At 49.4% G+C, this 142738-nt stretch overlaps 8 protein-coding genes across 9 annotated transcripts; 2 read left to right on the plus strand and 6 right to left on the minus strand.

Moving 5' to 3' along the window:
* Nucleotides 1–2006: 2006 nt before the first annotated feature.
* LOC138800578 (very long chain fatty acid elongase 4-like) lies at nt 2007–11640 on the minus strand. 2 transcript variants are annotated; one of them, XM_069982353.1, is made up of 8 exons: nt 11562–11640; nt 10242–10308; nt 9496–9683; nt 9076–9156; nt 3885–3941; nt 3450–3564; nt 3065–3192; nt 2007–2371 (listed from the first exon to the last, which is right to left on the minus strand). In XM_069982353.1, the coding sequence occupies exons 2-8, from the start codon at nt 10297–10299 to the stop codon at nt 2201–2203; spliced, it is 798 nt and encodes a 265-aa protein (XP_069838454.1). In that variant the 5' UTR covers nt 10300–10308; nt 11562–11640; the 3' UTR covers nt 2007–2200. The 2 variants fall into 2 exon arrangements, with proteins under 2 accessions (XP_069838454.1, XP_069838455.1); XM_069982354.1 differs by lacking the exon at nt 11562–11640 and adding an exon at nt 10734–11014.
* A 7709-nt stretch (nt 11641–19349) lies between these two features.
* On the minus strand, nt 19350–41446 carry PFAS (phosphoribosylformylglycinamidine synthase). The gene is made up of 29 exons (XM_069984682.1): nt 41422–41446; nt 33239–33373; nt 30324–30459; nt 30128–30233; nt 28507–28693; nt 28091–28196; nt 27882–28022; nt 27665–27789; nt 27461–27589; nt 25519–25650; nt 25270–25398; nt 25108–25181; nt 24869–25025; nt 24717–24778; nt 24475–24636; nt 24226–24336; nt 23932–24063; nt 23622–23852; nt 23266–23446; nt 23108–23191; nt 22880–23035; nt 22430–22549; nt 22211–22356; nt 21359–21569; nt 21187–21278; nt 20543–20657; nt 20270–20416; nt 20043–20195; nt 19350–19811 (listed from the first exon to the last, which is right to left on the minus strand). The coding sequence occupies exons 1-29, from the start codon at nt 41429–41431 to the stop codon at nt 19510–19512; spliced, it is 3972 nt and encodes a 1323-aa protein (XP_069840783.1). The 5' UTR covers nt 41432–41446; the 3' UTR covers nt 19350–19509.
* Nucleotides 41447–42014: 568 nt separating this feature from the next.
* Nucleotides 42015–47281, minus strand: NIF3L1 (NGG1 interacting factor 3 like 1). Its single transcript, XM_069984683.1, has 7 exons — nt 47183–47281; nt 44749–45186; nt 44509–44662; nt 44315–44435; nt 43283–43421; nt 43110–43193; nt 42015–43032 (listed from the first exon to the last, which is right to left on the minus strand). The coding sequence occupies exons 2-7, from the start codon at nt 45164–45166 to the stop codon at nt 42848–42850; spliced, it is 1101 nt and encodes a 366-aa protein (XP_069840784.1). The 5' UTR covers nt 45167–45186; nt 47183–47281; the 3' UTR covers nt 42015–42847.
* Nucleotides 47282–47285: 4 nt separating this feature from the next.
* Nucleotides 47286–50147, plus strand: PPIL3 (peptidylprolyl isomerase like 3). Its single transcript, XM_069984689.1, has 6 exons — nt 47286–47559; nt 48411–48485; nt 48725–48818; nt 48898–48965; nt 49288–49406; nt 49748–50147. Exons 1-6 carry the CDS (start codon nt 47557–47559, stop codon nt 49872–49874), a joined length of 486 nt encoding a protein of 161 aa, XP_069840790.1. The 5' UTR covers nt 47286–47556; the 3' UTR covers nt 49875–50147.
* A 3495-nt stretch (nt 50148–53642) lies between these two features.
* On the minus strand, nt 53643–62841 carry LOC138800579 (uncharacterized). Its single transcript, XM_069982355.1, has 10 exons — nt 62704–62841; nt 60971–61192; nt 57202–57233; nt 56546–56825; nt 56110–56319; nt 55700–55876; nt 55542–55610; nt 55355–55401; nt 54186–54456; nt 53643–54027 (listed from the first exon to the last, which is right to left on the minus strand). Exons 1-10 carry the CDS (start codon nt 62765–62767, stop codon nt 53831–53833), a joined length of 1569 nt encoding a protein of 522 aa, XP_069838456.1. The 5' UTR covers nt 62768–62841; the 3' UTR covers nt 53643–53830.
* Nucleotides 62842–64708: 1867 nt separating this feature from the next.
* Nucleotides 64709–81860, minus strand: LOC138800580 (uncharacterized). Its single transcript, XM_069982356.1, has 4 exons — nt 81419–81860; nt 79796–79922; nt 66621–66691; nt 64709–65353 (listed from the first exon to the last, which is right to left on the minus strand). The coding sequence occupies exons 1-4, from the start codon at nt 81732–81734 to the stop codon at nt 65034–65036; spliced, it is 834 nt and encodes a 277-aa protein (XP_069838457.1). The 5' UTR covers nt 81735–81860; the 3' UTR covers nt 64709–65033.
* Nucleotides 81861–87724: 5864 nt separating this feature from the next.
* LOC138800581 (uncharacterized) lies at nt 87725–105552 on the minus strand. Its single transcript, XM_069982357.1, has 8 exons — nt 105307–105552; nt 98797–98850; nt 97545–97567; nt 96455–96520; nt 92082–92150; nt 91987–92003; nt 90991–91258; nt 87725–88104 (listed from the first exon to the last, which is right to left on the minus strand). Exons 1-8 carry the CDS (start codon nt 105336–105338, stop codon nt 87953–87955), a joined length of 681 nt encoding a protein of 226 aa, XP_069838458.1. The 5' UTR covers nt 105339–105552; the 3' UTR covers nt 87725–87952.
* Nucleotides 105553–132747: 27195 nt separating this feature from the next.
* On the plus strand, nt 132748–141867 carry LOC138801650 (uncharacterized). Its single transcript, XM_069984690.1, has 4 exons — nt 132748–133213; nt 134591–134717; nt 136385–136455; nt 140248–141867. The coding sequence occupies exons 1-4, from the start codon at nt 132898–132900 to the stop codon at nt 140586–140588; spliced, it is 855 nt and encodes a 284-aa protein (XP_069840791.1). The 5' UTR covers nt 132748–132897; the 3' UTR covers nt 140589–141867.
* Nucleotides 141868–142738: the final 871 nt, after the last annotated feature.

A 142738-nucleotide genomic window follows, 5' to 3' on the forward strand; every position in this document is an offset into this window, starting at 1 on the left:
TCCCCCAGTAGGTAGTTCCCCCCACCATTAGGTCCCCCAGTAGGCAGATAGTTTCCCCCACCATTAGTTCCCCCAGTAGGTAGTTTCCACCACCATTAGTTCCCCCAGTAGGTAGGTTTTTTTCCCCAACCATTAGGTCCCCCAGTAGGTAGGTAGTTTCTCCCACCGTTAGTTTCCCCAGTAGGTAGTTTTCCCCACCATTAGTTCCCCCAGTAGGTAGTTTCCTCCACCTTTAGTTACCCCAGTAGGTAGGTAGTTTCCCTCACCATTAGTTCCCCCAGTAGGTAGTTTTTTTCTCAACCATTAGTTCCCCCAGAAGGTCGGTAGTTTCTCCCACCAGTCGTTTCCCCAAGTAGGTAGTTTCTCCCACCATTACTTCCCCCAGTAGGTAGTTTCCCCCACCTTTAGCTCCCCCAGTAGGTAGGTATTTCCCTGCACCATTAGCTCCCCCAGTAGGTAGGTAGTTTCTACCACCATTAGTTTCCACAGTAGGTAGTTTCTCCCACCATTAGTTTCCACAGTAGGTAGTTTCTCCCACCATTAGTTCCCCCAGTAGGTAGTTTCTCCCACCAATAGTTCCCCCAGTAGGTAGGTAGTTCCCACATTAGGAACACAGGTTAGGAGTTTATACACTTTTTTAAAATTATTATGGTGTGAGAAACCCTTTGAGCCTTTGTATGATAAGGGGAAGTCGCCATCTGCTGGTAACAAGAGAAACTACACATTGTCCATCGAAGTCTAAATCACGGGCATCCAAAAGGTTCCCAGCACCAGCTGGAAGATTTCTATTACCCCTGTCCGCTGTGAAGCTGGGAAATCTATTACATTCCCTGTACAAGTCCCCCATTATTGTGGCAATGGACCCCACTGACCGATCCCTCATCTCACAGTGATGGACTCCACTGACAGATCCCTCATCTCACAGCGATGGACCCCACTGACCGATCCCTCATCTCACAGTGATGGACTCCACTGACAGATCCCTCATCTCACAGCGATGGACCCCACTGACAGATCACTCATCTCACAGTCACAACTTTACGGCCCCTCATATATTAGCAATGGACACTACTGATCTTCCCGTCATCTGATCGCAATGGACCCCACTCACCGCTCCCTTATGTGACTGTATTTGACCTGACAGAAACAATTCTGCTTGCTTTGTGGTCCGGACAGATTATCTGCCCCCAATGGAGCCTCCAACCCAGGCCAAGGCCACAGTGATCTGCAACTCCTCAGCTGCTCAAGCACTAGGGGGCACTGTAACAAGTCACACCGTGAATAACCCTACATCTCGGTAACCATATGTATTTCATTGTATAGAGGACAATGGCTCTCAGGTCATGTGGGAGACACAGGCGACGTACACTCCTCCACCAGTAGGGGGAACTGTAACATGCTGAACCATCCAGAATACTGGACAGATGATAGGGTCACATGTTCTGTGCTCAGGAACCCCGGCAGCTTAAATAACCTCTGACCTGTTGTTTCCCATCTACAGTGCGTTTATGGCCTGTAGTAAATACAGATGGGAATCATTGGTTTATGGCCTGTAGTAAATACAGATGAGGATTGTTGGTTTATGGCCTGTAGTAAATACATATGGGAATCGTTGGTTTTTGGCCTGTAGTAAATACAGATGAGGATCGGTGCCGGTGCGCTGGATTTTTGGTGACTGAGCAGAAATATTATGACTGGGAACAAAGTGCAGCCTGAGAAGGCTTGTGATGTCACGGGGGCAAAGTCCTTGTGATGTCAGCGCTGACCCTGGGTCACTCTGCTCTTATGTAAGAGACGGGATACTACGTGTCATAGGTGTTCCAGGAGAGGGTTCCCTGTTAGAGGGTAACTGCGGAATATTTACTATGAACAACCATGATCACATGACCCAGCTATATAATTTAGCAATCAGCCAATTACATGATAGATGTAATCACTAGATGGAAGTAGTCTGTCCTGTATACGCCTCCCCCATCCTTATACATGAGCAACAAAGGGAGCACAAATCCGTGGTATAAAACACATTTATTGTGTGTAGTGATGTCATCAGGAGGGAGGAGCCTCCAGCTCCACCCACCCCATGTTCTGTATGAGAGGAGATATAAATATAATAACCTATAGGGCAGCTGAGCTGTCCATGGAGGTGATACACCTCGTCAGTGGCCCCCGAGATTTTGGAGGATCTGTGGTCCCTGGCTGCTCAGGCCTTTTTCTTGTGAGGCCGGCGGAGGTAGGTCTGGATGTAGAAGTTGAGGAAGAGGATGATGAGAGTGATGATGTAGATAAAGACGGCTAAATTAAACCCATCTGGGAAGGGGCAGTCAGTGAACAGGTTGTATCCGGAGTGAAGAGCGATTGCTGCAAACTGGGTCTACAGAGAGAAGAGGGAAGAATTAGTGTGTTACGTGTCAGGAACATCCTGGACCCTGGGGCCACTCTGGTGTCTGGGTCCTGAATACATGTCTGGGGGGTCTGGGTATTGGCTACATCTCCGGGAGGTCTGGGCTCTGACTACATCTCCGGGAGGTCTGGGCTCTGACTACATCTCCGGGAGGTCTGGGCTCTGACTACACCTCCGGGAGGTCTGGGCTCTGACTACATCTCCGGGAGGTCTGGGCTCTGACTACATCTCCAGGAGGTCTGGGCTCTGACTACATCTCCGGGAGGTCTGGGCTCTGACTACACCTCTGGGAGGTCTGGGCTCTGACTACACCTCTGGGAGGTCTGGGCTCTGACTACGTGTCCGGGAGGTCTGGGCTCTGACTACATCTCCGGGAAGTCTGGGCTTTGACTATGTGTCCAGGAGGTCTGGGCTCTGACTACATCTCTAGCAGGTGTCCAGGAGGTCTGGGCTCTGACTACATCTCCAGGAGGTTTGGGCTCTGACTATGTGTCCAGGAGGTCTGGGCTCTGACTATGTATCCAGGAGGTCTGGGCTCTGACTACATCTCCAGGAGGTCTGGGCTCTGACTACATCTCCAGGAGGTCTGGGCTCTGACTACATCTCCAGGAGGTCTGGGCTCTGACTACGTGTCCTGGAGGTCTAGTGTATAATTTGTATTACCAGCTGCAGGATGGTCAGGTAGCGTTTCCACCAGAGATATTTCTGCACTGCTGGTCCCAGCACAGCGAGCGCATAATACAGGTACATGAAGATGTGGACAAAGGAGTTCAGCATCCCGATGAAAAATGCTGCAAAGACAAGAGAGACAGTGATGGCGGCATCTTCTATCTGCCCCTAGGAGGGCTGACAACCTGTATATACTAAGAACCCATATCTACAGGTTCAAAAGACACGAGTGACACCAGAGATGGAGCTGAGAGCGGCGCTCATAGTATTATCCAGTCTGACAGATGTTGCATTGTTACTACAAAGGGTTAAAGCTAAGAATGTGGGGGGGAGGGGAGAAGCGAGGGTTGGGGGGGACACAGAGGTCCTTCATACTCACCCTGCCCCCCGGCCACGTACTTGACCCCAGCCCACCAGTTGAAGATCATGGTGGCGTGGTGATAAACGTGAAGGAACGAGATCTGATTAAACTTCTTCCTCATAATGAAGAAGATCTGAGAGGGAAGAGACGATGAGAAATCCATGAGAGCTGAGATACAGTGCACCCCAGATTGGTGAGATACACCCCAGATTGCTGAGATACACCCCAGATTGCTGAGATACACCAAAGATTACAGAGCAATAGCCTGGATTATGGAGATACGCAGCACATTACTGGTAGATTATTTAGATACAACCAATATTACTAAGATATACCCCATACTGCTGAAGTGTACCCCACATGAGATACACCTCACACCACTTAGATACATTTTAGATTGCTGAAATACAAGGGGTCTGTCCTAGTCCGAGGCTCCGTGAAGCTCCTACTTACTGTGTCCAGAAGTTCAATCACTTTGGAGAAGAAGAACCACCAGCAGACCCTCGCCATCTACAAGAGACCATGAGATCAGGGTGGGAGGACCTCCATAGCTGGCCATCTGTGCAGCAGTGAGGATATAGAATAGTATTGGAGCATTATAACAGGGGGCGGGGGTCACAACCTTTCTCTTACAATACAGCACAGCTGCCTGGACCCCAAAGATCTGCCAACACCTCTATACCACTAGGCCCTCCCGGCAGGGCTACCACTGGATGATTATGGAGTCTGGTCTAAATGACTATAGGGCCTGGTCTCGGTCTGAATGAGAATAGGGGGTCTCGTCTAAGGTCTGGATGACTGTAGGGGTCTGGATGTCTATAGGGGTCTGGCCTGGGGTATGGATGACTATAGGACTTTGGTCTAGGGGTCTGGATAACTATATGGGTCTGGTCTGGGATCTGGGTGACTATAGGGGTCTGGACTCTGGATTACCACAGGGGCCTGGTCTGAGCTCTGGATGACTATATGGGTCTGGTCCAAGGTGTGGATGACTATAGGGGTCTGGTCTAGGGGTCTGGATAACTATATGGGTCTGGTCTGGGATCTGGGTGACTATAGGGGTCTGGACTCTGGATTACCACAGGGGCCTGGTCTGAGCTCTGGATGACTATATGGGTCTGGTCCAAGGTGTGGATGACTATAGGGGTCTGGTCTAGGGGTCTGGATGACTATATGGGTTTGGTCTAAGCTCTGTGTGACTATAGGGGTATTGCCTGAGGTCTGGATGGCTATATGTGTCAGGTCTAAGGTCTGGGTGGCTATATGGATCTGGTCTAAGGTTTGGATGATTGTATATGACAGGTCTAAGGTATGGATGACTATGTAGGTCTCGACTGGGGTCTGGATGACTATGTAGGTCTGGACTGGGGTCTGGATGACTATAGGGGTCTGGAATTGGGTCTGGATGACTATGTAGGTCTGGACTGGGGTTTGAAAGACTATAGGGGTCTGGACTGGGGTCTGGATGACTATTGGGATCTGGATGTCTTTAATAATAATAATAATAATAATAATAATTTTTATTTATATAGCGCCAACAGATTCCGCAGCACTTTACAATTCTGGAGGTACATACATAGACAAAAAATCGACATTACAGAGATACATATAATTATCCATACATGAGGAGTGAGGTCCCTGCTCGCATGCATGAGCTTACATACTATCAGGAGGGGGTGCGAGACAAAATGGCAGAGGGGCAAAGTGCATCGTTGTTCTTATGGTCCCGCCATCTTTATAAATAAGCCAGTGCGGGTAAGGGGGGGGTGAACCTGTCACCAGCCAATGCCTGCATGCACAGGTCTAAGTGCTTAAATGCTTGGTGTGTGTGTGTGCGTGTATGTATGTGTCTGTGTGCGTGTGCGTGGTGGAGGTGTGTGTGTGTGTGTGTATGTATGTGTCTGTGTGTGTGTGCGTGGTGGAGGTGTGTGTGTGTGTGTGTGTGTGTGTGTGTGCGTGTATGTATGTGTCTGTGTGTGTGTGCGTGGTGGAGGTGTGTGTGTGTGTGTGTATGTATGTGTCTGTGTGTGTGTGCGTGGTGGAGGTGTGTGTGTGTGTGTGTGTGTGTGCGTGTATGTATGTGTCTGTGTGTGTGTGCGTGGTGGAGGTGTGTGTGTGTGTGTGTATGTATGTGTGTGTGTGTGTGTGTGTGCGTGTATGTATGTGTCTGTGTGTGTGTGCGTGGTGGAGGTGTCTGTGTGTGTGTGTGTATGTATGTGTGTGTGTGTGTGTGTGTGTGTGTGTGCGTGTATGTATGTATGTGTCTGTGTGCGTGGTGGAGGTGTCTGTGTGTGTGTGTGTGTGTGGAGGGGGGTTGAGGGTTGAGTCAAAATTAGGGAACCTGGTAAGCCTGTTTGAACAGATGTGTTTTGAGGGCACGTTTGAAGCTTTGGGTATTGGAGGTGAGTCTGACAGTCTTGGGTAATGTATTCCATAGAACTGGTGCAGCTTGGGTGACGTCCTGGAGACGGGAGTGAGAGGTGCGGATCAAGGTGGATGTTAATCGTAAGTCATTAGAAGAGCGTAGGGCACGGGTAGGGCGGTAGACAGAGATGAGGGAGGAGATATAGGGAGGTGCAGCACTGTGGAGAGCCTTGTGGGTGAGCAGGAGGACTTTATATTGTATCCTGTGTTTAATAGGGAGCCAGTGTAGTGACTGGCACAGGGGGGAGGCATCGGTATAGTGACTGGCACAGGGGGGAGGCATCAGTGTAGTGACTGGCACAGGGGGGAGGCATCAGTATAGCGGCTGGACATGGGGATGAGCCTGGCCGCTGCATTGAGAATGGACTGGAGAGAGGAGAGTTTAGAGGAAGGAAGGCCGATTAGTAAGGAATTGCAGTAGTCAAGACGGGAATGAATAAGAGCGACAATGAGAGTTTTAGCAGATTCGACAGGAAGGAAGGGACGGATTTTAGAGATGTTTTTTAAATGCAGATTACAGGAACCTGAAAGAGATTTAATATGAGGAGTGAAGGAGAGATCCGAGTCACACATAACCCCAAGGCAGCGGGCTTGTTGTGTAGGGGTTATGGTCGCACCACAGACAGAGATGGAGATGCCAGGTGGAGGGTGTTTAGCAGAGGGAGGGAAGACAAGAAGCTCAGTCTTAGAAAGGTTTAGTTTTAGGAATAGGGAGGACATAGCGTTAGAGACGGCAGACAGACAGTTACTGGTGTTCTGTAGAAGTGCGGGGGTGATATCACGGGAGGAGGTATAGAGCTGGGTATCATCAGCATAGAGATGGTATATAGCTGGGTATCATCAGCATAGAGATGGTATATAGCTGGGTATCATCAGCATAGAGATGGTATATAGCTGGGTATCATCAGCATAGAGATGGTATATAGCTGGGTGATATCACGGGAGGAGGTATATAGCTGGGTATCATCAGCATAGAGATGGTATATAGCTGGGTGATATCACGGGAGGAGGTATACAGCTGGGTATCATCAGCATAGAGATGGTACTGAAAACCAAACTTGCGGATGATTTGTCCAATGGGTAAAGTGTAAAGTGAGAAAAGGAGAGGGCCCAGGACTGATCCCTGAGGAACCCCGACTGTAAGGGGGAGAGAAGATGACGTGGAGCCAGAAAGTGATACACTAAAGGAGCGGTCGGAGAGATAGGAGGAGAACCAGGAAAGAGCAGAGTCCTTGAGGCCGATAGAGCGGAGCCTGGAGAGGAGGAGCTGGGGGGCTACAGTGTCACATACTACAGATAGAGCGGAGCGTGGAGAGGAGGAGCTGGTGGTCTACTGTGTCAAAAGCTGCAGATAGGTCCAGGAGGATGAGAAGTGAATGGTCACCTTTAGATTTGGCGGTGAGGAGATCGTTAGAGACTTTAGTCAGGGCAGTTTCTGTAGAGTGGTGAGGACGGAAACCGGACTGAAGGGGGTCAAGGAGAGAGTTGTCAGAGAGGTAGCAGGTTAGGCGGGAATAGACCAGACGTTCCAACAGTTTGGAGATAAAAGGAAGATTAGAGACAGGCCGATAGTTGGCTGCACAGGACGGGTCTAGGGAGGTTTTTTCAGTAAGGGAGTGATAATGGAGTGTTTGAAAGCCGAGGGGAAGATGCCAGAGGAGAGGGAGAGGTTGAAGATTTTAGTAAGGTAAGTAGTGACAACAGGAGAGAGAGACTGGACAAGGTGTGAGGGAATAGGGTCACTAGGGCAGGTGGTGGGGCGAGAGGAGGCTAGGAGTCTGGAGACTTCCTCCTCTGTTACAGGTTCAAATACTGAGAGGGAAGAGGAGGAAATACAAGAGGGAATGGGATCAACACTTCTTTGGGACTGGGAGGTGATCTCCTGACGGATGGTATCTGTCTTTTCCTTGAAGTAGGATGCTAGGTCTTCAGCACAGAGGTTAGTTACGGGTGTCTGAACTTTGGGTTTGAGGAGGGAGTTGAGGGTATCAAAGAGACGTTTTGGGTTATGGGATAGAGAAGAGATGAGAGAGGTAAAGTAAGATTGTTTAGCAGAATGAAGAGCGGAGTAGTAGCTTCTAAGCACAAATTTGTAATGTAGGAGGTTTGCATCAGTTTTAGACTTCCTCCACGAACGTTCAGCACACCTAGAACACCGTCTAAGAAAACGAGTTGAAGGTGTGTGCCAAGGTTGTGGTCGTCTGCGTTTTGCTGATTGAGGTGTGAGGGGTGCCATTTTGTCAAGGGTTGTTTTGAGGGTGTCGTGATAGCACTTGGCAGCCAGATTGGGACAGGAGAGCGAAGAGATAGGGGTCTGGTCTGAGCTCTGGATGACTATAGGGGCCCGGACTGGGGTCTGGATGTCTTTAGGGGTCTGGTCTGAGCTCTGGATGACTATAGGGGTCTGGACTGGGGTCTGGATGTCTTTAGGGGTCTGGTCTGAGCTCTGGATGACTATAGGGGTATGTACTGAGGTCTGGATGACTATAGGGGTCTGGACTGGGGTCTGGATGACTATAGGGTTCTGGACTGGGGTCTGGACTGGGGTCTGGATGACTATAGGGGTCTGGACTGGGGTCTGGATGACTATAGGGTTCTGGACTGGGGTCTTGATAACTATAGGGGTCTAGTAAAGGCCGCCCTACTTCACTCCACAGCTTGCTGTGTGGAATATCCTGGCTCTCCCCATGTATAACGCACCAGATTTTCTGACATGTTTTCAGGCTCCATCCCGGTTTCCTCCCCACCCCTACTGTAATAAGAGAAACAGATCACTGGTCTCAGGGAGACCAGCCAAATGATAACACTGCCGGCTTCCTGTTAAAGCGCCCAATGCAGTAAAATCCTAAGTGCATTGCCCCCTGGGAAACATGAATATGCAAAAGAAAAACCTGTGGAGCCTCATCAAAGAGTCTCGAAACACAGGACCAGCCAGATATCCCTCCGGGAAGGACCCAGCCAAGGGGCGGCTTCTGTAAGGAAACCACCAAATCCACCATATTAAGTGGCCTTATAAGTCATTGTAATGACAAGGGATAAACCAAGGCTGGGTAACCATCCACATACAGCTGTTTCAGGGTGTTGCCCCTCATCAGTGTGGAGCAGGATTCTGGCTAGGTGGGAGCAATGCCTAGTAGAGCCATAAGAGAAACAGATCACTGATCTCAGGGAGACCAGCCGAACGATAACACTGTAATAAGGTATAATAGACAAGACTCACCCGCAGGCCTAGCTCACTGTTACTGTAGTCCACCGGCTGGCAGAAATAGCTGTAGCCGGCCTGCACCGATGTCACCAGGAACTGAGGAGGAAATGAGGTGGTCATAGACAGTATGGAGGTAGAGGGAAACAGCAAAGCAGGGTGGAGTATATAGAGCAGGGTGCAATATATAGATCAGGTGGAGTATATAAAGAATCAGGGTGGAGTATATGGCTCAGGGTGCAGTATATAATCAGGGTGGAGTATATGGATCAGGGCAAAATATATAGAAGATAAGGGTGGAGTACATAGTAGATCAGGGTGGAGTATATAGAAAATCAGGGTGTTGTATATGGATCAGGGTGGAGATTATAGATCAGGGTGGAGATTATAGATCAGGGTGGAGTATATACAAGATCACATCTCCAGATAAAGATTCACCTCATAGAACATATAGACTGAGAGCCCGACCAGAGCCAGGTTATAGATCAGGAGGATGGAGCGCAGGGTGAAGGGCTCTCGCCCCTCCATCAGTTTAGGGCCCAGGGCCACAAGAACCAGGTAGATGGCAAAGATCAGGACCACGGGGACGGGTGAGTAGACGAGGAGCCAGGGGTCCGTGCGGCTGTCTGCAAATACCAGGAGACAGAATGAAGGTTATCCTGGGTCACACAACATGGAGCCAACCATTAATCTCAGGGCATCAGTCGGTGTCACCCTACAGTAGGAGGAGCACAACCCTAGTCTCAGGTCATCAGTCGGTGTCACCCTGGAGGAGCACACCGGTAATCTCAGGGCATCAGTCGGTGTCACCCTGGAGGAGCACACTGGTAATCTCAGGTCATCAGTCGGTGTCCCCTACAGTAGGAGGAGCACACCGGTAATCTCAGGGCATCAGTCGGTGTCACCCTACAGTAGGAGGAGCACACCCCTAGTCTCAGGTCATCAGTCGGTGTCACCCTACAGTAGGAGGAGCACACCCCTAGTCTCAGGTCATCAGTCTGTGTCACCCTACAGTAGGAGGAGCACACCCCTAGTCTCAGGTCATCAGTCGGTGTCACCCTACAGTAGGAGGAGCACACCCCTAGTCTCAGGTCATCAGTCGGTGTCACCCTACAGTAGGAGGAGCACACCCCTAGTCTCAGGTCATCAGTCGGTGTGACCCTTCAGATACTTCATGTTCTTACCTCCATTTTTCACGGCCCAGATGTAGAAATCCTGAACGGCCTCCCATGTGGAGCCCATCCTGCAGACCTGCAACACACAATGCAGGGCTCATCCCAGGACTCCTACAGACCCTTATGGATCCCTATAATGGAAGGCAGCAAGAGAACATGAGCCCTGCGGCCCGGATGACCATGGACCCTGCGGCCCGGATGACCATGGACCCTGCGGCCCGGATGACCATGGACCCTGCGGCCCGGATGACCATGGACCCTGCGGCCCGGATGACCATGGACCCTGCGGCCCGGATGACCATGGACCCTGCAGCTAGTCGTGTCTCATCGCATCTCACCATTGTGACCCGGAAAGTTCAGTCCTGAACACGTAACTAATAAGCAGAGTTACTGGCAGGTGTGAAACCAGCTTTATAAAGAATCTCTTGTTCTGGAGGAGCTCTCCTGTCCTGTTTCACACAGATAACACAGCAGTATGAATGGGCGCGGTGTAATACTTACTTTAACCTGTGGTGGAGCTGCAGGAAAACTGAGCAGTTACCCCTATAACATTGTACTCCAGAAATGTCCCAGCAACAGCGCCACCTGGTGTGGGTATGACCACTAAGCGCCTGTGCCTCCTCTAAGAACTGTAACCATGAAGATTGCCGCGGAGGTGTAAAATAAATCTGTGACCTGTGTATTGTTTTCTCAGAGAAGCATCAGGTCGGTGAGAATCAGAGCCGGTAACCTGGAGACTAATCCCTGAGTGCAGAGCTAAGAATATCCACAGGAGGTGGTGACCTCTGTCCGCTCACCCCTGTGCAGCCACCCCCTCACCCCTGTGCAGCCACCCCCTCTCACCTGTGCAGCCGCCCCCTCTCCCCTGTGCACTTGCCCCTCTCACCTGTCCAGCCGCCCCCTCTGACCTGTGCAGCCGCCCCTCTCACCTGTGCAGCCGCCCCTCTCACCTGGCCAGCCACCCCCTCTCACCTTTTTCTAGCTGCCCGCTCTCACCTGTGCAGCAGCCCCTCTCACCTGTGCAGACGCCCACTCTCACCTGTCCAGCAGCAGCCCCTCTCACCTGTGCAGATGCCCCCTCTCACCTGTCCAGCCGCCCGCTCTCCCCTGTCCAGTCACCCACTCTCACCTGTCCAGCAGCAGCCCCTCTCACCTGTCCAGCCGGCCCTCTCCCCTGTCCAGTCGCCCGCTCTCACCTGTCCAGCCACCCACTCTCACCTGTGCAGCCGCCCCTCTCACCTGTCCAGCAGATCCCTCTCACCTGTGCAGCAGCAGCCCCTCTCACCTGTGCAGCCACCCCCTCTCACCTGTGCAGCCGCCCGCTCTCACCTGTGCAGCCGCCGCCTCACTGCTGAGCCTCCACAGCACTGTGTCACTCTGAGCCGTCACTATAACCCCGGTCACCCGCACTGAATGGAGGATTCATTACACAACAGAGGAGATGACTGCACTGCCCTCCCCCAGAGCATAACTCCACATTAACCCTTTAGCTGCAGGGACTGACTTCATCCTTCTATAGTGTGAAGATTACACCACTAGAGAGGGCAAAGCGATGTTCTGCAGGTCTGTAGAGGGGTCCTCCACAGATCTGCAGAACATCGCTCTGTCCTCTTGCTACTGACAGATACATAATGAAATATACTGCAGATTATTACAACACTGACCTCTCTAGAGATCTGCAGAACATTGCTCTGTCCTGTATATCCCCCTGACAGTTACATAGTGATTAGTGATGAGCGAGCATGCTGGTCTGAGCTTGGTACTCGATCGAGTATTAGGGCACTCGATGGTTCTCGTTACTCGGACGAGCATCTCGCGATACTCGAGAAACTCTCATCATCCGTTTCCTGTAAGTTTAGGCGCTATTTCTCAGCCAATAAACATGCAGGAGACTCTTTGGTGCATCCTGCGATCACGTGGGACCCATACATGTCGATAGCAGCGATTGGTTGGCCAGATCAGATGTGGAACCCTTGCTCCATTAGCTCAGCCTCCTTCCCCACAGCCTGGCCCCTCCAGGGAAAGAAGGGGTTCAGATCCACCACTATGCTTAGGGGAGGGTAACTATCACTTCATAGAACGATTGACCTGACTATAACTTTCATATTGACCTGTCAGCCTCCTGACCCCCAACAGCTGCCACAATAGGGCAGAGGTGGTCAGGTCCTCACCTTTTTGTTTCTGTTTGTCTATCCGGGAAGTGACGATCAGGAAGGAACAGATGCCGCACCCTGCTGAGGGCCCTCTGCCCCTTCCTTTCAGCAAGTAGGGTTAGGGTCAGCACTTAGACCCTAACAAGTTCGGTGACATGTCAGAAGTTTGGAAATAATGGTTACCCTACAGTTTAATTTGTTGGGATATTTACATATTGTAAGTTTGCACAGTATGAGAGAGAAATCTATCCAGCTGTGCTCAGGCTTGTTTGTTAGCACTTAGAATTGTCACATTAGTCACCTAGGGAATGGGAGGTCACTATGGTTGGGTGACTGTTTTTAGTTCATAGTTAACATTGTAAAAGCTTAAAGTTCTGCACTTAAGGATGTGTGCTTTCCCCCCAAACATTTGCACTATGATGTACCACACCACCCCGTACTGAGACACCATGTATAGATAGATTGTACTTTTTTCTTAATTTAATATTTTATGTTGTTTGTTAAAGGGGAACTCCGGATCAAGACAAGAAAAAATGAAACTTCTGCAGAAGCATATAGCATTATTTATTACCTATCTATCCCAGTTTTAAAACTACCAAAAATCCATTTGTTTTGTGTGTTTTTTTTGTTCTGTTTTGTGTTTCTGTATTTCCTGGTTGAGCAGATGTACTCAGTACTACAGGTTCCAGAATGCATTGCTGTCCCTCTGTTTTAACAAGGCCGTTGCACAGAATTAGGCATAATGGTGGCATTAGGCAGCCTTAGAGGGAGATATTCGTTTCGAGCAACGAGCACCCGAGCATTTTAGTACTCGCTCATTACTAATAGTGATATATCCTGTAGATTATTAGACCACTGACCTCTCTCGAGATCTGCAGAACATCGCTCTGTCCTCTCTACCTCCTGACAGATACAGTGATATAAGCTGCAGATCCCAAACCGCAGAAACCCCAGCACCTCCACAGTTATGACGTTACAGTTGTTTCGTCCGCGTGCGCACATCTCCAGACGTCACAGCCTCATCTTAACCGCAGATTTGTTAGTCGCTTGAGTGAGATAGCTTAGGGTCCGTTTACACACACAGAATATCTGACAGATTTTTGCAACCAAAGCCAGGAATGGACTATAAACAGGGAACAGCTCATAAAGGAAAGACTGAGATTTCTCTTTTTTTCAAATCCATTTCTGGTTTTGGCTGCAAAAATCTGGCAGATAATCTGTGTGTGTAAACGGACCCTTCTCCAACACTCTTTGAGAGACCCCTCTGGTTCTCAATATGGACCTGTTAGCCTCCATGCTGTTGGGTTGAAGGATCTGAGGCTGTTGCATAGCGGGCTGCCCTGTGTCACCAGATCTTGTTTGAGGGGAAGTCTCCAGAACGTCCCCTGACTCATCAGCATGAGCTGTGAGAACCAGCACCGGCCAGAATGGCATAATGGCTGTTACTGAGGTCTGGTTTTGTCTTATTTTCATCAGGACTCTTGGGATCATGGAGACCAGTGGAAATATGTATACCAGTTCAAAGTCCTATGGAATGGTCATGGCATCCACCACTAGCGGGTTGCCAACTCTACACAGGATGCAGAACGTCTGTAGCCTGCCACTGAAGCTTGTGGAAGGCTGCACCTCTTCCCTAGCTGATCGAAGATTTCCTTGTCCAGGCCCGTTCACCTGGGACTGCAATGTTGCGACTAAATTGATCCGCTAGGACATTCTAAACTCTCCTGATGCAGATTTCGGATACTCTCATTATTCTCCCCTCCGCCCAAGAGAAGATCCTCTTCACTTCTCTCAGAAGAGACTGAGATCTGGTGCCTCCTTGTTTCTTTATGTAACACATACAGCATTGTTCGTCTGAATTTCCCCAGTCTTGTCTGTTAGGAACTGAGAGAAGTAAAGTAGAACCTTGGAAATTGCCTTGAGTTCTCAGGCATTGGAAAGAAGACTTTTCTCCTGCTGAGTCCACATACCTGAAAAATGAAGATCTTGAAGGTGAGCTCCCCATCCAGATCCTGATGCGTTGGTCATTAGTGTCGTTAAAACTGGTTCCCCTAAGTCCATACCATCGTTGACCATTTGCCACCACCTTAGAGAAGAACATGTAGGGAACATATAGAAGCAATGGAACGATTCCAATGTGTGCCCAAGGCTGCAGATGAAAGGAGGCCTAGATATCTCCTTAGGGTTCTTAACAAGATCTGTCTGGGTTTGAGAAGAAACTTGCACCCCTACTGGATCCCGATCTTCCTCTGAGGAGGGAGAGTCTCATCTGCGATGAATTAATGAGAAATCCTAGAAAGATCTTGCAAGTCAGGGGGATTAGGTGGGACTTCTCTTTGTTGACCACCAAACCGAGACGTTGCAAAAATCCCCAAACTATCTGGACCTGTGTGACTTGGACGTTCTTCAAAGGCGACTATAATTAGCCTGTCTTCCAGGTATGGGAGCACGTTATCCCCGATAACCTCACGACTACCACCTTCAAGATACCACTTTTGTAAAAACGAGAAAGGCTGATCCTAAAGGGTAGAACCCTGAACTGTAGATGACAAAGGATTCCTGCTACATGCACAGCTATTCTCAAGAACTTGATCCTGAAAAATCAGAAGATGCAAGTAGGCATCCTGGAGGTCCAAGGACGCCATGAGGTCCATGAGGTCCAAGGACGCCATGAGCCTCCATTTTCCCAAAGGCTGGGGAACAAAAAACCTGGGGAATATATTCCTCTTCCCCAGTCCTCTGGAGGAACCTCCTCCAAAGCATTTATGGAAATTAAATACAGGATTTGCTCCTCCAAGATTTTCCCTTTTGGGAGGAGCCTAAAAACACAAAATCAAAAATTTGCCCTAAGGACAAAGAAAAAGGTTAAGGGGGTCTATAAATATATTGATAGAGGTGGAGCCCCACTATATTCCTATGTCCTGCGGCCTCACAGTCAATTGTGCTGCTATACAGGATCAACCAACTTTCATTAGGGTAAGTGCATCCCATAGACAATTCATAGACAATTAGGGTAAGTGCATCCCATAGACAATTCATAGACAATTAGGGTAAGTGCATCCCATAGACAATTCACTTTTTGTGTGGCTAAGGGTCATAGAAGAAGCGATTATTAACGATTAACGATAAATTATCACAAACAATATTGTTAACCTAAAAAACCATTCCCCACATTACACAGAACGATAGTCAATAGTTACTACAATCATTTACTCCATCTGATCACAGCAAAGGAAGGAATCATATGGAATTAGGGTCCATTTACACAGACAGATTATCTGCCAGAGATTTGAAGCCAAAGCCAGGAATGGCTTTGAAAAGAGGAGAAATCTCAGTCTTTCCTTTATGACCTGATCTCTGTTTATAGTCGGTTTCTGGTTTTGGTTTCAAATCTTTGGCAGATAATCTTCCTGTGTGAATGGACCCTTACGCTGAACGATTAACAAATAATTTTGGTGTCAGCTCCAAACGAACGATGAACGATTTCTTGTTGGTCATTTGATTGTTGCCTGTATTCACACAAAACAATTATAATTGAAATTCGAACAATATAACAATAAATTGCACAATATTGGTCCCGTGTAATATGGCCCTAAGAAGCTCCCTAGTGGCCATTGACTCCTGTCACGTGTGGTATCTTAGTATAAAGGCTCTCAATATCTATCGTCCCAGGATGGCTCCCCCAACGCAAGCCACATAATCCAAAACCTAAAGACATTTTTGTTCAATGCCTTTTCAAGCAGAAAACGTTTTTGGGCCTCAGCTGATCCCCATCTTGGAGGGCTTGAGTAGGAAGGGAGGGGCATTCCCTCATCCAGCCACGAAACCTAGATGTTGCCCCCATCCCAGGCCATATCGGAGGTCTCCAGTCCATAGAAGACACTTTCGACAGAAAGCGAAGAAGCAGAGGGCTAAATTACAGGATGATTCTTCCTCCTCCTTCAAAAAGAAGCTGACATCTGGAGGAGGTAAAGGCTCCAGCTTCCGATGCCCACCATGTGGTGGGGCCAGGCTGTCTCAATTGTCTCCAGTCTGGACTCCTGTGTCCAGTCTGTAGTCTACAAGGACTACTACTTGCAATCGGCCAAAATACCCCTGGACAGTTATTTTTTCCAACCACATTCGGCACTGCGTGGCGTTCCCGTGTTCTCTTTGGGGAGGTGAGGAGTAAGTCAGAGCGAGAGCACTCATAGGGTATGTCCACACTACGAATCCTGGCATCTCCGCTGCTCCCATAGGCTTCATTCTATGGTTTGGCAGATTCCACTGTCCGCTTAAAGAAGGAACCCGCTCATTCTTCGGGCAGACGGCGGAATCTGTCAAACCATTGAATGAAGCCTTTGGGAGCAGCGGAGATGCGCGGCCAAGAGCAGATTCAAGCTGCAGAAACCCTGCATGTGAATTTTTCTGCAACCCACTTTTGGGGGCACTTTCTCTTACCAACCCTTGGTGGGCAGATTCAACGTCTGCACCTACTTCCCCAGCGCTGGGGTCCACTGTCCTCCCTCTAGTTCCCGGTCCCTTGGCCACATCCTGGTTTGGAGCTGTGGAGGTAGGTGCATGTTATGTTCAGCCACCTCTGGCTTTCTTGAAAAAAATGCCCGACACCGGACTTCCCCTTTACAGCAATAAAATCTGCCCTTCTTTCAACAGTTCTTTGCCCTCTTGGGACCTCCTAGTGGCATGGGAAGTCTTGTCACAGCCCCCATTATCATATGGTGGGAGACTCTTGTAGTCATCACCTCGGCTAACAGGGTGGGAGAGAGAACGGCCTCCTCAGATAAACCGTCCTTGGGATTCTTCACACCGGTCAGGGTTCAGCCTGGTCAAACTCCGCATCATGGGCAGATAGGGAAAGTTTACTTACTGAAATCTCTCTTTACCTTGAGTCCCAATACAGAACAAATTTAAAGGGGTATTCCAGAGATTAAAAGAGTTTTTAACAAATTGCTTTAAGAAAGTTTTATTACTTTGTATTTAAAGAGGTTTAGTTTTTTATTCAGATTTTATTTCCCGTCGACTGGCAGCAATAAGGGGCAACAAGGTCGTCTCTGCTGCCACCATGTGTGTGGAGAACTGCAGGACTCTAATCCCTGATCCTCTCTCCCCTGCTCTGATCTAGCACCTCGTGTACAGTATATTGTTATACACAGTGCCGGGGGGGGGGCGAGCCATAGGCGGGATCAGGATCAGTTATGTAAGTACACAGTGACCCCACCAGCAGAATAGTGAGTGCAGCTGTGAGGTATAACAGGATGTAACTCAGGATCAGTAATGTAATGTATGTATACAGTGACCTCACCAGCAGAATAGTGAGTGCAGCTCTGAGGTATAACAGGATGTAACTCAGGATCAGCAATGTAATGTATGTATACAGTGACCCCACCAGCAGAATAGTGAGTGCAGCTCTGAGGTATAACAGGATGTAACTCAGGATCAGTAATGTAATGTATGTATACAGTGACCCCACCAGCAGAATAGTGAGTGCAGCTCTGGAGTATAATACAGGATGTAACTCAGGATCAGTAATGTAATGTATGTACACAGTGACCCCACCAGCAGAATAGTGAGTGCAGCTCTGGGGTATAATACAGGATGTAACTCAGGATCAGTAACGTAATGTATGTACACAGTGACCCCACCAGCAGAATAGTGAGTGCAGCTCTGGAGTATAATACAGGATGTAACTCAGGATAAGTGACCTTCCCAACATGATGGTTGCCCGGCTGCAGATTATTGGCAACCAGCAAGTAAAGCCCATTTAGGTGACAATTGTCCCGTGTAAAAGTGACAGCGATCAGCCGGTGCATCTTTTATCGCTATCGGCCGCACAGCTCTCCGTGTAAACAGATGTGCAGCCAATAACAATGTATGTGAATGACCACACAAACAACGCATGGCCGTGCTTATAGCCATGCCTCGTAACAACATCACATGTAATAACGGCCAATGTGCTGACATCATACGGCCACAACGTGACAGTCACCCAAATTCCATTTGAAGGATTTTTGTTTGCAGGTCATAAGTTTCACGAGACTTTGCCAGAAGTTTCCTGGATACAAGTCGTGTCTCACTACGTCCTGCTGGTTACGGTAACATTATTACAGATGCATGACAGACGGTCACAGACAAACCTTCATGGTCATGCGGCTTAGATGCTAATTGCTGTCGTATGACCCGGTGGACATGTGACCCCAGCCTATAGGCAAAGCACATCAGATTAACCACAGTGCATGAAGCCTGACAGCCACACTGCCACCCGGTGGTCAGGAGAAGACACAACATGGGTAACTCAGCACCGGGAGAGCACTTTGCTGCATATTTTCTCACGGTACATGAAGATTGTATCAAGCCGTTCCAGGTGGGCCGGAAACAGAATGTGGTGGAGAATCCCTTTAAATTCTCAGTGCTGCCTCTAGTGGACATGTTTATAGCTGCCCCTCCCCCTGTGTAAGATGCAGCAATGTGAATAAGGTCCAGTGTCTCACGTGACTCTAAGGGCCCTATTCCACCGGACTATTATCGTTCAGATTATCGTTAAATCGTTCGAATCTAAACGATAATCGTTCGTTTGAAATGCAGTTAACGATTAACGTCCAAACGGGAAATCGTTGATCGCTTGATAAGACCTGGACCTATTTTTATCGTTGCTCGTTCGCAAATCGTTCGCATTGAATAAGACATCATTCGGTTGTTCGCAATAGATACGAATGCAATAGCGAATAAATAGCGAAGAAAAACTATTATCGTTCCATGGAAATGAGTGAACGTCTTCAGGTCTTTCGCAATAGCGGTCGTTTGAGATCGTTAATCGTTAACGATTATGCAAACGATAATCGTCCGGTGGAATAGGGCCCTGAGGCTCCTGCTGATTGGTGCTACAGCCCCCTCCTCAGGCAGCAGCTGGGAATACTACAGATTGCAGTGTGAATGGAGCCTAACACAGTATGCACAGTAAGGTGTATAAAGCTGGACAGAATGTTCTTTATTCTACAATGTATGTACATAGAGGGCGCAGAGTCCCTGCACAGAGGGGGATACCTCCGGGCCGTACCCTGAAGCCAGCAGGATCTCCGCACATCCATATCACCTCCAGTCTGACCCCCGACATGTGACAGCGGACATCAGCGCATACACCAGCGGTATCCATTCTCAAAGAGCCGCATCCAGGGAGACGCCTCCAGGGTCCTCCAGTCCTCCGGCATCCAGGGCCACTGCCACTTCAGGACACAGCGCTCCGGGTGCGGCATCATGGCAAGATGGCGGCCATCCTCAGAGCACAGCCCGGCAATGCCCAGAGGGGAACCGTTCGGATTCATGGGGTACTCCTCAGTGGGGACATTATGGTCGTCCACATAGCGAAGAGGAGTCAGACGATGAGAGGTCACATGATCCCGGACCTTCTCCGATCGGAATCTCATGAGACCTGGAAGGCAAGCAGAAACCAATCAGATTGGGGGGGGAGAACATCTGTATCTCTAAGATTCTGGGAAAGCTGGGTGATAACCGAGACACAACTGCACAGAGGACGGATCCTTCACTTCTCGACTCCTGAAACCTTAAAGGCCGGCTTGTTAACTCGGGAAATATTGTGTGCCGATCGCTGCTCCTGAGGCTGCCATGATGATCACCATCCTGATCACACCCAGACACTTACCTTCTCCATGGGCCACCCACACCCCGAGCGATGACCCGGCCATCCCCTCCAGCAGGACACAGGGACTCTCCTCGATCTTCACCGTCACAAATCGGGACTCAAAGCGTCCGGAGAGGTTATGGCTGAGCAAGACTCCTTGTGAGGGACGATCTCCTGCAGACCGGACAAGACCGGGTAAGACCAGGCAGAACGTGCACAGACTGACGCCAAGTATCCGGGTCACTTACCTGCCGGGGCCTCCGATCCCACCCAGCCCAGGAGCGCCATCAGCTGGCAGCCATTACAGATCCCCAGGCTAAACGTGTCCGATCTACAGCGAAACGCCTCAAACTGATCCCGGACACCAGGGTTAAACTTCACCGACGCCGCCCAACCTATAAGACGGAGACACCCAAACAAGTCACCGACAAGATCCCATCTATAAGAGTATAACTACTTAATACAATACCGGCTCTGGTCTATAGGGGGCAGTATTAGAACAGTCGTATTCCTGCACTTGCCTTTTGCAGACCCCAGGACATCTGCGTAGCTGAAACCCCCAACAAATATCAGCCCCCTGAAGAGCTGCAGGGTGGCCCCTCCGGACAGCAGATCCTCCATGGTGACGTCCCAGACCTGCAGAGAAGATCACAGCCTGATGGGAGTAGTTATAGCGTGTCACACCTTAAAGGAGTAGTTCAGCAAACAGAATTTTCTTTCAAATCAACTGGTGCCATAAAGTGCCAGAGATTTGTAAAACTCCAGTCTTCCAGTACTTATCAGCTGCTGTATGTCCTTCAGGAAGTGGTGTATACTGACACAGTGCTCTCTGCTGCCACATCTGTCCATGTCAGGAACTGTCCAGAGCAGCAGCAAATCCCCATAGAAAGCCTCTCCTGCAATCCAGACTGGAGAGAATACACCACTTCCTGCAGGACATACAGCAGCTGATAAGTATGGGGGATTTGAGATATGAGATTTTTTTAAATAGAAGTAAATTACAAATCTCTGTACCCCTTTAAACTGATGAATCTTCCCTGCAGGCGTTAACAGGTTGCTGATATCCCATGATGCATTGCTGCTGCCTGAGAGCTGACAGGAAGCCAGCAGCATCTCCACTTTCTCCCCAGTAGAAGTTATCACAGTAAAGGATTTATGACGTTACCTCAAACCCAGCGCTCAGCAGCGCGGCCGCCATCTCCCGGTCGCCATTGCTGCCTTCTTCCCGCACGACAGCGACCCGCGGCTGGGTGGAGCCTGTGAGGGTGACACACGTTATATTATACAGAGATGATATAAGGCGATTGTATAACTCTCATCATCCATCACTACTGCACCTGGCAGAGCCGCCACAGGAGGCTTCTCTGAGGGATTGAAGGTCAGCTTGTAGTTTGGCCCCTCCCTCTTACGGAGCCCCGCCTCTTCCTGTGACACGCAGCTAGGACTGGCCTGCAAACGTTCCAGCTGGAAACTTGTCTCCTCCCACAACGCCCGCAGGGCCCCGACCCCGTCGCACAGGACCTCCTCCTCATTCACACAAACACGAACCTTAAAGGGACAGCGTCATCAGAAAGTGACTAAATAACTTAAAAATGTTTTTATTTTTTCTAATTTTCCATTTTTCTCTCTATAGATATATGTATATATATTCATCCTGATATCTTACAGTTTTCATTCTCCCCAATGGGGCTTAAGCTAAGCTGAGACTTCCTGTTGTGTCTGTGGTGATAAGAGGAGGCTGCAGTAAAGTGATCTGTACAGCATTGCAGCATCAGGTGACACCAGTGAATAGAGGAGACAAGAGCAGCTCCCTGTGGGATGACCTCTTCACGGGTCACAGAGCGCGCTCAGTAATGTCTCACATCCATCTCAAGGAGACAGAGTCTGTCTATTGTCGTCTATGTCCATGAGGCTTGCAGTAATATGGCCGCCCCCATAACAATGTATAAAAAGCGAAATATAATTTTAGTCAGAAAATAAAAACAATTAGAATAAAAGAACAAGTTTTAGTATCTGATTCTAATCAGTAACAGAAACAGTAGGTGACACTTTCCCCTTAAAAGAAAAATTTTATTAAATTAAAAAAAAAAAAAACAGAAAAAAAGACACAAGAACCAAACCATGGGAGGATCAGCACAGGGGCCACAGAGACTTCTAGGACAAAGGATGGGGGCGGGGTGATCACTTACCCTAGAGCCCGGCCCCCTGCCCTCGGTACGTCCTATACCCACACACTGGAGCCCGGATGCCCGATACCGATCTATAACCCGCTCCGATGAAGCTTCAGGGACTTCTACGATAAGGCCCAACTCCTCCGAGAAGAGCAGATCCAGAGCTGAGGAGAAGAAGCGAGATGTGAAGACGTCCGGACGGCCACATCAGCCACAAGAGGCGGCGCAGGGACTTACCACTGACATCCGGGGCGGAGAACGCCACATCCAGACCGCAGTTCCCAGCAAACGCCATCTCCAGGAGACACGTGATGAGACCGCCATCACTAACGTCGTGTCCTGCGCTCAGCACACGCTCTGAGGGTGTGACGGAAGAAAGCCGCCATCAGATATACATGGATTATGGAGAAGACAAGACACTACAAGACCTGTCACTATAGGTCCTAGAGCACAGAACGTTTTCTGCTGTGGTGCATTGTGGGAGAAGTAGTGTTTACAGGAACTATATATGCACCCACAACATGTCGATGCAACGCAGCAGGACCGCTCCTGTGCACAGTGTGGGACATGGAAGATTCAGCATCCTGAGAGCTAACAGGACGGCAGCAGAAGAAGGGATAAGAGTCAGGATGAGGCAATGACTTCCATCGCTGGGTGACATTATAGAGCTAACCTGACAGATCTCACCTCTAAGAAGCTGCTGAGTGACCCTGAAGCAGGAAACCAAGGTCTGTGGGTCCTCCAGGTCAGGAGGCTCCTGCCCGAGCTGGGAATAGCACTGAGCCAAGGCGCTGCCCCCCAGACGATGCTTCCCGGGGGTGAGGGGCACATAGAGGAGGACGCCTGGAGACCAGACAGCAGGTGAGAGGTCATATCATATCTACAACTCTTCCCCCAGACAGGCCCCGCACTTACCCTTCTGCCCTGGGTTCTTCAGGTCTGGGGTGACTGTGGCGGTGATATCGGGGCACACTGCGTATGCAGAGACCACCAGGGATCCTGGAGAACAGAGATAGTATTAGACCGGAGGACAGGGACAGGAGCTCGGGAAGGTCACCGGTTCCTCGGCCCACCTGGGGCCTTCACGGTCTCCTCTCCAACTCTGGCGGCCATGCTTAGAGAGTCCTTCCCTCCATCCACAGCGATGCCGACCTGCGCCATGACGTCACACATGGCCACACAGGCGTCGTACAGTGTGGCACCTTCACCGGGAAGCTTGGCCGCCCACATCCAGTTACCGCTGCACTTCACGTCCTACCAAGAGGAGAGAGAATGATGGCAAAAGTGGAGGGCTGCCGGAACTACACACACTGATCCCGGGGGATCTCTGATACTGTGCAACAGAGGAGGACACCAACAGGCTGCTAAAGGAGTCACATGGTGGACTCTACAAGTTACTATTCACTAGTCTCACTGAGGCCGAGATTACCTTCAGGTCAGTAACTAAGGCAAACACCAGGTTGGTGAGAGCCTCGCCCACCGCCATACGAGCCCCTGCCGCCGGATCCAGGAGACCTTTGATTGGCTGCTCCCCGATAGCTGTAGCGCCACCTACAGTGTCCGTGTAGGACAGGGAGATGACGGCGACATCAGCCAGGGGTGTGTGAAGTGGCCCCACACACTGCTGCTGGGCCACAAGACCCGTAACCGAGCGATCCACCTGCAGAAGGAGGAAGGTTCCAGGTTACTGCACATACAGAGACCACAAGTCCCAGCATGTACACCGAGGAGAATCCCACCTTGTTTGTTAGATATCGCTTGCTTGCTACGGACGGCAATCTCAGGACGCGTTCCAGTGCTTGACGGATGCTGAGGTTATCCGGGAGCGTCAATGATCGGAGATCGGGGGTGACGTGATTTAACACAAACTCCTGTAGAGACACAAAAGACGAGGAAAGGAGAACCAAGACGTCTGGAGACAGAGAAGACAAGGAAAGGAGAACAAAGACGTCTGGAGACAGAGAAGACAAGGAAGGGAGAGCAGAATGAGAACCAAGATGTCTGGAAATACCAGGCAGGACCAGGTTCTGTACCTTACGAGGCATCTTCCCCAGGACCCACTCCAGCTCCAGGTCCACCGGGACACTATTGCGGTCACTGTGATCAGGAGGAGGATCCTTCTCGCTGCCGTTCACCAACACAATCTGCAAGGGAAAAGTGACAAGAACCAACAATCTCATCAACAAATAATACAATGTTACTGAAGACTCCCTGCGGCATGGGTCAGGGCGATGCAGGGGAAGGGATTTCCAGACACACAAAGTAACGTATCCTGCTCTTACCCTGCCGTCTCCGGTGATCCTGCCCACAAAGTCCACCGGAGACCTTTCCCTACGACACACTGACCGCAGGAACTCTGCATCATCTGGACGGACAAGCAGGGCATTGGATTCCTGGTACTCAGCCCCCCAGATCTCCAGGACACTCAATGTGGGGTCCCCTAACTGGAGAAGAGACAAGACCACTCAGAGTCTAAGGAAGAACTAAAGGTCCACGCGATGGAGGAGCCGTGAAGGCTTCGTACCTGGAAGTTCTTGGTGTAGATGACGGCACCCTGAGGCTCGCTTAGCTCCTTCAGTACGTTACCTACAGGGGACAAGGGGACAATGAGTCAAGATGGGGGAGTAAGATCTGCAGATCTCCAGGGGAGGACAATGCAGTCTTCGGGCCTCTCACCGTTCCCGCCGGCCCCTTGGTCGTGAATGCTGCAGATCGGGTTCCGGGCTCCTCTCTCCACACAGGCACGAAGGGCCCGGTTCATCTTCTGCTCCATCTCCGCGTCCCCTCGCTGAACTGCGCCAAAGTCCAGCTCACTAGCATTGTCCCCCTGGACCTGTACGATCCCCAGGAACTAAGTCACCATCCGATACAAGATGTAGAATCTTGAACTGATACATTTTCTCACTGGCACTTACCTGTATAGAAGAAGCAGCACCTCCCCCCACACCGATCCTATAGACGGGACCCCCGATCTTCACAACGTGCATCCCTGAGGTGGAAAAACACAGAGGTCTACACATCTGCCACCAAGCCATCACTTTATCTGCAGAGCATCTCACGTCATGGAGGAGCCTTACCGGGTGCTGGAGCCTCTTTGGTCCGATGAATGTCTTCCATTGATCCAATGCCTCCGCTGAACATGATCGGCTTTACCCACTCTCTCCTCTCCCCGGAGGGCAGACGAAGGCCGAAGGATCGGGCAAATCCTGTCACCATATAAAAGATGTTGTCAGTCAATGGTGGGAAGCAAACAATGGCGTTCAGTCCAACAGCTGCAAACTATGGACACCTGCGGCGGGGGGGGGGGGAGAGCATAACCTCCTCACCTGTCAGCACCGGCTCGCCAAATTTATTGCCATAATCCGAGGCTCCATTGCTGGCTTCAATGGCGACCTCCAGAGGCCGAGCAAACTGGACTGGATATTGGTAGGAGGCGTCCTCCCATGGGAGAGAATATCCTATAGAGATGGGAGCTCGGATCATTATAATTGGCAGACAGGAACACCCTCAGCCATCACCCCCTCACCTGGGAGAGCCCCTCAGCCATCACCCCCTAACCTGGGCAAGGCCCTCAGCCATCACCCCCTTACCCGGGCGATCCCCTCAGCCATCACCCCCTTACCCGGGCGAGCCCCACAGCCATCAACCCCTAACCTGGGCGAGGCCCTCAGCCATCACCCCCTTACCCGGGCGATCCCCTCAGCCATCACCCCCTTACCCGGGCGATCCCCTCAGCCATCACCCCCTTACCCGGGCGATCCCCTCAGCCATCACCCCCTTACCCGGGCGAGCCCCTCAGCCATCACCCCCTAACCTGGGCGAGGCCCTCAGCCATCACCCCCTTACCCGGGCGATCCCCTCAGCCATCACCCCCTTACCCGGGCGATCCCCTCAGCCATCACCCCCTTACCCGGGCGATCCCCTCAGCCATCACCCCCTTACCCGGGCGAGCCCCTCAGCCATCACCCCCTAACCTGGGCGAGGCCCTCAGCCATCACCCCCTTACCCGGGCGATCCCCTCAGCCATCACCCCCTTACCCGGGCGAGCCCCTCAGCCATCACCCCCTAACCTGGGCAAGGCCCTCAGCCATCACCCCCTTACCCGGGCGATCCCCTCAGCCATCACCCCCTTACCCGGGCGAGCCCCTCAGCCATCACCCCCTAACCTGGGCGAGGCCCTCAGCCATCACCCCCTTACCCGGGCGATCCCCCCAGCCATCACCCCCTTACCCAGGCGATCCCCTCAGCCATCACCCCCTTACCCGGGCGATCCCCTCAGCCATCACCCCCTTACCTGGGCGATCCCCTCAGCCATCACCCCCTTTCCCGGGCGAGCCCCTCAGCCATCACCCCCTAACCTGGGAGAGCCCCTCAGCCATCACCACCTCACCTGGAGGAGCCCCTCAGCCATCACCCACTTACCTGAGCGAGTCCCTCAGCCATCCCCCACTCACCTGGGCGAGCCCCTCAGCCATCACCCCCTTACCTGGGCGATACCCTCAGCCATCACTTCCTCACCTGGGCGAGCCCCTCAGCCATCACCCCCTTACCTGTGCGAGCCCCTCAGCCATCCCCCACTCACCTGGGCGAGCCCCTCAGCCATCACCACCTCACCTGAGCGAGCCCCTCAGCCATCACCCCCTCACCTGGAGGAGCCCCTCAGCCATCACCCCCTCACTTGGAGGAGCCCCTCAGCCATCACCCCCTCACCTGGGAGAGCCCCGCAGCCATCACCACCTCACCTGGAGGAGCCCCTCAGCCATCACCCCCTCACCTGAGCGAGCCCCTCAGCCATCCCCCACTCACCTGGGCAAGCCCCTCAGCCATCACCTGGATGAGCCCCCTCAGCCATCACCCACTTACCTGAGCGAGTCCCTCAGCCATCCCCCACTCACCTGGGCGAGCCCCTCAGCCATCACCCCCTAACCTGGGCGAGCCCCTCAGCCATCACCCCCTCAACTGTGCGAGCCAATCAGCCATCACCCCCTCACCTGGGCGAGCCCCTCAGCCATCACCCCCTTACCTGGGCGAGCCCCTCAGCCATCACCCCCTTACCTGTGCGAGCCCCTCAGCCATCACCCCCTCACCTGAGTGAGCCCCTCAGCCATCACCCCCTTACCTTGGCGAGTCCCTGAGCCATCATGCCCTCAACTGGGCGAGCCCACCAGCCACCTGAGCGAGCCCCTCATCCATCACCCCTTCACCTGGGCGAGCCCCTCATCCATCATCCCCTCACCTGGACGAGCCCCTCAGCCATCACCTTCTTACCTGGAATGTGCAGATTGCCGAAGCAGTAGCCCGCTGTGCCCGCTATGACATGGGCTCCCTTCCCTGTGCTCTGTACATCCCGAATACGACCACCTGTACCGGTAGTGGCACCGCTAAATGGAGCTACGCCTGTAAGAGAAGGGAGAACGTTATAGGAGGACCGGCCATCAACACACATTGCAGGACAACCCGGATTTAGCTCACCTGTGGGGAAGTTATGGGTCTCAGCAGTGAAGATGAGGTGCCGGGTGGAGCTTGTCAGCATGTAGGGACCAGGATGGGAGGGATCGGTGGGGATCAGACTGGCCACTTTTTTGCCCTGGATTGCACTGGAAGGATGAAGCCACAACATGGAGGATGGTCAGGTGACTCGGACTACCCCTCACTGTGCCCTCCAAGGTCTCGGGGCCCCAGCGCTCACCTGCTGTTGTCACAGAACTTGATGACGTTGTTGGGATTACTGGTCTCCTGGGTCTTCATGATCAGGTCGAACAGCGAGTGCGGCTTCTCCTGCCCGTCCACCAGGAGCCTGCCCTTGAAGAACCAATGGCGGCTGTGCTCACTGCAAGACGGAGAGGGTCAGTACTCAGGAGGTCTCTAAAGAGACAGTCACCTCCGAGAGACACCGACCTGTTAGACTGAGCCAAGTCGAAGCACTCAACGCTGCTGGGGTTACGGCCCACACGCTGGAAGAGCGCGGTGTAATAATCCAGGTCCCAGGAGTCAAAGGCAAGGCCTAGGAAAGAGAATGGAGGCCATAGAAATCCTCAGAGAGAACTGCGCTGCAGCACCTCCTGATGGTTCGGTGACTACACAAATTGTGTTCTGCACTGCAGAGCCCCCGATGGTTCGGTGACTACACAGATTGTGTTCTGCGCTGCAGCGCACCCCGATGGTTGAGCTGTAAACACTACATCTCCCACGATGCAGTGCAGCACTATGATGAGGGTCACCAGCAGAATTGTGAACGCAGCTCTAGGAGTGACTGGAGCAGAAGATACAACCTCCATAACTTGTCCTATTATTCTCCACTGGGATCCACGTACCGAGCTCGGTGTTTGCCATTTCCAGCGCCGATCTCCCCTGCCCGATCACATCCACCTCGTACACCTTCTCCGGCCGCACCGAGATCTCAAAGCTTGTCACGGGCGTGGGATAGACGCACTCAGTCATCCGATCATACAGGGAGGACACCAGGCTCTGCTTTTCACCCTCCTCCACTTCTCTCTGAAACTGAATGGTTACACGGAGAATTAATAGAAAACGCCAGAGCCGAGCGGTACAACTGTGATGCCAGGTATCTGACACTCATGCTTTTCAATGACACAATCTCATAGTACAGACCTCTGGCAAACATGGCGCCAGCACAAGACACCACAGACCAGTAAGATCCCATACAGATCCCCGGCAAACATGGCGCCAGCACAGGACACCACAGACCAGTAAGATCCCATACAGATCCCTGGCCAACATGGCGCCAGCACAGGACACCACAGACCAGTAAGATCCCATACAGATCCCTGGCCAACATGGCGCCAGCACAGGACACCACAGACCAGTAAGATTCCATACAGATCCCCGGCCAACATGGGCCAGCACAGGACACCGCAGACCAGTAAGATCCCATACAGATCCCCGGCCAACATGTCGCCTGCACAGGACACCGCAGACCAGTAAGATCTCGCACAGACGCGAGCCAACATGGCACCAGAACAGGACACCACAGACCAGAAGGATCACAAACAGACCCCCAGCCAACATGGCTACAGCACAGGACACCACAGACCAGTAAGATCACATACAGACCTCCAACAAACATAGCGACACCACAGGACACCAAAGACTAGTAAGATCTCAAAGAGACCCCAGCCAACATGGCGCCAGCACAGGACACCACAGACCAGTAAGATCTCGCACAGACCCCCAGCCAACATGGCGCCAGAACAGGACACCACAGACCAGAAGGATCACAAACAGACCCCCAGCCAACATGGCGACAGCACAGGACACCACAGACCAGTAAGATCACATACAGACCTCCAACAAACATAGCGACACCACAGGACACCAAAGACTAGTAAGATCTCAAAGAGACCCCAGCCAACATGGCGCCAGCACAGGACACCACAGACCAGTAAGATCTCGCACAGACCCCCAGCCAACATGGCGCCAGAACAGGACACCACAGACCAGAAGGATCACAAACAGACCCCCAGCCAACATGGCACCAGCACAGTACACCACAGACCAGTAAGATCCCATACAGACGACCCCCAGCAAACATAGCGACACCACAGGACACCAAAGACTAGTAAGAACTCAAAGAGACCCCAGCCAACATGGCACCAGCACAGTACACCACAGACCAGTAAGATCTCAGCGAGACCCCCAGCCAACATAGTGACACCATAGGACATCACAGACCAGTAAGATCTCAGAAAGACCCCCGACCAACATGGCGACAGCACAGGACTCCAAAGACCAGTAACATCCCATACAGAACCCCAGCCAACATGGTGCCAGCACAGGACACCACAGACTAGTAAGATCTCATACAGACCCCCCCAGCCAACATGGCACCAGACCAGTAAGATCTCCCACAGACCCTCACAATAGAGACCCCTGACTCAAATAGGAAACATTGGTCTGGGACATTCCACCCTTTACCTTCATCAGATAGCGTTTAGAACATTCGATACGGTCGATGCTGGTCAGCCCGATGGAGCGACAGATAGACACGGCATTGGTGGAGGAGGCTGTAGAGAAATTCAACCTACACAGGGGAATAGGGAGAAAACAGTCAGCAGGAAGATATCCAACAACCCCAGGGCTGGACAAGGGGTTCTGCTGCCCGCCTACCCACCTGGGCCCGATCTCCACCAGCAGGTCCGATGGATCGGGGAGAAGGAAACTCGTGTCTGAGATGCTCTGGGGGTCAAAGGGGCAACTGAAGAGCCAACGCAGGGTGTCCACCTGCTCAGAGGTGGGGGAAGTGTTACCTGTAGGGGGCGCAAGGTCAGAAATAAGCATCAACTAACTGGGTCACCAGTCCACGAGAAATGGTGCCACCATTAATGAGGTTAGGGCCCGATATATGGGATACAGCATAGGATTAGATACAGGCTGGGATTCATGGGATCAAATACAGCCTGGAGTTTGTAGGATCAGATACAACCTGGGATTCATGGGATCAGATACAGCCTGAGATTCATGGGATCAGATACAGCCTAAGATTCATGGGATCAGATACAGCCTAAGATTCATGGGATCAGATACAGCCTAAGATTCATGGGGTCAGATGCAGCCTGGGGTTCATGGGGTCAGATGCAGCCTGGGGTTCATGGGGTCAGATGCAGCCTGGGGTTCATGGGGTCAGATGCAGCCTGGGGTTCATGGGGTCAGATACAGCCTGGGGTTCATGGGGTCAGATACAGCCTGGGGTTCATGGGGTCAGATACAGCCTGGGGTTCATGGGGTCAGATACAGCCTGGGGTTCATGGGGTCAGATACAGCCTGGGGTTCATGGGGTCAGATACAGCCTGGGGTTCATGGGGTCAGATACAGCCTGGGGTTCATGGGATCAGATACAGCCTAAGATTCATGGGGTCAGATACAGCCTGGGGTTCATGGGGTCAGATACAGCCTGGGGTTCATGGGGTCAGATACAGCCTGGGGTTCATGGGGTCAGATACAGCCTGGGGTTCATGGGGTCAGATACAGCCTGGGGTTCATGGGATCAGATACAGCCTGGGGCCGGAGGAAGACAGGAGGGGGGGCCCAGCGGAGAAAACAGAGGAGACAGGGCCGGAGGAGGACAGGAGGGGGGGCCCAGCGGAGAAAACAGAGGAGACAGGGCCGGAGGAGGACAGGAGGGGGGCCCAGCGGAGAAAACAGAGGAGACAGAGCCAGAGGAGAACGGGAGGAGGCCCAGCGGAGATAACAGAGGAGACAGGGCCGGAGGACAGGAGGGGACCCAGTGGAGATAAGAGGAGACAGGGCCGGGGGAGGACGGGAGGGAACCCAGCGGAGATAACAGATGAGACAGGGCCGGAGGAGGACAGGAGGGGGCCCAGCGAAGATAATAGAGGAGACAGGGCCGGAGGAGGACAGGAGGGGGTCCAGCGGAGATAATAGAGGAGACAGGGCCGGAGGACAGGAGGGGGCTCAGCGGAGATAACAGATGAGACAGGGCCGGAGAAGGAGAGGAGGGGACCCAGCGGGGATAACAGAAGAGACAGGGCCGGAGGAGGACAGGAGGGGGCCCAGCGGAGATAACAGAGGAGACCGGGCCGGAGGAGGACGGGAGGGGGCCTAGCGGAAATAACAGAGGAGACAGGGCCGGAGGAGGACGGGAGGGGGTCCAGCGGAGATAACAGAGGAGACAGGGCCGGAGGACAGGAGGGGGCCTAGCGGAGATAACAGAGGAGACAGGGCCGGAGGAGAACGGGAGGGGGTCCAGTGCTCGTTCCCAGGTTAGTAATATACAGCAGCAACAAGTAAGTGAACCCCATATTTTTTCATCTCCAATAGAATGTGGTGGTATAGACAAACACAATGGATCTACTCTTGTATCACACAGACAGCTTTATATCCATGTCTGCTACTGAGTAAATATCCACAATGCAGGGGGTAAAAAAAGTAAGTGAACCCCTGTGTAAATGATTTACATAAAGGCAAACAAAACCTGGTTATAGATCACAGTGAAAGCGGCAAAGAGAAGCCGAGATATAGAGAGGCCTGGACAAGACCTGAGTGATCACCGCTACACCAAGTGTCTACAGGTAGAGGGGGCCCCCAATCCCCAACACAAGATGGGGGTCCATGTCCTATAGGCTGATGAGACCAGGAGCTATGGAGAACAAAGAGCTCACACCCTCCTCCCAGCTGGGCAGCAGATCTAATGGATTTTCACAGCTGTAGAATGGTGGAGTTGTGACTGCTAATGGGGGATCTTACAATCTATTCAAGGGTTCACTTACTTTTCCCTGCCCTGTGGAGGTTTCCTCTATGTGCTCAGTAATACAGTAGTTTTGTTATTAGTTATATTATAACGGTGACAGATCCCATTGTATCGCTGAACCCTAAAACTTCCCGGATATCTGCATCAGCCGAGACATTACTGATTACCCGTCCTGTTATATATAATATACGATACATACAGGACCTCCGATCTCTTACCCGTCCTGTTATATATAATATACAATACATACAGGACCTCCGATCTTACCCGTCCTGTTATATATAATATATGATACATACAGGACCTCCGATCTCTTACCCGTCCTGTTATATATAATATACGATACATACAGGACCTCCGATCTTACCCGTCCTGTTATATATAATATACGATACATACAGGACCTCTGATCTTACCCGTCCTGTTATATATAATATATGATACATACAGGACCTCTGATCTCTTACCCGTCCTGTTATATCTCATATACGATACATACAGGGCCTCCGATCTCTTACCCGTCCTGTTATATCTCATATACGATACATACAGGGCCTCCGATCTCTTACCCGTCCTGTTATATATAATATACGATACATACAGAACCTCTGATCTGTTACCTGTCCTGTTATATATAATATACGATACATACAGGACCTCTGATCTGTAACCTGTCCTGTTATATATAATATACGATACATACAGGACCTCTCATCTGTAACCTGTCCTGTTATAATATACGATACATACAGGACCTCTGATCTGTAACCTGTCCTGTTATATATAATATACGATACACACAGGACCTCCCATCTTACCTGTCCAGTTGACGTTGTAGCAGCGCTCGTTCTGCACGGTCCGGACGGTCTCGGCCCCAGCTAATCGCACAGAGTCATCAGCCTGGGAAGAGCAATAGAAGTGCAGCACCCCCATCTTCACTGATCGGGGAGACCCTGGAGGGGGAGAGGATGGTCAGGATACAGCTCTTATACTGTATCTAAGCCCCCACACACAGAGCTAAACATTCTCTATAATGTGATGGCAAGCCCATCATGTGTGATACAGTCTGCTGAGCCTGTGTATCTAAGCTTTAGAAAGGACAGAGGGGGAGTAACCAGAGGGACTGCAGAGCGTAACCATGGGGGGTCAGGGGGACTGCAGAGCATAACCAGGGGGGTCAGGGGGTCAGCAGAGCGTATCCAGGGGGTCAGGGGGACTGCAGAGCGTATCCAGGGGGTCAGGGGGACTGCAGAGCATAACAAGGGGCCTCAGGGGGGACTGCACAGCGTAACAAGGGGCCTCAGGGGGGACTGCAGAGCATAACAAGGGGCCTCAGGGGGGACTGCACAGCGTAACCAGGGGGTCAGGGGAGACTGCAGAGCGTAACCAGGAGGTCAGGGGAGACTGCACAGCGTAACCAGGGGGGTCAGGGGGGACTGCACAGCATAACCAGGGGGGTCAGGGGGACTGCACAGCGTAACCAGGGGGGTCAGGGGGACTGCACAGCGTAACCAGGGGGGTCAGGGGAGACAGCAGAGCGCAACCAGGGGGGTCAGGGGGGACTGCAGAGTGCAACCAGGGGGGTCAGGGGGGACTGCAGAGCGTAACCAGGGGGGTCAGGGGGGACTGCAGAGTGCAACCAGGGGGGTCAGGGGGGACTGCAGAGCGTAACCAGGGGGGGTCAGGGGAGACAGCAGAGCGCAACCAGGGGGGTCAGGGGGGACTGCACAGCATAACCAGGGGGGTCAGGGGGGACTGCACAGCATAACCAGGGGGGTCAGGGGGGACTGCACAGCATAACCAGGGGGGGTCAGGGGGGACTGCACAGCATAACCAGGGGGGTCAGGGGGGACTGCACAGCGTAACCAGGGGGGTCAGGGGGGACTGCACAGCATAACCAGGGGGGTCAGGGGGGACTGCACAGCATAACCAGGGGGGTCAGGGGGGACTGCACAGCATAACCAGGGGGGTCAGGGGGGACTGCACAGCGTAACCAGGGGGGTCAGGGGGGACAGCAGAGCGCAACCAGGGGGGTCAGGGGGGACAGCAGAGCGCAACCAGGGGGGTCAGGGGGGACTGCACAGCATAACCAGGGGGGTCAGGGGGACTGCACAGCGTAACCAGGGGGTCAGCGGGACTGCACAGCGTAACCAGGGGGGTCAGGGGAGACAGCAGAGCGCAACCAGGGGGGTCAGGGGGGACTGCAGAGTGCAACCAGGGGGGTCAGGGGGGACTGCAGAGCGTAACCAGGGGGGGTCAGGGGAGACAGCAGAGCGCAACCAGGGGGGTCAGGGGGGACTGCACAGCATAACCAGGGGGGTCAGGGGGGACTGCACAGCGTAACCAGGGGGGTCAGGGGGGACTGCACAGCATAACCAGGGGGGTCAGGGGGGACTGCAGCTGCAGCTCTGGATGTGACTGGAGTGGGATCAGGATTCTGTATCCTGAAGTTTATAGGAACCTCCTGCAGTAGAGTGTAAGCTCCTGTGTACAAGACCCAATCACTGCAAACTCCTGCATAGAAACTGTCCCATCACTACAACCCCCATCATCCTCAGCGTATCAGTGCAATGCGTCAGCGTGGGAATCACTCACCAGAACCATGTGCTGCAGAGAATGAGGAAACACAGAGACCGGCCGGGGGAGGAGGATGGGAGGTATAGGAGGAGACTGGGAGGAGGATGGGGGTGATAGGAGGAGACTGGGAGGAGGATGGGGGTGATAGGAGGAGACTGGGAGGAGGATGGGAGAAATAGGAGACTTGGAGGTGGATGGATGCGATAGGAGACTGGGAGGAGGATGGAAGAGAGGCAGAGACTGGGAGGAGGATGGGGGTGATAGGAGGAGACTGGGAGGAGGATGAAAGAGATAGGAGACTCGGAGGAGGATGGGAGATATAGGAGGATTAGCTCAGGGTCTGCTGAGTATCACACTCTTTGCATTAGTTATCCGGTGTGTCTCCCTCTCCCGATGAGTCGATACTCTCAGTCGGTGGTAGTAGCATCTCTCCTGTGCACCAGGGGTTATCGGATCTGTCATTCCCAGTATCTAAGCTCCTGCAGCTTCTGTCACCTCCATCTCACACATCTCCACAATCCGCCCATTTCTCACCACTGACACCGCTCACACTGACTGTCACCCTGATCCATTCCCGTCTTACTACTGTAACTCCCTACTTATCGCTCTTCCCTTCTCTAAACTCTCCCATCTCCAGTCTATCCTGAACGCAGCAGCCAGACCCATCTTCCTCTCCAGTCTATCCTGAACGCAGCAGCCAGACCCATCTTCCTCTCCAGTCTATCCTGAACGCAGCAGCCAGACTCATCTTCCTCTACAGTCTATCCTGAACGCAGCAGCCACACCCATCTTCCTCTCCAGTCTATCCTGAACACAGCAGCCTGACCCATCTTCCTCTCCAGCCATTAGACTGACGTCTCCCCCTTGTGCCAATCACCCTCACCCATAGAGCTCTCTACAATTCTGCCCCCCATACATCTCCTCCCTACTCCACCTATCATCCTTCCAGTGCTCTGTGTTCTGCTAATGATCCTATACTAACATCTTCCATAATCAGAACCTCTCCCTCCAGCCTCCAGGACTTCTCTTGTGCTGCACCTGTTCTCTGGTATTCATTACACAAAGACCTCAGACTCTTACCCAACACTCACAGCTTTAAGCGCGCCCTGAAGCTCTTATGTCACTTCTAGTGTGTAAGCTCTCCCCCCCCCAGTCTTCCTAGTGTGTAAGCTCTCCCCCCCCCAGTCCTCCTAGTGTGTAAGCTCTCCTCCCCCCAGTCCTCCTAGTGTGTAAGCTCTCCTCCCCCCAGTCCTCCTAGTGTGTAAGCTCTCCTCCCCCCAGTCCTCCTAGTGTGTAAGCTCTCCCCCCCCAGTCCTCCTAGTGTGTAAGCTCTCCCCCCCAGTCCTCCTAGTGTGTAAGCTCTCCCCCCCAGTCCTCCTAGTGTGTAAGCTCTCCCCCCCCCAGGTCCTCCTAGTGTGTAAGCTCTCCCCCCCAGTCCTCCTAGTGTGTAAGCTCTCCCCCCCCCAGGTCATCCTAGTGTGTAAGCTCTCCCCCCCAGTCCTCCTAGTGTGTAAGCTCTCCCCCCCAGTCCTCCTAGTGTGTAAGCTCTCCCCCCCAGTCCTCCTAGTGTGTAAGCTCTCCCCCCCAGTCCTACTAGTGTGTAAGCTCTCCCCCCCCAGTCCTACTAGTGTGTAAGCTTCCCCCCCCCCAGTCCTACTAGTGTGTAAGCTCCCCCCCCCCTCCGGTCCTACTAGTGTGTAAGCTCCCCCCCAGTCCTACTAGTGTGTAAGCTCCCCCCCCCCCCCTCGGTCCTCCTAGTGTGTAAGCTCTTCGCACCCCCCAGTCCGCCTAGTGTGTAAGCTCTTCGCACCCCCCAGTCCTCCTAGTGTGTAAGCTCTTCGCACCCCCCAGTCCTCCTAGTGTGTAAGCTCTTCGCACCCCCCAGTCCTCCTAGTGTGTAAGCTCTTCGCACCCCCCAGTCCTCCTAGTGTGTAAGCTCTTCGCACCCCCCAGTCCTCCTAGTGTGTAAGCTCTTCGCACCCCCCAGTCCTCCTAGTGTGTAAGCTCTCCCCTCCCCCAGTCCTACTACTGTGTAAGCTCTCCCCCCCAGTCCTCCTAGTGTGTAAGCTCCCCCCCCCCCTCGGTCCTCCTAGTGTGTAAGCTCTTCGCACCCCCCAGTCCTCCTAGTGTGTAAGCTCCCCCCCCCCCCCCTCGGTCCTCCTAGTGTGTAAGCTCTTCGCACCCCCCAGTCCTCCTAGTGTGTAAGCTCGCTCTTGGTAAGCCCCCAGATGATGTTGTAGTGGTGGGACGGCCGGTCACTTGCTAGATGGAAGTGTGATGCCACTTCCTATGGTGAATGGCCGAGATACAGCCGGACCTTAAGGTTTGTCACGTGACGCCAGTGCCTGGGGGGCACACAGGTGTGATGGCACACCTGCTTTTTGAGTGTAAGGCCGGTTGTACCCTTCTCCCCTGTGGTCGGTGTCCTGTCAGGTTGCTGCCGGGTCCCTTGGGATAGTGTAGTCACAGGTGGTCAGAGCGGTGTAATGACCCTCCCCGATGATAGGACCCGTCACCCACAGAAAGGGGAGATGTCCCAAGGTTGCGGTGTAAGTGCTGTGCAGGTGGTGGTGAATAATCACAGACTCCTTATAGGACGTTGACTATTGGCAAATGTGCAGCAGGTAATACAGATGAGCGGTACACTTGATTAAGTTCCAATAAATAACAAAGAACCACCAGATCTGTGGGATAAGTGCTGAGTAGGATATAGTAGTGTTGGTAGAGTTGTATTGAGGTAGCGTAGTAGAGAGGAGGGTGCCGTGAGAGTCTCAACCCAAGTAGTAAAGTGCTCTACTGGGAGAGCTGGGCTGAGCAGAGTGCTGAGAGTTTCCTGCTGACACTTGCGCTGTGAGATGGAGTTCATAGACTTTCTAGTAACTTTGCTCCACCCGGATCAGTTCCTAGAACTTTGGCTTTTGTAGTGGATACTGTCGTGCACGGTTGTAACTCCTTGTCTACGGCCTGGGTTGAGATGATCTGTAGGCTAGTCCTCTCCTAAGAGGCTTTAACACTGCATAGTGCTGTGTGTACTCGCTAAGTAAGAATTTTGGAGCGGAGCACTGTCCTGCATCCAACCCATGCAGGGCACTGACTAAGACTAGACTTTACGATGGGACCTGGCAGAGGACCAGGGCCCAAGTAGAACCACTGTGGAGAGCTATTTGGTTTGCGTCCTTCCTCCACAGAATCCTGACTAAGACTCCTCCTTTACCCAAGGGACTAACTTCCAATCCAGCCTGTAAAAAGCGCTGTGGTTGGGTGGAAAGAGTGTAACAGAAGAACAGAAAGAGAAGAGGTGATAGGACAGAAGAAAGTAAGGATCCTACTGATTAGCAGATTCTGGTACAAAAAACACAAAAACCCTTTGAGACACTTCAGCTGTGCCGCTTTCACACTTAAACACATAATATAGCGACATCTAGTGGTCATCTTTAAATACTACTTTGACCTCAATAAGACCACAAAAAGTACAAACATTTACAAAGGGTGTGAACAGCAGCAACACCCCTAGTGGGACACCACATAAGCTCTTTTCACCCCCCCCCCCCCCCCCCCCCCCCCCAGTCCTCCTAGTGTGTAAACTCTTGCAAGCAGGTGCTGTGGAATCTGTTGGTGCTATACAAATATTATTATTGATACTGTCTGCTGAGCAGTGTATCTAAGCCATACATTTGTGATACTGTCTGCTGAACAGGGTATCTAATGGTGCGCTTTTTACATAAAGATTTATCGGACAGATCTTTGAAGCCAAAGCCAGGAACAGACTATAAACAGAGAGCAGGTCATAAAAGAAAGACTGAGATTTCTCCTCTTCTCAAATTCATTCCTGGCTTTGGCTTAAAAAAATCTGTCAGATATATCTGTCTGTGTAAACGCACTATAAGCCAGGCACATATGATATGCTATTAGAACAGTTTGCAGAGACCTGATGATCAGATACACCTGGATTGGATACACAGCGCTCTTCACTTTCTGGACTCTGATCTGTGTAAACAGTGTTTTCAGGGGCGGAGGGGCTGCAGCTCAGGATGTGACCTGTAGAGTGTAAGCTCCTGTGTACAAGACTACAGATCACTGCAGAGCACATATGACCACAACTCCCATCAACCTCTGGGGATGGATATTGGGGGGGGGGGATTTGGAGGAGGAGAGGATGGGGGTGATAGGAGAGGAGCTTCCCCCATCACGTGATATTAAAGTGTTCCATAGCACAGACCATTGGCTGAGCCACTGAGAGGGTATAGAGGTCACCCTGTACTGGGCCGCTGAGAGGGTAGAGAGGTCACCCTGTACTGTGCCGCTGAGAGGGTAGAGAGGTCCCCCTGTACTGTGCCGCTGAGAGGGTATAGAAGTCCTCCTGTACTGTGCCGCTGAGAGGGTATAGAAGTCCTCCTGTACTGTGCCGCTGAGAGGGTATAGAAGTCCTCCTGTACTGTGCCGCTGAGAGGGTATAGAAGTCCTCCTGTACTGTGCCGCTGAGAGGGTAGAGAGGTCCCCCTGTACTGTGCCGCTGAGAGGGTAGAGAGGTCCCCCTGTACTGTGCCGCTGAGAGGGTATAGAGGTCACCCTGTACTGGGCCTCTGAGAGGGTATAGAGGTCACCCTGTACTGTGCCGCTGAGAGGGTATAGAGGTCACCCTGTACTGTGCCGCTGAGAGGGTATAGAGGTCACCCTGTACTGGGCCTCTGAGAGGGTAGAGAGGTCACACTGTACTGGGCCTGAGAGGGTAGAGAGGTCACCCTGTACTGTGCCTCTGAGAGGGTAGAGAGGTCACCCTGTACTGTGCCACTGAGAGGGTAGAGAGGTCACCCTGTACTGTGCCACTGAGAGGGTATAGAAGTCCTCCTATACTGTGCTGCTGAGAAGGTATAGAGGTCACCCTGTACTGTGCCGCTGAGAAGGTATAGAGGTCACCCTGTACTGTGCCGCTGAGAGGGTATAGAGGTCCTCCTGTACTGTGCCGCTGAGAGGGTATAGAGGTCACCCTGTACTGTGCCGCTGAGAAGGTATAGAGGTCACCCTGTACTGTGCCGCTGAGAGGGTATAGAGGTCCTCCTGTACTGTGCCGCTGAGAGGGTATAGAGATCACCTTGTATTGTGCTGCTGATATAGTATCCAGCATGAAGCCATTATTCAGACTAGTTAAGCATTTAAATGCCCTTATCCCGGTGGTGGGATGGCCCCACTGCAATGTGATCGCTGGGGGATGATCCATCCTACTTACTGGCCCGGGGCCTCCCTGTCGCTCCTTCACAGGTGCTGGAAACTTCTTGCAATTTCTCAGGACTAGATCCAGCTTTTCCCAGCACTAAGCGGCACAGAGCAGCAGTCAGTTATAAGGCAGTGGGGGGTGGGGGCATCAGTCAGTTATAAGGCAGTTGGGGGTGGGGGCATCAGTCAGTTATAAGGCAGTCGGGGGTGGAGGCATCAGTCAGTTATAAGGCAGTCGGGGGTGGAGGCATCAGTCAGTTATAAGGCAGTCGGGGGTGGAGGCATCAGTCAGTTATAAGGCAGGTGGGGTGGGGGGGCATCAGTCAGTTATAAGGCAGGTGGGGTGGGGGGGCATCAGTTATAAGGCAGTCGGGGGTGGAGGCATCAGTCAGTTATAAGGCAGGTGGGGTGGGGGGGCATCAGTTATAAGGCAGTCGGGGGTGGGGGCATCAGTCAGTTATAAGGCAGTCGGGGGTGGAGGCATCAGTCAGTTATAAGGCAGGTGGGGTGGGGGGCAGTTATAAGGCAGGTGGGGTGGGGGGGCATCAGTCAGTTATAAGGCAGTCGGGGGTGGAGGCATCAGTCAGTTATAAGGCAGTCGGGGGTGGAGGCATCAGTCAGTTATAAGGCAGTCGGGGGTGGAGGCATCAGTCAGTTATAAGGCAGTCGGGGGTGGAGGCATCAGTCAGTTATAAGGCAGGTGGGGTGGGGGGGCATCAGTTATAAGGCAGTCGGGGGTGGAGGCATCAGTCAGTTATAAGGCAGTCGGGGGTGGAGGCATCAGTCAGTTATAAGGCAGTCGGGGGTGGAGGCATCAGTCAGTTATAAGGCAGGTGGGGTGGGGGGCATCAGTTATAAGGCAGTCGGGGGTGGGGGCATCAGTCAGTTATAAGGCAGTCGGGGGTGGAGGCATCAGTCAGTTATAAGGCAGGTGGGGTGGGGGGCATCAGTTATAAGGCAGTCGGGGGTGGGGGCATCAGTCAGTTATAAGGCAGTCGGGGGTGGAGGCATCAGTCAGTTATAAGGCAGGTGGGGTGGGGGGGCATCAGTTATAAGGCAGGCGGGGGGGGGGGGCATCAGTCAATTATAAGACAGCAGCAGATAGCTCATCTCTAGTATCTAATCTGATGATACGGCCTCAGGACAGGCTGGTTTCCTGTCCCTCTGGCTTTGACTCTCAGATCAGATACAGATGGGTTGGATACTCCACCTTCTATCATGTATCCTCCTGTATACGAGACATGTGACTGTATAGAGGGGGAGGGGTGGCTTCCTGTACACCCCCCCACCAATTATAATGTATCATCCACATCACATTAGTATCTATTACACTCGGCAGGTCACATGTGTCTATGGGCCCGGCCAGAAGAAATCAATTACTCCCTGGTGTCAGCCATGACAAGAGCAGCAGACTGTACAGTAGATGGATACAAGCTATTGTTCTCTGTTATCAGCCATGACAGGACACAGACTGTAGAGTAGATGGATGCAGGGTAGCATTCTTGGTTATCAGCCATGACAGAGCAGCAGACTGTACAGTAGATGGACACAGGCTATTGCTCCCTGTTATCAGCCATTAGTTGTAGTGTCCATCAGATGAGTGACCTGAGGTGTAATATCCACACCCCCTCCAGTTATTAGCCCCTCCTCGTACAGGGTTACAGCAGCCATGACACTATAGGCAGCGACGTGAGGACACCACCTTCCTGCGGAATATTCCAGCGTAGTGATGTCAGACGCCCCCCGGTGTGAGGACAACGCTATCAGCACGGAGATTATATAACACACAGGAGGGCAGAGCCGTAATCATCCACCAGCATTTATTACAGATGATTCATGACACACAGTGGTCAGTTATAAGGCGGCCGTCCTCACACCACCTGCAGGAGGGATCAGCGAGTCTAGGACACCAGCACTAGTGATCCGGGGTCCTGCAGTCCCTCACACCACCTGCAGGGGGTCTCGGTCAGTCTGAGACACCAGCACTAGTGATCAGGGGTCCTGCACTTCCTCACACCACCTGCAGGGGGTCTCGGTCAGTCTGGGACACCAGCACTAGTGATCGGGGTCCTGCACTTCCTCACACCACCTGCAGGGGGTCTCGGTCAGTCTGGGACACCAGCACTAGTGATCAGGGGTCCTGCACTTCCTCACACCACCTGCAGGAGGTATCAGCGAGTCTAGGACACCAGCACTAGTGATCAGGGGTCCTGCACTTACTCACACCACCTGCAGGAGGTATCAGCGAGTCTAGGACACCAGCACTAGTGATCGGGGTCCTGCACTTCCTCACACCACCTGCAGGGGGTCGCGGTCAGTCTGGGACACCAGCACTAGTGATCCGGGGTCCTGCAGTCCCTCACACCACCTGCCGGGGGTCTCGGTCAGTCTGAGACACCAGCACTAGTGATCAGGGGTCCTGCACTTCCTTACACCACCTGCAGGGGGTCTCGGTCAGTCTGGGACACCAGCACTAGTGATCGGGGTCCTGCACTTCCTCACACCACCTGCAGGGGGTCTCGGTCAGTCTGGGACACCAGCACTAGTGATCGGGGTCCTGCACTTCCTCACACCACCTGCAGGAGGTATCAGCGAGTCTAGGACACCAGCACTAGTGATCGGGGTCCTGCACTTCCTCACACCACCTGCAGGGGGTCTCGGTCAGTCTGAGACACCAGCACGTCCACCTTCCCCTCCAGCCGCTGTGTGATCTGGCCGGCGAGCTCCAGCAGGTAGCCGCGCTCTGAGTTACTGTGCTCACACAGGACAACGCTGCGACCCTCCGCCACCGCATCCAGGACCTCGTGGTGCGACATCTCACCTGCAGGGGGGAGACAGCGCCATCATCAGGAAGTCTACGGAACATTCCGCCCCCAGGATCCCACTCCCTGCAGTTACCTGTCAGGTAGAGATCAGCAGGGACACCGCTCAGGACGCTGCTCCCAGAGCCGGCACACACCGCCATGACACTCACAGGGGATTCTGGGAAATACAGAAGAGACACGCGTGACATCCTCTAGGGGGAGCTGTGCACATTATATACAGAGGGGGTAACTGAGGGAGACACTCACCCAGACTCTTCCCTCGCCCCAGGGCGAGACGCAGGTGCTTCAGGCCCACGTGACTCTTGATGCGCTCGACAGCGGCTGCGGTAGAGATCGGTTCCGAAAGAGTACAGAGGCGGCCCATCCCAGTGTCCAGCAGAGGGTGCTAAACAGAGAGTATACCCCAGAGGGGCTAAACAAACAGAATATACCCCAGAGGCGGCCCATCCCCGTATCCAGCAGAGGGGGCTAAACAGAGAGTATACCCCAGAGGGGCTAAACAGACAGAATATACCCCAGAGGCGGACCATCCCAGTGTCCAGCAGAGGGGGCTAAAGGGACAGAATATACCCCGGTGGCTGTATGACCTGTGTCCAGCAGAAGGGACAGTTTGTATTGCCCAATGGGGAGGTCAGTTCTTTATTACCCTGGGTGGGGAGGGGTTGGCCCTGTATTGCCCTGAGGGGGGGGGTGTCAGTTCTTTATTAGGGTGGGTTCATACTGAGGAATTTTTGCGGAAAATGTCAGATCTTTATTACCCGCAGTGGGGAGGGGTTGGCCCTGTATTGCCCTGGGGAGGGGTGTCAGTTCTTTATTACCCCTGGGTGGGGAGGAGTCGTCCCTGTATTGCCCCGGGGGGGGGGGGGGGGGGGGGGTTCAGTTCATAATTACCCGTGGTGGGGAGGGGTCATCCCTGTATTGCCCTGGGGGAGGGGGGGTCAGTTCTTTATTACCCTGGGTGGGGAGGGGTCATCCCTGTATTGCCCCGGGGGGGGGGGGGGGGTCAGTTCTTTATTACCCTGGGTGGGGAGGAGTCGTCCCTGTATTGCCCCGGGGGGGGGGGTGGTTCAGTTCATAATTACCCGCAGTGGGGAGGGGTCATCCCTGTATTGCCCCGGGGGAGGGGGGGGGGGGGGGTCAGTTCTTTATTACCCTGGGTGGGGAGGGGTCATCCCTGTATTGCCCCGGGGGGGGGGGGGGGGGGGGGGGTGTCAGTTCTTTATTAACCTGGGTGGGGAGGGGTCATCCCTGTATTGCCCCCCGGGTGGGGTGTCTTACCTTCTGCAGGGTGAGCAGCTCCGCACTCCTATACACCTCAGGATCCTCGGCCAGGATGGTCAGGGCGTGCCGCAGTGCATTGTGGGAGCAGCTGAGCCGGACCCTGGCGCCCTCCTCGCCCCTGTATGATGCACAGTGTCAGGTGTATACTGCCCCCTCGGACCCTGTATATATCCCCTGGATGTCTATGTTACCTGAGCGGGTAGGTGCGCACGCACGCCCCCTGCAGGGCGCTCACTCGGCTCAGCACGGACTCTGAAACGTCTCCCCTGAACTCCAGGATGTGTCCGTACCCGCTGGGGTGAGAGATGGCGGTGGAGGGGCGGAGGGGGACAGACACACAGGCTCCTGTACAGACAGACAATGGGGGGTTACACTGTGCTCCTCTGATCATGTGACCCCTTGGCTCCATCATACCCCGGGCACCTGCTCACCCAGCGCTCGGCCCAGCCAGTCATTGACCCCGTTGGCGATGGCGTCACAGGCGGTGTGGGGGGAGTAGATGGCCAGCCGCTTCTCCAGAGCGGTCACCACCAGCCGCTCCTTCCAGCTGCCGCACGTCAGACGCTTCAGAGGCCGGAAGATGGGCGGGTGATAGGAGAGCAGCAGGTCCGCCCTGGCCGCCAGCGCCTCCTGCAGGACGTCCTCCGTCAGGTCATTGGTCAGCAGCATCTTACGCACCTGGTGCGGGGGCGACGGCTCCACCAACAGGCCAACATTATCCCAGCTCTCCGCCAGGGCCGGGGGGGCCAGAGCCTCCAGACGGGAGACCACCGAGGACAGGTCCATCATGTGACGGCAGGGGGAGACCGAGAGGAGGAGGCGGGGCCACAGGGGGCGACAATGCAGCATCCAGGGGGAAGGGGAGGAGCCTGGAGGAGACAACGGCTGACATCAAGACTGGTCCCCACCCTGCAGGACTACAACTCCCAGCATGGCTAATACTGTACCAATGTGCGCCATGTACTACAACTCCCAGCATGGCTAATACTGTTCCAATGTGCTCCATGTACTACAGGACTACAACTCCCAGCATGGCTAATACTGTACCAATGTGCTCCATGTACTACAGGACTACAACTCCCAGCATGGCTAATACTGTTCCAATGTGCTCCATGTACTACAACTCCCAGCATGGCTAATACTGTACCAATGTGCTCCATTTACTACAGGACTACAACTCCCAGCATGGCTAATACTGTTCCAATGTGCTCCATGTACTACAGGACTACAACTCCCAGCATGGCTAATACTGTTCCAATGTGCTCCATGTACTACAGGACTACAACTCCCAGCATGGCCAATACTGTACCAGTGTGCTCCATGTACTACAGGACTACAACTCCCAGCATGGCCAATACTGTACCAGTGTCCTCCATATACTGCAGGACTACAACTGCCAGCATGCCCAAAACTGTACCAGAATCCTCCATCTCAGATACTGCAGGACTACAACTCCCAGCATGCCCAATAGCTATCTTCCTCCTCAGTGCTGCTCAGATAATGCTGAACTACCACTCCCAGCACACCATTAGACATCAAGGAATGATGGGAATAGTAGTTCTGCAATAGCTGCATGGCTGATAACAGGGAGCAGTAGCCTGTCCTGCAGTCACATGTCCTGTATAATGGTGTGGCTGATAACAGGGAGCAGTAGCCTGCAGTCACATGTCCTGTATAATGATGTGGCTGATAACAGGGAGCAGTAGCCTGCAGTCACGTGTCCTGTATAATGGTGTGGCTGATAACAGAGAGCAGTAGCCTGTGGTCACATGTCCTGTATAATGATGTGGCTGATAACAGGGAGCAGTAGCCTGTGGTCACAGGTCTTCTCTATAATGATGTGGCTGATAACAGAGAGCAGTAGCCTGTGGTCACGTGTCCTGTATAATGGTGTGGCTGATAACAGAGAGCAGTAGCCTGTGGTCACGTGTCCTGTATAATGATGTGGCTGATAACAGTGAGCAGTAGCCTGTGGTCACGTGTCCTGTATAATGATGTGGCTGATAACAGTGAGCAGTAGCCTGTGGTCACGTGTCTTCTCTATAATGATGTGGCTGATAACAGGGAGCAGTAGCCTGTAGTCACATGTCCTCTCTATAATGATGTGGCTGATAACAGGGAGCAGTAGCCTGTAGTCACATGTCCTCTCTATAATGATGTGGCTGATAACAGGGAGCAGTAGCCTGTGGTCACGTGTCTTCTCTATAATGATGTGGCTGATAACAGGGAGCAGTAGCCTGCAGTCACATGTCCTGTATAATGATGTGGCTGATAAGAGGGAGCAGTAGCCTGTAGTCACATGTCCTCTCTCTCTATAATGGTGTGGCTGATAAGAGGGAGCAGTAGCCTGTAGTCACATGTCCTCTCTCTCTATAATGGTGTGGCTGATAACAGGGAGCAGTAGCCTGTAGTCACATGTCCTCTCTCTCTATAATGGTGTGGCTGATAACAGGGAGCAGTAGCCTGTAGTCACATGTCCTCTCTCTCTATAATGGTGTGGCTGATAACAGGGAGCAGTAGCCTGTAGTCACATGTCTTCTCTATAATGATGTGGCTGATAACAGGGAGCAGTAGCCTGTAGTCACATCTCCTCTCTCTCTATAATGGTGTGGCTGATAACAGGGAGCAGTAGCCTGTAGTCATATGTCTTCTCTATAATGATGTGGCTGATAACAGGGAGCAGTAGCCTGTAGTCACATCTCCTCTCTCTCTATAATGGTGTGGCTGATAACAGGGAGCAGTAGCCTGTAGTCACATGTCCTCTCGCTCTATAATGGTGTGGCTGATAACAGGGAGCAGTAGAGTGTCCGGTCCCGTCACCTCTCTGGTCAGACTCCGCCTTCTCGTGTCCCCACCACTACTCACCACCTGCAGCCTCAGCGCGCCGCCATCTTTATACACCTGGTGACTTCCTGCCCGACCGGAAGAGCCGCCATCTTGCCTCACGCAGCCGTGCACTTTACCGGAAGTTTGCGCGTTTAATACGCACGTGAGAGGAAAAATAGGCGGGGTTATGTGAACCCTGCAGCCTCCTTATCATCCTAAACAGCGCGCCAATCCTAAAGACCCCGCCCCTTGCCGTGACGTCATACTAACAGGAGCCGCGCATCGCGGAAGCGGCCTTATTGGTGCACCCACGGGACAAGGGGAAGAGGCGGGGGCGTCCATGTTGGTACACCCAGCAGTAGACGAGCGTGTGGGGCGCCCTGTTCTCCTCTGACTCCTTTACTCTGGATACGATGGTGAGTTCTTAGCTGTCTCCCTCATCTTTAGGGCTCAGGTTATGTTTTCCATTAGTTCTGGCTGCTTCCACCTCAGTATGTGACCCCCTATGTTAGTCCTGTATAATGATCTTATGGACCGGTGTGTTGTCATGGATACAGTAGCGTTGCAGTTTGGTAAGTCGCTTCTCTTTACTGTATCTGCTTATATATCTCGATAACATGTGACCTCGATGGAGGCGAGCGGGAGAATGGCGCCACGTTCCACTGAGACTCCATTTACTTCAGTCAAGTCTGTCGTGTCCGATCCTCAACGCAGTGCGACCCACAGACGGGGAATCGTGATCCTCCCCCCTGGCGGTCTGCCACTTGCTCCCTAACTGTCCTCCATTACCCTCACACACACATCGGTCCGCCATCTGAGCTGTACTCAGTTGCTATGGGAGCTGTACTCGGTTGCTATGGGAGCTGTACTCGGTTGCTATGGGAGCTGTACTCGGTTGCTATGGGAGCTGTACTCGGTTGCTATGGGAGCTGTACTCGGTTGCTATGGGAGCTGTACTCAGTTGCTATGGGAGCAGTGATTGGTTGCTATGGGAGCTGTGATTGGTTGCTAAGATGGCACCATAAATCCCCCCCCCCCCCCAAAAAAAAAAAGTTTTAAGAAGCCTCCAGGAATGGAGTGAGTAGTCTTTGGTGCGCTCCCCGGCTGCTGTGCTCCGCCCTGCCGGCCCTCCCTGACACGCTACTCTTTGTGTATAAAGAGTGACGGTAGGCAGGGACCGCCCCTACCCCCCATCAGGCTGTTCTATGTCTACGTTTATTGCGGTCTGTACGTTCTGATACACCTGGCGCCATTTTCTGCATTTCAGGCGGTGACGCTTCACACAGATTTGGGTGACATAAAAATTGAGGTGTTCTGCGAGCGAGCCCCGAAGGCTTGTGAGGTGAGTGACGCCGGCGATGAGGGGCATCAATCAGGGGAAGTAACCGCCGTGGCTACAGAGGGCAATGTGCCACCGTGGGGCGACATCCTGCAGACATCACGGACGTCTTCTATGTAATAAATGGGAGATGTTGGGGTGGGTCCAGGGAGCTACCCCTATCTCTGGTCAGCTGGGAAGAGGAAGGGTCACATTGTGTCTCCATCACTGACATGAAGGGACGTTTCCGTCTTGTCTGACAGAACTTCTTGGCCTTGTGCGCCGGTAACTACTACAATGGCTGCCTCTTCCATCGGAACATTAAAGGCTTCATGGTGCAGACCGGAGACCCCACAGGTGAGGACGGGCGCTGCGCCTCTACATTATACCGCTATACGTTGTCTCGGCCGCTCATCCTGCCGTTTATTATCCGCAGGGACGGGAAAGGGCGGACAGAGCATCTGGGGGCGCAAATTCGAGGACGAGTTCAGTGAATACTTGAAGGTGAGTTGGACTTTGGTGGTGCGAATCCCTCAGTCATTTTATCCACAAACCAAAACTAGTGCCGTACTGTATACCTCCCTCCGAGGGGAAGGGAGGTATACAGTATAGGAGAACAACTACGGGGGGGGGGGGGGGGGGGGGGGGGGGTTGGGGCGGAGGTATACAGTATAGGAGTCTAACAACAGTGGGGTATACAGTATGGTGGCTGACTACCATATAGAGTAGGGCTACAGTGTAGGGGGATTCTTTCTTTTTCCCAAAAATGCCGGTCGGGTTACTGAAGAATTTTCCTCTGAAATTTTGTTTGCGTTCTCTCTCCCAGCACAGTGTACGCGGCATCGTCTCCATGGCGAATAACGGCCCCAATACTAACGCTGCACAGTTCTTCATCACGTACGGCAAGCAGCCCCATCTGGACATGAAGTACACTGTGTTTGGAAAGTAAGTGATCCCATAAGAGACAGCGACCTGACCGCTCGTGATGATAGGACTGGGCTATATGTGACGGGCAGCGTTTATAATGGGGAGGCAATGAGATACATGGGGAAAGCAGCAAGGGGAACCAGCAGCACAGAGTGTTTCAGGTAATGAGTGTTCTGATCCCGTAGGAGACAATGACCACCTGACCGCTCAGGTGATGTAAAGACGGCTGTATGTGACAGGTAGTGTCATAAGGTAAGGAGGCTATCAGATACATAAAGGGAGGAGCACCCCCACAGCACAGAGTATTTCAGAAGTTGTGTTAGTGTTTACAATATTTTCCTGTATGTCACATGTTGCAGAGTCATCGATGGACTGGACACATTAGATGAACTAGAGAAACTTCCGGTACATGAGAAATCCTTCCGGCCCCTGACAGAAGTGCGAATCAAAGATGTCACCATACATGCCAACCCCTTCGCCCTCTGACCTGTACAGAGAACGCAGATCTCTGCCCCCATGTCCTGTGTACCATTCATCTGTATCAGATGCTACATTGGGAACATCAGCAATGCAGAGTTTTTAAGGTTCTTGGACTCTTCATGCTGGTGGAGTCCATGATGTGTCCTGTGCTGCATGGTCTGTGGCACCCATGATGATTCAGCTTCATGTTAACCTGCTGCCTTCTGGGTTTCGGTTATGAGGATTTTTACATTGTTGAAAAAAAATAAATAAAAAATATCAGATTTTTTTAATGTCAAATGTCAGCCCAGATGGCTGTTAATTGTAAATAGTCAATTCATGCCTATGGCTGAAGATTTTCTACGTGCAGGTGATAAGTGTGGATAGGCTTTGAGAAGAGAGCGGGAATACCTCTAGTATAGCCATAGTGGGTCAGTACCTCGAGCGCAGCCAGAGCGGGCGGAAACCTCGAGCGCAGCCAGAGCGGGCGGAAACCTCCATCGTGTGAGGTTATTGTATCTCAGTTCCAGATTCTCTTATTCTGTTTTTTCAACATTCAATGGAGAACAAAAACAACTACATGGAACACGTTGTGCGCAGTACACAGAATATCCACCTGTCAAATATTTCCTGACAGCTCTCAGGCCCCTCCCATCTTACAGCCACACCCTCTTGTCCTTTAATGCAGTGCCACTGGGTTTACAGTTTCTGCTCAAAGAAACCAGGAAAGCAGTGATATAGTAGGTGAGTCCACACAAAGATTACAAATAAGAGCTTATGGAACCAATCTAAAATTGTTAACCATAACACGCAGAACGATAGTCATTACTACAATTGTTACTACGATCATTTACTCGTTCTGATCCTAGCAGAAGAACAAATGATGTGTACATTTAGCGAAAGATTAAGGCTGGGTTCACACTACGTTTTTGCAATCCGTTTTTTGCAAAAAACTGATGCTTTTGTGTGCATTCGTTTTGATCCGTTTTTTCATTGAGTTTCATTATAAAAAAAAAATGGATCCTTTTTTTTAACGGACACAAAAACGTAGTTGAACTTATTTTTTTGTGTCCGTAAAAAAATAAACGGATCCGTACTGATTCTTTCTTTTTATAATGGAAGTCAATGGAAAAACAGATCAAAACGGATGCACACAAAAGCATCAGTTTTTTGCAAAAAAAAAAAGGATTGCAAAAGCGTAGTGTGAACCCAGCCTAACAGTGATTTATGGTCAGCTTAAAAGAGGCAATCAATGACACCAATGATTTTTCAATCGTCTGCATATACACTAAATGATTATCGTTTAAATTCGAACCATGTAACTATTTTTGCACGATAATCATCACAAGTTTTAGGGTCCTTACACTGATCGCCTATATCATCTGCTGTCTGTGAAAGCTCCAGAATATTCTATAAGATACAGTTCCACACTGTCCCTCTCTGTCTCCTGCTTTTAAGAACTGACAGAAACCCATCACAAGGAGGCAGGCTGAAGCTACATCTGAGGCTGAGCCTCTACAGTAGAAGACTAGTTCTAGGTTACTGATCCATCATAGGCAGAGAGGCTGAAGCTGCATCTTATAGGCTACATTAAGGCTCTGCAGTGTGAATTAGGGTACAGGAGTTCTGTGTCACTTATCTAGCACTTGCTACACTATTGGCAGCCTTTTTCTATGAGCCAACAGGTTGCAGATAATAAGCGCTGATCTCTGATCAGCACTCATTTGCTGAGCTTTCACAAGGCTTGCTTGACACATTTTGGAAGCCAAACTTCCATTTAAAAAAGGGAGAAGTCTCAGTCTTTCCTTTATGAGCTGTTCCCTGTTTATGTTCTGTTCCTGGCTTTGGCTTCAAAAATCTGACAGATAAATCTGCCTGTGTAAACGCACCATAAGGCTATGTTCACACTACGTAAGTTTCCGGCCGTAGCGCGTTCCGTGAATAAGCAGCCGGAGACTTATGTAGTTGGCGTATAATGGAAAGTATACGAAGTACGACTGCACAGTTCACACTACGTACGAACTTACGCTAGGACCGTACGCGGCGGCGTAAAAAATGACCCAGACCATTGTTTGCGGACGAAAATGCCGTAACTTACGCCCGTAGCGTTACATGCGGTCCTGGTGATTTCTTCATTTTTGCAGCTTTTTGTGCCGATCCAAAAGGTTCAGTGGGGTGTCCGGGGCTAAGTGAAGATTTCCAAGTAAAAGATCGATGTCAGATCGCTACGTAGGGCGCTCGAAAGCATAAGTAGACTTCAGGCGTAAGTTCGCGGTCCGTACGTAGCCGGCCACAAGTAGCGTAAATCTCCGTCCGGAGTTTACCGCGTATATGTCCGGCCGCGAAAATATACGCAGTGTGAACATAGCCTTAAACTGCTCATTTCCTATCGTCCCATTGCCAGCACAATGTATGGGGTGTTATCACCCCCTATGAGCCCAGGGGACGAGGGAATATGTTAATGAATTAAATAATTGAATATTTTTTCTCCTACCCCATAGGGTATATAACATCAACAATGCAGGCTTAGTTTTTTTCATTCTTCCTAGGAGCCGTGGAGGGAACTTCCCTCTTATTATGGAGCTCTTGGTCGTTTTATGCTGCGTTTACACGGAACGATTATCGTGCGAATTTGCACGATAACGATCGAATTCTAACGATAATCGTACGTGTAAACGCATCGAACGACGAGCAACAAATCGTTCATTTTGATCATTGAACATGTTCTTAAATCATTGTTCGTCGTTCGCAAAAAATTTGCAGATCGTTCCGTGTAAACTGTCGTTCACCGATTTTACCCAGCGAGATAGGCTTAAGCGATCTCAAAACAAATTTTCCGTACGATATATCGTTCCGTCTAAACGCTGATCGTTATAAAAAAAAAATTGTTACTTCGAAATCGTTAATCATACAATCGGGCAAATTATCGTTCCGTGTAAACGCAGCATTAGTTTGCTTCATCATTTAGCATTATCATGGCGCTTTGGCTCTACAGGAGACACGCCGGCTGCCTTGTGTTCTGGCTTCTCAGCTTTGCTGAATGAGACCTATTTTGTGTTTCTCTGGTCCTATTCACTGGCTGGATTCGTGCTGTGTCGCATCCTGTGGCTGTATCAGGTCTGTGTCTGCGTAATCCTGGAAGTCATGCAACTTCCAGGCGTCTTTTGTGGGCGCGCCTTTTTGTGTGGCCACCTTGTTCCTCCTGGCGTTCTCAGGAGCGGTGCTCCGGGTTGGATTTCTAGTTGCTGGCAGGCGCTTTCTTGTGTTAGCGTTTCTCGTGCTGGAAGCTTGTTCATCGGCTGCTCGCTGGCTCGTCTACAGAAGACAATAAACGAGAACGAGTATCTCTAGAAATGTGCTTTTATCTGATAATCGGCCAATGTAAAAAGCTTTTAGGATGTAAACAAAGCAAGTTCAGTTTAATGCTCCTCGTCACATCCCCTGCCTGCAAGGTCAGAGGAATCGAGGCAAATATAACCTGCAGGTCTACATACGAGACTGTGCTAAGGAAACTATGTCAAAGGGCAAGAAGGAGCCAAGTCGGTGGATATCCTATAATGTACTGTATAAGCAAACTAAATAAATACTGAGCATGTTTCCCTTTGTTGACCAGCGGAATTGATGAGCAGCAGCGATTATATCACATGATACAGCGGCCACTTTCAAAGGATTATAATGGCAAAATGGAGTCCTGGCTGGCTCGCCAAGTATTTGGTTACGTCATTGATACAATATTCTTTACATAAGAAGCTGACGACTCCTAGTTTATTATACAAGCAGCTGTTTATTACATCTTATCCAGGAGCGTACAATCTATTACTATCCAGGAGGAGCATAGTCCTGCAGCAGTCCTGTAACTATATGAGCACGGCACTGGCTCAGGTGTGAGACTGGACACTGGTTCTATTGTCTCATTTACAAATATGAATTCTGGGAATTAATTTTCTGTCTCACAGTCTGGCAGTGGCAAATATAGCCGGTCTCTATTCCATACGGCAGCCGTCGAAGAGTTTGATGATGTCCTTCAGCTTGGAACTCTCCTCTACTAAATCCCCCTTGTGGCCAAAAATCTCTAGGCCTCTGGTCAGTTGATTTATACTTGGTTGTTTCTCTAGGATTCTGGTCTTCTCTGAGCTGGGATCCTCCACGTCATCCACTATGACAAAGACGTTCTCCCGACCTAGATACAAACGAGAAATGATCACGTGAAGGTGTAAGGAACCAAGAGGCAACATTTCTGTAATAGTCTGGTATTGTTTTTTGTTTTTTTTTTCTTTATTGTACAAGAGCACAATGAAAAAACAGATACATGGTATTATTAATATTATTGTCACTCACCAAGGTGTTCGGACAGAAATCTGAGTTCCTTATCGTACAGGGAGCCGGGCACGTCGGTGATATGTAGTTTTCCAGTTGTCTTCTTGTGATACAGTATTCCAAATGTGCATTCAGGGACAACCTGCATCCAGCGATCACTCCCTGACTCCATCATATAACCGTGTCTGATCTCCTGCACGTGACTGCCCCCTTCCTGCAGCACATCCCTCAGCCAGTAATAGTCCCTCTGAGGAGATCTGGAGAATATTCCAACAATGTGTTTTGTAGAAAGCTGTGGAAACACAAAGTAGCAAACAGTATTTTGATGGTGACTCCTGTACGTAGGAGGCTTTAGTACAGTAAATGTAATGCTCGCCGTTGCCACCTGCTGATGTTAAGCATGTCGAGGCACTCATCATCACCCGGCCACATTCTCTTCTTCACCTCTCTGCTGTCTGATTTGGGTTACCTCTGCTGGTCACTCTCCTCCTGCTTCCATCATGGTGGCAGTTACTGGTATAGGAGTGGCATTAAAGCACTGACTTCAACTTAAAGGACCAGTGTGTATCTTTCTTAATATGTACTCCTCTTATATCTGCCTGGCGTAACATATTTAAGGTGTCTTTGCCCGTTTAGCTTGGCCTTAAGCAATTTTGTGCTTTTGCCATAAGAGAAGTTGTGTGTTCCTGTCCTGCCATCCTTCATCTGATCCCTGCCTGTTGTTCTGCCATTGCATCAGCCTGACCTTTTGTGTACCTTTCTGACCCCCCCCCCCCCCCATGACTAGACTGTGAACTTTTGTGTTTGTTCCTGCAACTCACTAGCTGTTACCTGAACTGTTCCAGCTCTGCTACATTACCTCCTTAGGCCTTTACTCTTGCTGGTGGACTTGCCTGCTACAGACCAGCACCACCCAGTGAATCCTCTTCCAATTTTAAGTACACTGGACTCTCCTGTGTCTTCTGCTATTACCAACCAGGCTACTGGCTCACTGCACCTGCCTCTCCTCTGCCTGTGTCCACCATGCTTGGCAGAAGAAATGGCGTGAGCCATTGCCTTGACCGAGGCTGCTCTTGGGATAGGGATCTGATATCCTTTAGCTGCCGAAGTTTCCGTATCCTGGAGCAGGATGAAGACCTAGAAGACACACACAGCGAGTCCCCACAATTATTACAGAGATAAGGACTCACCTTTCTTTGTTGGCCCCCTGTGATGAAGAGCTTCTCTGGTATCACTTCTGTAAAGTAATGGAAGATACATGTAAAAGAGTGACAGACGAGATCCACTGGATTAGAGCAGTATTACATTGAGGTGCCCCGTAGTTTTATCAAGTGAGCAGATTTTCTTATAATCTCTCATTATCTAAATGTGTCTCACCCGACATTGGTTCATCTGGCTTTGGGTCCGTTCTCGGTAGCAGATGTTTCTTTTCTTGTTGATATTCGTCTACAATAAAAAGGTAAAATCTGATCAGCCACTGCATCCTGGTTATAGTGTACTTAGTCAATTTCTCCATAACTAAAGTAGAACTTTACCATTCATCTTCTGCAGGGGAGCGTCAGATAAGCCTGACAAAGGCAGCAACCAAGTTGGTTTAGTACCATTATTTTGCCTTGGTGGAGCATGTGCATCAAGAAGTTGTGGCTGATGATCTATAGTCGTCTCCAAATTAATTTTCCTTTCATCTACCGGGAATCGACAACTTTTGGATTCTGCAATTAACAAATACATAACTGGACACAATGTGGAATACAGGCCTCCATAAGCAACCGTGGTGTATTAGATCTTCCTACAGCTATTCTCTTTGCTTCCGCTAAGTTAAAAGAGTGAAGATGATGGGGGAGCTGCTGCCCATGCCGCTCCCTACTGTAATGAAGCAGAATCCGTGGACTATGAAAATACGAAGGACAATAGAGGGATAGGGAGATTCTTCTGACCGACTCACCTTTTACCATAATAGTCATTGCATTGATTGTATCCAGCTTTTCCTTCATCGCCTGTCCTTCTGTCTCTTGTTTGTGTTTCTTCTTAACACCGAAAAGGAACAAGTCTTTGGCCAGTCTCTGAATACTCCGCTGGTCTTGCAGTAGCTTCATCTTCTCGGCAGAGCAGCTTTTTACCATGTCATCTATGACCACAATTGTGTTCTCCTTTCCTGTTCACCATTGATATGGAAAAAGTAGAGGGAGATAATGTTGATATGCAGAAAGCAGTGGGTGATAATGATAATGTGGACTATTCGTAGGGTACCAAATCAGAAAAAAAATTACTGTACTGTCTTATCTAAAATGTAGCAAAAATAGCTTTCATTGAAGGTCCAGTCTGATGATATTTGTACAGAACCAACCTAGATACATCTCAGCATAAGCATCTTCTCTTACCTACAGCATTGGATAAGACTTCCAGCTCCTCTGTATATAAAGCTCCTGACACATCAGTGATTTTGGCATCTCCATGTTTCTTGGAGTGATAAACGATCAAAAATGTGCAGCGGGAGATCTCCCCAAGAGTCTTCTGGTCTTTGACATTAACATTATGGAAAAGCCGGACGTCCTGGACCAGGACCTTGAACTTCTCAGCTGATGTGAACAGGCTCTTGAGCCAGGTAAAGCTTTTCTTTGCGGACTTGGAAACGATGCCAATAAGGTGCTTCCTACATGACTGACAGAAGAGGCAATAATGGAGCGGGTTATGGCCACCCCCTCCCCCCATAATAACTGCATGACTGATACAGATAATAACTCTGTATTGGGCAGTCATTATACTGACGCAACAACCGGTAAAGGAGACCAATGCCAATAGACATCCCTCTACGTCATTGGTGATATCGCCCGGATTTCACTAGAGACCCATAAATGACATCAACCACCTGTATATATACATAACACTGCACTATTCATAACCGGTTATATAATACATACTAATGGAGACAAAGCGGGGATTGTGGTTCCACCTTTACAGGGACATTACGGGACTTTCTTACAGACAAGGGGTATTTGTAGCATTCTACTGTGAATGCATTGTGTATGGTCCTTACCTCAACAATGTGTCTGTTTGGTAACCTGAGATCTGGAAGGCAAAACAGAATGAGGAAGTTACTAAAATCTAATCATCTATAACAGCTGAGGGGCTCGGTACAATGTATCTGTGCAGGTAATGCTGCGTTTACACGAAACGATAATTCGCCCGATCATACGATTAACGATGTCAGAGTAAGAATTTTTTTTCATAACGATCAGCGTTTAGACGGTACGATATATCGTACAGAAAATTCGTTTTGCTATCGCTTTAGCCTATTTCACACATTGGTTAAATCGGCGAACGACTGTTCACATGGAACGATCTGCGATTTTTTTTGCGAACGATCAACGACGATTTGAGAACATGTTCAAAGATCAAAATGAACGATTTCTCGCTCGTCGTTTGATCGTTTGCTGCGTATACACGTACGATTATCGTTCGAATTCGATTGTTATCGTGCAAATTTGCACGATAATCGTTCTGTGTAAACGCAGCATAAGAGCTACCAACTTGCAATCTGGGGCAAGAATTTAAAGAGTAAAGGTGGCCGTACATTTTAAATAACCGATTGACGAATGATCATTCGGTCGTTGCTTATATCTCCCAAACGGCCCCGTCCTCTCCAAACACAGGAAAGTTTGGTGATCACTTCCCTGTTCTTTATGGGGACCGGAGAAGTAAGCTGCAGTGAGAGAGCTCTGGCTGTGGCTTATCTCTCCTAAAACAAAGGGGTTGGGTGGTGATTCTCTGTCACACCTGACCTCATATGTCCACTAATATCGGGAGAACTCCATACACAGTATACTGTTGGCCGAACCCGCCACAAATGTAAGGTACGGACGATAAAAGTCTAAAGTTAATGGGGACACTTATGTATACACACAAATTTGTTTAACTAAACTAAAACCCCTGTTACACAGATCGATTATTTGCAGAATCCATCCAAATCATGCAGGTATCTTCCCGTGTACTAGAGACAGCGAGCAAACTATTGCTCATCGGCTGATTGTTGTCTGTGGACATGTAAAAAAAAATCATTGGACGCTGGTCTCACATCGCTCCATGTAGTAGGTGATGCGTGGCCAATGGCTGCATGAACATTGATAACGAATGTGTAAGGCTGTGTAAGCAAGCACTGATCTAGCCAATCTTACTACACAGGTCGGTCTGCATAAGGGCCCTATTCCACGGGCCAAGCAACGATGTAAACGAGCGCCGATCTGCTAGATCAGCGCTCGTTTACGGGGCCTATTCCACGGCCTAGCGATTGGCTGAGCGGTCTGTAAGTTCAGACAGCCCCGCTCCGAAGCCGATGCTGCCGGGAGAAGAAGAAGACCTGCGGCCCGGATAGGTAATGTATGGTTCTGCTGAAATTGTCGGTCGCCACCGTGCACCGCTATTCAACCGTAGCGATGTGCTGGTGGCGAACGGCGATTTTAGGTCTGAAACTAAATGTACGAACAGCCGATGACACGACCATCGGCTGATCGTTCTCTCTATTCCACGGAGCAAAAATTGGCCTAATGGGGCCGATTTGGCCGATTATCGCTTCTGTGGAATAGGGCCATTATACAACAAGGGTAGCTTCACATGTACCGTATAGCAGCAGATTTTCTGCTGCGGATCCACAGCAGATTTGACAGTGCGGATTTGATGCTGTGTTCATTCATTTAGTCAATAAAGGAAAAAGAGGAAAACAAGCTAGGAATGATGGGCTGCACACCACAAAAGTACAAAAAATACTAAATTTTATAAAGCACAACTGCTAAATACAGACATTTAAAAACACTTAAAACCAACACACATAGCAAGCACAGAATCTGATAGGGTTTAATGTGCAACCACACCCCTTCCTACACAAAATGGTGGTGCTGAGAGCTGCCTATAAGGATATACCTATGACCATGGCAACAAATCAGAATGCAAAATTTAACTAACGCACTACCCAATGATATAAAGAATGTATCCCAAATAGTGAATATCAAAAACAATCAATCCAAAAAGATACTTGAAAAAAAAAATCACAAAAGAAAAATACTAAAGAGAAAATAAAAAAATGTAAATGATAACCACATGGTCATGGCACAGCTCTCAGTGGGGTTAGTGTAAAAGAGTCCACACACGTTCCGTCCTCAAGACTTCACAAAATCCGCTGCGATACGGTACGTGTGGAGCTACTATAAGGCTGATTCCATATATGTGTTAAAACAACGCCCACAATTCTTACCAATAACAGCATAACATTGCACTGCTATTGAAGAGTAGATCGGAACTGGGAGCCAGAGCAACTTCCAAAGAGATTAGAGCTGAACTCCATGGTCAATGTACATCAGGGTCAGATCCCAACACACAGAGCTGATCTCCATGGTCAATGTACATCAGGGTCAGATCCCAACACACAGAGCTGATCTCCATGGTCAATGTACATCAGGGTCAGATCCCAACACACAGAGCTGACCTCCAAAGTCAATGTACATCAGGGTCAGATCCCAACACACAGAGCTGATCTCCATGGTCAATGTACATCAGGGTCAGATCCCAACACACAGAGCTGACCTCCATGGTCAATGTACATCAGGGTCAGATCCCAACACACAGAGCTGACCTCCAAGGTCAATGTACATCAGGGTCAGATCCCAACACACAGAGCTGATCTCCATGGTCAATGTACATCAGGGTCAGATCCCAACACACAGAGCTGACCTCCAAGGTCAATGTACATCAGGGTCAGATCCCAACACACAGAGCTGACCTCCAAGGTCAATGTACATCAGGATCAGTTTCCAACACACAGAGCTGACCTCCAAGGTTTAGGTACATCAGGGTTTAAACGCACCACCCAGAGCTGAATTCTAAGTACATCAGTGTCAGATCGCACCATCCTTTACCATATTTGCCAGTGTAGGAAACCACAAATCACAAAAAAGCTAAACTGGAATTTGCCAATATGCTAAGTTTGGAACCATCATTTTTGTCCAGGTAATTCAGAAGCGAAAACTAATTTCCATTTGTTTATTTTTGGTAAATTCAAATTTATTATTACTTTTGTCAGTTTCAAGTTGTATATAGTTTTAACCCTTTCTGTACCTGGAACTCTCTGTCCTGGATTGGGTACAGTGCGGGTTAAAGTTAGAGAGACCTCAAAGCTGGTAATGTGACTTTGCTAATAGAGAGAGCAACAGTTACACATTGAGCTGGGTTCACACTATGTATATTTGAGGCTGTATTTGTGAGGCTGTATAGCAACCAAAACCAGGAGTGGATTGAAAACACAGAAAGGCTCTGTTCACATAATGTTGTAATTGAGTGGATGGCCGCCATTTAATGGCAAATATTTGCTGTTATTTTAAAACAACGGCTGTGGTATTGAAATAATGGCCGTTATTTACTGTTATATGGCGGCCATCCACTCAATTTCAACATTGTGTGAACAGATCCTTTCTGTGTTTTCAATCCACTCCTGGTTTTGGTTGCTATGAGGACCTGACATGAGGACCAAATACAGCCTCAAATATACATAGTGTGAACCCAGCCCCCAGCTGTTATTACTCGTGGCTATTCACAGAAGACCAGAGCAGTGGTGACCACCAGATTTTTCACGGCTTTATGAAATCTCATAGATACCCATAGAGTCCATTAAACTGATTCCTGGACAATGTCAGGGGAATGGACCTTCTCTGAGCTTAGGTAAGGGATGGATTGGGTTCTACCGGGGTCTCTAAGATCAGCTGAGAAAAATCTGTCCAGATGAGTCAACCCCAAGGCCCCCGGTGAACGTGTCTTACCGGTGACCCGCTCCTGCAGAATACATTTGATCTGGTTTAGTTTTGCTTCTGTTCTCTGACTCTCCGCCATAAGTCGCTGTCGGATTAGTAGATTCATCTCCATCTCTGTGAACAGCAGCAGGTCACATTCAGAAAACTGGCTCTTTCTCCATTGAGCTCTCATCCCCTTTTCGCACATTGCATCTTCTAAGTCAGTGATCACCATCAGCATCTTCCCAGGTCCTTCTCATCAAAGGAAAACAATGATGAAGACAGCCAACATGGAGCATAAGAAGAGACAAGGTTATCGGGAAAGGGGAGCACTGGGGCCCCCAGCAGTGATTCTAGGCAATGGGAGATGTCTCTGGCCTTTTTAGGCTCATATTAAGCCTCTAGTGATGGCCATTTTACAGGCTTTGTTTAAAATTAACAGGCATCATTTTGGGGGGCTACAACAAAATACAGTGCCAGGACTCACCGCACATACTCCCTCCAGGGCACACATGATAAAGACCTGTTCTAAAGATGAGGTTCTTAGCACAAGCTATTTGATCAAACAGTTATGGTGCCATCCGATCAAAGACTTTACTAAGAAGCTTATTATGTTAATTTGTTTTCCCTGAGACCCATTGGCATCACAACATATGGGGTAAATTTGCCCCCGCGACCTCTTGGGATGAAGGAATATTTAATGAAAAAACAACAATTAAATTTTAATCCCCTCCTCCATGAGGTATAAATAGGCTCCACCTCCCCCTAGACCTCAGTCTAATTATAAAGAAACATAAAACACAGGGAGGGAGTCTTGTGATGCCAATGGGTCTCAGGGAAAACAAATTAACAGCAATTAACAGAAAACAAATTTTAGCTTCCCTTACGTCCCATTGGCATCACAACATATGGGGAATTAGCAAGCATTATCCCTAATGGGCGGGTTATTTATTACATCCGCATTAAGAACAGATCTTGCAAAGGTTGTTCTTGACAAGAAAGAAGTATCCAGCCTGAAATATCTCACAAAGGTAGTCAAAGTAGACCAGGTAGCTGCCTGGCATATGCTCCAGCAGCATCCCAGCAATCATTACCTGGAGAGAAAACCTGAATGCAACAGGTAAACAAGCATAAAAACGGAGGAGGGACAAAGTCCCCTAGGGCTAACAGCAACAAAGTAAAAAAAGACTGAGGTCTAGGGGGAGGTGGAGCCTATTTATACCTCATGGAGGAGGGGATTAAATTTAATTGTTGTTTTTTCATTAAATATTCCTTTGTCCCAGGGGCGAATTTACCCCGTATGTTGTGATGCCAATGGGACGTAAGGGAACCCTATTTTGGAAAATCTTTAGAACAGGCTTTTATCATGTGGACACTGGAGGGAGCATGTGCGGAAAGTCCTGCCACTTGCACTTTACTGCTTATGTCATAAGGTGTGATGGTTGGGACATGTGTTGTGCTGCTGAGACCTCAATGATCACTAGAATGAAGGAGCAGAAATATGTGGGAAATAAGCTGCTTAGCTATTGAATTCGGTAGAAATCAAGTAGAATTTTTTTTTTGTAAGTCTATGGGGCCACTGGATGGGGATGATGGAGAGTGGGAAAGTGCAGCATGCTACTGTGTGCGTCTTCCCACTCAGCAGGTGCAGAGAGATCAATTAAGACCCCAAAAACAGTAATTAGAGAGACTTTGGCTGCTGTACATCTATACACATACATGGAGTAATGGAGGCTTATTGTTGGATGGTCAGCCGGACTTACCATGTGATTGCAGGCAGTGATCTAGGTAGCCCTCCATGTCATACCATTGCTTTGTCGATCTCATGGAGTGACAGAAGATGATTGTGGAGCAGCGTGAAGACACTGATCTCCAGAGCTGATCATTGTCCTTGGACAGAGGAAGACACCACACGGAGACAACACTCTTACTTATCAGGTGATGGATAAGCCAACTGACCTCAGTGTCTGCATCCCAGAAGAAGAGCCCGACCTTGACCATTGACCTACACCTAAAATCACGAAAAGGCTAATCAATGTATTTTTTTTTGTTAATTAAAGGCTACAGAAAGTATTGGGGGTACAAAGTATAAAAACAAATGCTGGAAAAAAAATAATTTGCTTATATGCCAGCTATCTATCCTGGCTCCTACATACACGTGTATGCTTGGCTTGGCTGAGCATACATATATTTTGAATGGGGAGGATGACGCTGTCAGTCGCCTCTCTGAGAACAGAAGGATTGGGAAGTTGAAACCTAATGTGCCTGATCATTTTCCCCAATCATTGAGCATGCTGGACGTTGTAGTTTTACAACAGCTGGGGAGCCACAGGTTGGTAACAGGATCCTAGCCCAAAAGCTAAGTACACAGGATCCCAATGGGACATGTAGTGTGTGAAGCCAAAGATGAGATGATACACCACGGAAGTGCCAGTCGGAGCAGTTTTGAATTACCTGGCAGTACAATAGTTAAAGTAAGGGACTTGGAGCATGTGGGTGAGATTTGCTGACAGGTTTGTAAATCTGTGGCTGTCCCATATCAGGGGCTATTACTCAAGCCCCCCCCCCCCCAAACACACACACTCCTGAGGAGGCCTCACTCCTAGTTCTGACCTTCTCCCATATATTCCGTTTACTTGAAAAAAACTGGATAAGACAGACAGATGACCTTTTGGTCCTCACCTTATAGATGTAGCCTGTGGTTGAAATGTGACCCCACCAGAGCGGCAGAGACCCAGCCTGGATGGAGCATCATATATATCATAATGGAATAAGACTTTGCCAGAGTTTGCAGTCCCACAGAGCCCCAGACCCATTTTAGAAGACAGCAGAATGGTGTTGGCATCTTGGTTGCTGTTGTCCAGGTGCCCACAGGATTTCTTGGATAGGTTTTCAGGCCAGGAATGAGAACTCATCCTTCTTCTCCGATCTGGAAGGTTTAACACGAACGAAAGCTGAGAGTCCTCCAGTTGTATCCAATCTTCATGGAATAGTGGAATCTGCCCTTTTACCTCAGATCCATTAACCCGGACCCTGGCTTCTTCGCGGGGCTTTATATGAAGGGCTCCATCCCTGGATACTTCAATCTCACAGAGCTTCAAGTCTTCAGTAGAGGTAGAAGGATTGTGAGGACCTCTATGGAGGATCTGCCTCAGTGTCTCCATAGGTCACCGCACAGTGTGATACATCCAGCAGAGTGAGAAGCTGAACCTGAAGAATGAAGAAGAGTTCTGTGATGGGAACCTGGAAAATCCCAACCTGTAGCTCCCTCCCTCCTCAGTGTTATGTGTAGAGCATGAGCTCTGCCTCTTACTACAGAGAAGAAAATGCAAAAAGATCCAGCAAAAAAGCCATATCCACAATTATATAGAAAATTATGTAAAAAAGGATTCCAAAAAGTTAGCAGTCCTAGAGTCCCGATAGATCCCCAAATTGCAAAGTATAGCAAAAGTAACAGCATCCACCAGGCGGCCTCAGATCAAAAAACACAAGTCAAAAACTAGGTACAAGCAGCTCGCTTGAGGCTAGTTATAGCTGAAACGTCGTGCAAGAAGGCGAGAATAAAAGTCGTGTTTTTTCACTTTGAAGTGCTATCTCCACTGGTTTGTTCAGATGAAAAAATGTCTATTTATTCCATCATGGCAGCAATCGCGATGTTCCAGCCAGAAGTTTTTTTCCCAAGCATATACAGAATAGGTTGTTGCATAGTATTTATATATAACAGATGTGTCATGACGTATTAACCAAACAGAACTTTTCATCCCCACAAAACTTTCTGACAGACTTTATTACATAGTAAATACATTCCACTTGATGAAACTGCATATATTCATGTACAAAAATACAAAGGTTAGGTTGGGCTAGGGTTTGGTTTGGTTATGTTAGGTTGGGCTAGGGTTGGGTTTGGTCAGGTTAGTATTACTTATGGTTAGGTTGGTTAGGGTTAGGTAGGGTCATGGTTGAAGACAGTTCTTAAAGTGTCATACGCAACTTTTCTGGGCAGTTGATGCTCTTCCTAATTGATGTATGATGAATGGCTGCTGTGTTGGGTTCCTGCCGCTGGCTGCTGACAGTGATCTGGTATTCATATCCATTAAGTTCTCCAGGATCTCTTCAAGTTCTCGATCTCCTTGGTCACCACCTCCTTGTGCATATACTTAATCAGGAATTTTTTGCGCTCGGTTCTCTCCTTCACAGAGTCTCGCTGTTGTTGCATGCGGTAGATGGCGTCCTGCAGGGCGCTGTGTAGAAACGTTAGGATGTCGGTGTCCTTCCTGAGGGTCTTCATGTGATCTTCTCTGGTGTAGTTCTCCAGCAGCACCACATGCTCTGCCCCCATAATCTGGAATTCTCTTTCTAACTGTGCCGCATATTGGCTGTTTTTGTTGGTAATGACAATTATAGGAGAAATACCTAGAAGAAAAATATGGGAAAAAAAGGTCATAATTTTAGAGTTTTTTTCTGCCTTAATTGTTAACATATTGTATGGGGCTGGGGGGGGGGGGGGGTGACTGCCGACCCCCAACATGGCCAACTCTGCTTATAAAATGTCAGGAACAGCTTGTTATTACATTGTATCTTCTGTTGCCAGGGGTGATGTTGGTATATTGCAAAGTAGTGAACTTACTTGTGATTGAGGTTGCAGCATGGTTCCACATGAAGAACATTCGCACTAGAGACAGCTGTGATGTGTAGTTACTAGGCACTAACTCTGTTTTATGCTGACAATGAATTAGGTTACGCAAGAAAGGCCTGGAGGAATTATTACCTCCCTGTCTGGATTAGGAGCAGGAACTTTCCTCTAAACGGGGACTGTCTTGGCTAAAACCTCCTGACTGCACACAATGCTGTGATTCACCATGTACGTGGGCCAGATGTGTCCTGTCCCAAAGGCAGCAACTGGTACAAGATGTAGGATAACTTGCTATTAACAGGGTAACTGGTACTGGATCGGGTTCAGGGGCCCCTAGAGGCAAAATCTTCTCTTTCCTAAGGATTTGACCTTTTTGCAGGTGCTGTAAACTCGTAGCAAGTTACTAGAAACTGTGAACTGTCTAGGCCTAAAGTTCGGTGTGTAGCTTAGCGCTAAAACTGGAGGAGAAGGGTCATGCCAGGACTAACTAGAAAGTTTCAGCCTGCTGGGGAGAGGGGGTTGGACTTGTCTTTGAAAAAATTAGATCTCACTCGGAAAGCGACGTAACCGAGAGACTCCTTGGAGCTCATTTTCTAAGATAGCTGCCTGTACGAGAGTCATGTGATCAAATCTATACTTCCTGACATGTGACCATTATTACTGTTTAGCAGTATAACAAGTAAAATAGCAGTACAAACATATGAAGCAGTACAAACATATGACACCAAACACGGCTACATATAATAACCAAGGTATTCCTCAATCTGGCCACAACCTGACAACCCGCTGACCGGCTGAGTCACAGGATCAGCATATACAGAGATCAGAGTCAGAAGCCGTAAGAAGAGCTGAGCTGCAGTAACTTAGTATGGCCACTACACAATGTATGGCGCTGTGTACTTCTAGCGCTGATCTCAATGTATGTTGGTCTGGCATAAAGCTGGCAAATACTTTGTGTCGCACCAATATGATATTGAAGACTTATGCTGAAGATATGTCATCAATATAGCTTTGCCTGGAAAATCCCTTTAATCCCTTTAAACTCACCGGTCATAACTCTGCAGCCACGCAGGAAGGAAGTCATCACTGCCGCATTCTCATGCAATGCCATTGCACCTCTGTAAATATAGAAGCCAGGATATAAGGGGAAAAAACCCTTCTAGGAGGGCAGATCAGACAGAGCAGTGCTGCTGCAGGATATAATGTACTAGGAGGACAGATCAGACAGAGCAGTGCTGCTGCAGGATATAACATGTACTAGGAGGAGAGATCAGACAGAGCAGTGCTGCTGCAGGATATAATGTACTAGGAGGAGAGATCAGACAGAGCAGTGCTGCTGCAGGATATAATGTACTAGGAGGAGAGATCAGACAGAGCAGTGCTGCTGCAGGATATAATGTACTAGGAGGAGAGATCAGACAGAGCAGTGCTGCTGCAGGATATAATGTACTAGGAGGAGAGATCAGACAGAGCAGTGCTGCTGCAGGATATAATGTACTAGGAGGGCAGATCAGACAGAGCAGTGCTGCTGCAGGATATAATGTACTAGGAGGAGAGATCAGACAGAGCAGTGCTGCTGCAGGATATAATGTACTAGGAGGACAGATCAGACAGAGCAGTGCTGCTGCAGGATATAACATGTACTAGGAGGACAGATCAGACAGAGCAGTGCTGCTGCAGGATATAACATGCACTAGGAGGACAGATCAGACAGAGCAGTGCTGCTGCAGGATATAATGTACTAGGAGGAGAGATCAGACAGAGCAGTGCTGCTGCAGGATATAATGTACTAGGAGGAGAGATCAGACAGAGCAGTGCTGCTGCAGGATATAATGTACTAGGAGGAGAGATCAGACAGAGCAGTGCTGCTGCAGGATATAATGTACTAGGAGGAGAGATCAGACAGAGCAGTGCTGCTGCAGGATATAATGTACTAGGAGGAGAAATCAGACAGAGCAGTGCTGCTGCAGGATATAATGTACTAGGAGGAGAGATCAGACAGAGCAGTGCTGCTGCAGGATATAACATGTACTAGGAGGAGAGATCAGACAGAGCAGTGCTGCTGCAGGATATAATGTACTAGGAGGAGAGATCAGACAGAGCAGTGCTGCTGCAGGATATAATGTACTAGGAGGGCAGATCAGACAGAGCAGTGCTGCTGCAGGATATAATGTACTAGGAGGAGAGATCAGACAGAGCAGTGCTGCTGCAGGATATAATGTACTAGGAGGAGAGATCAGACAGAGCAGTGCTGCTGCAGGATATAATGTACTAGGAGGAGAGATCAGACAGAGCAGTGCTGCTGCAGGATATAATGTACTAGGAGGACAGATCAGACAGAGCAGTGCTGCTGCAGGATATAATGTACTAGGAGGGCAGATCAGACAGAGCAGTGCTGCTGCAGGATATAACATGTACTAGGAGGACAGATCAGACAGAGCAGTGCTGCTGCAGGATATAATGTACTAGGAGGAGAGATCAGACAGAGCAGTGCTGCTGCAGGATATAATGTACTAGGGGGAGAGATCAGACAGAGCAGTGCTGCTGCAGGATATAATGTACTAGGAGGACAGATCAGACAGAGCAGTGCTGCTGCAGGATATAATGTACTAGGAGGAGAGATCAGACAGAGCAGTGCTGCTGCAGGATATAACATGTACTAGGAGGAGAGATCAGACAGAGCAGTGCTGCTGCAGGATATAATGTACTAGGAGGAGAGATCAGACAGAGCAGTGCTGCTGCAGGATATAATGTACTAGGAGGGCAGATCAGACAGAGCAGTGCTGCTGCAGGATATAACATGTACTAGGAGGAGAGATCAGACAGAGCAGTGCTGCTGCAGGATATAATGTACTAGGAGGAGAGATCAGACAGAGCAGTGCTGCTGCAGGATATAATGTACTAGGAGGAGAGATCAGACAGAGCAGTGCTGCTGCAGGATATAATGTACTAGGAGGAGAGATCAGACAGAGCAGTGCTGCTGCAGGATATAATGTACTAGGAGGAGAGATCAGACAGAGCAGTGCTGCTGCAGGATATAATGTACTAGGAGGAGAGATCAGACAGAGCAGTGCTGCTGCAGGATATAACATGTACTAGGAGGACAGATCAGACAGAGCAGTGCTGCTGCAGGATATAATGTACTAGGAGGAGAGATCAGACAGAGCAGTGCTGCTGCAGGATATAATGTACTAGGAGGGCAGATCAGACAGAGCAGTGCTGCTGCAGGATATAATGTACTAGGAGGAGAGATCAGACAGAGCAGTGCTGCTGCAGGATATAATGTACTAGGAGGAGAGATCAGACAGAGCAGTGCTGCTGCAGGATATAATGTACTAGGAGGAGAGATCAGACAGAGCAGTGCTGCTGCAGGATATAATGTACTAGGAGGAGAGATCAGACAGAGCAGTGCTGCTGCAGGATATAATGTACTAGGAGGAGAGATCAGACAGAGCAGTGCTGCTGCAGGATATAACATGTACTAGGAGGAGAGATCAGACAGAGCAGTGCTGCTGCAGGATATAATGTACTAGGAGGGCAGATCAGACAGAGCAGTGCTGCTGCAGGATATAACATGTACTAGGAGGGCAGATCAGACAGAGCAGTGCTGCTGCAGGATATAATGTACTAGGAGGGCAGATCAGACAGAGCAGTGCTGCTGCAGGATATAATGTACTAGGAGGAGAGATCAGACAGAGCAGTGCTGCTGCAGGATATAACATGTACTAGGAGGAGAGATCAGACAGAGCAGTGCTGCTGCAGGATATAATGTACTAGGAGGAGAGATCAGACAGAGCAGTGCTGCTGCAGGATATAATGTACTAGGAGGAGAGATCAGACAGAGCAGTGCTGCTGCAGGATATAATGTACTAGGAGGAGAGATCAGACAGAGCAGTGCTGCTGCAGGATATAACATGTACTAGGAGGAGAGATCAGACAGAGCAGTGCTGCTGCAGGATATAATGTACTAGGAGGACAGATCAGACAGAGCAGTGCTGCTGCAGGATATAATGTACTAGGAGGACAGAGCAGTGCTGCTGCAGGATATAACATGTACTAGGAGGAGAGATCAGACAGAGCAGTGCTGCTGCAGGATATAATGTACTAGGAGGGCAGATCAGACAGAGCAGTGCTGCTGCAGGATATAACATGTACTAGGAGGAGAGATCAGACAGAGCAGTGCTGCTGCAGGATATAATGTACTAGGAGGGCAGATCAGACAGAGCAGTGCTGCTGCAGGATATAATGTACTAGGAGGACAGATCAGACAGAGCAGTGCTGCTGCAGGATATAACATGTACTAGGAGGAGAGATCAGACAGAGCAGTGCTGCTGCAGGATATAACATGTACTAGAAGGACAGATCAGACAGAGCAGTGCTGCTGCAGGATATAACATGTACTAGGAGGAGAGATCAGACAGAGCAGTGCTGCTGCAGGATATAATGTACTAGGAGGGCAGATCAGACAGAGCAGTGCTGCTGCAGGATATAATGTACTAGGAGGACAGATCAGACAGAGCAGTGCTGCTGCAGGATATAACATGTACTAGGAGGAGAGATCAGACAGAGCAGTGCTGCTGCAGGATATAACATGTACTAGAAGGACAGATCAGACAGAGCAGTGCTGCTGCAGGATATAATGTACTAGGAGGGCAGATCAGACAGAGCAGTGCTGCTGCAGGATATACTGTACTAGGAGGAGAGATCAGACAGAGCAGTGCTGCTGCAGGATATAATGTACTGGGAGGACAGATCAGACAGGGCAGTGCTGCTGCAGGATATAACATGTACTAGGAGGAGAGATCAGACAGAGCAGTGCTGCTGCAGGATATAATGTACTAGGAGGAGAGATCAGACAGAGCAGTGCTGCTGCAGGATATAATGTACTAGGAGGAGAGATCAGACAGAGCAGTGCTGCTGCAGGATATAATGTACTGGGAGGACAGATCAGACAGAGCAGTGCTGCTGCAGGATATAACATGTACTAGGAGGAGAGATCAGACAGAGCAGTGCTGCTGCAGGATATAATGTACTAGGAGGACAGATCAGACAGAGCAGTGCTGCTGCAGGATATAATGTACTAGGAGGAGAGATCAGACAGAGCAGTGCTGCTGCAGGATATAATGTACTAGGAGGAGAGATCAGACAGAGCAGTGCTGCTGCAGGATATAATGTACTAGGAGGAGAGATCAGACAGAGCAGTGCTGCTGCAGGATATAATGTACTAGGAGGAGAGATCAGACAGAGCAGTGCTGCTGCAGGATATAACATGTACTAGGAGGAGCAGATCAGACAGAGCAGTGCTGCTGCAGGATATAATGTACTAGGAGGAGAGATCAGACAGAGCAGTGCTGCTGCAGGATATAATGTACTAGGAGGAGAGATCAGACAGAGCAGTGCTGCTGCAGGATATAATGTACTAGGAGGAGAGATCAGACAGAGCAGTGCTGCTGCAGGATATAATGTACTAGGAGGAGAGATCAGACAGAGCAGTGCTGCTGCAGGATATAACATGTACTAGGAGGAGAGATCAGACAGAGCAGTGCTGCTGCAGGATATAATGTACTAGGAGGCAGATCAGACAGAGCAGTGCTTGCTGCAGGATACAATGTACTAGGAGGAGCAGATCAGACAGAGCAGTGCTGCTGCAGGATTATAATGTACTAGGAGGACAGATCAGAAGAGCAGTGCTGCTGCAGGATATAATGTACTAGGAGACGAGATCAGACAGAGCAGTGCTGCTGCAGTATATAATTACTAGTAGGAGAGATCAGACAGAGCAGTGCTGCTGCAGGATATAATGTACTAGGAGGAGAGATCAGACAGAGCAGTGCTGCTGCAGGATATTAATGTACTAGGAGGAGGAGATCAGACAGAGCAAGTGGTGCTGCAGGATATAATGTATAGGAGGACAGAGCCATTGTGCTGCAGGAGATAAATGTACTAGGAGGAGAGATCAGACAGAGCAGTGCTGCTGCAGGATATAATGTACTAGGAGGACAGATCAGACAGAGCAGTGCTGCTGCAGGATATAATGTACTAGGAGGAGAGATCAGACAGAGCAGTGCTGCTGCAGGATATAACATGTACTAGGGGGAGAGATCAGACAGAGCAGTGCTGCTGCAGGATATAATGTACTGGGAGGACAGATCAGACAGGGCAGTGCTGCTGCAGGATATAATGTACTAGGAGGGCAGATCAGACAGAGCAGTGCTGCTGCAGGATATAACATGTACTAGGAGGAGAGATCAGACAGAGCAGTGCTGCTGCAGGATATAATGTACTAGGAGGAGAGATCAGACAGAGCAGTGCTGCTGCAGGATATAATGTACTAGGAGGAGAGATCAGACAGAGCAGTGCTGCTGCAGGATATAATGTACTAGGAGGAGAGATCAGACAGAGCAGTGCTGCTGCAGGATATAACATGTACTAGGAGGAGAGATCAGACAGAGCAGTGCTGCTGCAGGATATAACATGTACTAGGAGGAGAGATCAGACAGAGCAGTGCTGCTGCAGGATATAATGTACTAGGAGGAGAGATCAGACAGAGCAGTGCTGCTGCAGGATATAATGTACTAGGAGTAGCAGATCAGACAGAGCAGTGCTGCTGCAGGATATAATGTACTAGGAGGAGAGATCAGACAGAGCAGTGCTGCTGCAGGATATAATGTACTAGGAGGAGCAGATCAGACAGAGCAGTGCTGCTGCAGGATATAACATGTACTAGGAGGACAGATCAGACAGAGCAGTGCTGCTGCAGGATATAATGTACTAGGAGGAGAGATCAGACAGAGCAGTGCTGCTGCAGGATATAATGTACTAGGAGGAGAGATCAGACAGAGCAGTGCTGCTTGCAGGATATAATGTACTAGGAGGAGAGATCAGACAGAGCAGTGCTGCTGCAGGATATAACATGTACTAGGAGGAAGATCAGACAGAGCAGTGCTGCTGCAGGATATAACATGAACTAGGAGGACAGATCAGACAGAGCAGTGCTGCTGCAGGATATAAATGTACTAGGAGGACAGATCAGACAGAGCAGTGCTGCTGCAGGATATAATGTACTAGGAGGACAGATCAGACAGAGCAGTGCTGCTGCAGGATATAATGTACTAGGAGGAGAGATCAGACAGAGCAGTGCTGCTGCAGGATATAATGTACTAGGAGGACAGATCAGACAGAGCAGTGCTGCTGCAGGATATAACATGTACTAGGAGGGCAGATCAGACAGAGCAGTGCTGCTGCAGGATATAACATGCACTAGGAGGACAGATCAGACAGAGCAGTGCTGCTGCAGGATATAACATGTACTAGGAGGAGAGATCAGACAGAGCAGTGCTGCTGCAGGATATAACATGTACCAGGAGGAGAGATCAGACAGAGCAGTGCTGCTGCAGGATATAACATGTACTAGGAGGAGAGATCAGACAGAGCAGTGCTGCTGCAGGATATAACATGTACTAGGAGGAGAGATCAGACAGAGCAGTGCTGCTGCAGGATATAATGTACTAGGAGGACAGATCAGACAGAGCAGTGCTGCTGCAGGATATAACATGTACTAGGAGGGACAGATCAGACAAGAGCAGTGCTGCTGCAGGATATAACATGTACTAGGAGGAGAGATCAGACAGAGCAGTGCTGCTGCAGGATATAATGTACTAGGAGGAGAGATCAGACAGAGCAGTGCTGCTGCAGGATATAATGTACTAGGAGGAGAGATCAGACAGAGCAGTGCTGCTGCAGGATATAATGTACTAGGAGGAGAGATCAGACAGAGCAGTGCTGCTGCAGGATATAATGTACTAGGAGGAGAGATCAGACAGAGCAGTGCTGCTGCAGGATATAACATGTACTAGGAGGAGAGATCAGACAGAGCAGTGCTGCTGCAGGATATAATGTACTAGGAGGAGAGATCAGACAGAGCAGTGCTGCTGCAGGATATAATGTACTAGGAGGAGAGATCAGACAGAGCAGTGCTGCTGCAGGATATAATGTACTAGGAGGAGAGATCAGACAGAGCAGTGCTGCTGCAGGATATAACATGTACTAGTAGGAGAGATCAGACAGAGCAGTGCTGCTGCAGGATATAATGTACTAGGAGGAGAGATCGGACAGAGCAGTGCTGCTGCAGGATATAACATGTACTAGGAGGAGAGATCGGACAGAGCAGTGCTGCTTCAGGATATAATGTACTAGGAGGACAGATCAGACAGAGCAGTGCTGCTGCAGGATATAATGTACTAGGAGGGCAGATCAGACAGAGCAGTGCTGCTGCAGGATATAATGTACTAGGAGGACAGATCAGACAGAGCAGTGCTGCTGCAGGATATAACATGTACTAGGAGGACAGATCAGACAGAGCAGTGCTGCTGCAGTATATAATGTACTAGGAGGAGAGATCAGACAGAGCAGTGCTGCTGCAGGATATAATGTACTAGGAGGAGAGATCAGACAGAGCAGTGCTGCTGCAGGATATAATGTACTAGGAGGAGAGATCAGACAGAGCAGTGCTGCTGCAGGATATAATGTACTAGGAGGACAGAGCAGTGCTGCTGCAGGATATAACATGTACTAGGAGGAGAGATCAGACAGAGCAGTGCTGCTGCAGGATATAATGTACTAGGAGGGCAGATCAGACAGAGCAGTGCTGCTGCAGGATATAATGTACTAGGAGGAGAGATCAGACAGAGCAGTGCTGCTGCAGGATATAATGTACTAGGAGGAGAGATCAGACAGAGCAGTGCTGCTGCAGGATATAATGTACTAGGAGGAGCAGATCAGACAGAGCAGTGCTGCTGCAGGATATAATGTACTAGGAGGACAGATCAGACAGAGCAGTGCTGCTGCAGGATATAATGTACTAGGAGGAGAGATCAGACAGAGCAGTGCTGCTGCAGGATATAACATGTACTAGGAGGAGAGATCAGACAGAGCAGTGCTGCTGCAGGATATAATGTACTAGGAGGAGAGATCAGACAGAGCAGTGCTGCTGCAGGATATAATGTACTAGGAGGAGAGAGCAGACAGAGCAGTGCTGCTGCAGGATATAATGTACTAGGAGGACAGATCAGACAGAGCAGTGCTGCTGCAGGATATAATGTACTAGGAGGACAGATCAGACAGAGCAGTGCTGCTGCAGGATATAATGTACTAGGAGGAGAGATCAGACAGAGCAGTGCTGCTGCAGGATATAATGTACTAGGAGGAGAGATCAGACAGAGCAGTGCTGCTGCAGGATATAATGTACTAGGAGGACAGAGCAGACAGAGCAGTGCTGCTGCAGGATATAATGTACTAGGAGGAGAGATCAGACAGAGCAGTGCTGCTGCAGGATATAATGTACTAGGAGGACAGAGCAGACAGAGCAGTGCTGCTGCAGGATATAATGTACTAGGAGGAGAGATCAGACAGAGCAGTGCTGCTGCAGGATATAATGTACTAGGAGGAGAGATCAGACAGAGCAGTGCTGCTGCAGGATATAATGTACTAGGAGGAGAGATCAGACAGAGCAGTGCTGCTGCAGGATATAATGTACTAGGAGAGATCAGACAGAGCAGTGCTGCTGCAGGATATAATGTACTAGGAGGACAGAGCAGACAGAGCAGTGCTGCTGCAGGATATAATGTACTAGGAGGACAGAGCAGACAGAGCAGTGCTGCTGCAGGATATAATGTACTAGGAGGAGAGATCAGACAGAGCAGTGCTGCTGCAGGATATAATGTACTAGGAGGACAGATCAGACAGAGCAGTGCTGCTGCAGGATATAACATGTACTAGGAGGGCAGATCAGACAGAGCAGTGCTGCTGCAGGATATAATGTACTAGGGGGGCAGATCAGACAGAGCAGTGCTGCTGCAGGATATAATGTACTAGGAGGGCAGATCAGACAGAGCAGTGCTGCTGCAGGATATAACATGTACTAGGAGGAGAGATTAGACAGAGCAGTGCTGCTGCAGGATATAATGTACTAGGAGGGCAGATCAGACAGAGCAGTGCTGCTGCAGGATATAATGTACTAGGAGGGCAGATCAGACAGAGCAGTGCTGCTGCAGGATATAACATGTACTAGGAGGAGAGATTAGACAGAGCAGTGCTGCTGCAGGATATAACATGTACTAGGAGGAGAGATCAGACAGAGCAGTGCTGCTGCAGGATATAATGTACTAGGAGGAGAGATCAGACAGAGCAGTGCTGCTGCAGGATATAATGTACTAGGAGGAGAGATCAGACAGAGCAGTGCTGCTGCAGGATATAATGTACTAGGAGGAGAGATCAGACAGAGCAGTGCTGCTGCAGGATATAATGTACTAGGAGGAGAGATCAGACAGAGCAGTGCTGCTGCAGGATATAATGTACTAGGGGGGCAGATCAGACAGAGCAGTGCTGCTGCAGGATATAATGTACTAGGAGGGCAGATCAGACAGAGCAGTGCTGCTGCAGGATATAACATGTACTAGGAGGAGAGATTAGACAGAGCAGTGCTGCTGCAGGATATAATGTACTAGGAGGGCAGATCAGACAGAGCAGTGCTGCTGCAGGATATAATGTACTAGGAGGGCAGATCAGACAGAGCAGTGCTGCTGCAGGATATAATGTACTAGGAGGGCAGATCAGACAGAGCAGTGCTGCTGCAGGATATAACATGTACTAGGAGGAGAGATTAGACAGAGCAGTGCTGCTGCAGGATATAATGTACTAGGAGGAGAGATCAGACAGAGCAGTGCTGCTGCAGGATATAATGTACTAGGAGGAGAGATCAGACAGAGCAGTGCTGCTGCAGGATATAATGTACTAGGAGGACAGATCAGACAGAGCAGTGCTGCTGCAGGATATAATGTACTAGGAGGAGAGATCAGACAGAGCAGTGCTGCTGCAGGATATAATGTACTAGGAGGAGAGATCAGACAGAGCAGTGCTGCTGCAGGATATAATGTACTAGGAGGACAGAGCAGTGCTGCTGCAGGATATAATGTACTAGGAGGAGAGATCAGACAGAGCAGTGCTGCTGCAGGATATAATGTACTAGGAGGACAGATCAGACAGAGCAGTGCTGCTGCAGGATATAACATGTACTAGGAGGACAGATCAGACAGAGCAGTGCTGCTGCAGGATATAACATGTACCAGGAGGAGAGATCAGACAGAGCAGTGCTGCTGCAGGATATAACATGTACTAGGAGGGCAGATCAGACAGAGCAGTGCTGCTGCAGGATATAACATGTACTAGGAGGAGAGATCAGACAGAGCAGTGCTGCTGCAGGATATAATGTACTAGGAGGAGAGATCAGACAGAGCAGTGCTGCTGCAGGATATAATGTACTAGGAGGAGAGATCAGACAGAGCAGTGCTGCTGCAGGATATAATGTACTAGGAGGGCAGATCAGACAGAGCAGTGCTGCTGCAGGATATAATGTACTAGGAGGAGAGATCAGACAGAGCAGTGCTGCTGCAGGATATAATGTACTAGGAGGACAGATCAGACAGAGCAGTGCTGCTGCAGGATATAATGTACTAGGAGGAGAGATCAGACAGAGCAGTGCTGCTGCAGGATATAATGTACTAGGAGGGCAGATCAGACAGAGCAGTGCTGCTGCAGGATATAACATGTACTAGGAGGACAGATCAGACAGAGCAGTGCTGCTGCAGGATATAATGTACTAGGAGGAGAGATCAGACAGAGCAGTGCTGCTGCAGGATATAACATGTACTAGGAGGGCAGATCAGACAGAGCAGTGCTGCTGCAGGATATAATGTACTAGGAGGAGAGATCAGACAGAGCAGTGCTGCTGCAGGATATAATGTACTAGGAGGAGAGATCAGACAGAGCAGTGCTGCTGCAGGATATAATGTACTAGGAGGACAGAGCAGACAGAGCAGTGCTGCTGCAGGATATAATGTACTAGGAGGAGAGATCAGACAGAGCAGTGCTGCTGCAGGATATAATGTACTAGGAGGAGAGATCAGACAGAGTAGTGCTGCTGCAGGATATAATGTACTAGGAGGGCAGATCAGACAGAGCAGTGCTGCTGCAGGATATAATGTACTAGGAGGAGAGATCAGACAGAGCAGTGCTGCTGCAGGATATAACATGTACTAGGAGGGCAGATCAGACAGAGCAGTGCTGCTGCAGGATATAATGTACTAGGAGGAGAGATCAGACAGAGCAGTGCTGCTGCAGGATATAATGTACTAGGGGGGCAGATCAGACAGAGCAGTGCTGCTGCAGGATATAATGTACTAGGAGGGCAGATCAGACAGAGCAGTGCTGCTGCAGGATATAACATGTACTAGGAGGAGAGATCAGACAGAGCAGTGCTGCTGCAGGATATAATGTACTAGGAGGAGAGATCAGACAGAGCAGTGCTGCTGCAGGATATAATGTACTAGGAGGAGAGATCAGACAGAGCAGTGCTGCTGCAGGATATAATGTACTAGGAGGAGAGATCAGACAGAGCAGTGCTGCTGCAGGATATAATGTACTAGGAGGAGAGATCAGACAGAGCAGTGCTGCTGCAGGATATAATGTACTAGGAGGAGAGATCAGACAGAGCAGTGCTGCTGCAGGATATAATGTACTAGGAGGACAGATCAGACAGAGCAGTGCTGCTGCAGGATATAATGCACTAGGAGGAGAGATCAGACAGAGCAGTGCTGCTGCAGGATATAATGTACTAGGAGGACAGATCAGACAGAGCAGTGCTGCTGCAGGATTTAATGTACTAGGAGGAGAGATCAGACAGAGCAGTGCTGCTGCAGGATATAATGTACTAGGAGGAGAGATCAGACAGAGCAGTGCTGCTGCAGGATATAACATGTACTAGGAGAAGAGATCAGACAGAGCAGTGCTGCTGCAGGATATAACATGTACTAGGAGGAGAGATCAGACAGAGCAGTGCTGCTGCAGGATATAATGTACTAGGAGGAGAGATCAGACAGAGCAGTGCTGCTGCAGGATATAATGTACTAGGAGGACAGATCAGACAGAGCAGTGCTGCTGCAGGATATAATGTACTAGGAGGAGAGATCAGACAGAGCAGTGCTGCTGCAGGATATAATGTACTAGGAGGAGAGATCAGACAGAGCAGTGCTGCTGCAGGATATAACATGTACTAGGAGGAGAGATCAGACAGAGCAGTGCTGCTGCAGGATATAATGTACTAGGAGGAGAGATCAGACAGAGCAGTGCTGCTGCAGGATATAATGTACTAGGAGGAGAGATCAGACAGAGCAGTGCTGCTGCAGGATATAATGTACTAGGAGGAGAGATCAGACAGAGCAGTGCTGCTGCAGGATATAATGTACTAGGAGGAGAGATCAGACAGAGCAGTGCTGCTGCAGGATATAACATGTACTAGGAGGAGAGATCAGACAGAGCAGTGCTGCTGCAGGATATAATGTACTAGGAGGAGAGATCAGACAGAGCAGTGCTGCTGCAGGATATAATGTACTAGGAGGACAGATCAGACAGAGCAGTGCTGCTGCAGGATATAACATGTACTAGGAGGACAGATCAGACAGAGCAGTGCTGCTGCAGGATATAATGTACTAGGAGGAGAGATCAGACAGAGCAGTGCTGCTGCAGGATATAATGTACTAGGAGGAGAGATCAGACAGAGCAGTGCTGCTGCAGGATATAATGTACTAGGAGGAGAGATCAGACAGAGCAGTGCTGCTGCAGGATATAACATGTACTAGGAGGAGAGATTAGACAGAGCAGTGCTGCTGCAGGATATAATGTACTAGGAGGAGAGATCAGACAGAGCAGTGCTGCTGCAGGATATAACATGTACTAGGAGGAGAGATCAGACAGAGCAGTGCTGCTGCAGGATATAATGTACTAGGAGGAGAGATCAGACAGAGCAGTGCTGCTGCAGGATATAATGTACTAGGAGGACAGAGCAGTGCTGCTGCAGGATATAATGTACTAGGAGGAGAGATCAGACAGAGCAGTGCTGCTGCAGGATATAATGTACTAGGAGGGCAGATCAGACAGAGCAGTGCTGATGCAGGATATAATGTACTAGGAGGACAGATCAGACAGAGCAGTGCTGCTGCAGGATATAATGTACTAGGAGGAGAGATCAGACAGAGCAGTGCTGCTGCAGGATATAATGTACTAGGAGGAGAGATCAGACAGAGCAGTGCTGCTGCAGGATATAATGTACTAGGAGGAGAGATCAGACAGAGCAGTGCTGCTGCAGGATATAACATCATGTGACTTACCTGTACACAAACACAGGGACGGTGAGATCTGTGTAGTTGGGGTCCAGGTCGGTCTCCTCTATGGTCTCTATCAGGGCGTCATATTCTGTAAATCTCTCCACCGGCTCATCCAGGGGGCAGAAGGATCCTGAGCGAGAAGGAAGACGGGGGCCATTACCCTCCTATAGGGATTATTATATATATTACCCTCCTATAGGGATTATTATATATATTACCCTCCTATAGGGATTATTATATATATTACCCTCCTATAGGGATTATTATATATATTATGTGATAGCATATAGCTGTGTGTCACTTTGAGTTTATGATTCTATTCATGAACCAGGAGGCTCAGGATGACGAGTGCTGCAGTGTCTGATATTGGGGAGGAGGCAGAACACACAATGCTGGAGGAGGGTTATGCTGGAGGAGGGCTATGCTGGAGGACTGTTATGCTGGAGGAGGGTTATGCTGGAGGAGGGTTATGCTGGAGGACGGTTATGCTGGAGGAGGGTTATGCTGGAGGAGGGTTATGCTGGAGGAGGGTTATGCTGGAGGACGGTTATGCTGGAGGAGGGTTATGCTGGAGGAGGGTTATGCTGGAGGAGGGTTATGCTGGAGGACTGTTATGCTGGAGGAGGGTTATGCTGGAGGACGGTTATGCTGGAGGACTGTTATGCTGGAGGAGGGTTATGCTGGAGGACGGTTATGCTGGAGAATGGTTATGCTGGAGGACTGTTATGCTGGAGGAGGGTTATGCTGGAGGAGGGTTATGCTGGAGGAGGGTTATGCTGGAGGAGGGTTATGCTGGAGGACTGTTATGCTGGAGGACTGTTATGCTGGAGGAGGGTTATGCTGGAGGAGGGTTATGCTGGAGGAGGGTTATGCTGGAGGAGGGTTATGCTGGAGGACTGTTATGCTGGAGGACTGTTATGCTGGAGGACTGTTATGCTGGAGGACGGTTATGCTGGAGGAGGGTTATGCTGGTGGACTGTTATGCTGGTGGACTGTTATGCTGGAGGACTGTTATGCTGGAGGACTGTTATGCTGGAGGACTGTTATGCTGGAGGAGGGTTATGCTGGAGGAGGGTTATGCTGGAGGACGGTTATGCTGGAGGAGGGTTATGCTGAAGGACGATTATGCCAGAGGAGGGTTATGCTGGAGGAGGGTTATGCTGGTGGACTGTTATGCTGGAGGACGGTTATGCTGGAGGACGGTTATGCTGGAGGAGGGTTATGCTGAAGGACGATTATGCCAGAGGAGGGTTATGCCGGAGGAGGGTTATGCTGGTGGACTGTTATGCTGGAGGACGGTTATGCCAGAGGAGGGTTATGCTGGAGGAGGGTTATGCTGGAGGACGGTTATGCCGGAGGAGGGTTATGCTGGTGGACTGTTATGCTGGAGGACGGTTATGCTGGAGGACGGTTATGCTGGAGGAGGGTTATGCTGAAGGACGATTATGCCAGAGGAGGGTTATGCCGGAGGAGGGTTATGCTGGTGGACTGTTATGCTGGAGGAGGGTTATGCTGGAGGACTGTTATGCTGGTGGACTGTTATGCTGGTGGACTGTTATGCTGGAGGAGGGTTATGCTGGTGGACTGTTATGCTGGAGGAGGGTTATGCTGGAGGATGATTCTCACCGAGCTGGGCGTAGACTGTCGCTATGTTGATGTAGTCCATCCTGGGTATGCCCCTGTTGTCGGCTATGGTGATGTTGGGGGTCAGCTGGTACGTCTTTCTTATATTGGTCTGTTCATCACTGGCATGCATGGTGTAGTCTCCCCCCTCCAGGACGTACTTACAGGAGTTGATCAGCATGGATTTCCCAGATTCCACCAGGCCGCACAGCTGTAAGAGCAGCCGGCTGTAGCCCTGGGCCCCATGGGGGCCGCCATCCAGTGAGAAATTTTGGATAACGCCGCTCATTTCAGCTGCCACCCTCTGGGAAGTCTCCATTATCACCGACAGAAAGGAAAGTGAAAGTATTCAGAGTGCAGGGCGCGGCGAGTTTCATAGGAAGGGTTCATTGTCTGGTCTTAAAGGCGCAGTCCTATATTTTTATTTGTCTTGTATATTGCTGCATAGGGGAGATTTATCAAACATGGTGTAAAGTGAAACTGGCTCAGTCGCCCCTAGCAACCAATCAGATTCCACCTTTCATTTTCCAAAGAGTCTGTGAGGAATGAAAGCTGGAATCTGATTGGTTGCCGGGGGCGACTGAGCCAGTTTCACTTTACACCATGTCTGATAAATCTCCCCCATAGACTATTATTAGAGGATAATGTACGAGTGCTGGGGTATCCCCTGTCCTTGCCTCTTGCAGCTGGTATGGTAGGCATAGGGTTGTCAGCCATCTTGGCTTCTATTTCCCCACTGAAAGGAGATCACCTAAAGATGATGCCCCTTGGTGGATGAGACTTATGCTGCGTTTACATGAAGCGATAATTCGCCCAATCGATCGCTTAACGATTTTGAAGCAACGATTTGGTTTTTATAACAATCAGCGTTTAGACAAATAAATCGTTAGAAAATTCATAAGAAAAGTCATTATTGCGATAGTTTTTAAGATCGCTTAAGCCCATCTCACACATAGGGTGAATCATGAAAGACTGTTTACACGAAGCGATCTGCGAATTTTTAGCGAACGATGAACGACGATTTGAGAACGTTGAAAGATCACAATAAACGATTTCTCGCTCGTCGCTTGATCGTTTGCTGTGTTTACACGGAACGATTATCGCTCAAATGCGATCATTATTGTGAAAATTCGAATAATAATCGTTACGTGTAAAAGCAGCATTATAAGTTGGTGTCTGTTCACTCTATGTGCAGTTTTGACACTTTTTTTTTTCTTTTTAAAGAAATATCACAATGAGGAGAAAGTGATTTTTTGCGTATTTGCTGCGTATACGGTGTGTGGGTTTGTACCCTTAAACTGTGATCAGAAAAAAGCTGCAAAAATGCAACGTGTGTGGGCGTGGCCTTAGGGGAGGTGTATATAATATATCCTGAGCTCCCATAGAGATGGCAGCATAGACATAGATAGGGATGGCTTGGAGGGGAGGGGTCTGATTGGTGATTAGGTCATTCTGCGGTTATCTGGAAGTCAGCTGACCCAGGAGAACTGACCATTTCCTGTGACACAATAAACACTGTGATTTTCTGTAGGTCAGGCTGGTGATCACATGACTCATTTACAGTAAGGCCTTATTCACACGTTCCGTAATTTACGGATCCGTATTTCCGTATCCGAGTTAGTGCACATTGAAGTCTATTGGGCTATTCACACGATCAGTAGCAGAAATGGATGAAAATCAATCCGTAAAAAAAAAAGGACTTGTCCTAGTGCGGACCCGGTGCGGACCCAGATTTTTTCACGGATGCTCTCATTGACATCAATTGTCTACGGATTGTTTGCGGATTGCAACATGTTTGGCATCCGTATTTCCGTAGAAAAATATGGATAACTCATGCTCCTATTTGCACAGCAGTTTATAGAAGTGCTGGGATCTATAGTTCTCCGGATCTCTGTTGCTGCACACCGTGTGCCGATTGTAGCAGAATCCTATTGTGTGCCGATTATAGCAGAATCAGTAGACAAATGTTATTGAGGCAGTGTTGGTGATGGTATATCAGAGAGCTGGGATCTGTAGTACTCCACAAGGTGAAGACCATACAGAAGGGTGCCTGCTCGGAACATTGCATACTTTATATTGTGCCGAATTTAGCTGACAGGCCATTCATTCACTGCTCACAGTCTCTTAATTGATTCATTGATACTTTCCTAACCACATAGTAAACACCAATTTATTGTGCTAATTGGTAATGATGATTGGCAGCTGGGCTACAAAGTACCAATTACCTCAATAAATTGGGGTGTTTACAATGTAGTTAGGAAAGTATCAATGAATCAATTAAGAGCACTGAAGGCAGAACGTCACAGGAGGATCGCATAGGAGATCGCATCATTGCCGCAGAGGGGGTCTGATGATGCCGCCGCAGGAGGGGGATCTGATGATGCCGCCGCAGGAGGGGGTCTGATGATGCCGCAGCAGGAGGGGGTCTGATGCCGCAGGAGGGGGTCTGATGCCGCAGGAGGGGGTCTGATGATGCCGCCGCAGGAGGGGGTCTGATGATGCCGCCGCAGGAGGGGGTCTGATGATGCTGCCGCAGGAGGGGGTCTGATGCCGCAGGAGGGGGTCTGATGCCGCAGGAGGGGGTCTGATGATGCCGCCGCAGGAGGGGGTCTGATGATGCCGCTGCAGGAGGGGGTCTGATGATGCCGCCGCAGGAGGGGGTCTGATGATGCCGCCGCAGGAGGGGGTCTGATGATGCTGCCGCAGGAGGGGGTCTGATGCCGCAGGAGGGGGTCTGATGCCGCAGGAGGGGGTCTGATGCCGCAGGAGGGGGTCTGATGATGCCGCCGCAGGAGGGGGTCTGATGATGCCGCCGCAGGAGGGGGTCTGATGATGCTGCCGCAGGAGGGGGTCTGATGCCGCAGGAGGGGGTCTGATGCCGCAGGAGGGGGTCTGATGATGCCGCCGCAGGAGGGGGTCTGATGATGCCGCTGCAGGAGGGGGTCTGATGATGCCGCCGCAGGAGGGGGTCTGATGATGCCGCCGCAGGAGGGGGTCTGATGATGCTGCCGCAGGAGGGGGTCTGATGCCGCAGGAGGGGGTCTGATGCCGCAGGAGGGGGTCTGATGATGCCGCCGCAGGAGGGGGTCTGATGATGCTGCCGCAGGAGGGGGTCTGATGCCGCAGGAGGGGGTCTGATGCCGCAGGAGGGGGTCTGATGCCGCAGGAGGGGGTCTGATGATGCCGCCGCAGGAGGGGGTCTGATGATGCCGCCGCAGGAGGGGGTCTGATGATGCTGCCGCAGGAGGGGGTCTGATGCCGCAGGAGGGGGTCTGATGCCGCAGGAGGGGGTCTGATGATGCCGCCGCAGGAGGGGGTCTGATGATGCCGCTGCAGGAGGGGGTCTGATGATGCCGCCGCAGGAGGGGGTCTGATGATGCCGCCGCAGGAGGGGGTCTGATGATGCTGCCGCAGGAGGGGGTCTGATGCCGCAGGAGGGGGTCTGATGCCGCAGGAGGGGGTCTGATGATGCAGCCGCAGGAGGGGGTCTGATGATGCCGCCGCAGGAGGGGGTCTGATGATGCCGCCGCAGGAGGGGGTCTGATGATGCCGCCGCAGGAGGGGGTCTGATTATGCCAATCGCGGCCGAGCACGGAAGCGTCCCCGGTTGCCATGGTGATCGCAGGAGGGGTCTGATGATGCAGCCGCAGGAGGGAGTCTGATGATGCCGCCGCAGGAGGGGGTCTGATGATGCCGCCGCAGGAGGGGGTCTGATTATGCCAATCGCGGCCGAGCACGGAAGCGTCCCCGGTTGCCATGGTGATCGCAGGAGGGGTCTGATGATGCCTGTAAAGACCAAGCACAGAAGTGTCCTCCTGCGATCACCATGGCAACTGGGAACGCTTCCGTGCTCGGGTTGGGATTGCAGGCATCATCAGACTTCCGTGCTTCCGGATGCAATATGGATGTCCAACCCGTAATTTTTAGTGGGTGGTTTCCGGATCCGAAAAAATTACGGAACGTGTGCATAAGCCCTAAGAAATGCATAAATGTAGCTGAGCTGGAATGAAACAGATGGCGCTGTGGGAGTGGTGGTGATGATGAGGGTGTATGATACAGGCAAAAAAAAATAATAAATGAATAAAATGGCCTGCTCCTGATGCTTAGGCTCCATCTCTGCAAAATATAATGTAAGAGTTGAGGGGGAGGGTGTAAGTTTGGGCTATTGTATAACTTGTTTTCTCATCTGGATTTGAAGGGGAACGCTGAAAAAACTTATTTTTCTTACAAATCATCTGGTGTCAGAAAGTTATACAGTCTTCTAGTACTCCATGTCAGGAACTGTCCAGAGCAGGAGAGGTTTTCTGTAGGGATTTGCTGCTGCTCTGGACAGTACCTGACATGGACAGAGGTGGCAGCAGAGAGCACTGTGTCACACTGGAGAGAACACACCACTTCCTACAGGACATACAGCAGCTGATAGGTACTGGAAGTTTGTAGTTTTAAAACAGAAGTAAATTATAAATCTCCAATTTTCTGACACCAGATGATTTGAAAGAAAAAGATTTTCGCTGGAGTACCCCTTTAGCTAAAAGTCCAGAGTTTATATATTTCAGGTGTGTATATATAACAATCTACCATCACAATAGACAATTATAACGATCTAGACATGTAATATGGCCTTGTGGTCAGCTGGTGTCACTGTTGTGGACTAATTTTGAGGGTGAAATAAGATAAAGCGGGCACTAGGTGGCGCTGTTGTTTGTCTCTGCAGGCTACGGAAGCCTGGAGGGGTGGGATGAGGTCTTAAGGCCCTATTCCATGGAACGAATATCGTTCGTATTCGGCCGATATCGTTCATGTCGGCTGATTGTTGCAGTCACTTGTTTTTCAACATGTTAAAAAAACAAGCGACTGATATAGCAGCGATCTGCTGCCGGCGCTCCGTTGAATAGGAGCATCGGCAGCAGACGCTGCTGTATCCTATGGGCTGCCCGGACGATCAGCGATTGCCCGGGCAGCCCCCCCCCCCCCCCCGCAGCTTCCCACCGCTCTTCCCGCACTCACCTGCTCGCTGAGAGCGCTCGTTTGCTCCTCTGGACGACCCGTGGAATAGGGGCATTAGTTTAGGTACAAGGGGGTTTATCAGTAAATAATTAATCCGTTTGGCCTCTTGATGTTCTCAATATCTGTAATTAACTCCTTTACCCCTCACTTAGTCGCATCAACGTACTTAAAGTGGTAGTCCACCCAAAAATTTTTTCTTTCAAATCAACTGGTGCCATAAAGTGCCAGAGATTTGTAATTCACTTCTATTAAAAAATCTTAAGTCTTTCAGTACTTATCAGCTGCTGTGTGTCCAGCAGGAAGTTGTGTTTTCTTTCCGGTCTGACACAGTGCTCTCTGCTGCCACCTCTGTCCATGTCAGGAACTGTACAGAGCAGTAGCAAATCCCCATAGAAAACCTCTCCTGCTCTCTAGACTGGAAATAATACAACTTCCTGTTGGGCATACAACAGCTGATAAGTACTGGAAGGCTTGAGATTTTTTAATAGAAGTAAATTACAAATCTCTGGCACTTCATGGCAGCAGTTGATTTGAAAGAAATTTTTTTGGGGTGGACTACCCCTTTAAGATCTGAACTGCTTAAAAAAATCATTCCTAGCATACTGCTAGGGAGTCCTGGAAAACATGGAAACAGACACATCTAACGTCCTCAGACGCCACAAGTCAAATGCCAAACTGAACCCAGTCGGCCAACTCTGCTGAAGACTGGTCCTGATGATACGGAAACTCCCGGAAACAAAGGAAGACCGTTTATTAGAAGGTTGTATCTCATGTAGAACAAAGGGTAGAAAAAACAGGCAGAGGACGGCGCCTCGTGTGATACCGCAAAAGTTGTTGGTAATGAGAAAGGGAAGGTAGCAAGGCTCACCTTGTTGCCCCTTGGGCTTTATGCATATCACCCTGAGGTAGGGTAGGTGGATGGAAGGTTGATCCTGACGTGGGTCCAGGCGGAAGTCCTTCTGATGTGATGTTAGGCTGCAAGAGCTAGTTGAGGGTACATGAACGGGATACTCCCAGAAAAAAGGGGCCCGTATGATACAAGAAACAAACGTAAAAACAAGAAGTGGCTTGAAACAGCCGTACCCGAGTGATAACCAGCGCTGCCCAACACAGTATTCAGGAGTAGAGTGCAAATAAAAATGTAAAAGTTTATTGCATGCTGCACATATTATACATATTATATGTGCAGCATGCAATAAACTTTTACATTTTTATTTGCACTCTACTCCTGAATACTGTGTTGGGCAGCGCTGGTTATCACTCGGGTACGGCTGTTTCAAGCCACTTCTTGTTTTTACGTTTGTTTCTTGTATCTCATGTAGACATTATTGTTCATTTTATTGGTTATTACATTATTATCGAGTCTTCACCCCAGCCGGACATTATTAACCCCATCCTGTTGGATACGTCAGCACAGCTCATAGTCCTAGTGGTCGTCTCACAACAACGTCCTTGTCCTCTCAAGATTCATTGCTTCACCTGTAGACCTTCCCCTATGAGGCTGTAATGTATAAGTAACAGGTGGCCGGGTTACTTGTCCTGTTCCTTCTTCTCCTCAGTGGAGAAGAAGAAGACTTCCTGGGCCAGTCTCCTGAGCTTCGGCTGAGCGCCGAGGATCCTGTTCTTCTCTTCTTCACTATTGTCCGTCACATCATCGATCACCACGATCACGTTCTTCTTATCTGTATGTAGGGAACAGTATAATATCTCACAAAATGATACTGAACATTCTGAGCATAAATATATAGTGAAAGTATAAAGTTTCAGCATGGGACAGATCTGTAGAGAAGGATGAGCTGACACCATAAGATGGGCAAGAAATACTGTTCACCCCAGGGAACCATTGACTGTCTCATGCCAGAAGACAGATGTTTTGTTATCCCTGAATAAGAAACCAAACATTGTCACATACTTACCTCTCCCGGCTCCTGCACTGATCGTCTGTCCTGCTCACTGCTTATATTTTGCTGGAGTCAGGTGTTTCACCATCAGCATTGGCTCACCAGTGGGGCTGGTCTCAGTGCTCTCTGCATAGTCCAGGCTATGGACACCAGCCTCCTGTATGTGGTTGTTTCTTCCACAGACTTCACCAGCATTTTGTATCATCTAATCTTCTGATTTGTGACCTTCTGTTTAATACTCTGACTGCTGATTCTGTACTGTGTGACCTCTTGGATCTCGGACAGCATTATTTACCCTCTGCTGATTCTGTACTGTGTGACCTCTTGGTTCTCGGACAGCATTATTTACCCTCTCCTGATTCTGTACTGTGTGACCTCTTGGCTCTCGGACAGCATTATTAACCCTTTGCTGATTCTGTACTGTGTGACCTCCTGGTTCTCGGACAGCATTATTTACCCTCTCCTGATTCTGTACTGTGTGACCTCTTGGATCTCGGACAGCATTATTTACCCTCTCCTGATTCTGTACTGTGTGACCTCTTGGATCTCGGACAGCATTATTTACCCTCTCCTGATTCTGTACTGTGTGACCTCTTGGATCTCGGACAGCATTATTTACCCTCTGACTGCTGATTCTGTACTGTGTGACCTCTTGGATCTCGGACAGCATTATTTACCCTCTGCTGATTCTGTACTGTGTGACCTCTTGGCTTGGATCTCGGACAGCGATATATTTACCCTCTGCTGATTCTGTACTGTGTGACCTCTTGGCTTGGATCTCGGACAGCATTATTTACCCTCTGCTGATTCTGTACTGTGTGACCTCTTGGCTTGGATCTCGGACAGCATTATTTACCCTCTCCTGATTCTGTACTGTGTGACCTCTTGGCTTGGACCTCGGACAGCATTATTAACCCTTTGTTGATTCTGTACTGTGTGACCTCTTGGCTTGGATCTCGGACAGCATTATTTACCCTCTCCTGATTCTGTACTGTGTGACCTCTTGGATCTCGGACAGCATTATTTACCCTCTGACTGCTGATTCTGTACTGTGTGACCTCTTGGTTCTCGGACAGCATTATTTACCCTCTGACTGCTGATTCTGTACTGTGTGACCTCTTGGTTCTCGGACAGCATTATTTACCCTCTGACTGCTGATTCTGTACTGTGTGACCTCTTGGATCTCGGACAGCATTATTTACCCTCTCCTGATTCTGTACTGTGTGACCTCTTGGTTCTCGGACAGCATTATTTACCCTCTCCTGATTCTGTACTGTGTGACCTCTTGGCTTGGATCTCGGACAGCATTATTTACCCTCTCCTGATTCTGTACTGTGTGACCTCTTGGCTTGGACCTCGGATAGCATTATTAACCCTTTGCTGATTCTGTACTGTGTGACCTCTTGGCTTGGATCTCGGACAGCATTATTTACCCTCTGCTGATTCTGTACTGTGTGACCTCTTGGCTTGGATCTCGGACAGCATTATTTACCCTCTGCTGATTCTGTACTGTGTGACCTCTTGGCTTGGATCTCGGACAGCATTATTTACCCTCTCCTGATTCTGTACTGTGTGACCTCTTGGATCTCGGACAGCATTATTTACCCTCTGCTGATTCTGTACTGTGTGACTTCTTGGTTTGGATCTCGGACAGCATTATTTACCCTCTGACTGCTGATTCTGTACTGTGTGACCTCTTGGCTTGGACCTCGGACAGCATTATTAACCCTTTGCTGATTCTGTACTGTGTGACCTCTTGGCTTGGATCTCGGACAGCATTATTTACCCTCTGACAGCTGATTTTGTACTGTGTGACCTCTTGGATCTCGGACAGCATTATTTACCCTCTGCTGATTCTGTACTGTGTGACCTCTTGGCTTGGATCTCGGACAGTGCTAATACATGACCCCCTGGTACTCACCCAGCTTACTCTTTTTAGTCTCTGACCTCCCTGTTTCATAGGAAGGGACAATCTTCATGGTTGGAGTCCCTTATTGGGACAGGTTCTCCAAGAGGCAAAGAGAGGGGTTCTCATATATTTTAGAGCTATTCCTCCCCCTGTCATTATAGACATGTTCACACTATGGTCTTCTATGATCCTGATGGGGGTCTTACAATTACACTGCTATAAATTAATCAATTGTATCTGTAGTCATCTTAAGAAAGCCAAGGCCCCATCCCACAAATCTCTTTACCCCCTTCCCTTCGCCCTACGTGTCCTGGCTCCAGTCTCCTGATCCCTCAGCCTAGGAGGCAGGGACACCCCTAATTGATTATGCACCTATACACCTCAATATAAATATGTGCACCTGTCCTGCCCTTCCTTCTTGGAGCCTCTGCATGCTTCCATTAAGTGTGTGGTCCCAGCTCTCCTGTGACTCCTGCCCATGGTTCCTGCTGTTCCTGCCACTCCAGCTACCTGTGGTTCCTGCCGGTGACTGCTATCCTGCTTCCAGCCGTGCTATCCTGATGTGTTCCTGCCTGCCTACCTGTCTCCAGCTGCACTTCCCCAGGGGTAGCACCTGGGGGTCGCCTGCCGCAGTAAGTCCACCCCGCCTTGTGGTGGGCACTGGTGAAGACCAGCCGCCCCTTAGACTCCGCTTACATCATCGCTAGTGGTGGTACAGCAGATCCACGACTCCAGTTGTGACAGTGATATTCTCTTACCCAGTTTCTCAGACAGATGCTCCAGTTCCACATTGTACAGAGAGTCGCGGACGTCGGTGACATTGATCCGTCCTCTGTTCTTTGTGTGATACAGGATCCCGAAGTCACACCAAGACACATCGTCTAAGAACTGCTGGAATCCATTATTGGTAATAGGACAACTGCGGACGATTAGGACAGTCTTATGGAACGGTCCCGATCCCAGACTCGTTTTCAGCCATTGATATTCACACTCTGCTGACCTCGAGAAAATCCCTACTTTTAATTCCTAAACAAAAAGATATTGAATTTAACATGAACACCTCATATCTCCCAAACAATGACTTAAGGATGAGAATCGAAACCCCCAAATCCTCCGTCTCTGAATCGTCCTCCAAAAAATGCATTGACCCACTTCTAGCACCTAGTCACCATTGCATCTCCTACAGAGGTCGTCACCTTTGTTCCCCAGATTTGGAGTCTACCATTGAACACTAAGAACGCATTGCCATTTAGAAGAGAGGAAAGCCATATGTGGGCAGTACTGGCAGCCATATTGGTTGTCACACAGATTACCCATCAGATCCTTTGAGAATCCTTTGATCAGCTGATCCTTTGCTTTGGCTTAGACAAACTCCTTATTTTTGGATGTATAAATGGAGAATTATCAGAACTTGTTATCTATCTGTAGTAAGGCTGGAGGCTGCTTGGCTCTTGGTGACTATTATGAAGAGTAGGAGCATCCCTCATGGAGTACCTGCGCCAAATCAGACACGGTCATCTGCATTCTACTACACGTGAAAGCCCGGGTCAGCCATAAATTCCATGTAGTGAAGGAAAGACGTATAACGTCTCGGAGTGTAGAGATGACAGTCATACCTGAGCCCTGGTGCTTGAGGGGTCAAGAGAACCCTCCACCATATATGATGGCCCCAGTATTATAGGGTGCCACATGGTAGATGGGGACCGCAACATTAAGGCCAGGGGATTCGGTTATGTGATATTGTCTCCACTTACCTGTATGGGTGGTTTCCCTGAAAACAGAACAGAAAATAAGATTATATTATGTTTGACTAAAAACTGGAGAATGCCAATTAAAAAAAAAAAATTACTTTTCATTAAACTTTTCAGTTTTTTCATTTTTCCATCAAAGAGAAGAGTTGGTCCATTGGTCATTTCACCTACAAGAGATGGAGACAAGAAGATGAAGAGAAAAACATGGATTAGATGGAGGAGAACTCTACTAGTGTGGGGACAATACAGAATACGACAGAGAGAAGAGACGGGCAAGATGATGACAAGACACAGCCAAGATGGAGACAGACAAGATAAAAAGAAGACAGGCAAAATGGAGACAGGATGGAGATAAGACGGAGAAAAGATGGGTACCACCTCATATGAAGTTTTGCATTTAAGCCGTTCGCCCTGGGGTAAAACTGACTTGTTATACATGTTCCTCAAGTCGTTACGATTACTATGATATGTAACATGTATAACTTATATTGTATCGGATGGCCTGGAAAAAATTCAAACCATTGTTAACAAATATATGTTCCTTAAAATCGCTCCATTCCCGGCTTATAGCTCTTTTATCCTTTGGTCTATGGGGCTGTGTCAGGTGTCATTTTTTGCGCCATGATGTGATCTTTCTATCGGTACCTTGTTTGCGCATATACAACTTTTTGATCACTTTCTATTAAATTTTTTCTGGATTTGATGCGACCAAAAATGCGCAATTTTGCACTTTGGGATTTTTTGCGCTGACGCCGTTTACCGTGCGAGATCAGGAATGTGATTAATTAATAGTTCGGGCGATTACACACGCGGCGATAGCAAACATGTTTGTTTATTTATTTATTTATTTGTTTATTTATATTTATAAAATGGGAAAAGGGGAGGGGATTTGGACTTTTATTAGGGGAGGGGATTTTTTATTAATAAAAAACATTTTTACTTTTTTTTTTTACATCAACTAGAAGTCCCCCTGGGGGGCTTGTATATACATAGCACTGATCTCCCTGGGGGGCTTGTATATACATAGCACTGATCTCCCTGGGGGGCTTGTATATACACAGCACTGATCCCCCTGGGGGCCTTGTATATACACAGCACTGATCCCCCTGGGGGACTTGTATATACACAGCACTGATCCCCCTGGGGGACTTGTATATACATAGCACTGATCTCCCTGGGGGACTTGTATATACACAGCACTGATCCCCCTGGGGGACTTGTATATACACAGCACTGATCCCCCTGGGGGACTTGTATATACATAGCACTGATCCCCCTGGGGGACTTGTATATACACAGCACTGATCCTCCTGGGGGACTTCTATATACACAGCACTGATCCCCCTGGGGGACTTGTATATACACAGCACTGATCCCCCTGGGGGACTTGTATATACACAGCACTGATCCTCCTGGGGGACTTGTATATACACAGCACTGATCCCCCTGGGGGACTTGTATATACACAGCACTGATCCCCCTGGGGGACTTGTATATACACAGCACTGATCCTCCTGGGGGACTTGTATATACACGGCACTGATCCCCCTGGGGGACTTGTATATACACGGCACTGATCCCCCTGGGGGACTTGTATATACACAGCACTGATCCCCCTGGGGGACTTGTATATACACAGCACTGATCCCCCTGGGGGACTTGTATATACAAAGCACTGATCCCCCTGGGGGACTTGTATATACACAGCACTGATCTCTCATAGAGATCAATGCTGTGTATATACACAGCAAAGATCGATTAGATCGGTCATAGATTGTTATGGCCTGCTGCAGGCCATAGCAATCTATTGCCGAGCCGGGATCAGCGTCATTCCGACGCTGAGTGCCGGCCCGCCCAGAAGAACGGATCTCCTCCGTCCCACTAGACACCAGGGATGTGTGGATCTAAGCATCTAAGTGCAGCTGTCAGATTTGACAGCTGCACTTAGAGGCTTAATAGAGGCACTGCCCGGCTGCACATGTCAGTCTTGACCAGCGCCGTTCAGAGCGGGGTCCCGGCGGGACCCCGCTCTGAACACCCCCCGCGGCACCATGATGTATCAGATACATCATGGGTCGCTAAGGGGTTAATGATGTAGTGATTACACCTGTTACTGTTTCTCATCCCTTAGTGTGTGTGAATTCAGCCCAGGGTCTCTTTGTTTAATGATGTAGTGAACACACCTGACATTGCTTCTCTCCTCTATACTTACTGTATCCAGGTCCAGTCTTCTGAAGGCAGCTATATAACAGCTATACTTACTGTATCCAGGTCCAGTCTCCTGAAGGATGCTATATAACAGCTATACTTACTGTATCCAGGTCCAGTCTCCTGAAGGCAGCTATATAACAGCTATACTTACTGTATCCAGGTCCAGTCTTCTGAAGGCTGCTATATAACAGCTATACTTACTGTATCCAGGTCCAGTCTCCTGAAGGATGCTATATAACAGCTATACTTACTGTATCCAGGTCCAGTCTCCTGAAGGCAGCTATATAACAGCTATACTTACTGTATCCAGGTCCAGTCTCCTGAAGGCAGCTATATAACAGCTATACTTACTGTATCCAGGTCCAGTCTCCTGAAGGATGCTATATAACAGCTATACTTACTGTATCCAGGTCCAGTCTCCTGAAGGCAGCTATATAACAGCTATACTTACTGTATCCAGGTCCAGTCTCCTGAAGGCTGCTATATAACAGCTATACTTACTGTATCCAGGTCCAGTCTCCTGAAGGCTGCTATATAACAGCTATACTTACTGTATCCAGGTCCAGTCTCCTGCAGGCTGCTATATAACAGCTATACTTACTGTATCCAGGTCCAGTCTCCTGAAGGCAGCTATATAACAGCTATACTTACTGTATCCAGGTCCAGTCTCCTGAAGGCTGCTATATAACAGCTATACTTACTGTATCCAGGTCCAGTCTCCTGAAGGCAGCTATATAACAGATATACTTACTGTATCCAGGTCCAGTCTCCTGAAGGCAGCTATATAACAGCTGTACTTACTGTATCCAGGTCCAGTCTCCTGAAGGCTGCTATATAACAGATATACTTACTGTATCCAGGTCCAGTCTCCTGAAGGCTGCTATATAACAGCTATACTTACTGTATCCAGGTCCAGTTTCCTGAATTCAGATTTTCTCACTTGCGCTGGTTGAAAAAAACATACTAAACGCAGTAATTCCGGCCAGTACAGAGAGTGATGGCTCATTGTGTCCGTCAATCACATGACTGCCTTCTCTCTGTGAGCGCTCAGATGGCCGGGGATACACAGGACTTCCTGTTTTCTGACTGTTTCTTTTTCTTTTTAGAAAAAAGAGCCAGAAAACAGGAAGTGCTGTGTTTTCCATGATAACTAAAAAAAAAAAAAGTAGGGAAAGTGCCGCAAAAAAAAGAATCGCAAACTTACTTTATATCACATCTACTGCTGATTTAGATTTTGAAAGTTATAACGACAGGGAGACTTTAAGATTAGCTGCTCATTCTATATGCAGCAGTTGTACATTCTGAACATGCAGTGTCATCGCTGGCCAATAGATGGCGCTGTAGGGTGACTTATATCGGTCAGGCATTGTAGAAGCAGGACGCTGGAGAATCGCTCCCTGATAGAAGAGGATTAAAGAGTCACTGTCATATATATATATATATTTTTTTTTGCAGAAATCAATAGTCCAGGCGATTTTAAGAAACTTTGTAATTGGGTTAATTAGCCAAATCTGCCATTATCTGCATGTAAAAAGCCTTTTCCCAGGTCCCCCCCTCCTTCCTCTTTTTCATTCACTCTGAAAAATCTGAAAATTGTGACTTGTTGCAGGAGTCGTCCCCTGTCTGTTCTATGGAGAGGGGAGGAGGGAGGAGGAAGGAGGGAGTTAGCCGGCAGCAGAAAGCAGATAACAGAGGATTACAGGCACAGAGCTGGGTGACAGCTGTAATCTGAGCTCAGACAGGTCACTGGTGACTGTCACAGGAGATATCCCCTGAGGGATTTGTAGATTAACTCTTTGTTGTCCTGTTTTGGTCTTTTCTTTAGCTCTCTCCATAGGAGAACAAGGAAGACAGGGGGGAGAGCTTCAAACTGCTTTTTCATGATAAAAATGCATTTTTCGGATAATAAACCCAATTACAAAGTTTCTTAAAATCGCCTGGACTATTGATTTCTGCAAAAAAAAAATCACGACAGTGACACTTTAAAGCTTCTTCCTTGTGGGAATTCTCGGTATCAGAAGCTCTTAATAATTTGGGGGGTATCTGGAAAGTTCTCTCTGTCCACCCTGGTTCAGTCTTACTAGGTACAGCCGTCTGCTATGTCTCCTGTCAGCCAACATGGCGGCTCCCATTCCTAAATTCCCGCTCACTCAAAGCTCCTGGGGGACGGGAGTATGGGTGAGGGGGGTCCGACACTCTCACTGCAGTGGCTGTGGGCTGGTGTGGGATGGCGCCCTCTGGCTGCTGGGAGGCAACTTACCTGATGTAAGTATTGGCTGATGTCGGATCACGTCCGCTCCTGTCTCCTGCTGTTGGTAACTGTGTTCTGTGGGTTATAGGCGGAGGTGTTATACATCATGGTGGCTTGGACCATACAGTGGGCTGTGTGACTGTATATGTGTCTTATAAACATTTCTGAATTTTCTGGATGTCCCCCATAACTATGGATGATGCTCCCCTATAAGCAGTGCTATACATGGCCGGACTCCCCCCATAACCAGGGATGATGCTCCCCTATAAGCAGTGCTATACATGGCCGGACTCCCCCCATAACCAGGGATGATGCTCCCCTATAAGCAGTGCTATACATGGCCGGACTCCTCCCATAACCCTGGATGATGCTCCCCTATAAGCAGTGCTATACATGGCCGGACTCCCCCATAACCCTGGATGATGCTCCCCTATAAGCAGTGCTATACATGGCCGGACTCCCCCATAACCCTGGATGATGCTCCCCTATAAGCAGTGCTATACATGGCCGGACTCCCCCATAACCCTGGATGATGCTCCCCTATAAGCAGTGCTATAATACCTTCTGTGAGGACAGGTTTTTACTTAGTGGCGGGCCATGTTACTTAGTGGCGGGCCATGTTACTTGGTGGCGGGCCATGTTACTTGGTGGCAGGCCATGTAACTTGGTGGCAGGCCATGTAACTTGGTGGCGGGCCATGTTACTTGGTGGCGGGCCATGTTACTTGGTGGCAGGCCATTTTACTTGGTGGCAGGCCATGTTACTTGGTGGCAGGCCATGTTACTTGGTGGCGGGCCATGTTACTTGGTGGCGGGCCATGTTACTTGGTGGGGGGCCATGTAACTTGGTGGCGGGCCATGTAACTTGGTGGCGGGCCATTTTACTTGGTGGCGGGCCATGTTACTTGGTGGCGGGCCATGTAACTTGGTGGCGGGCCATGTAACTTGGTGGCGGGCCATGTTACTTGGTGGCGGGCCATGTTACTTGGTGGCGGGCCATGTTACTTGGCGGCGGGCCATGTTACTTGGTGGCGGGCCATGTTACTTGGCGGCAGGCTATCAGTACTATATCACATGGTTGCAGTGATTCGGCTTCTTACCAGAGTTTTGGGAACGTCTCTCACTGAAATAGAAAGAGAAGATGGATGAACAGAGGAGTCAGAGGAGACAGAACAGAGTGAGATGAGTGGCGGCTCCTCCCACCATTGTGTCTCTGCTCATTGTATTTGTAGAAATAAGCACAAAAGGCGTCCGAAACCCCCATAGTTAGGTAGATACCCCAGTAGGTAGATACTGCACTAGGTAGATAACCCAGTAGGTAGATACTGCAGTAGGTAGATACCCATAATTAGGTAGATACCCCAGTAGGTAGATACTACAGTAGGTAGATACCCCATAATTAGGTAGATACCCCAGTAGGTAGATACCCCACCATTAGGTAGATACCCCAGTAGGAAGATACTGCAGTAGGTAGATACCCCAGTAGGTAGATACTACAGTAGGTAGATACCCCATAATTAGGTAGATACCCCAGTAGGTAGATACCCCACCATTAGGTAGATACCCCAGTAGGAAGATACTGCAGTAGGTAGATACCCCATAATTAGGTAGATACCCCAGTAGGTTGATACCCCATTATTAGGTAGATACCCCAGTAGGTAGATACCCCACAATTAGGTAGATACCCCAGTAGGTAGATACCCCACCATTAGGTAGATACTCCAGTAGGTAGATACTACAGTAGGTAGATACCCCATAATTAGGTAGATACCCCAGTAGGTAGATACCCCACCATTAGGTAGATACCCCAGTAGGAAGATACTGCAGTAGGTAGATACCCCATAATTAGGTAGATACCCCAGTAGGTTGATACCCCATTATTAGGTAGATACCCCAGTAGGTAGATACCCCACAATTAGGTAGATACCCCAGTAGGTAGATACCCCACCATTAGGTAGATACTCCAGTAGGTAGATACCCCATAATTAGGTAGATACTCCAGTAGGTAGATACCCCACCATTAGGTAGATACTCCAGTAGGTAGATACCCCAGTAGGTAGATACCCCACCATTAGGTAGATACCCCAGTAGGTAGATACCCCACCATTAGGTAGATACCCCAGTAGGTAGATACCCCACCATTAGGTAGATACTCCAGTAGGTAGATACCCCACCATAGATGATTTCCCACCATTAGGTATAAACTCCCAATAGGTAGACACAATTCTCTATTACCAATTCCACAGTCATCGTCATCATCATCATCATCATCATTATCATCATCATCATCATCGTCATCAATCATCATCATCATTACAAGTAATGGTCTAGAGATCACAGAGATGTACTTACTTTTGAACAGAATAGCAACAGCACCATTGTCCTAATGATGAAGGTATGCCAGACCTGGAAAACATCAGAATACATCATCATCATCATCATCATCATCATCATCATCACTATCATCATCATCACCACTATCATCTTCATCATCATCATCACTATTAAGCTATGTTCACACTACGTAAAAGTACTTTGCACGTGTATGAACACTGCCTCTCCTTCTATGGGATCCCAGACGGATCGTATACACATCGTACATATATACACACACATCGTACATATATACACACACATCGTACACATATATACACACACATCGTACATATATACATACACATCGTACATATATACATACACATCGTACATATATACATACACATCGTACATATATACACACACATCGTACATATATACACACACATCGTACATATATACACACACATCGTACACATATATACACACACATCGTACACATATATACACACACATCGTACATATATACATACACATCGTACATATATACACACACATCGTACATATATACACACACATCGTACATATATACACACACATCGTACACATATATACACACACATCGTACATATATACACACACATCGTACATATATACACACACATCGTACACATATATACACACACATCGTACATATATACATACACATCGTACATATATACATACACATCGTACACATATATACATACACATCGTACATATATACACACACATCGTACATATATACACACACATCGTACATATATACACACACATCGTACATATATATACATACACATCGTACATATATACACACACATCGTACATATATACATACACATCGTACACATATATACATACACATCGTACATATATACACACACATCGTACATATATACACACACATCGTACATATATACACACACATCGTACATATATATACATACACATCGTACATATATACACACACATCGTACATATATACATACACATCGTACATATATACACACACATCGTACACGCTCCGGACGGATTCCCATACGGGGCCCCAAATAACTGACATGTCAGTTTTCTGTGGCTGCAATTCAGGGAATTCCGGCCGCAGAAAGACCTGTCAGTGCACACAGTGAAGAGAGTGGCTCCGGCCGCAGAAAGACCTGTCAGTGCACACTATGGAGCGAGTGGCTCAGGCCGCAGAAAGACCTGTCAGTGCACACTATGGAGCGAGTGGCTCCGGCCGCAGAAAGACCTGTCAGTGCACACAGCGAAGAGAGTGGCTCCGGCTGCAGAAAGACCTGTTAGTGCACACAGTGAAGAGAGTGGCTCCGGCCGCAGAAAGACCTGTCAGTGCACACAGTGAAGAGAGTGGCTCCGGCCGCAGAAAGACCTGTCAGTGCACACAGTGAAGAGAGTGGCTCCGGCCGCAGAAAGACCTGTCAGTGCACACAGTGAAGAGAGTGGCTCCGGCCGCAGAAAGACCTGTCAGTGCACACAGCGAAGAGAGTGGCTCCGGCCGCAGAAAGACCTGTCAGTGCACACTATGGAGCGAGTGGCTCCGGCCGCAGAAAGACCTGTCAGTGCACTCTATGGAGCGAGTGGCTCAGGCCGCAGAAAGACCTGTCAGTGCACACAGTGAAGAGAGTGGCTCCGGCCGCAGAAAGACCTGTCAGTGCACACAGTGAAGAGAGTGGCTCCGGCCGCAGAAAGACCTGTCAGTGCACACAGTGAAGAGAGTGGCTCCGGCCGCAGAAAGACCTGTCAGTGCACACTATGGAGCAAGTGGCTCCGGCCACAGAAAGACCTGTCAGTGCACACTATGGAGCGAGTGGCTCTGGCCGCAGAAAGACCTGTCAGTGCACTCTATGGAGCGAGTGGCTCAGGCCGCAGAAAGACCTGTCAGTGCACACAATGGAGCGAGTGGCTCCGGCCGCAGAAAGACCTGTCAGTGCACACTATGGAGCCAGTGGCTCCGGCCGCAGAAAGACCTGCCAGTGCACACAGTGAAGAGAGTGGCTCTGGCCGCAGAAAGACCTGTCAGTGCACACAGTGAAAAGAGTGGCTCCGGCCGCAGAAAGACCTGTCAGTGCACTCTATGGAGCGAGTGGCTCAGGCCGCAGAAAGACCTGTCAGTGCACACTATGGAGCGAGTGGCTCCGGCCGCAGAAAGACCTGTCAGTGCACTCTATGGAGCGAGTGGCTCAGGCCGCAGAAAGACCTGTCAGTGCACACAGTGAAGAGAGTGGCTCCGGCCGCAGAAAGACCTGTCAGTGCACACAGTGAAGAGAGTGGCTCCGGCCGCAGAAAGACCTGTCAGTGCACACAGTGAAGAGAGTGGCTCCGGCCGCAGAAAGACCTGTCAGTGCACACTATGAAACAAGTGGCTCCGGCCGCAGATAGACCTGTCAGTGCACACAGTGAAGAGAGTGGCTCCGGCCGCAGAAAGACCTGTCAGTGCACACTATGGAGCAAGTGGCTCCGGCCACAGAAAGACCTGTCAGTGCACACTATGGAGCGAGTGGCTCTGGCCGCAGAAAGACCTGTCAGTGCACTCTATGGAGCGAGTGGCTCAGGCCGCAGAAAGACCTGTCAGTGCACACAATGGAGCGAGTGGCTCCGGCCGCAGAAAGACCTGTCAGTGCACACTATGGAGCCAGTGGCTCCGGCCGCAGAAAGACCTGCCAGTGCACACAGTGAAGAGAGTGGCTCTGGCCGCAGAAAGACCTGTCAGTGCACACAGTGAAAAGAGTGGCTCCGGCCGCAGAAAGACCTGTCAGTGCACTCTATGGAGCGAGTGGCTCAGGCCGCAGAAAGACCTGTCAGTGCACACTATGGAGCGAGTGGCTCCGGCTGCAGAAAGACCTGTCAGTGCACTCTATGGAGCGAGTGGCTCAGGCCGCAGAAAGACCTGTCAGTGCACACTATGGAGCGAGTGGCTCCGGCCGCAGAAAGACCTGCCAGTGCACACAGTGAAGAGAGTGGCTCTGGCCGCAGAAAGACCTGTCAGTGCACACAGTGAAAAGAGTGGCTCCGGCCGCAGAAAGACCTGTCAGTGCACACAGTGAAAAGAGTGGCTCCGGCCGCAGAAAGACCTGTCAGTGCACACAGCGAAGAGAGTGGCTCCGGCCGCAGAAAGACCTGTCAGTGCACACTATGGAGCGAGTGGCTCCGGCCGCTTGCTCCATTGTGTGCTGTGGGGAGTTCTGATGCGGGTGCGCGCTGAAGCGTCCGCATCAGAACCCTGCGGCTCCAAAGATCATCCGGCCAGTACTGCAGTACCGGGTCACGGAACGGCTGGTCTCTTACAGTGTGTGAACATAGCCTTACCTTCATCATCATCATCATCATCATCATCATCATCACTATTATCTTCATAATCATCATCATCACTATCACCATCATCATCACTGTGCCACCATACATAGTTTTCATTGTCTCCTATAATTTTGGCACATGGAGATTCTGCTGAAATGGAAAATTGAGAACTGTAGCGGTTTCTGCCCCTTATTGTGACTGACATGTTCTGTGCCCTCCCCCGGGTCTGTACCATTACCGCCATATCTCTATGGGTTTTATCCATTCAGGAAGGTTGGAGTGCTGCCTTACAGGAGGCTCCGTCCAGTAGGTGGCACTAGAGAGCGCTGCCTCCGGCCTCAGAGGTACCAGCCTGTAGCCCATTCAGCCGCTGATCGTTTTACCTCTTCCATGTCTCCTATTTTTGCATGAAATAAAGAGAAGATTCTCCAGGATGGTGAGTGCCGCCTCTTGCATCTTTTTTCCTTCATACTTATTATGGACTTTTACTAAGTAACTGGGCACCTCCACATCTTCCTATACTGTCTCATACCTGTGTCCAGTGTCCTCCATTACACACCACACAGCCTATAAACTACCGAAACCACATAACACACCGTAACCACATAACACACTGTAATCACATAACACACCGTAACCACATAACATACAGTAACCACATAACACACCGTAACCAAATAACATACCGTAACCACATAACATACCGTAACCACATAACACAGTAACCACATAACATACCGTAACCACATAACACCGTAACCACATAATATTCCATAACCACATAACATACCGTAACCACATAACATACCATAACCACATAACATACAGTAACCACATAACATACAATAACCACATAACATACCGTAACCACATAACATACCGTAACCACATAACATACAGTAACCACATAACATACAATAACCACATAACATACCGTAACCACATAACATACAGTAACCACATAACATACAATAACCACATAACATACCGTAACCATATAACATACAATAACCACATAACATACCGTAACCACATAACACAGTAACCACAAAACATACCGTAACCACATTACACACCGTAACCTCATAACATTCCGTAACCACATAACACCGTAACCACATAACATACAGTAACCACATAGCATACAGTAACCACATAACATACAATAACCACATAGCATACCGTAACCACATAACATACCGCAACCACATAACATACAGTAACCACATAACATACCGTAACCACATAACATACCGTAACCACATAATATACAGTAACCACCTAACATACCGTAATCACATAACGTACCACAACCACATAACATACAGTAACCACATAACATACGGTAACCACATAACATACCGTAACCACATAATATACAGTAACCACATAACATACCGTAACCACATAACATAGTAACCACATAACACACCGTAACCACATAACATACCGTAACCACACAATATACAGTAACCACATAACATACCGTTACCACATAACATACCATAACCACATAACATACCGTAACCACATAACATACCATAACCACATAACATACCGTAACCACATAACATACAATAACCACATAACATACCGTAACCACACAATTTACAGTAACCACATAACATACCGTAACCACATAACATACCATAACCACATAACATACCGTAACCACACAATATACAGTAACCACCTAACATACGGTAACCACATAACGAACCACAACCACATAACATACCGTAACCACATAACATACCGTAACCACATAACATACAATTACCACATAACATACCGTAACCATATAACATACAATAACCACATAACATACCGTAACCACATAACACAGTAATCACAAAACATACCGTAACCACATTACACACCGTAACCTCATAACATTCCGTAACCACATAACACCGTAACCACATAACATACAGTAACCACATAACATACCGTAACCACATAACATACAGTAACCACATAACATACAATAACCACATAGCATACCGTAACCACATAACACACAGTAACCACATAACATACCGTAACCACATAACATACCGTAACCACATAATATACAGTAACCACCTAACATACCGTAACCACATAACGTACCACAACCACATAACATACCGTAACCACATAATATACAGTAACCACATAACATACCGTAACCACATAACATAGTAACCACATAACACACCGTAACCACATAACATACCGTAACCACACAATATACAGTAACCACATAACATACCGTTACCACATAACATACAATAACCACATAACGTATCATAACCACATAACATACCGTTACCACATAACATACAATAACCACATAACATACCGTAACCACACAATTTACAGTAACCACATAACATACCGTAACCACATAACATACAATAACCACATAACGTATCATAACCACATAACATACCGTAACCACATAACATACAATAACCACATAACATACCGTAACCACACAATTTACAGTAACCACATAACATACCGTAACCACATAACATACCATAACCACATAACATACCATAACCACATAACATAGTAACCACATAACATACCGTAACCACACAATATACAGTAACCACCTAACATACGGTAACCACATAACGAACCACAACCACATAACATACCGTAACCACATAACATACCATAACCACATAACATACCGTAACCACATAACATACAATTACCACATAACATACCGTAACCACATAACATACAGTAACCACATAACATACAATTACCACATAACATACAGTAACCACATAACATACAGTAACCACCTAACATACGGTAACCATATAACATACCGTAAACACATAACGTATCATAACCACATAACATACCGTAACCACACAATATACAGTAACCACATAACATACCATAACCACATAACATAATGCAACTACACAACATACCATAATCACATAACATACCGTAACCACATAATATACAGTAACCACACAATATACAGTAACCTTATAACATACCGCAACCACATAACCAATAATCATTGACACATTTTCCCCTTTCAGTGCCGCCATGTCTGATAGAGGCCGCTCAGTAGCCGCTGTTCTATATTCATACAGCCCGTCACTCTGCAGACATAGACCGGCAGTGTGTACACACAGGGGCTATGGATACCAGACCTGCGGTATGTGAGAGATAGTACACTACCTGGTCGCTCCGCTCGCTCTGTTACTTCCCATTGTGACGTCTCGGCTCCCTGTGACTCCTTTATCTCCTGTGACTCCTCTATCTCCTGTGACTCCTCTATCTCCTGTGACTCCTCTATCTCCTGTGATCCCTCAGGTTTGGGGGGCTCCGTCCTCCTCTGGCTCCGGTGAGCTCGGGGGTCAGTTTGTCTGTGATTTCATTTAAAGGAAAAGTTTCTTTCACTTTCCCTTTCCTGACCCCTGCCCAGTGCGGCATCACCCTGGGGGAGGGACTGAAACCTGAGGAGGAGTAACCTGATCCTGTTCTTCACCAGGTGAGAGGACACAGGGAAAGCAGCGTCCTCATCCTCCACCCTCCTCATCCTCCTCATCTACCCTCCTCATCCTTATCCTCTACCCTCCTCATCCTCCTCCTCTACCCTCCTCATCCTTATCCTCTAGTACCTCTACCCTCCTCCTCCTCTACCCTCCTCCTCCTCTACCCTCCTCATCCTCCTCCTCTACCCTTCTCATCCTCCTCCTCTACCCTTCTCCTCCTCTACCCTCCTCATCCTTATCCTCTACCCTCCTCATCCTTATCCTCTACCCTCCTCATCCTTATCCTCTACCCTCCTCATCCTCTACCATCCTCATCCTCCTCATCCTCATCCTCTACCCTCCTCATCCTCTACCCTCCTCATCCTCCTCCTCTACCCTCCTCATCCTCTACCATCCTCATCCTCCTCATCCTCCACCCTCCTCATCCTCTACCCTCCTCATCCTCTACCATCCTCATCCTCATCCTCTACCCTCCTCATCCTCTACCCTCCTCATCCTCTACCATCCTCCACCCTCCTCATCCTCTACCCTCCTCATCCTCATCCTCTACCCTCCTCATCCTCTACCATCCTCTACCCTCCTCATCCTCCACCCTCCTCATCCTCTACCCTCCTCATCCTCATCCTCTACCCTCCTCATTCTCTACCCTCCTCATCCTCTACCATCCTCATCCTCTACCATCCTCTACCATCCTCATCCTCTACCATCCTCATCCTCTACCATCCTCTACCCTCCTCATCCTCTACCATCCTCTACCCTCCTCATCCTCTACCCTCCTCATCCTCTACCATCCTCCACCCTCCTCATCCTCTACCCTCCTCATCCTCATCCTCTACCCTCCTCATCCTCTACCATCCTCTACCCTCCTCATCCTCTACCATCCTCATCCTCTACCATCCTCTACCCTCCTCATCCTCTACCATCCTCTACCCTCCTCATCCTCTACCCTCCTCTTCCTCTACCCTCATCTTCTACCCTCCTCATCCTCATCCTCTACCCTCCTCATCCTCTACCCCCTCATCCTCATCCTCTACCCTCCACATCCTCCACCCTCCTCATCCTCCATCCTTCTCATCCTCCACCCTTCTCATCCTCTACCCTCCTCATCCTCCACCCTCCTCATCCTCCACCCTCCTCATCCTCCTCCTCTACCCTCCTCATCCTTATCCTCTACCCTCCTCCTCCTCTACCCTCCTCATCCTCCTCCTCTACCCTCCTCATCCTCTACCCTCCTCATCCTCCTCCTCTACCCTCCTCATCCTTATCCTCTACCCTCCTCCTCCTCTACCCTCCTCATCCTCCTCCTCTACCCTCCTCATCCTCTACCCTCCTCATCCTCTACCCTCCTCACTCCTCATCCTCCTCCTCTACCCTCCTCATCCTTATCCATTACCCTCCTCATCCTTATCCTCTACCATCCTCATCCTCATCCTCTACCCCCCTCATCCTCATCCTCTACCCTCCTCATCCTCTACCCTCCTCATCCTCTACCATCCTCATCCTCCACCCTCCTCATCCTCTACCATCCTCATCCTCCACCCTCCTCATCCTCCACCCTCCTCATCCTCTACCCTCCTCATCCTCTACCCTCCTCATCCTCCACCCTCCTCATCCTCTACCCTCCACCCTCCTCATCCTCTACCCTCCTCATATTCTACCCTCCTCATCCTCTACCATCCTCTACCCTCCTCATCCTCTACCCTCCTCATCCTCATCCTCTACCCTCCTCATCCTATACCATCCTCTACCCTCCTCATCCTCCTCCTCTACCCTCCTCATCCTCTACCATCCTCATCCTCCTCATCCTCCACCCTCCTCATCCTCTACCATCCTCATCCTCCTCATCCTCCACCCTCCTCATCCTCTACCCTCCTCATCCTCTACCCTCCTCATCCTCATCCTCTACCCTCCTCATCCTCATCCTCTACCCTCCTCATCCTCTACCCTCCTCATCCTCTACCATCCTCTACCCTCCTCATCCTCCACCCTCCTCATCCTCTACCCTCCTCATCCTCTACCCTCCTCATCCTCTACCCTCCTCATCCTCCTCCTCTACCCTCCTCATCCTCTACCATCCTCATCCTCTACCCTCCTCATCCTCTACCATCCTCATCCTCTACCATCCTCATCCTCTACCATCCTCATCCTCTACCATCCTCATCCTCTACCATCCTCTACCATCCTCATCCTCTACCCTCCTCATCCTCTACCATCCTCATCCTCTACCATCCTCTACCATCCTCATCCTTCACCCTTCTCATCCTCTACCCTCCTCATCCTCTACCCTCCTCATCCTCTACCCTCCTCATCCTCTACCCTCCTCATCCTCTACCCTCCTCTTCCTCTACCCTCATCTTCTACCCTCCTCATCCTCATCCTCCACCCTCCTCATCCTCCATCCTTCTCATCCTCCACCCTTCTCATCCTCTACCCTCCTCATCCTCTACCCTCCTCATCCTCTACCCTCCTCATCCTCTACCCTCCTCATCCTCTACCCTCCTCATCCTCATCCTCTACCCTCTTCATCCTCTACCCTCCCCATCCTCTACCATCCTCTACCCTCCTCATCCTCTACCATCCTCTACCCTCCTCCTCATCCTCTACCCTCCTTCTCATCCTCTACCCTCCTCATTCTCTACCCTCCTCATCCTTCACCCTTCTCATCCTCTACCCTCCTCATCCTCTACCCTCCTCATCCTCTACCATCCTCATCCTCTACCCTCCTCATCCTCTACCCTCCTCATCCTCTACCCTCCTCATCCTTCACCCTTCTCATCCTCTACCATCCTCATCCTCTACCCTCCTCATCCTCTACCATCCTCATCCTCTACCATCCTCATCCTCTACCATCCTCTACCCTCCTCATCCTTCACCCTTCTCATCCTCTACCCTCCTCATCCTCTACCATCCTCTACCCTCCTCCTCATCCTCTACCCTCCTTCTCATCCTCTACCCTCCTTCTCATCCTCTACCCTCCTCATCGTCTACCCTCCTCATCCTTCACCCTTCTCATCCTCTACCCTCCTCATCCTCTACCCTCCTCATCCTCTACCCTCCTCATCCTCTACCATCCTCATCCTCTATCCTCCTCATCCTCTACCATCCTCATACTCTATCGTCTTCATCCTCTACCCTCCTCATCCTCCTCATCCTCTACCCTCCTCATCCTCTACCCTTCTCATCCTCTACCCTCCTCATCCTCATCCTCCTCATCCTCTACCATCCTCATCCTCTACCATCCTCATCCTCTACCCTCCTCATCCCCTACCCTCCTCATCCTCTACCCTCCTCATCCTCTACCCTCCGCATCCTCTACCCTCCTCATCCTCATCCTCTACCCTCCTCATCCTCTACCCTCCTCATCCTCTACCATCCTCATCCTCTACCCTCCTCATCCTCATCCTCTACCCTCCTCATCCTCTACCATCCTCATCCTCCTCATCCTCCACCCTCCTCATCCTCTACCCTCCTCATCCTCTACCCTCCTCATCCTCATCCTCTACCCTCCTCATCCTCATCCTCTACCCTCCTCATCCTCTACCCTCCTCATCCTCCTCCTCTACCCTCCTCATCCTCTACCATCCTCATCCTCTACCCTCCTCATCCTCTACCATCCTCATCCTCTACCATCCTCATCCTCTACCATCCTCTACCCTCCTCATCCTCTACCCTCCTCATCCTCTACCATCCTCATCCTCTACCATCCTCATCCTCTACCCTCCTCATCCTCTACCATCCTCATCCTCTACCATCCTCTACCATCCTCATCCTCTACCCTCCTCATCCTCTACCCTCCTCATCCTCTACCCTCCTCATCCTCTACCCTCCTCTTCCTCTACCCTCATCTTCTACCCTCCTCATCCTCATCCTCTACCCTCCTCATCCTCTACCCTCCTCATCCTCATCCTCTACCCTCCTCATCCTCTACCCTCCACATCCTCCACCCTCCTCATCCTCCATCCTTCTCATCCTCCACCCTTCTCATCCTCTACCCTCCTCATCCTCTACCCTCCTCATCCTCTACCCTCCTCATCCTCTACCCTCCTCATCCTCTACCCTCCTCATCCTCATCCTCTACCCTCTTCATCCTCTACCCTCCCCATCCTCTACCATCCTCTACCCTCCTCATCCTCTACCATCCTCTACCCTCCTCCTCATCCTCTACCCTCCTTCTCATCCTCTACCCTCATCATTCTCTACCCTCCTCATCCTTCACCCTTCTCATCCTCTACCCTCCTCATCCTCTACCCTCCTCATCCTCTACCCTCCTCATCCTCTACCATCCTCATCCTCTACCCTCCTCATCCTCTACCATCCTCATCCTCTACCATCCTCATCCTCTACCATCCTCTACCCTCCTCATCCTTCACCCTTCTCATCCTCTACCCTCCTCATCCTCTACCCTCCTCATCCTCTACCATCCTCTACCCTCCTCCTCATCCTCTACCCTCCTTCTCATCCTCTACCCTCCTTCTCATCCTCTACCCTCCTCATCCTCTACCCTCCTCATCCTTCACCCTTCTCATCCTCTACCCTCCTCATCCTCTACCCTCCTCATCCTCTACCATCCTCATCCTCTACCCTCCTCATCCTCTACCATCCTCATCCTCTATCATCTTCATCCTCTACCCTCCTCATCCTCCTCATCCTCTACCCTCCTCATCCTCTACCCTTCTCATCCTCTACCCTCCTCATCCTCATCCTCCTCATCCTCTACCATCCTCATCCTCTACCATCCTCATCCTCTACCCTCCTCATCCCCTACCCTCCTCATCCTCTACCCTCCTCATCCTCTACCCTCCGCATCCTCTACCCTCCTCATCCTCATCCTCTACCCTCCTCATCCTCTACCCTCCTCATCCTCTACCATCCTCATCCTCTACCCTCCTCATCCTCATCCTCTACCCTCCTCATCCTCCACCCTCCTCATCCTCTACCCTCCTCATCCTCTACCATTCTCATCCTCTACCATCCTCATCCTCCACCCTCCTCATCCTCTACTATCCTCATCCTCCACCCTCCTCATCCTCTACCATCCTCATCCTCTACCCTCCTCACTCCTCATCCTCTACCCTCCTCATCCTCTACCTTCCACATCCTCTATCGTCTTCATCCTCTACCCTCCTCTTGTTCAACCCTCCTCACTCCTCATTCTCTCCTCTCCTCATCCTCTACTGTCCTGATTTTCTACCTTCCTCTGATGTCCTGCTGTGTCGGGGGTGCTGAGGTCCTGCTGTGTCGGGGGTGCTGAGGGCCTGCTGTGTCGGTGGAGCTGAGGGCCTGCTGTGTCGGGGGAGCTGATGTCCTGCTGTGTCGGGGGTGCTGAGGGCCTACTGTGTCGGGGGAGCTGAGGTCCTGTTGTGTCGGGGGTGCTGAAGGCCTGCTGTGTCCAGTGTATTTCCTGTCCCTTTCAGGAGCAGGAGCCAGAGAGGTGCTAGGGCTCTGAGGGGTCCTGCTGCTTTTATTCCTCACTGCGGTGGAGAGGATCGGGTGAGATTGGAATCATTCCCCTTCCTCTGGCTGGCCCACCGCTCGCTCGGGAGTTGAATTGCAGCTTCCAAGCTCCATCTTTTAGCGTCCCCTGCAGACGGCCCGGGGCTGGATCCAGGGGACACCCGCACCGGGCTACTTCATCCCGGCATCCTGGTGACTCCTATCGGGCTGAGACCTACTTGCCGAGGACTGGTGATGTATCCACGCCGTTCGCGGGACGTCACTTCCAGTGTGCGACCAAAAACTGGAAGTCCGGCCTTCTAACTACTGCGGCTTTGGCAGGAGGTCGGAGCGCAAGAGGGGACGCCAATTCACTTGCGGGATCGGCACCGGGTCACGTGGGTGATGCAGGGCGCTTATTAGGTGCCAAAATTCAAACAGCAATCGTGCTGAGTGTGGACACAGCTCCTGTCCCAATTGGGCCAGAAGCAGTCTATTCTATAGCACTAAGGGAGCTCCTATACACTGTGAGTGTCGCGTCTCCTTCCTGCAGCAGCGACATGAGTTCTCCTGCCAATGACAGGGAATCACCAGTCCAGATGGTGAGTATGGCCTCAGCAAGCCTTACTGCTGATATATGATATTATATATGCTCATCCTTCTCCTCCTATCTTATAGCATGACAAGGATTCAAATGCACAAAAGCCTAAAGTTTCCTCAAGGAAGTGTGCAGTATGTGGTCCAGAGTTGGATCCTGTGGGCAACAATCCTCTGTGTAGCAGATGCTCTGCCTCAGTCATAGAAAATATATCTCCAAGTTTAATGCAAGATATAAAGAGCTTGATCCGCAATGAGATTGGTTCAACGCTTTCCTCTAAGCCGGGTCCATCTGCAACCAAACATTCCAGATAATAATCTTGCTATAGATGTGTATAATTCTGACCGTGACAATCCTACCTCTGATGTGGAAGAAGGGGAGTGTGTGGAGGAGGAACCTACTGTCCCCAGGAAATATTTATTCAGTCCACAGGACACTCAGGAACTGATCAAAGCAATTAGAGCTACCCCCAATATTACAGAGGAGGAAAAGCCTAAAACTATTCAGGATGAAATATTTGGAGGTCTCGCTTCCAGTAAACCTATTGCCTTCCCAATACATGAAAATATACTGTACATGCTATGATTAAATACGAGTGGGCCAAGCCAGAAAAAAACTCTGTCCTTTAAAAAAGGGTTAAAAAGACGTTACCCCTTTGAAGATAAGGATAGCACAGATTGGGATACAGTACCAATGATTGATATCCCAGTGGCTAAGGTTGCAAAGAGTGGGCAGAACAAAACCTAATATCCCTCAAGGCGGTTCACCTGAAAGGGTCTTGGAACCTTGAAGCAGACTTCCTAAGTCGTCAGACCATAGACCCAGGAGAGTGGTCCTTAGCCCCTTGGGCCTTCGACATGATAAAGGGAAAATGGGGGTACTTGACCTGTTTGCAACAAAGACAAATGCAAAGATAAAACGGTTCTACTCCCTCAATCCAAGTGAGTCTCCAGCAGGGATAGATGCGTTAACTCAACAGTGGCCGCAGGGACTTCTATATGCATTCCCTCCGATACCACTAATATCCCGGGTACTAGCAAAGTTCAGGACCCAAAAGAGCACACTAATACTGGTGGTGCCAGCTTGGCCAAAAAGAGTGTGGTATCCTCTTCTAAGAAACCTGTCGATACAAGATTCCATATTGTTTCCAGCAAAGCAAGACCTTCTCATGCAAGGCCCAGTCCATCATCCCACAGTCCAAAGGATGCACCTATCTGCATGGATACTGAAAAATCCATACTAAGAAGGAAGGAATTCTCTCCGAAGGTTATTGATACCCTCCTCCTCAGTCGCAAAGACTCTACCACGAAAATTTATTTTAAAATCTGGAACAAATATTCTTTCTGGTGTGGTCAAAAATTTTCCATTGACTCTCCAGATATCCCACTCATTCTGGACTTTCTCCAATCTGGCCTGGATCTTGGTCTTGCCCCAAGTACTCTGAAGGTGCAAGTATCTGCTCTAAGTGCCCTATACGATACTAAGCTGTGTGACATCTCCTGGGTAACTAGATTTCTGAGGACGGCAGAACGTATCAGACCTAGAATCAGAAATCTTCATCCTCCATGGAAACTCAATACGGTTCTGTCTGGTCTATCTAGTCCCCCCTTTGAACCAATAGATTCTATTCCACTCAGACAACTTACCTTTAAAAACTATATTTTTGGTGGCCATTACCTCGGCACGTAGACTAAGTGAACTCCAGGCCCTCAGCATCCAAGAACCCTTTTTAAGAATTCTGGATGACAAACTAGTCTTTAAACTAGACTCTAAGGCTAGGTTCACACTGCATTTTTCCAAGCCGTTTTTTTCATCCGTTTTTTGCAAAAAACTGATGCATTAGTGTGCATCTGTTTTGATCCGTTTTTTTCCATTGACTTCCATTGTAAAAAAAACGGATCCGTTTTTTTTAACGGACACAAAAGTAGTGTCAGCTACGTTTTTGTGTCCGTCAAAAAGAATGGATCCGTTTTGATCCGTTTTTTTTACAATAGAAGGCAATGGAAAAACGGATCAAAACAGATGCACACAAATGCATCTGTTTTTTTCATCCGTTTTTTGCAAAAAACGGATGGAAAAAACGGATTGCAAAAACGCAGTGTGAACCCAGCCTAACTTCTTAACTAAAGTAGTGACGTCGTGTCACAGGTCCCAAGATATAGTGGTCCCCTCCTTCTGTCCTAACCCAAAAAATGAAAAAGAAAGATCTTTTCATAACTTGGATGTTAGAAGGGCCGTACTACCGTTACTACTTGACCAGCCGCCCGCCCACCGTGACTACTTAGATGGTAATTTGCATAGAGTGCGGGACACGATTAAACTAACTTTGCGGGGCTGATTGTTCATGGGACGGAGGGGACAGGGGGATGGTTAGGAAGCGTGCTGGCTGATCTACCAGCACATTTCCTTAGCTTTATGGCCAATTTTTGTGTGATTGTTCCCTTTAATAATATAATTCACGTCTTCTTTCTCGGTGTTCTTCTTTAAAATACACTGGTGTTTGGAGGAAGGGGTGGGGTTTGTAACCTTTCTTGTGTTTTTCCTGTCCCTGATCAGGAGGAGGCAGTCTCAGGTGTGCTGTCGTGGAGACTTCGTAGAAAGAGAATTATCGGTGAGTATAATTCACCGTTTTTCTAACTTTCACTAATTTTGAGGGTTTTTTTTTACATTTATTTTTATTGGATTTTCAAAATAAGAATACAGGTAATACAGTAATTTTTAAATGTACAACAGTACAAAATCACAACACATTTTTAGGCATAAAAGGCATTATGTGAACACCGCTGACTTGCAAATAAGAATCTGACAAGTGACAGATATCGGAAAGAGAGCAAAAAAAAAATGTAGTGAGCGATTGTCAAGGAGCATTGCTAGTCTGATAGGTCCCCTGGAACAGGTGGGCGTTATGGAGTACCTTTTAACGATTTGGTGCAATACCATTTTGTCAATTGAAATGGACAGACAATATCATGGATTGCAGCAGGGTCATGATGTGCAATAATAAAGGGTCTCCACCCCCAAAACAACTTTCAGCTGTGCTATCACCATTCCGATATCCGGCACAGTCGGCAGTAACCAGTTAGTAAACCACCAGCAAAGTGATGTGCCCTAACTGGGGTATGGTCTTGGCTCTATCAACGCTTTCGGGGGTCTCAGTTGGTGAAATAGAATCTCTTTCGGGGGCAATTAAGCCTAATTTTGTAATGGGTATTAACGTAAGCAGTGATCCCGTTCCAGTAAGACAGAGTGGCACGTCCAACCCCCATGCCAGAGATTTGTTACAGGAGACAATCAGGACAATCTGTAGTCCTATCTGGGAAGGACAGTGAGGGGAGAATATTAAACCCATATAGTGCGGAGTGCGAGAGCTTAAATTATGCCCCCCCCCCCATCTTTCGTTTATAACACATTTTCGAATTGTCGCTCAACTCGGCAGAATCACCTCTTTGATGTCATCGTTTCCCGAGCGGCCCATCTATGGAAGCTTTTACACCTTGGATGTCTGTCACTAGACGACCCTGGGTGTCCTGTGTTATATGCTTCATAGCAGGTGGGGGCCGGCTGCAGATTGGTGAGTGACAGGAGCTGCCCCGGTCACTTACACTTAAAGAGAACCAATCATGGACGAAAGTTAAAATTTTTTTTTTCCCTAATTAGATGTAAATCATCATTTTATTAACATTTGTAAATATAATTAATTATTTTTATTATCACGTTTTTTAATTATTCACTTTTTATTTTCCTGTCTCGAGCCGGCTCTTTTCAAAAGAGCCGGCGCGAGACAGGAAACTCCCGTCATGCAGAGCGGCAGGAAAGGTTCCCATGATCCTTTGCCCGCCGCTCCGTTAATACACAGTGATCTCGCGCTATACAGCGCAAGATCGCTGTGTATTTTCTAGTCCCTTTCCTCTAATCTATTTATGAAGTTACAGACTGCCTCTGCAGTCTGTATCTTTATACTTTACCTATCCTCTTCTTCGGTGCAGCAAGGCCGGCGCCGCCATCTTGATTACGTCACTTGCGTTCCAGCGGTGGAACGCAAGGCCCGTAATCAAGATGGCGGCGCCCGGCCGTGCGGCACTGAAGCAGAGGATAGGTAAAGTATAAAGATACAGACTGCAAATACAGTCTGTATCTTCATGAAGTCTATCTATGAAGATACAGACTGCCTTTGCAGTCTGTATCTTTATACTTTACCCGATTTTCTGTTCCCTGGCTGTTCCGGCGGCGGCGCCATCTTGATGACGTCACGCTGGAACGCACCGCTGGAACGCAAGTGACGTCATCAAGATGGCGGCGCCCACCGGAACAGCCAGGGAACAGAGGATCAGGTAAAGTATAAAGATACAGACTGCAAATGCAGTCTGTATCTTCATGAATAGAGTTAGGGAGAGATATACTTTCATAATAGGGACAGTTACATTTAGGTGATTGGTCCTCTTTAAATGCAGTGTTTAGCTGGGTTCACACTATGTATATTTCAGGCTGTATTTGGTCCTCATGTCAGGTCCTCATTGCAACCAAAACCAGGAGTGGATTGAAAACACAGAAAGGATCTGTTCACACAATGGTAAAACTGAGTGGATGGCCGCCATATAACAGTAAATAACGGCCATTATTTCAATATAACAGCCGTTGTTTTAAAATAACAGCAAATATTTGCCATTATATGACGGCCATCCACTCAATTACAACATTATGTGAACAGAGCCTTTCTGTGTTTTCAATCCACTCCTGGTTTTGGTTGCTATGAGGACCACAATACTGGCTGAAATATACGTAGTGTGAACATAGCCTTTAAGTGTAAGTGACAGGGGCAGCTCCTGTCACTCACCGATCACTGTGTCGGACCGCTGGAGGTCTCTTACCTTCCTCCGTGCGGTCCAATCGTCCATCTGCTTATTGAGTCTGCCACAGGCCACAGACAGGCTCAATGAGCACAGCGCCTGTTACACTGATCAATGCTAGGCCTATGGCATAGCATCGTACAGTGTATGCAATCTAATGACTGCATGGAATAATAATCCCCCAGGGGGACTTAAAGGACAACTCCCACAAAAAATTTTTTGGCTTATTTAACACACATTACAAAGTTATATAACTTTGTAATGTGGTTAAATACCGGGTCTGGCCCGCTTCCCCCACTTTCCGACCCCCCACCCCGGAAGTTAAAGAATGTATACATTACCGATTACAGTCGTCACGGTCCTCTTCTCCCAGGCGGCATCTGGTGACGGGTGACGTCAGAGCTGGGGGGCAGTCCGGGTCTTCTTCCTCCTCGGCGTCTTCATGGAAAGTGAATGGGAGAGAAAAGGCTGCTGGTGCACATGCGCACCAGCAGCCTTTTCATTGGCTGGAGCGCATCACATGGCTTCCAGCTTGCTCAGCCCTGATTGGCTTAGCTTGCTGGATGCCATGTGATGCGCTCCAGCCAATGAAAAGGCTGCCGGTGTACAAGCGCACTGGCAGCCTTTTCTCTCTCATGGACCCGGAAGTGAAAGACATCTCTGGACGGAGGTGACGGTGAGGCGGACGGCGGGCTAATCGAGTGGGGATCATCACCGGAGGGATGGTGAGTATGGTGTCTGTGTTTTTTTTTTGTTTTTTTTTGGGGGGGGGGGGGGTCCCGCGGGAGTTGTCCGTAAAAATGTGTAAAAAAATGTAGAAAAAAAAAAAAAAGTGATCAAAACGTCCGATCTTCACAAATATGGTATTAATAAAAACTAGAGATCATGGCGGAAAAAATTACGCCCAATACAGCCCCGTAGGTGAAAAAATAAAACCGTTATAAGCGTCACAATAGGCCCATTTTATTAATAATTAATTGCAAAAACAAACAGATTTAATAAAAAAGATATATATACAGTACATCAGAGAATCTGTGTAACCTGCATATGGTTGTGTTCGGACTGACCTATAGAATAATTGTATCATGTCGCTTTTACCATATATTACATTACGTAGACACAGGAACCCCCCAAATGTTACCATATTGCTTCTTTTTTACGATTTCACCAATTTATATCTTCATAAATAATATATTTGGGGTTCCATCATACATAATATATTTGGGGTTCCATCATACATAATATATTTGGGATTCCATCATACATAATATATTTGGGGTTCCATCATACATAATATATTTGGGATTCCATCATACATAATATATTTGGGATTCCATCATACATGTTATGGTAAAATGAAAGACGCCATAACAAAGTAAAACTATTCCTGTAAAACACAACAACAACATGGCCGTGTAAGATAGAAAACTGAAAGTGCTGGAGCTCTTAGAAGGGGAGGAGGGAAAAAACAATGCAAAAATGAGAATTGGCGCCGGGTCATATGGGTCATTTTGGGCCTGGTCCGCAAAGGATTAAGGAAATCATTTCACCCTCGCGGTGACAGGTGTGCTATCTATTTTTCGATCGGATTTGAAGTTTTTTTAAGTTAAATTTACATTTAAAGACCCGTAATTTCCCATAGAAAATAATGGCCCATTGGAAATAATGGCCACACTCTAACCGCTGACAGCCAATCACAGCACATATGCAAATAGCTGAAATATAGCAGCCAATAGGAACTCTAAGGTCTTGTCAGGCAATGTGTTACAACATCCACAGTCACATGTCCACTATTGGCCAATAGAAGATGTAATACATGGAAGGTCCTTAACGATTTAGTCTCACTGACATGAGTAAGATTGTCATGGTAACCGAGCAATGATCTTTACCATTAGCAGAGTTCAGTCAGTGAAATAGCAGAGCTGAGGCAGCCATGTAGCAGGGATGGTACCCAAGCTGCTCTAAAAGAGACAGTACCCAAGCCGCACTTAACCTTATAAGGACATATGACGTACCCGTCCGTCATATGTCCTCAATAGCACTTCAAAGCGGGGCCGTGCGGCGACCCCGCTTTGAAGCGCCGCGGTCCCGGGAGCCGTGTGTAGCCCGGGACCGCCGCTAATTAGCTAATCGGAGGCAGCTGTCAAAGTTGACAGCTGCCCCCGATTACCAGAGGCAACCGTTTCCTGGTGTCTAGTGGGGGAGATCACTCAACGTCCCGGAGGAGCGCTCTCCCTGCCTGATGCCGGCCGGTGACTCGTCCAAGATGCGCTGTCCCCGGCTCGGCACTCGTTTGTATTCGGCTGCAGCAGCCGAAAGCAAACGAGTGCCGATCTCATTGATCTTTGCTGTATATCTATACAGCAAAGATCTCAATGAGAGATCAGAGTATATATACTAGAAGTCCCCCAGGGGGAATAACCCTAACCCCAGGGGGGAATAACCCTAACCCCAGGGGGGGGAATAACCCTAATCCCAGGGGGAATAACCCTAACCCCAGGGGGGAATAACCCTAACCCCAGGGGGAATAACCCTAACCCCAGGGGGGAATAACCCTAACCCCAGGGGGGGAATAACCCTAACCCCAGGGGGGGAATAACACTAACCCCAGGGGGGCTTCTAGTATATGTTTAAAAAAAAAAAAAAAAAGTGTTGTTATTAGTAAAAAGCCCCCTCCCCTAATAAAAGTCTGAATCACCCCCCTTTTCCCAGGTTTTAAATAAAAGTAAACAAATAAATAAATAAATAAACATGTTTGCTATCGCCGCGTGCGTAATCGCCCGAACTATTAATTAATCACATTCCTGATCTCGTACGGTAAACGGCGTCAGCGCAAAAAATCCCAAAGTGCAAAATTGCGCATTTTTGGTCGCATCAAATCCAGAAAAAATGTAATACAAAGCGATCAAAAAGTTGTATATGCACAAACAAGGTACCGATAGAAAGAACACATCATGGCGCAAAAACTGACACCTCGCACAGCCCCATAGACCAAAGGATAAAAGCGCTATAAGCCTGGGAATGGAGCGATTTTAAGTGACGTATATTTGTTAACAACGGTTTGAATTTTTTACAGATACAATATAAGTTATACATGTTATATATCGTTGTAATCGTAACGACTTGAGGAACATGCATAACAAGTCACTTTTACCCCAGGGCGAATGGCGTAAAAACAAATACCCCCAAATAATGGAAATGCGTTTTTCACCACACATTGAATTTTTTCCTGGTTTCTCAGTGACTTTATGCAAAAATTCAGCCGTCATTGCAAAGTACAATTAGTGACGCAAAAAATAAGGATAAGGGCTCATGTGGGTCTCTAGGTGGAAAAATGCAAGTGCTATGGCCTTATATACACAAGGAGGAAAAAACTGAAAACGCAAAAACGAAAATGGGCCCCGTCCTTAAAGGGTTAAAGGGACCCAAGTCACTCTAAAAGGGACGGGACCCAAGTCGCTCTTAAAGGGACCCATGTTGCTCTTAAAGGGACGGGACGCATGTTACTCGTAAAGGGACTCATGTCACTCCAAAAGGTACGGGACCCAAGTCCACGGTGGGGGGAGATGAAATAAGTATAAATCAGACCTCAGATCAGCCCCCTAGTAGCCGATCTCTAACCCCCCCTCCCCGGGTGGCCATCAAATCCAAGATGGCCGCCCCCATCGCTGCGAACAAACGATGTTTGTTCGCAGCGATGGAAATAAAAAATGAATGAAAACCCCATGCTCTCCACCACCGGAGGTAGCGGAGAGCATGGGGCAGTGATCGGGGACCCCCCTGTGGTATATATACTATATATATACTATATACCACTGATCGCCTGTTCCCAGTGCTGCCAGCACTTTTTATCCCCTGTCACCATAAATCATTGGTGACAGGGGATAAAAAGTGTCACCGTGCCCCCCCCCCAAGTCGCCCCCTCAGTCCTGGAGCTCCGTCCTCCTCGACGTCCTGACTGCTTCTGCGTCAGAAGCAGTTAGCTCTGAAAATTTAAAGTGACAGAGACCAATTTGGTCTCTGTCACTAAACTATGATTACTATGATAGAAAATATCACAGTAATCATAGTAATACAGTGAAAATGAATGTGTAAAAAGCACAAGTGAAAAAGTGTAAATGTGAAAAAGTGAAAAACATACAAATAAAATAAAACACACTTTTTATTATAGTAATAATTGCGGTTTACTCCCAGATTACCCATAACCACCACAGGTTGCCCGTATCCGCCCCAGTTTGCCAGTGACCCCCTCCAGATTGCCAGTAACTACCGCACGCTGCCTCTGACCACCGCACGTTGCCCCTGACCACCGCACGTTGCCCCTGACCACCGCACGATGCCCCTGACCACCGCACGCTGCCACTGACCACCGCACGCTGCCTCTGACCACCGCACGCTGCCCCTGACCACCGCACGCTGCCTCTGACCACCGCACGTTGCCTCTAACCACCGCACGTTGCCTCTGACCACCGCACGTTGCTGACCACCGCACGCTGCCATTGACCACCGCACGTTGCCATTGACCACCGCACGTTGCCTCTAACCACCGCACGTTGCCCCTGACCACCGCACGGTGCCTCTAACCACCGCACGTTGCCTCTGACCACCGCACGTTGCCTCTGACCACCGCACGTTGCCGCTGACCACCGCACGCTGCCATTGACCACCGCACGTTGCCATTGACCACCGCACGTTGCCTCTAACCACCGCACGTTGCCATTGACCACCGCACGTTGCCTCTAACCACCGCACGTTGCCTCTAACCACCGCACATTGCCTCTGACCACCGCGCGTTGCCTCTGACCACCGCACGTTGCCATTGACCACCGCACGTTGCCTCTAACCACCGCACATTGCCTCTAACCACCGCACGTTGCCTCTGACCACCGCACGTTGCCTCTAACCACCGCACATTGCCTCTAACCACCGCACGTTGCCTCTGACCACCGTACGTTGCCTCTAACCACCGCACGTTGCCTCTAACCACAGCACGTTGCCCGTTACCACCCCATGTTGTCCGTTACCACCCCACGTTGCCCGTAACCACCGCAGGTTGCCCGTAACCGCCGCAGGTTGCCCGTGACCACCCCACATTACCTGTAATCTCATTTTTTTATTGTATTTTAGTAACTGCGCTAATCTAATAACTATTACTAGCTGCGGTTTTGCTCCAGCAAATTGGCGCTCCCTTCCTTCTGAGCCCCGCTGTGTGCCCGTACAGTGGTTTATGCCCACATATGGGGTACCGTTCTACTCAGGAGAACCTGCGTTACAGATTTTGGGGTACGTTTTCTCTCCCATTCCTCGTGAAATTGAGAAATGTTAAACTAAACCAACATTTTATTGGAAAAATTCGAGTTTTTCATTTTTATTGTCTTATTTTAAATACTTTCCTCTAATACCTGTGGGGTCAAACCGCTCACCGCACCCCAAGATGAATTCTTTGAGGGGTGTACTTTCCTAAATGGGTTGACTTTTGGGGGGGTTCTCTTCTGCGAACACTACAGGGGCTCTGCAAACGCACCTGGCGCTCAGAAACTTCTGCATTGAAAATGCAAATTGGCACTCCTTCCCTTCTGAGCCCGGCTGTGTGCCCATGCAGTGGTTTACGCCCACATATGGGGTACCGTTCTACTCAGGAGAACCTGGGTTACACATTTTGGGGTACTTTTTTTCTCTTGTTCCTCGTGAAATTGAGAGATTTCAAACTAAACGAACATATTATTGGAAAAATTCGGGTTTTTCATTTTTACTGTCTAATTTTGAATACTTTCCTCTAATACCTGTGGGGTCAAAATGGTCACCGCACCCCAAGATGAATTCTTTGAGGGGTGTACTTTCCAAAATGGGGTGACTTTTGGAGGGGTTCTCTTCTGCCGACACTACAGGAGCACTACAAACGCACCTGGCGCTCAGAAACTTCTTCAGAAAAATCTGCATTGAAAATGCTAATTGTCGCTCCTTTCCTTCTGAGCCCGGCTGTGTGCCCATACAGTGGTTTACGCCCACATATGGGGTACCGTTGTACGCAGGAGAACCTGCGTTACAAATTTTGGCATACTTTTTTTCTCACGTTCCTTTTGAAAATGAGAAACTTTAATCTAAACACATATAATATTGGAAAATTTTAATTTTCCATTTTTTTCCGGCCTAATTGTGAATACTTTCCTCCAGCCCCTGTAGGGTTAAAATGCTCATTATACCCCTAGATTAATTCTTTAAGGTGTTTAGTTTCCAAAATGGGGTCACTTATGGGGGTTTTCAAGATAACAGACTTCCAAATCCATTTAAAAAAAGAACTGGTCCCTAAAAAAAAATCCGTTTTGGAAATTTCATGAAAATTTTATAATTTGCTGACACATTTCTAAGCCCCATAACACCCTAAAAAAGTAAAATATGTTTCCCAAATTATGCCAGAATAAAGAGGACATATTGGTAATGTGATTTAGTAACTAATTTATGTGCTATGACTTCCTCTTTTAAAAGCAGAGAATTTCAGAAGTTCATAAAATGCTAAATTTTCAAATTTTTCATGATATTTTGATGTTTTTCACAAAAAACACACAAAGTAGTGACTGAATTTTGCCACTAATATAAAGTGCCATATGTGACGAAAAAACAATCTCAGAATCGCTCAGCATCACTGAGCTATAAGCGCATAAAGTGAGACAGGTCAGATTTTGAAAAATGAGCCTGGTCATTAAGGCCAAAACAGGCTTTAGAGGCAAGGGGTTAAAGGGACCCAAGTCGCTCTTAAAGTGAACCAAGTCGCTCTTAAGAGCGACCTGGGTCCCTTTAAGAGCAACCTGGGTCCCTTTAAGAGCGACTTTGGTCCCTTTAAGAGCGACCTGGGTCCCTTTAAGAGCGTTTAACACCTAAAGGGAGCCTGGTCGCTCTTAAAGTGACCCAAGTTGCTCTTAAAAGGATGGGACCCAAGTCACTCTTAAAGGGACCCAGGATCCAGGTTTTGTATGACTCAGGTTCCAGTAGGTTTTGTATGACTCAGGTTCCAGTAGGTTTTGTATGACTCAGGTTCCAGTAGGTTCTGTATGACTCAGGTTCCAGTAGGTTCTGTATGACTCAGGTCCCAGTAGGTTCTGTATGACTCAGGTTCTAGTAGGTTTTGTATGAGCCAGGTCCCAGTAGGTTCTGTATGACTCAGGTTCCAGTAGGTTCTGTATGACTTAGGTTCCAGTAGGACTTGTATGAGGCAGGTTCCAGTAGGTTCTGTATGACTCAGGTCCCAGTAGGTTTTGTATGACTCAGGTCCCAGTAGGTTTTGTATGACTCAGGTCCCAGTAGGTTTTGTATGAGCCAGGTTCCAGTAGGTTTTGTATCACCCAGGTCCCAGTAGGTTCTGTATGACCCAGGTTCCAGTAGGTTATTATCAGGCTTGGGGATGACTTTAATATAGGCTTGCTTTGCTATGGGGGAAATATTTCTGGTTCTTAATATGTAGTTAAAATTGTTAGTTAGCACCGGGGCTACTTGGTCCATTAAACTTAAGTAGAATTCTCCCGGGTACTCATCAGGTCCGGGGGTCTTCCCATTATGTAAGGACTTTATAGTGGTGACAACCTCCTCCTTGGTAACATCAGCACTGAGAAATCACTATCTGCTATGGTAAATGCAGATTCCTCAAGAAAGCTACACTACCTGTGGTATCTGACGGCCATGACATATATAATTTGGTGGAAAATTTGGCTAGAATGTCATAGGTGCAGGTGGGATGGTGAGTGCCTGCTAATCGGGCTAACAGTCGTTCCGCTTTATTGCCCTGTCTGAACAAGTCAGTCCCCACATTGGTCCTATAAATACGCTCCCATCTGTCCAACCATAATTCATAAGTCAATCTCCCGTCTTGCCATTTGGTCTTTGGAAGCGCACTAGGAGCTAGCAAGAATTGTGCACAGGCCTCTCTCAGTGTGTTGCTAGCTTTCTGATACTGGGCTGACGTTTTCTTTTTCATCGTGCTAATGCAATGCCCTGGCCCCTGGGGGCCACTTCCGCAGTGCTGGTGTTATGAGCGGGCAATGACCGGGGCAGCTGCAGGGGTTATACTTGTCACGGTATAGGCCTGAGGGCGGCACAGCTGTAGGGCCGGTCTGTGGAATCTGCGGGTGATGATGGGCATGCGATTCTTCGCTGCACTTAGTCAGGGCACCAGTTAGTGGACACCAATGCCAGGGTTCAGTAACAGCGGTTTTATTATAGATGAGGTAACTAGTAGCAACAGTTCTGTCCGAATGCAACCGGGTATATAGCAGGCTTTGACAAGTAAAGCAGGAGTGGTGCTGCATAGGCTGTGAGAATACGTGCCGGATGATGGGAGTAGGAGTATGAGAGGAATAGCGTTGCTGGGTGGATTAGCTTGAGAATAATCAGTATAAGCAGAAGGAATAATGGAGTGCACTCACCGGAGTAGTCTTCATGGCTTTATTTTCTCAGATGAAAAAACACATAGGACATAGTGCTCACATGGACAGGGTGAACCTCTAGCGTTCACCCTGTCCATGTGAGCACTATGTCCTATGTGTTTTTTCATCTGAGAAAATAAAGCCATGAAGACTACTCCGGTGAGTGCACTCCATTATTCCTTCTGCTTATACTGATACTACAGTGACTGTCTTTATGATTCTGGAAGTGTTTGCACCACCTATTTGGAGTATTGCAGCAGCAGACCGTCTTTTCCAACTATACTCCTTGTTTGCCGTCTCTCATTTAGAAGTTTATAGTGCCGCCCGCCTCTACTTTTTGTTTAGCTTGAGAATAATACTTGCTGTGAATCCTTGTAGCGATGAGGAGAGATAACGGAATGACACCCAGATGAGAGAGAAGACTCCGGACACTTGAGCAGGCAGATACAGCCGAAGACTTGAATACAGCAGAGCACCTGATCCACACTTCTAGTGGTGAAGTGGGAGCTGCAAGAAGAAGTCCAACTCCTCTGAGGTAGGAGAGAGACGACACACATCCTCCTTGCTCGGAAGCAGGGGGAAGACTCACTTGTTAGGAGGAAGTGGGAGGTCACATGGTTGCTCCTGGCCAGAGCTAGTCGGCCATTGGAGGAACCATGGTTACAGGTCACGTGATCAACAGCCTTGCATACCACTGTACAATGTAATAATACACAGGAATATTTAAGAATATGCACGAGAATACACATAACCAGAGAATATCAGGGGAAAACCAGCAGCAGTTGCAGTGCAAACAATTACCAGAACAGGCATTGACATAGAAATAGAAATGAGCATAATAGGAGTAGTAGTCTGCATGTTCTGGGACACTGCACTGTGATACGCCATTATTTCGCCCCTGATCACCACCTTTGCAGTTTCCCAAAATAAGGTCTCCTCATTCCTATGCTCTGCATTGTCTGACTCAAACTCCAGCCACCAACCCTTTAATTGTTCCAGGAAGGCCTCGTCCCTGGCCAGGTATGACGGAATCTCCAGATATAATAATGTGATTTCGGGTACAAGGTCTGTAGTTCTAACGTAATCGGCGAGTGATCTGAAATAACCATGTCTCTAATGTCCACTGCCACGAGTCTGGACGCTACCAATGGGCTCACCAGGAACTAATCTATACACGACCATGACTGATGAGCGTGGAAAAATGAGTGTAATCGCAACTATGAGGATATTGCTGACGCCAGATATTGCACAGAGCACTGTTGACAAAGACCAGTTAAGAGCATTAAGCGTTTCAATAATATTTATTGAGGATTTTTCATAATTTTTTTTTACAAATTATAAACCTAAACATAGAGCAAGAATTGTCGCACATACCAGTCTATGCAAGAAAACAGTGAGTATGAGTTCAAATACAGGCAAGTAAATAGACACATCAGAGTCACAATATCCAATAGAGACCAAGTCCAGTATGAGTGAACAAACATTAGCTGATTGCCGCTATAGGTGAGAGTTGAAACATGAAAGCAGGTAGATGGACTAAGGGCCCTATTCCACCGGATGATTATCGTTCAGAGTATCGTTAAATCGTTCGAATCTAAACGATAATCGTTTGTTTGAAATGCAGTTAACGATTAACGACCGAACAAGAAATTGTTGATCGTTTTATAAGACCTGGACCTATTTTTATCGTTGCTTGTTCGCAAAACGTTCGCAAATCGTTGGCATTGAATAAGACATCGTTCGGTCGTTCGCAATAGATACGAACGCAATAGCGAATAAATAGTGAAGAAAAACGATCATAAGTAACGATTATCGTTCCATGGAAATGAGTAACCGTTTTCAGGTCTTTCGCAATAGCGGTAGTTTGAGATTGTTAATCGTTAACGATTATGCAAACAATAATCGTCCGGTGGAATAGGGCCCTAAGGCTCAAGAAGGTAATATAGACCAGTGGACAATCATGTAGTAACAGACAAAGACAACACAAAAACAGAAAAAGACGCTGGTATCGCAGAGAAAAGCAATTAAACATGTAGAGGTGTAACGTGGGATATGTGCTTCGTAAAGGTAGCGGGCTTGAGCGAGGAGAATGCTGTGATAGCGATGCAGTAGGGGGTCCGCATATACCAAACTAAAGCAGTGAGATAGCACCAGATTCCAATAATAAAAACAGGAAAACAACACATAAACAGGCGCCAGAGACGGCGCTACACAGACATTACTAGCTGATAAATGTGAAGCTAGACAGGTGTGGGGCACAGAGTCCAACCAGTAACCAAGGGGGGATGGGAAAGCAAGCATAGTAATAATGTCCACCAAGACTACGAAATCTTATCATAAGTCACTGATGTTGGCAGACGCAGAGAGGATTTTAATCAGTAGAGTCTCCCTGCTGTACGGGTGATGCTGTAGTAATTCCCTTTGAGACAGGGGAAATATTCCAATCAGCCAGAAGTTGCAGGCCAGCCAAGTCAATGTGGCAGGCGACAGGTCAGGGTACACGGAGATAGCAGCCCCTTTGTATGACAGACCCTCGTTCCTCCTGGTGGCTGTTAAGAGCATTAAGAATCAGCGAGTACCGGGATTTATTCTATACCTATGTTATACATACCCAGAGTCTGTGTTCTAGAACCATATGTGAGAAGCGGCCCTCATCATCTCACTCATGGGACAGAAGCCGGAATGGAACATTTTTGTTAACGTTAACACACCAGTCTTCCCATCAATCGCTGATGACCCAAAGACATATCCTTCCTCGTCCTCTCAAAATCTTCTGTGTTTGTTTCCTAAAGGAGCGCTATATCAGGATGAAAACCCTTCAGATGTCTTAATAACTTTGTGCGCTTGTGAGGAAATGCACAAGTAGTAAGAGCCGTGTGGTACTCCTAGTTACAGCAGTATGAAGAAACAATGGGAGATAGTAAGGTAAGTAATGAGTATAATCTGGAAACTGTGATGGTTCCGTCTAGGTCCCCCGAAGGGCGCAGATAGGAGAGTAAGGGTACTATTACACGGAGCGATAATCCGCCGAATTATCGCTACATGTAATAAATACAACTATCAGCCGATGACAACGATCATTGGCTGTTCATTGATATAGGTTAGAACCTATCATTGTCGGGCGCTGACAGCTCATTGCTACGAGTAATAGCGTTGCACAGCCGGCGACTGAAGATATACATTACCTATCCACGCTCCAGGGCTGCTCCTGCAGTCCGCTTTTCCTCGGGTTCTGTGCGCTCTAACTTCAGAGCGGCCTGTCAGCTGTGAAGCTGTGAAGCTAGAGCGCGCAGGACCCAGGAAGAAGCGGACCGCAGGAGCAGCCCTGGAACGTGGATGGGTAATGTATAACATTAAAGCAAGGGCTGCAAGGACATCGGTAACAATGTCCCTGCAGCCCTTGTTAAACAATTATCGAGCCGTGTAATAGGCCCAGTGAACGAGTGCCGATCTAGCAGATCGGCGCTCATTTACAGGCATTATCGCGCCCCCATTGGCCCGTGTAATACCACCCTAAGGCTATGTTCACACTGCGTATATGTCCGCCCGCATATTTTTGCGGCCGGACATTTACGCGTTAAACTCCGGCCGGGGATTTAGGCTACTTGCGGCCGGCTACGTACGGAGCGCGAACTTATGCCTGCTGTCTACTTACGCTTCCCGAGCGCCCTACGTAGCGATCTGACAGCGGTCTTTTACTTGGAAATCTTCGCCTAGCCCCAGACACCCCTAAGAACCTTTTGGAACGGCACAAAAAGCTTCAAAAATGAAGAAATCACCACTACGTACGGGACCGCATGTTACGCTACGGGCGTAAGTTACAGCATTTTCGTCCTCAAACAACGGTCTGGCTCATTTCTTACGGCGCCGCGTACGATCCTGGCGTAAGTTCGTACGTAGTGTGAACTGTGCAGCCATACTTCCTATACTTCCCATTGTACGCAAACTATTCAAGTGTTCGGCCGCTTATTCATGGAACGCGCTACGTCCGGAGACTTGCGTAGTGTGAACATAGCCCCAGTATAGATAAACAGCCTTTACGAAAGGTGTTGAGCAGTGTGTCCAGCTATGCAATGATTGTTCAGTAGGTGGCGCCAGAGGACAGTTAAAAGATGTGGGAAGACTGTCAAGGAGAATTCAGAGCAGGAAAGCTGTTTATCAAGTGTCCACTAGGTGGCTCACGCGACTTATATAAAGCTTATCGGTAACACTGCTTCCAAAACGGCGGCCATTAAGAATGTGTTGTGCATAGCAGTCAGTGGGCCAGACAATGTTCTTTTCCGAGGTCTGCTGTGTGGTAAGGGGCTTGGGTCTCTTTATGAGGATAGTCAGGCCCGTTTCTGCCACGAGGCAGAATGAGGATGCCGCCTCAGGCGGCAGATTTTGGCAGTCTGCAGGGGGTGGCAGAATCTTCCCTGCTGCTGTCATTTGCAGCCCAGGCCTCCTAATCGTGTGCTGTGTCCCTGTGCTCTGTCTCAGCTTCCTCCCCAAGCAGTGTCTGACATCTGTGTAATCTGGGGCAGAGCAGATAGCGTTTTGCCTCAGACAAGGCTCCTCCCCGCCTGCAGGGGGCAGTATTCTGAGAGCAGACAGCTGCTCATACAGGCCATCCATCTGTTCCTGGCATGCAGCACTGGTGGGCAAAGTTAAAAGCTAAGGTGAGTGTAATCCCTGACACCCATCTATGTTACAGGGTAACCAGGAGATAAGTCATGCAGAGAGCGGGAAAGCCGGGCAGTAGAGATACAGCTGCCCTGCAGTCTTCCTTGTTCTTTGTTGTCAGTGTCATCCAAGGGTTACCCCCCCCCCCCTCTTCCTGGTTGTATAGAAGGGCTCTGCTTCTCTCATGCAGTTACTGTGTCCTGGCTCCTGTGTTCTCAGCAGTCGAGTCGGGGGGTTAGGGGGAGAGTAATGCTACGTTTACACGGAGCGATAATTCGCCCGATCGTACGATTAACGATTTCGAAGTAACAATTTTTTTTATAACGATCAGCATTTAGATGGAACGATATATCATACAGAAAATTCGTTTTGCGATCGCTTAAGCCTATCTCGCACATAGGTAAAATCAGTGAACGACTGTTTACACGGAACGATCTGCTATATTTTTGCGAATGATCAACGACGATTTATTAACATGTTCAAAGATCAAAATGAACGATTTTTAGCTAATCGCTTGATCGTTCGTTGCGTTTACACAGAACTGATACTGGAGGTGCTCCTTAGTATAGAGATGAGCTGTAGTGATATCACGGGGGTGGCCCACCGGGAGAATCTGAGGGGATGCAGTGGCACGGAGCTGTGTTATGTCCCCACGGGGGGGAAGATGGCGCACTCTCTGTTGCTGGACCCCACGTGTCGTTCTGGTCTCACCCCGCTCCGCAATCAGTGCGCTACTCAGTCTCTCACCTAGGACGAAGGGTAACCAGCTCACTGTATCGGCACCCCTCCGTCCCGGATTCCACGCTCGTTCCGCCGCATTACTGGGTCGCTCCAGGGACAAGCGCTCGCCACAAAGTCCTCTCTTCAACGCATTCCTCCCACCCGAGAAGATGAGAGGGGGGTCCGCAGGAGCTGATCTGTAGCCCAAATGGGGGGTTATTCTCTGGTAACTAGTAGGGGCAGGCGGGAGCTTCGGCACCTCCGTCCTTACATACCCGCACCCGAACCGGAAGTCTTACTGTGTGTAACAACTAAAGTTCACCATGAACATAAAGAGGAATAGGTGAGGAGGTAACAGGCTGCGGAGGCCGGGGGGGGGGGGGAACAGGCTGTGGAGGCCGGGGGGGGGGGGGGGGGTAACAGGCTGTGGAGGCCGGGGGGGGGGGGTAACAGGCTGTGGAGGCCAGGGGGGGGGGTAACAGGCTGTGGAGGCCAGGGGGGGGGGTAACAGGCTGTGGAGGCCAGGGGGGGGGGGGGTAACAGGCTGTGGAGGCCAGGGGGGGGGGGGGTAACAGGCTGTGGAGGCCAGGGGGGGGGGGGGGTAACAGGCTGTGGAGGCCAGGGGGGGGGGAACAGGCTGTGGAGGCTAGGGGGGGGAGGTAACAGGCTGTGGAGGCCAGGGGGGGGCGGGGTAACAGGCTGTGGAGGCCAGGGGGGGGGGGGGGGTAACAGGCTGTGGAGGCCAGGGGGGGGTAACAGGCTGTGGAGGCTAGGGGGGGGAGGTAACAGGCTGTGGAGGCCAGGGGGGGGGGGGGTAACAGGCTGTGGAGGCCAGGGGGGGGTAACAGGCTGTGGAGGCTAGGGGGGGGAGGTAACAGGCTGTGGAGGCCAGGGGGGGGGGGGGAACAGGCTGTGGAGGCCAGGGGGGGGGGGTAACAGGCTGTGGAGGCCTGGGGGGGAGGTAACAGGCTGTGGAGGCCAGGGGGGGGGGGGGTAACAGGCTGTGGAGGCCAGGGGGGGGGGGGTAACAGGCTGTGGAGGGCAGGGGGGGGGGTAACAGGCTGTGGAGGCCTGGGGGGGGGGGTAACAGGCTGTGGAGGCCAGGGGAGGGGGGTAACAGGCTGTGGAGGCCTGGGGGGGGGGGGTAACAGGCTGTGGAGGCCTGGGGGGGGGGGGTAACAGGCTGTGGAGGCCAGGGGGGGGTAACAGGCTGTGGAGGCCAGGGGGGGTAACAGGCTGTGGAGACCAGGGGGGGGGGGTAACAGGCTGTGGAGGCCAGGGGGGGGGGGGGGTAACAGGCTGTGGAGGCCAGGGGGGGGGGGGGGGTAACAGGCTGTGGAGGCCAGGGGGGGGGGGGGGTAACAGGCTGTGGAGGCCAGGGGGGGGGGGGTAACAGGCTGTGGAGGCCAGGGGAGGGGGGTAACAGGCTGTGGAGGCCAGGGGGGGGGGGGTAACAGGCTGTGGAGGCCAGGGGGGGGGGGGTAACAGGCTGTGGAGGCCAGGGGGGGGGGGGTAACAGGCTGTGGAGGCCTGGGGGGGAGGTAACAGGCTGTGGAGGCCAGGGGGGGGGGGGGGTAACAGGCTGTGGAGGCCAGGGGGGGGGGGGGGGTAACAGGCTGTGGAGGCCAGGGGGGGGGGGTAACAGGCTGTGGAGGCCTGGGGGGGAGGTAACAGGCTGTGGAGGCCAGGGGGGGGGGGGGTAACAGGCTGTGGAGGCCAGGGGGGGGGGGGGGGGGTAACAGGCTGTGGAGGCCAGGGGGGGGGGGGGTAACAGGCTGTGGAGGCCAGGGGAGGGGGGGTAACAGGCTGTGGAGGCCTGGGGGGGGGGGGGGGGTAACAGGCTGTGGAGGCCAGGGGGGGGTAACAGGCTGTGGAGGCCAGGGGGGGGTAACAGGCTGTGGAGACCAGGGGGGGTAACAGGCAGCGAAGATAAGAAGTGACTTGTAGAATGTGCCATGCCGATTTGCGTATTTTTTTATTCGCAAATGGCCGATTTGCGAATAAAATATTCGCAAATCGGCACTTTACGCCGGATACGCCGGGGGCCGGGAGGGGGTGAGAAGGGGGCGTTACGGGGGGTGCGGACTCAAAGTCCGCGCAATTTATCATTTTTTATGCGCAGAGATACGCTGAAAACCTACTCCACCTCTCAGGTGGCGTAGGTTTTTGGCTGTGCGCCCCGGCGCGCACGGGATTTATGTAGAGGCAGTCCACCTCTACATAAATCTCTGTAGCGCGGAGGACTTAATAAATGTCCCCCTATGAGTTAATACCCCAATGTCTCTATAGTAGCTGCATGAGAGGGGAGGAGAAAAACAGGTTAATATAGAGGATAGTATCCAACTACACACGAACATGGACGTTCTGAGAAGTAAAGTTTTGTTCTTCGTGGAAAACGTACTTCCGGTTTCTTCCTCTTCACTTGCAGGAGGTTGGAGAGTCCCCAAGTGAAAGTGAAAGTGTTTGAGGAGCAGGAGGAGCAGAAGGAGGAGGAGGAGGAGGAGAGGTAAACCAGGAAGGAGATGGAAGTAAAAATACTACACGGCCAAGAACTCTGCACAGAGGAGACAAAGAGGGAGGAGGACGACCTATAGAAGATGGACAACAACCAGCTGCGCCAAACTATCCGGGACTTCAGCCTTGACGATGGTCCTTATGGGAATCAGGGCTACTCCAGGGTGCTCCTCCAGCTCATTGGTGGTTTGGGTTATGGGAAATCATCATTCATCAACTCCTGTAAGTACGTCATGGACGAGGGAGAAGAGTTTAGAAACATTGCTGGCGCTATAGGCGGAGCTTGTGCTGGTACTCTGGTAAGGAAAGCCCATGACCTCACCGGGAATATCACCATAGTGGACAACAGGAATATGTACTTCACCAGCTTCAGGAACGCCGAGATGTACGCCCAACTGGGTAAGAAAACACTAAGGACATTATCATGTGTAAGAACTATAGGCCTGACCTCATTATATCCACATCTACATCATATAAGAGAGGTGACGTACAGTGGTATATAGAGGTATATAATACAGCGTACAGTATGAGGCTAGGGTCACACATGTGGTGATGGTATATAGAGGTATATAATACAGCGTACAGTAATGAGCAGCCAAGCCCCTACTGTTAATGACGGGCCGCCGCCATAGGACGGCCAGCCGCCATTAACCCCTTAAATGCCGCGATTGTGCCGCGACCGCAGCGTTTAAGTGTAAGTAACGGGAGCATCTCCTGCCACTTACCGATTGGGACCCCCGCAGCGTGTCTGTGGTGGTCCCGATCGCATTTCCTGACTGCAGGAGGTATACTGCTTACCTCCGTACAGTCTAATCTTCTCAAAAAAATTGCTTTTTTAAAATTACATTTTGTGTATAAAAAAACTTATAAAAAGTGATCAATCTGTCTGATCTAGAAAAAAATGTTACTAATAAAAACTAGAGAGCGAGGTGCAAAAAAATGACGCCCCGTACGACCCCGTAGGTGGAAAAATAAAAGCTATAAGCTATGTAAGCCATGTTACTTTTTTGGGCGGCGGCGGACAAGCGTGCGTCCTCGCATTCACCTACACCGGACACTGAGCACGGCGGGATTCCACGGTGGAGAGGTCTGTCACGGAATTACGTTAAAAGTTTTACTGCTAATAAAAATAGTAAAACATTAGAAAACCTAGTAACCTGCATATCGCCGTGTTCAGACCGACCTATAGAACAAAGAAAAATGCCAGTTTGACCATAAAGTGCATTACGTAAACATGGAACCCCCCAAAAACTTGTGGAATCACATTTTTTGGCCCAAATTCACCCCATAAATGATATTTTGGGGGTTCCATCATTCATTTTATGGCAGATTGAAAGATGCACCTGCTCCTGAAAAAAACAAGCCCTCACATGGCCCTGTAGCTGGAAAAATAAAAGGGTTATGAGAAAAAACGAAAATGCAAAAGTAACAATTGGCCGGTCCTTAAGGGGTTAACGTGCAACCTGCTGTGTCTGGGGGTGGGTACTATCACTCCTGGCTACCGTGACAAGTCACCCCAAAACACCTGAACCCAACGACTGTACACAACACCTGTACCCAGGGCCACGGCATATGTGACTGTATATACTGGCACTGCTGTATGGTGAGGTGGGGCACTGTGTAGCCTGTGGGGTTGTACTATTGCTATGTATTATATATATACTGCTCTCCATTATATAGTGTTGTGTAATATATATATATATATATATATATATATATATATATATACTGCTCTCTGCCAGTTCTGGGACATCTTTGTGTCTTCCTTATTTCCAGGAGGCTTCATCCCCTTGGATGAGCCGGTGAGATATTCGGACAACTTCACCGAGATGATGCGCAGGGTGGAAGATGCTGAACTGAACCCGAACTACTCCGACCTCATTGTCCCCGTCCTAGTATACAGGTGAGGGGCCCCAGAGACACAGAGTAATAGGGCCACAGCCTGTCCCCTGTACACATTATTCTGTAATCTGGGTCACAGTCGCCCGTCCTGTCTATGGGATGGAGTGTAGGAGACTGCTGCATTAACCTCTTAAGGACCAGGCAGATTTTTGATTCTATTTTTTCAACCTACAGACCCGTATGAGAACCGCATGCACTTCATTTTTCCAAAAAGTAAACTGCGAAACCGAAGAAAATTTATTTGTATGATGTTAAAAAAAGAAGCTTTGTGTTTGTGTCTTCCGTTATGTGACAAAACTGATGTTCCTCCGGTCAGAACGATTACGATAGGCGACTTATATAACTTTTATTTTATTAGACTGTATTTAAAAAATGTAACTTTTTGATCTTTCATAGATTTAGTTAACCTTGCTCTATTCTGCTCCTTATAGCGCTGTTATCCTTTGCGCTATGCGGCTGTGTGAGGCGTCATTTTTTGTGCCATGATCTGTACTTTCTATTGTTATTGCACTTGAGTATTAGCGAGTTTTTTATTCCATTTTATTTACATTTTTTTAGATGTCATGTGACCAAAAACAAGTAATTGTGCACGTTTGCATTTTTTGCGATTGCGCCGTTTACTGTTTAAGAATGCGATCATTTCATTGTTTGGGTGATGCTGCATGCGGTGATAACGTATATGTTTAAGGTACGAGCCATTCCCGATCCTGCACGGTAATCAACGTAATCCCAAAAAAAGCAAAAATGTAAAATTTCTGATTTTTGGTCCCATCACATCTAAAAAAAATTGAATAGAATGTCATCAAAAAGTGTCTTATATGGCTGGTGTGTGTGGCTCCCGGCCTCTTGGCCGTCCTGCTCCCTCGCCTGCTCCTCGGCCTTGCTTGCGTCCCTGCTTCCTAGGATGTGCTCACCAGCTCTGCTTATATTTAAAGGGCCAGTATGGCCTTAATTGTCCTCCATAGGCAGCCTGCCCCTGTGTAACGCCCCTTTGCACTGGCTTCTGTGTTGGAGTCTCTGCATGCCAGCCCTAGTGTTGCAGTCCCAGCTTTCCTGCCTGTGATTCCTACCCTGGGCTCCTGCACGGTGACTGCTGCCCATGGTCCTAGCCCAGGTTCCAGCCATGACTCCCGCTGCGGTCCTGCCTGCCTGCGTGTCTCCGGCTGCAACTCACCCACCGCTGCGAGCGAGCCAACCCAGGGGTAACAACCTGGGAGTCGCCTGCCTCAGCGACTCCAGCCTACCTTGTGGTGGGCACTGGTGAAGACCAGCAGCCCCTTAGACTCTGCTGGTGCAGTTTTCACCATCGCTAGCGCTGGTTCAGCAGATACACGGCTCCTGCTGTTAAAATATTCCTATTTTTTTTAATTTATGAAATGGTAAAAGGGGTGCTTTGTGCTTTTATTAAGATGGAAATGTTTTAATTATGAAAAAAACTTTTTTTTTTACAGTAAGTTGTAGCTTCACCAGGCGAATCCCATGCCCTGATTTAACAGTGATCAATGCAGTCTATATGTACCGCATTGATCAATCTTCTCAGAATTCCACTGCTGTAGACAGGCTGAAGCAGTCCCACAGTCAGGCTGGAGGTGTTTATTTCTTCTCCATCAAACAATTCATCATTTTTTTGTCATTTTATAGTATTTTGTATCTGTTTCTCTTTTCCAGCTGCATAGGTGTATGTGATGCGGACATGCAAGAAATGCAGGAGTTTATGAAGAATTGTATGATGATGACAGGTACGGTAATACTGAGGGGCGCTCTGGGGGATTCATCATAATGCGCCGGCATCAAAGTGGGCGCAACGTCACAGAACTCCGGCACAAACACCGACTGTGCACAGATATTGTGTGAGGGTTTACTGTCTGCACCCGCACAGAACGGACAGTGTGAATATGGCGTCATTGTGGTGCTGAGGGAAGCTACCAGCGGCATCAGAAAGGACAACACTTCACTGACATACAGAACCAGCCAAAGTGCCCCCCTCATACAGTACCAGCCATAGTGCCCCCCTCATACAGTACCAGCCATAGTGCCCCCCTCATACAGTACCAGCCATAGTGCTCCCCTCATACACTACCAGCCATAGTGCTCCCCTCATACACTACCAGCCATACTGCTCCCCTCATACAGTACCAGCCATACTGCCCCCCTCATACAGTACCAGCCATACTGCTCCCCTCATACACTACCAGCCATACTGCTCCCCTCATACAGTACCAGCCATACTGCTCCCCTCATACACTACCAGCCATAGTGCCCCCCTCATACAGTACCAGCCATACTGCTCCCCTTATACAGTACCAGCCATACTGCTCCCCTCATACAGTACCAGCCATACTCCTCCCCTCATACAGTACCAGCCATAGTGCCCCCCTCATACAGTACCAGCCATAGTGCCCCCCTCATACACTACCAGCCATACTGCCCCCCTCATAGAGTACTAGCCATAGTGCTCCCCTCATACACTACCAGCCATACTGCTCCCCTCATACAGTACCAGCCATACTGCTCCCCTCATACAGTACCAGCCATAGTGCCCCCCTCATACACTACCAGCCATACTGCTCCCCTCATACAGTACCAGCCATACTGCTCCCCTCATACAGTACCAGCCACAGTGCCCCCCTCATACAGTACCAGCCATACTGCTCCCCTCATACAGTACCAGCCATACTGCTCCCCTCATACACTACCAGCCATACTGCTCCCCTCATACAGTACCAGCCATACTGCTCCCCTCATACACTACCAGCCATACTGCTCCCCTCATACAGTACCAGCCATACTGCTCCCCTCATACAGTACCAGCCATAGTGCTCCCCTCATACAGTACCAGCCATACTGCCCCCCTCATACAGTACCAGCCATAGTGCTCCCCTCATACACTACCAGCCATACTGCTCCCCTCATACAGTACCAGCCATACTGCTCCCCTCATACAGTACCAGCCATACTGCTCCCCTCATACAGTACCAGCCATAGTGCTCCCCTCATACAGTACCAGCCATACTGCTCCCCTCATACAGTACCAGCCATAGTGCTCCCCTCATACAGTACCAGCCATAGTGCTCCCCTCATACACTACCAGCCATACTGCTCCCCTCATACACTACCAGCCATACTGCCCCCCTCATACAGTACCAGCCATAGTGCCCCCCTCATACAGTACCAGCCATACTGCTCCCCTCATACAGTACCAGCCATACTGCTCCCCTCATACAGTACCAGCCATACTGCCCCCCTCATACAGTACCAGCCATACTGCTCCCCTCATACAGTACCAGCCATACTGCCCCCCTCATACAGTACCAGCCATACTGCTCCCCTCATACAGTACCAGCCATACTGCTCCCCTCATACAGTACCAGCCAAAGTGCCCCCCTCGTACAGTACCAGCCATACTGCTCCCCTCATACACTACCATCCATAGTGCTCCCCTCATACACTACCAGCCATACTGCTCCCCTCATACAGTACCAGCCATACTGCTCCCCTCATACACTACCAGCCATACTGCCCCCTCATACAGTACCAGCCATAGTGCCCCCCTCATACAGTACCAGCCATAGTGCCCCCCTCATACAGTACCAGCGATAGTGCCCCCCTCATACAGTACCAGCCATAGTGCCCCCCTCATACAGTACCAGCCATACTGCTCCCCTCATACAGTACCAGCCATAGTGCCCCCCTCATACAGTACCAGCCATACTGCTCCCCTCATACAGTACCAGCCATAGTGCCCCCCTCATACACTACCAGCCATACTGCTCCCCTCATACAGTACCAGCCATACTGCTCCCCTCATACAGTACCAGCCATACTGCCCCCCTCATACAGTACCAGCCATAGTGCTCCCCTCATACAGTACCAGCCATAGTGCCCCCCTCATACAGTACCAGCCATACTGCCCCCCTCATACACTACCAGCCATACTGCTCCTGTGTTAGACCTCGGCCAGTATTGTTAGTTGTTGTGACGCCAGTGCTAGTCCAGCACCCATGTGTGATGTTGAAATCTGCTTTTGTAGCATGGCCAGTAGTGTTCCTCAATTGGTAACCTGCCGGGTTGTTTCCGGTCTCTTGGGCTCTTGTCTTTACAGTGGTGAGTGGCAACTGACCCACCCGGACCTTCGGTACCGCCACCCACAGAAGGGGAAAAAAGTAACCCAAGGTGCGCGGTGGTGTGTGTAGGTGCTGGTGCAGACAGAGATGAACAGAGTCCCATGCGTTAGTAGAAAAATATAACAACTTTACTGGAATTTTTGTAGGATCTGATTGGATAATAAGGTATTGTCCTCTCTGGGACACTGCGTTATTATAGGAGACGTCACATACAGGGCCGCAGGTCAGTACATACAGGGCCGCAGGTCAGTACATACAGAGCCACAGGTCAGTACATACAGGGCCGCAGGTCAGTACATACAGGGCCGCAGGTAACCACATACAGGGCCGCAGGTCACTACATATAGGGCCGCAGGTCACTACATACAGGGCCGCGGGTCACCACATACAGGGCCGCAGGTCACTACATACAGGGCCGCGGGTCACTACATACAGGGCCGCGGGTCACTACATACAGGGCCGCAGGTCACTACATACAGGGCCGCAGGTCACTACATACAGGGCCGCAGGTCACCACATACAGGGCCGCAGGTCACCACATACAAGGCCGCAGGTCACTACATATAGGGCCGCAGGTCACTACATACAGGGCCGCCGGTCACCACATACAGGGCCGCAGGTCACCACATACAGGGCCGCCGGTCACTACATACAGGGCCGCAGGTCGCCACATACAGGGCCGCAGGTCGCCACATACAGGGCCGCAGGTCGCCACATACAGGGCCGCAGATCGCCACATACAGGGCCGCAGGTGACCACATACAGGGCCGCAGGTCACCACATACAGGGCCACAGGTCACTACATACAGGGCCGCAGGTCACTACATACAGGGCCGCCGGTCACCACATACAGGGCCGCAGGTCACTACATACAGGGCCGCAGGTCACCACATACAGGGCCGCTGGTCACCACATACAGAGCCGCAGGTCACCACATACAGGGCCGCAGGTCACCACATACAGGGCCGCAGGTCACTACATACAGGGCCGCAGGTCACTACATACAGGGCCGCGGGTCACCACATACAGGGCCGCGGGTCACTACATACAGGGCCGCCGGTCACCACATACAGGGCCGCAGGTCACCACATACAGGGCCGCAGGTCAACACATACAGGGCCGCGGGTCACTACATACAGGGCCGCGGGTCACTACATACAGGGCCGCCGGTCACCACATACAGGGCCGCAGGTCACCACATACAGGGCCGCGGGTCACTACATACAGGGCCGCGGGTCACTACATACAGGGCCGCGGGTCACTACATACAGGGCCGCTGGTCACCACATACAGAGCCACAGGTCAGTACATACAGGGCCGCAGGTCACCACATACAGGGCCGCGGGTCACTACATAGTGTGTACAGTACAGTTGTATAACATCCGCTCGCATCTCTGTCTCTTACAGGAATCTTCCCCATTGTTGTCATCACCAATAAAACCCGAGGAGATTTCACTGAGGTTATAAAGAAGTTCTGTGATATGGGAGCGGAGGACATTATACCTGTAGAGAATTATACAGAGGAGGATCACATCAGATCTCCGGAGAGAAGCCGCGATATCCTGAGGGTCATTCATTGCGCCCTGGGAGATGTCAGATTCCGCCTGGAACAGCCCAGAAACCCCTGGGAAGACCGGGTGAGTAGGAAGAAGTTCCTGCTGGAATATATATACCGGGCTGACCTGGAGAAGAGAGAACATGAATGGAGAATAGAGGAAGAAAAGAGAAGGAGACAATACAGGAAATAAACCACATGAACAGAATGTAAAACGGTCGGGTGCGGCGCTCACAGTCTCTGATACGGGGGCCGAGGTGCACGGGCGTACAAAGCAGAAGAGAGAGAAACCATTAGAGAAAGGAACCTCAAGGCCTACCTAACCTATTCAGGCTCTGTTCACACACAGTATCACAATGGCAGGTATTTGCATGTTCCTGACAGAGGCAGAAACATTTGTTACCATACGGCCCATTCGGGGAGTGTCTGGAAATCGATGAAACATTGGTCTCCATACACACCAGGGATAAACCGACTGCATCCATTTGTGCACGGAAGATTAATAACGGACGCTGTTTGTTATTAATTGACCATTATTTTGCACAGCCGCACCGAACAACGTACCTTGTCAGTGCAGCAGTGCATTGATTTCAATGCCATCCAGGCAGGAAAAAAAAGGGTGCTGTTTTTTGAAAACAGCGGCCTTTATTTTAAAAAACAGTATGTGGTGTGAACATGGCCTTAATCTTAATGGCCTTAATAAGTGTTAAACAGTAAATTTGGTGGCAGAGGCTCCTCTCACCAGCCCTGGTGTCTGCAATGTCTCGGGAACGGCCTATGTAGCAGTCATCTCTCCGGTCTTTAGCGTGTTCTTCCTCTGGTGAGCGCGGCCTTGTTCCGGAGTAGATCCCACCCCTGGTGCAGTGTTTGTGTAGCGGTGCTTGGAGCTAGCCTCATGTCACGTCTCCTGTCACTGCTTGGCATGTAATGCTTCAATCCCGGAGCCCTGACAGGTTACAGCTTCATTATTATCATGCAGACGTGTTTCAGGGCCTCTTGCTACTTCCTCAGTGGCACCAAATGTAGATGTCTGTCCATGACAAGAACTGTCCAGAGCAGGAGCTTGTGTGCGTTATAGCTAACGATGCTTTCCAGGAGCTGTGCTGGATAGAAATGTTCATAGAAGGAAACTAGAACAACGGATAACCAAAGTATATATCATGCTACCATCTATTCATAGAAAGGCTGTGTGCTTACAAAACCTATGTGACTGCGCCCAATGATTGAGAAGCTTATAAAGACTTTTAACCAAATAATAATTATAGCTATATTATGGGTCTAAAGGCTGAGTGTCTTGTTTGCACTTTTTTGTTTGTTTGTTTTTTTGCCTTACAAATTTTACACACATGAATAACATCATATTTAGGGTCTTCCCACAAGATTTCACAGCCCTGTGCACCATCTGAGTGAGGGAGTGCTCCACCATTGTGTACACATAGGGGGGGATTTACGAAGAACGGCGTACAAGTACACCGGTCTTATATTAAGCCCCACCCCTTTTTCACAGCATGATTCTCTAAGAGGCGCACGCCCGGCTTCCAGCAGGTGTAAATTTGCGTCATGATTTGCGCCTTCCCATGATAAATGTGGGTCGGGAGGAGTCCAGGCCTCCTACGAGCCTCATCACCCCCCCCCCCCCAATGCTCCACCAGCATGGAATAACATCAATTTTCTCCCAGCAATGGATATTGGTAAATGAGGAGCATAAAGTGACACTTGCACAAATTTTTAGAACACTGTAAGAATGGAGTACAAGCACTGATTATGTAAGGGGCACACTGAGTTCACTAATGAAACCCAACTTGTATAACACAGTAGAAGTGGAGTGAGATCACTGATTATTTCAGATGCACGCTCCAGTCACTGATCCCAGTAAATTGGTATAAGTTCATAGGAGTTTACAGTGCCCAGTGAGTGAATAATATGGATTGCGTCTTCATTGGTCCCAGTCAATTCCTATAGGCTCCCAGTTACTTGGTAAACTGGAAACTTGATTGGAATCTACAACAGTTACTGACAATGGGTACTTCTATTCGCTCCTCTCCTCTCTGTCCCTATCTCTGTTTATCTCTCCTATCCATCTCTTTATCACTCTGTTAGTCTCTCTGTCCCTGTATCGCTCTGTTAGTCTCTCCCTCCTATCCTCTCCTCTGTCCCTATATTAGTCTATTAGTCTCTCCTCTCTGTCCCTATATATCGCTCTGTTAGTCTCTCCCTCCTATCCGTCCCTATATCGCTCTGTTAGTTGCTCCTCTCTGTCCCTATATTGCTCTGTTAGTCTCTCCCTCCTATTCTCTCCTCTTTGTCCCTATATCACTCTGTTAGTCTCTCTCTACTCTGCTG

Source organism: Dendropsophus ebraccatus, chromosome 9 (genome assembly GCF_027789765.1).
Source record: "Dendropsophus ebraccatus isolate aDenEbr1 chromosome 9, aDenEbr1.pat, whole genome shotgun sequence".
Classification (NCBI taxonomy): Eukaryota; Metazoa; Chordata; class Amphibia; order Anura; family Hylidae; genus Dendropsophus; species Dendropsophus ebraccatus.

Bases quoted from the DNA above. Each gene is read 5' to 3' on its own strand.
- NIF3L1 (XM_069984683.1), bottom strand. From the start codon at position 45,166: ATGCTGCATTGTCGCCCCCTGTGGCCCCGCCTCCTCCTCTCGGTCTCC. The intron at 44,663-44,748 runs GTGAGCAGGTGC...CTGTCTGTACAG, and splicing joins CTGGCTGGGCCGAGCGCTGG to GAGCCTGTGTGTCTGTCCCC. The intron at 43,422-44,314 runs GTAAGACACCCC...CTCTCTGTTTAG, and splicing joins AGCTGCTCACCCTGCAGAAG to CACCCTCTGCTGGACACTGG.
- PFAS (XM_069984682.1), bottom strand. The intron at 28,197-28,506 runs GTACGTGGATCC...TCTCTTTCCTAG, and splicing joins AATGGCAAACACCGAGCTCG to GCCTTGCCTTTGACTCCTGG. The intron at 20,417-20,542 runs GCAAGTGCAGGA...TCCGTCTTATAG, and splicing joins TGTCCTGGGGTCTGCAAAAG to GTTGGGCGGCGTCGGTGAAG.
- LOC138800578 (XM_069982353.1), bottom strand. From the start codon at position 10,299: ATGGGCTCCACATGGGAGGCCGTTCAGGATTTCTACATCTGGGCCGTG. The intron at 9,157-9,495 runs GTGAATCTTTAT...TTTCCTCCTCAG, and splicing joins CAGTCTATATGTTCTATGAG to TTCCTGGTGACATCGGTGCA. The intron at 3,193-3,449 runs GTGAGTATGAAG...TTGTCTTTGCAG, and splicing joins GTACGTGGCCGGGGGGCAGG to CATTTTTCATCGGGATGCTG.
- LOC138801650 (XM_069984690.1), top strand. From the start codon at position 132,898: ATGGACAACAACCAGCTGCGCCAAACTATCCGGGACTTCAGCCTTGAC. The intron at 133,214-134,590 runs GTAAGAAAACAC...CCTTATTTCCAG, and splicing joins CGAGATGTACGCCCAACTGG to GAGGCTTCATCCCCTTGGAT. The intron at 134,718-136,384 runs GTGAGGGGCCCC...TCTCTTTTCCAG, and splicing joins GTCCCCGTCCTAGTATACAG to CTGCATAGGTGTATGTGATG.
- LOC138800581 (XM_069982357.1), bottom strand. From the start codon at position 105,338: ATGGGAAGTAACAGAGCGAGCGGAGCGACCAG. The intron at 96,521-97,544 runs GTAAGAAGCCGA...TATAACCCACAG, and splicing joins GAGACGTTCCCAAAACTCTG to AACACAGTTACCAACAGCAG. The intron at 88,105-90,990 runs GTAAGAGAATAT...CCCTACATACAG, and splicing joins GCATCTGTCTGAGAAACTGG to ATAAGAAGAACGTGATCGTG.
- LOC138800580 (XM_069982356.1), bottom strand. From the start codon at position 81,734: ATGGAGACTTCCCAGAGGGTGGCAGCTGAAATGAGCGGCGTTATCCAA. The intron at 79,923-81,418 runs GTGAGAATCATC...CTTCTCGCTCAG, and splicing joins GACAGTCTACGCCCAGCTCG to GATCCTTCTGCCCCCTGGAT. The intron at 66,692-79,795 runs GTAAGTCACATG...CTATATTTACAG, and splicing joins GTCCCTGTGTTTGTGTACAG to AGGTGCAATGGCATTGCATG.
- LOC138800579 (XM_069982355.1), bottom strand. From the start codon at position 62,767: ATGAGATCGACAAAGCAATGGTATGACATGGAGGGCTACCTAGATCAC. The intron at 61,193-62,703 runs GTAAGTCCGGCT...TTTGATGAGAAG, and splicing joins TCACTGCCTGCAATCACATG to GACCTGGGAAGATGCTGATG. The intron at 56,320-56,545 runs GTAAGAGAAGAT...AATGGTGAACAG, and splicing joins AGTCTTATCCAATGCTGTAG to GAAAGGAGAACACAATTGTG.
- PPIL3 (XM_069984689.1), top strand. The intron at 48,819-48,897 runs GTGAGGACGGGC...TATTATCCGCAG, and splicing joins GCAGACCGGAGACCCCACAG to GGACGGGAAAGGGCGGACAG. The intron at 48,966-49,287 runs GTGAGTTGGACT...TCTCTCTCCCAG, and splicing joins AGTTCAGTGAATACTTGAAG to CACAGTGTACGCGGCATCGT.